General features: G+C 46.3%; 4 protein-coding genes and 2 long non-coding RNA genes across 9 annotated transcripts; 5 read left to right on the forward strand and 1 right to left on the reverse strand.

Annotated features, from left to right (window-relative positions):
- Positions 1–14906: 14906 nt before the first annotated feature.
- Positions 14907–25592, forward strand: NMS (neuromedin S). 2 transcript variants are annotated; one of them, XM_054728061.1, is made up of 9 exons: positions 14907–15165; positions 17331–17386; positions 17679–17717; positions 21004–21027; positions 21122–21175; positions 22483–22557; positions 23816–23904; positions 24302–24345; positions 25460–25592. In XM_054728061.1, exons 1-9 carry the CDS (start codon positions 14958–14960, stop codon positions 25480–25482), a joined length of 612 nt encoding a protein of 203 aa, XP_054584036.1. In that variant the 5' UTR covers positions 14907–14957; the 3' UTR covers positions 25483–25592. The 2 variants fall into 2 exon arrangements, with proteins under 2 accessions (XP_054584036.1, XP_008158807.2); XM_008160585.3 differs by having other exon boundaries at positions 23816–23851; positions 24304–24345.
- A 5869-nt stretch (positions 25593–31461) lies between these two features.
- PDCL3 (phosducin like 3) lies at positions 31462–44574 on the forward strand. Of its 2 annotated transcripts, XR_008558510.1 has the most exons (7): positions 31462–31595; positions 33717–33846; positions 36241–36331; positions 36609–36752; positions 37692–37900; positions 40539–40818; positions 43054–44574. XR_008558510.1 is itself a non-coding variant. In XM_008160577.3 (6 exons), the coding sequence occupies exons 1-6, from the start codon at positions 31590–31592 to the stop codon at positions 40679–40681; spliced, it is 723 nt and encodes a 240-aa protein (XP_008158799.3). In that variant the 5' UTR covers positions 31462–31589; the 3' UTR covers positions 40682–40978. The 2 variants fall into 2 exon arrangements, 1 of the variants encoding a protein (XP_008158799.3); XM_008160577.3 differs by lacking the exon at positions 43054–44574 and having other exon boundaries at positions 40539–40978.
- A 2224-nt stretch (positions 44575–46798) lies between these two features.
- Positions 46799–63761, reverse strand: LOC129151919 (uncharacterized). 2 transcript variants are annotated; one of them, XR_008558640.1, is made up of 5 exons: positions 63700–63761; positions 63354–63577; positions 57435–57594; positions 57125–57305; positions 46799–47266 (listed from the first exon to the last, which is right to left on the reverse strand). It is a non-coding gene; the product is annotated as an uncharacterized LOC129151919 (long non-coding RNA). The 2 variants fall into 2 exon arrangements; XR_008558641.1 differs by lacking the exon at positions 46799–47266 and adding an exon at positions 52997–53148.
- Positions 63525–89961, forward strand: STARD7 (StAR related lipid transfer domain containing 7). Its single transcript, XM_008160584.3, has 8 exons — positions 63525–64126; positions 81586–81794; positions 82127–82176; positions 82967–83077; positions 83162–83244; positions 83987–84086; positions 87215–87299; positions 88045–89961. Exons 1-8 carry the CDS (start codon positions 63813–63815, stop codon positions 88227–88229), a joined length of 1137 nt encoding a protein of 378 aa, XP_008158806.1. The 5' UTR covers positions 63525–63812; the 3' UTR covers positions 88230–89961.
- A 24769-nt stretch (positions 89962–114730) lies between these two features.
- LOC129151865 (uncharacterized) lies at positions 114731–118797 on the forward strand. Its single transcript, XR_008558571.1, has 3 exons — positions 114731–114834; positions 118288–118473; positions 118562–118797. It is a non-coding gene; the product is annotated as an uncharacterized LOC129151865 (long non-coding RNA).
- Positions 118798–126538: 7741 nt separating this feature from the next.
- On the forward strand, positions 126539–128588 carry DUSP2 (dual specificity phosphatase 2). Its single transcript, XM_008160576.3, has 4 exons — positions 126539–126988; positions 127078–127199; positions 127433–127652; positions 127763–128588. Exons 1-4 carry the CDS (start codon positions 126601–126603, stop codon positions 127975–127977), a joined length of 945 nt encoding a protein of 314 aa, XP_008158798.2. The 5' UTR covers positions 126539–126600; the 3' UTR covers positions 127978–128588.
- The last annotated feature ends 3978 nt before the right edge of the window (positions 128589–132566 follow it).

Raw genomic sequence — 132566 nt, forward strand, 5'->3', positions numbered from 1 at the left:
TGTGTGGTGTGTAGCATCCCACCCTTTTTCTTTGCATTTACCTCCATAGGTACTTATGGAATGACATGTGCTATTTTGAATAAACTTGTACGTAAATGGAGGTTGGTAGATTGCAAGATTAGCCTTACCACTTTTCGGCTCCTCTCATTGACAGATAGAGTTATTTTCCGCACCCTTTGAATCTGGTTAGCCATGTGACTTGCTTTGACCAATAGAATGCAGAAGTGATGTTGTGCCAGTTCCAAACATAGCACTCCAGAGGTGTCATAGCTTCTTCTCTCACTGTCTTATAACTTTGAAACCAGCAGGAGAACAAGCCTGGGCGAGTCACCTAAAGAATGAGAGACTAAATGGGAAAAGGCCACAGACACTCCAGTGTATTTACCAGATGAATACAAGTGGCTAAATGAGTGCAGCTAATTAGTTGAGCCCAGCCCAAATCATAAATACTGGCAGGAGGAAACCAAGATGGCGGCATAGGTGAAACACCTAACCTGCAGCCGGGCACAACAATTTCAAAGGCACAACTAGAGGTCAGAACGGACATCGTCCAGAACCACAGGAGAGCTGGCGGACTGAAATGCCCACAGCTGGGGGGAAGGAGAAGGCCACGGGGACAATCGGGGGAGCCGTAAAAGCCTGAGGTATGGAGAAACTGGCGGAGACACGAGCACGCGCGCCTGCGGGGAGGATGGAGCCGGAGAGGAAGGGGCGGCTGACGGCCTGGCCGGCGTTCACTGGCAGGAAGGAGATAAAGGCTCCGGAGTGTGCTAAGTGCCGGCTCCGACTGCACTGAGCGCCAGTTCCGGGCGAAACCCTGGGAAGCCAGGCGCAGGCTGGGGGAATGAATCTGGGCTGAGGGGCGCAGGCACAGAGGAGCGGGGGAAGGCAGAGCTCCAGAGGCGCGCACGGGAAGGGGCGCAAAGGACGGACTGTTGCCTGCGCCACTGAACTGCCCTAGCGGGAAGGAGACATAAGCTCAGGACCGTGCTGAACCCCAGTTCCGACTGCACTGAACCCCAGTTCCGGGCGAAACCCTGGGAAGCCAGGCGCACGCTGGGGGAATGAATTTGGGCTGTGGTGGCGGAGGCACAGAGAAGCGGCGGCTCCAGACGCGCGCACTGGAAGGTGCGCAGAGGACGGACTTTTGCCTGCGCCACTGGGTGGCCCTGCTGGGAAGGAGACAGGGACGCCAGACTGCGCTGAGACCCAGTTCCAACTACACTGAAACCCAGTTCCAGGCAAGAATCTGGGAGTCCAGATTCATTAGGGGAGGGACTGGACTGTTTGGCAGTGGGCGAAACTCCAGGGCGCGTTTCTCTCAGAGGTGTTTGCAAGGAATACAGAGGGACACAGACACAGGAGCCTCATAGGGCGGGGCTGACAGGAAGCCAAGGTTGTAGGCTCCACCCTGTAGCTCCGCCCCAGCCAAGCTGAGCAGAAGCTTTTTCCTGCTGAGTGCCTCAGGTAGTGGCTGACCCACACTATATTGGAGACCCAGAAACGAGGGCATCTAGTGGTTGGTGGGAGATGACACCAGATTTCAATCACTTGCATAAGGGAGGCATTCTAGAGGCAGACTCAGTGAGCGCCAAGGCATTGCTGCATCAAGACCCGGCCCACAAACATGTCTCCTGCACAGCAACTCTTCCTATATAGACAAAGAGGGTCCTCACGGCCAATTGGCCTGGAGGACAATTCCTCCCAGTGACACCAACAACAATCAAGACTTAACTGTACAAAGGAGGACCAAGATGGAGACATAGGGCGGCAGCCTGATCGTTGCCTACCACAACAATATTGAGACTACGACGGGAGAGCAGAGCAGACACCAGCCAGAAAGACCGGGGGGCTGGCTGAGCAGATGCTCTACAACTAGAATAAAAGAGAGGGGTACGCAGGATGATGCTGATGCCGGTGACCCAAAGTCCACACTTTAAGAACTATGGCTCAGGCGACACAATGGTGGCCTGGAACGTGCTCGGCGCAGTTCCCCCGGCGGTCTCCGGCTGAGGGGACGGCTCCACTCGCTGCCGAGCACGGACAGACGAGCCCCTGGGAGACATGGGGAGGAAGACTCCGTGCTTGCTGACCTCCGAGTCCTTCAAGAATCTCAATGCCCCGAAGTGGCCAGGTGCGCACGCTCAGCGACTGGCCACCGTTGCAGACCCAAGGGCCGACGCAGCGACACCGGACCAGCCCACCGCCGGGCACCGGGCACACCAGAGCCTTGCCGAGCCCGCCGCCCAACGAGTTCTGCGGCAGCCGCCCTGGAGCTCTGAGAAAATGACCGAAGGAATTGCTGAGAGGGAATTGACCAACAGGAATTGGGATCAAGAAGACGAAACCCCGCTGAGACCCGAGTCCAGGCGAGCCTGCGAGCCTCTGGGCTCAGATGTGGTCACACGCCTCTGGGTCTAGGTGAGGCCTCACGCCCCTGGGTTTGGGTGAGGCCACGCGCCCCTGGGTCCAGGTGAAGCTGGATTCCGGGTTCGGGTGAGGCCGTGAGCCCCTGGGTCCGGGTGAGACCACGCAACCAGGGGTCTGAGAGAGGTAACGCGCCCCTGGGTCCGGGTGGCTTCGTGCACCTAGGTCCAGGTGAGGCCACGTGCCCCTGGGTCTGAGAGAGGCCACGCACCCCTAGGTCCGGGCGAGACCATGTGTCCCTGGATCCGGGTGGGGCCTCGTGCACCTAGGCCCGGGTGGGGCCGCGTGCCCCTGGGTCTGGGGGAGGCCAGGCGTCCCTGGGTCCGGGTGAGACCGTGTGTCCCTGGATCCGGGTGAGGCCTCGTGCGCCTAGGCCTGGGTGAGGCCACGTGCCCCTGGGTCTGGGGGAGGCCAGGCGTCACTGGGTCCGGGTGAGACCGTGTGTCCCTGGATCCGGGTGAGGCCTCGTACGCCTAGGCCCGGGTGAGGCCACGTGCCCCGGGGTCTGGGGGAGGCCAGGCGTCCCTGGGTCCGGGTGAGACCGTGTGTCCCTGGATCCGGGTGAGACCTTGTGCACCTAGGCATGGGTGAGGTCACGTGCCCCGGGGTCTGAGAGGCCAAGCGTCCCTGGGTCCGGGTGAGACCATGTGTCCCTGGATCTGGGTGAGGACGCGTGCACCTAGACTCGGGTGAGCCCAAATGGCCCTGGGTCTGGGAGAGGCCAAGCGTCCCTGGGTCCGGGTGCGACCATGTGTCCCTGGAGCCGGATGAGGCCTCGTGCACCTAGGCCCGGGTGAGGCCACGTGCCCCTGGGTCTGGGAGAGGCCAAGCGTCCCTGGGTCCGGGTGAGACCATGTGTCCCCGGATCCGGGTGAGGCCTCGTGCACCTAGGCCCGGGTGAGCCCAAGTGGCCCTGGGTCTGGAAGAGGCCAAGCGTCCCTGGGTCCGGGTGAGACCATGTGTCCCTGGATCCGGGTGAGGCCTCGTGCACCTAGGCCCAGGTGAGGCCACGTGCCCCTGGGTCTGGGAGAGGCCAAGCGTCCCTGGGTCCGGGTGAGACCATGCGTCCCTGGATCCGGATGAGGCCTCGTGCACCTAGGCCCGGGTGAGCCCAAGTGGCCCTGGGTCTGGGAGAGGCCAAGCGTCCCTGGGTCCGGGTGAGACCATGTGTCCCAGGATCCGGGTGAGGCCTCGTGCACCTAGGCCCGGGTGAGCCCAAGTGGCCCTGGGTCTGGGAGAGGCCAAGCGTACCTGGATCCGGGTGAGACCATGTGTCCCTGGATCCGGGTGAGGCCTCGTGCACCTAGGCCCGGGTGAGCCCAAGTGGCCCTGGGTCTGGGAGAGGCCAAGCGTCCCTGGGTCCGGGTGAGACCATGTGTCCCAGGATCCGGGTGAGGCCTCGTGCACCTAGGCCCGGGTGAGCCCAAGTGGCCCTGGGTCTGGGAGAGGCCAAGCGTCCCTGGGTCCGGGTGAGACCATGTGTCCCAGGATCTGGGTGAGGCCTCGTGCACCTAGGCCCGGGTGAGCCCAAGTGGCCCTGGGTCTGGGAGAGGCCAAGCGTCCCTGGATCCTGGTGAGACCATGTGTCCCTGGATCCGGGTGAGGCCTCGTGCACCTAGGCCCGGGTGAGCCCAAGTGGCCCTGGGTCTGGGAGAGGCCAAGCGTCCCTGGGTCCGGGTGAGACCATGTGTCCCAGGATCCGGGTGAGGCCTCGTGCACCTAGGCCTGGGTGAGCCCAAGTGGCCCTGGGTCTGGGAGAGGCCAAGCGTCCCTGGGTCCGGGTGAGACCATGTGTCCCTGGATCCGGGTGAGGCCTCGTGCACCTAGGCCCGGGTGAGCCCAAGTGGCCCTGGGTCTGGGAGAGGCCAAGCATCCCTGGGTCCGGGTGAGACCATGTGTCCCTGGATCCGGGTGAGGCCTCGTGCACCTAGGCCCGGGTGAGGCCACGTGCCCCTGGGTCTGGGAGAGGCCAAGCGTCCCTGGGTCCGGGTGAGACCATGCGTCCCTGGATCCGGATGAGGCCTCGTGCACCTAGGCCCGGGTGAGCCCAAGTGGCCCTGGGTCTGGGAGAGGCCAAGCGTCCCTGGGTCCGGGTGAGACCATGTGTCCCTGGATCCGGGTGAGGCCTCGTACACCTAGGCCCGGGTGAGCCCAAGTGGCCCTGGGTCTGGGAGAGGCCAAGCGTCCCTGGGTCCAGGTGCGACCATGTGTCCCTGGATCCGGATGAGGCCTCGTGCACCTAGGCCCGGGTGAGGCCACGTGCCCCTGGGTCTGGGAGAGGCTAAGCGTCCCTGGGTCCGGGTGAGACCATGCGTCCCTGGATCCGGATGAGGCCTCGTGCACCTAGGCCCGGGTGAGCCCAAGTGGCCCTGGGTCTGGGAGAGGCCAAGCGTCCCTGGGTCCGGGAGAGACCATGTGTCCCTGGAACCAGGTGAGGCCTTGTGCAACTAAGCCCGGGTGAGGCCACGTGCCCCTGGGTCTGGGAGAGGCCAAGCGTCCCTGGGTACGGGTGAAGCCAGATCCTGGGTCCGGGTGAGGCCGTGCGCCCCTGGATCCATCCGGGTGAGGCTGGGTCCCAGGCCCGGGTGAGACCACGCGCCCCTTGGGTATGGGTGAGGCCACGTGCCCCTTAGTCCGGGTGACGCCGTGCCCCTGGGTTCGGCCGAGACCAAACCAGAGGGAGTCGGACCTCCATTACCACCATTTGTCCACCATCCAGAGCTGAGGGGTCAGTGCTGACATGTACACATAAGGAACTACTGGACATTGAAATTGGGTCTCAAAAGAACTGTTGGTCCAGGGGGAAGCTCGCTACAGATTGATTCATTTGCCTGTCAGCATAACTATTATTGCTCGTCTCACATTCAGTTCTTATTAGTATATATCTAGTGACATATGATCTCGCTCATCTAGGGGAAATGATGAACAACATAGACTGAGGAACAAGAACAGAACCAGAAGCAAGGAGGCATCGATCGGACTATCGGGCCTCAGAGGGAGGATAGGGGAGGGTAGGGGGAGGGTGGGGGGAGGGGGAGAGTTCAACCAAAGGACCTGTATGCATGCATATAAGCCTATCCAACGGTTAAGTTCAACAGGGGATTGGGGCATGCGTGGGGAGAGGGGTGGGATGGGAATGGGGGGATGAGGACAAATATGTGACACCTTAATCAATAAAGAAATTTAAAAAAAAAATAAAATAAAATAAAATAAATAAATACTGGCAAACTGAGCCCAGCCCAAATTACTGACCTGCAAAAATTTCAGCTAAATAGATTATTGATTTAAAGAACTTAGTTTTAAAGGCATTTGTTATGAACAGAAGCAAACTGATGCTAGAACAATATGGTGTGGAGTTTTATAACTTTTTTCTTTACTCATTATGTTAGGAAGAGTTTAACTTTTCAATAAATCTTCTTTTTTAAAAATCCTCACCCAAGGACATGCTTATTCATTTTAGAGAGAGGGAAAGGGAAAAGGAGAGAGAGAGAGAGAAGAGAGAGAGAGAGAGAGAGAGAGAGAAGAGAAACATCAACGTGAGAGAAGAAACATTGATCTGTTGCCTTCCCGTAGATGCCCCTGACTGGGGACTGGGGATTGAACCCACAACCTAGGTATGTGCCCTGACCCAGAATTGAACCTGCAGCCTTTCAGTGCACAGGATGACATCCAACCAACTGAGCCACACTGGCAAGATCTTATTCTTTTCAACAGTTGCATAAAGTTTCATATTATGGATATTCCACAGTTTATTTCATATTTCCTCTATAATGGACATTTATTTTATTATTTTTTTAAAATATTTTTATTGATTTCAGAGAGGAAGGGAGAGAGAGAGAGAGAGAACCATCAGTGATGAGAGAGAATCATTGAATTGAGCCAGCAAGCCAGGCATGTGCCCTGACCGGAAATTTAATTGTGATCTCCTGGTTCATAGGTCAATGCTCAACAACTGAGCCACTCAGGCCAGGCTATGATGGACATTTAAGTTATGCCTTCCTGCCTGTCTTCTTTCCGTCCCTCCACCCTCCGTCCTTTCCTCCCCTTTCTCTTTCTTTTCCTCTCTTTTGCTTGTTTTTTTGTTTTTTGTGTGGTGGTTTTTTTTTTTGTATTATAAGTATCTCTAGAATTGTTGCAGAGACCCTATTCTCTCTTTTCTAGGCTAATATTGGTTAAGGTATACTTTTCATACAGATTTTTTAAAATCCTTACTTGAGGACATTTTCACTGATTTTTTTTTAATAAATCTTTATTGTCCATATTATTACAATTGTTCCTCTTTTTTCCCCCCATAGCTCCCCTCCACCCGGTTCCCACCCCACCCTCTGCCCTTACCCTCCCCGCACTGTCCTCATCCATAGGTGTACGATTTTTGTCCAGTCTCTTCCCGCACCCCCCTCATCCCTTTCCCCCTGAGAATTGTCAGTCCACTCCCTTTCTATGCCCCTGATTCTATTATATTCACTAGTTTATTCTGTTCATCAGATTTTTTATTCACTTGATTTTTAGATTCACTTGTTGATAGATATGTATTTGTTGTTCATAATTTTTATCTTTATCTTTTTCTTCTTCTTCCTCTTCTTAAAGAATACCTTTCAGCATTTCATATAATACTGGTTTGGCGGTGATGAACTCCTTTAGCTTTTTTCTTATCTGTGAAGCTCTTTATCTGACCTTCAATTCTGACTGATAGCTTTGCTGGGTAGAGTAATCTTGGTTGTAGGTTCTTGCTATTCATCACTTTGAATATTTCTTGCCACTCCCGTCTGGCCTGCATAGTTTCTGTTGAGAAATCAGCTGACAACCATATGGGTGCTCCCTTGTAGGTAAGTAACTGTTTTTCTCTTGCTGCTTTTAATATTCTCTCTTTGTCTTTTGCTCTTGGCATTTTAATTATGATGTGTCTTGGTGTGGTCCTCTTTGGATTACTTTTGTTTGGGGTTCTGTGCACTTCCTGGACTTGTAAGTCTATTTCTTTCACCAGGTGGGGGAAGTTTTTGGTCATTATTTCTTCCAATAGATTTTCAGTATCTTGCTCTCTCTCTTCTTCTAGCACCCCCATAATTCGGATGTTGGTATGCTTGAAGTTGTTCCAGAGGCTCCTTACACTATCTTCATATTTTTGGATTCTTTTTGCTTTTTGCTTTTCCGGTTGAGTGTTTTTTGCTTCTTTGTATTTCAAATCTTTGACTTGATTCTTGCAATCCTCTAGTCTGCTGTTAGATTTCTGTATATTATTTTTTATTTCAGTCAGTGTATGCTTAATTTCTAGTTGGTCCTTTTTCATATCCTCGAGGGTTTTACTAAATTTATTGGCCTTTTCTAGAAAATTCTTGAAAAACCTTATAACTGTGGTTTTGAACTCTATATCCAGTAGTTTGCTTTCCTCCATTTCTTTCATTTGTGGCCTATTTCTTTGTCTCTGCATTTTGGCTGCTTCCCTGAGTTGATAGAGTGGCTTTGTGTGCTAGGTGTCCTATAGGGCCCAGTGGCTCAGCCTCCCCAGTTACCTGAGGTGGACACTCTTGATTCACCCCTTTGTGGGCTGTGTGCACAGTCTTGTTGTAGTTAAGCATTGATTGTTGTTGCTATCACTGGGAGGAATTGACCTCCAGGCTGTGAGGATCAGCTGTGTCTACGATGGGAGAACTTCTGTGCTGGAGACACCTCTGGACTTTACTTCCACAGCTCCTGTGAGTCTCAGCGTGCTTTTCTCTTTCCTTCTAGTTGGAGAATTTCCACTCAGCCAGCCTTCCTGTGGTTCTGGATGATGTCTGTTTTGTATTTTAGTTGTAGTTTTGAAATTTTGTGCGAGGCAGCAGTTCAGGTGTTTACCTATGCCACCATCTTGGTTTCTCCCATTTTCACTTATTTTTAGACAGAGGGGAAGAGAGTCAGGGAGGGAGAAAGAGAGAAGGGGGTGAAGGGCATCCATGATCAATGTGAGAAAGAAACATTGATCAGTTGCTTCCTATATGCACCCAACCCAGAGCTGGGGATCAAACAACCTAGGTATGTTCCATGATCAGGAATCAAACTGGGACAATGCTCCTACCAATGGAGTCACACTGGTCAGTTCTCATAGAGATATTTTCAAAATATAATCCAATTTATCAATCTTTTCCTTAATGGCTTCCCTATTTTGAATTTTACTCAAGAGCAGTTTTCCAATCAAATATATATTCTATTTATTTCTAATATAGCAGTTTGTATAAATGTGTGTGTGTTAGCTTTAATTCGTGAATCCTCTGGAATTTATAGTGTGAAATAGAAAAATTTTTGCCAAATGATTAACCAATTGTTTTAAACACCATTTATGAAGTAGTTCAAGATTTTTTGCACTGATTTGCAACACCACGTTTATTTTGTACTAAACTAATCTGCTTCAAGATTCTATTCTGTTCCATTCATGTCTGTGACTGGATCAATAACAAAATGACTAGTACAATATAGCAATTATTACTGCTTTGCAGTACATTTTGACATTGACAAGTCATTCTTTTTCTTTTTTCTTTTTTCAAAAAATTCTTGAATATTCTTGAATATTTTTTCTCCCAGGTCAATTTCAAAATCAGTTTTTAAATTCCATGAAAAGTCATTTCAGAATTTTAATAACGATTACACTGACCTTATAGGGTTATTTGCCATCAATTGAACTTTTAACAACATTAAATCTTGTTGTCAAGGATCATGATATGCTTTTTCATTTATTCACATAGTCCTTTATGCCTTTTATGTCAATAAAATTTTGTAGTTATCTTTTTAATATATCACACATTTATTCTTTGGTTTAGTCCTCAGTATTTTATAGGTTTTTTTTTAAATATATGTTTTTATTGATTTTGGGAGAGAGAGAGAGAGAGAGAGAGAGAGAGAGAGAGAGAGGAACATTGATGAGAGAGGATCATCATCGATTGGCTACCTCCTGCACGCCCCATACTGGAGATGGAGCCCACAAACCTGGCATGTGCCCTGACCAGGAATCAAACCGGTAACCTCTTGGTTCCTGGGTTGATGCTCAACCGCTGAGCCACACCAGCAGGGCAGTATTTTATAGTTTTTAAAGCTATTTACATTTTCTAATACATTTTATAATTCATTTCTGTTCATGTCTAAGAAAATTATTCCTGAAAATAGTTTTCTCTAAATCTGGCCACAGTAAACTCTTTTGTATTCTAATAATTTACCAGTTGATTCCTTTGGATTTCTTTGGGTAGATGATCATAACTTTGGAACGAGAATTTCTAACGTTTACTTTTTATTTCATTATTTTATTTTATTTATTAAATCAGCTAAAATCCCCTGTATTTGCATTAGTCTGCCCAAGCTGCCATGACAAAAGAGCACAGGCTGGATGGCTTAACCAACAGAAATTTATTTTCTCACTAGAGGCCCAATGCACGAAAATTCATGCAATACTAAGCCTTCCTTCCCCCAGCTGCTGACACTGGCTTCCCTCCAGCATCTGGGATCCGGGCTTCCCTCCTCTGGCTGCCTGCAGGCACCTGGGACCCAGGCTGGCTTCCCTCCGGCCCCGGCTTGGTCAGGAAGGACATCCAGAGACGTCAGGCCTAATTAGCATATTACCCTTTTATTGTTGTAGATAGTTTGGAGTCTGGAAGGGCAAGATCAAGGTGCCAGCAAGATTGTTTCTGGTGAGACTGCTCTCCTTAGCCTTCAGACAGTGCCTTCTCACCGTGTCCTCTCCGAGTCTTTTCTCTTTGTGCATGAAGAGAGAAAGAGAATTCTGGTATCTCTTCCTTTTCTTAGAAGGACACCAGTCATTCCGGATTAGGGTCTCATCCTTGTGTCTGATTTAACCTTAACTACCTTTTTAAAGGCCCCATCTCCAAATACATGGGGGTCAGGGCTCCAACATATGAATTTGGGGTGGGAGACACAATTCCATCCTATCTAATAAAATAATATGCAAATTGACCATCACTCCAACACACAAGATGGCTGCCCCCATGTGAACACAAGATGGCCAGCAGGGGAGGGCAGTTGGGAGGGATCAGGTCTGCAAGGGAGGACAGTTGTGGACAATCAGGCCAGCAGGGGAGGGCAGTTGGGAGGAACCAGGCCTGCAAGGGAGGACAGTTGGGGGTGATCAAGCCTGCAAGGGAGGACAGTTGGGGGTGATCAAGCCTGCAGGGGAGGGCAGTTAGGGGTGACCAGGCTGACAGAGGAGGGAAGTTGGGGGCGACCGGGCCTTCAGGGAAGGGCAGTTGGGGGGGACCCAGGCCTGCAGGGGAGAGCAGTTGGGGGGGGCCATGCCTGCAGGGGAGGGCAGTTAGGGGCAAACAGATTGGCAGGGGAGCAGTTAGGCATCAATCAGGCTGGCAGAGGAGTGGTTAGGGGGTGATCAGGCTGGCAGGCAGAAGCAGTTAGTGGCAATCAGGAAGGTAGGCAGGTGAGCAGTGGGGAGCCAGCAGTCCTGAATTGTGAGAGAGATGTCCGACTGCACATTTAGGCCCGAACCTACCAGGAGGATCGGGCCTAAAGGGGCAGTCCGACATCCCTCAAGGGGTCCCAGAGTGGAAAGGGTGCAGGCTGGGCTGAGGGACACACACCCCCATGCACGAATTTCGTGCACTGGGCCTCTAGTCTATAATAATGTTGAATGCAGATTTTTTTATTGCTTGTTTCCTTTTTCCTATTTCTGAAATAGCATTAAAAATAACATTTTGATTTTTTAAATCCTGAATATATGAGAAATAATGTGAGCAAAATATGCAAAGAAAAAAAATAAATGTGGTATAAATCAGAATTATCACAGAGGTTTATTTGAGAAAGGTATGTTTGGGTATAAATCACCTAGTTCACTGGTATACACAGACCAATGTCCAAAAAGTGCTTGTTGATTGACATTTAGTAGAACTGACCCAACCTTTGTTATTATGTGTGTGTTCTGTGTCTAAAATGTCCATGAGTAGTTGTGTTTAATACCATAGAGATAAGTGGTTTATGTTTAAAAAGCATTTATTCATTCATTCAGTAAAGACCTCTTCCTAGGCAGTGGGCATATTTTTAAAACTTTGGGTTATTCTCCTTGAACAAAAGTGAGAAATCCTATAAAAATAGAAATATCTATTCTCACTGGTTCAAAGAAGTAGGCAAAATATTATGGCTATAAAGTAGTTCATAATTCCCACTCTGTTATGAATTAGAAATTTGGGGGCAAAATTCCATAGTTTAAGTCATAAACATTCTATGTTGAGCAACACCTTCTCAAATTATTCTGTAAATCTTCATTAATTTAAAAATTATATAATATGACAGGTAAATTATTAACATGTTTTAGGCATATTGTAAGCATTCAACAGTTGTTAGTCCTTAAAAGAACAAAACTTAAAGATATGCATGATGAAAAGAGTCCAAACATTTATTTAATATAGGGCATGTCTGTTTCCTCTTTAGTAAACAATAGCAGACTTCATTTTTTATCTTCTTTCTTTTTAAAAAATATATGTTTTTATTGATTTCAGAGAGAGGAAGAGAGAGGGGCAGAAAGATAGAAACATTAATGATGAGAGAGAATCATCGATTGGCTGCTTCCTGCACACCCCCTACTGGGCATCAAGCCCACAACCCAGGCATGTGGTCCCAGGCATACTGGGAATGGAACCATGATCTCCTGGTTCATGGGTTGATGATCAACCACTGAACCACACTAGCCAGGTTGTCTTCTTTCTATCCCATATCTATTTTTTTTAATTTTTTTATTCATTGATTTTTAGAGAGAGAGAGAGACAGACAGACAGACAGAGACAGAGAAACATCAATTTGTTGTTCCACTTATTTATGCATTCATTGGTTGATTCTTATTTGTGCCCTGGCCAGGGATTGAAGCCTCAACCTTGGTGTATTGGGACAATGCTCTGACCAACTGAGCTACCCAACCAGAGCCTTAATTTTTCTATAATGATCATAAATTTCATGTGCAAGTTTTAAAAATAATGTTTGTTTAAATTAGGGGTGGAGAACATCTGGATATGGCCCACAAAATCATGTGGTCTGGCCCTGCCAAGGCATGAGGGGTGAGTTAACTAAATGTTTGACCAAATATAGCAGGCTAATTTTTAAGTTGATAATTTTGTATGGCCCACAAATGATGATATAAATATCCAAATGGCCCTTGTCATAAAATAGATTCCCCACCCCTGTGTTAAATAGTCTTCCGAAGTATTTTTAATCTAATTCAGTACAGAAGAATAAAATTTTTCAAGTACTTTACCAGGCCTCTAGAAATAAATATAGGGTGGGACAAAAGTTGGCTTACAGTTGTAAGTACACAAAACACAGAATTTATTATTATATTACTAGAGGCCGATGCATGAAATTCATGCAAGAGTAGGCCTTTCTTCCCCCCAGCTGCTGGCACCGGCTTTCCTCTGGCACCCAGGACCCAGGCTTCCCTCCCAGCCCCAGCTTCATCCGGAAGGTCGTCTGGAAGGATGTCCAGTCTAATTAGCATATTATGCTTTTATTATTACAGATTATTTATTGATTATTGTATTATTTTCCATACAAACAACTATAAAACTACTTTTGTCCCACCATGTATCACATAGCTTCACAAATGAAAACATATTTATAAATATATTTTTTTCAGTTTTTTTATTTCAAGAAAAACTATTTTAAATATAATAATGTTACATGCAATAAACCTTAATAGTTCAAGAAAAATGATTTTAGGGTGAGGCTGGATTCCGGGTCCGGGTGAGGCCACGCGTCCCTGGGTCCGGGAGAGGCCACGTGCCCCTGGGTCCGGGTGAGGCTGGGTCCTGGGTCCGGGTGAGGCCGCACACCCCTGGGTCCGGATGAGGCTGGATCCCGGGTCCAGGTGAGGCCGCACGCCCCTGGGTCTGGGTGAGGCTGGATCCCGGGTCTGGGTGAGGCCGCGCCCCTGAGTCCGGGTGAGGCCACTCGGACATCCAGGCAGAAGCAAATGCCCCACCCTGTTGAAAAAACTCTCACCACACCTGAGGACAATTGCCTGGGAGCAATTCAAGTCAGAATCCTATTAGTCTGTAGACAGAGGCAGTCTCTGGAGTGGCCTCAGGGCAAGGTATTTTCAATAGGTTGTGTTCACTGTTTTCCCTCCAGGCAAGGCAGATGTCTATGTGGGAAAGATGTCCTCTGTTGTGTGAGGGAATGACTCAGCCCAGGAAACTTGGGGTGTCTGCCTTCTGAGCTCTATCCCCCTAGTCCCCAGTCCTGGGTTCTACTCTCATAGCTCCAGTCCACTTCACCCTTCCTCTGCCAGAGCACAAGGTGGGTGGCTCCACAGGGAATGTTTGTGCATTGGCCCTTTAAGAGGGTGCCCAAACTTTCAGCTGCCACTCCCTGGCAGACTGCACCCCACTGCTTTTCACAGCTAGATGTTATGTGGGTACCCTCCTCAGTTTGATGTTTCTGTTAGGGAGCCCTGCTTGGGGATTAGATCCCAGAGTTCTCAGTGGCACCCCCCCCCCAAACAGCTGAGATATATTTCTGGGACTTCAGTTGCTGTCTGTGGGTGCCTGGCCAGCCCTTTCACACCTCCACCCCTCCTACCAGTCTCTATGTGGTCTCCACCTTTAGTCCTTAGGTATCAGGGTTCTCTCCTGTGAGTTTTCCATTGGTTATTCAGGAAGCCTTTCTGTATTTCAGTTGTAATTCCAGCTTTTTCCTGGGAGCATGTCCATGCAGCATCCACCTACTCTGCCGCCATTTTTAATCTCCCATGTCTAATCTTAAGGGGACTCTTTTTAGAAAAAACAACAACAACACCTACCTATTATCCCACACTCTTAAAGACATGACTGCATCCTTGGGTCCAAATTCCTCATTTGCATTCTTGGATGGTGACCTTGGTAAATTCTTTCATCTTTCCAAGGCTTAATTTCCCCATTAATAAGATTAGCATATTATAGTCCTTATGGATTTTCTGTGAGAATTACATGAAATAACTTATGTGAAGTGTCTAAAACAGACAAAAACTTAGTAGGTGGAGTATTGTTATTATGATTAAATATTGTCATGTTTTCTTGAATACTGATTTAACAGGTCATATTTAACTTACTTATATAAAAGGATCTGGAGAAACCTTAAAGAGTCTGATTTTCAACCACGATTCTTTTAAAGAACCTTACATATTTGAACTTTTTAGTTTCTTGTAATGTTATATGCTGGACTCCAAATTTTGTTCTCAGATGCACCAAAGACTACAAAACATCCTTTGTTAATGATGGGAAAGAAACAGCTTCTTCAGAAACAAGACTTGATCATGCAAGAGTTTATAGATTTATGTCCAGATCTTTTATTTAAAAAAGAGAAAAAGCCTTTCTTTAGAGTTAGAAATGTTTCTCAAACCACTATAGAAAAACAATTATGATTCTCCACTTTTTGTTTTTATTGCTGGGTTTAAAAGGATGACTCTCTACAATGCCAACACCAGGAGGATATTATTTCACAAATAAGAGCCCAGCATGACATTTATGAGAAAGCCGGGGTCCTCCTGTGCAAAGCTAATTGGTGCTTAGCCAATGGGCTCCGGGCATTACTGGGCTTATCAGACACAGAAAAGAGGGTTGCCTGTACCTGCGGAACTTCAGAAAATGCTCACGTCTTGTCCTAGCAGGACACATCTGTGGCCATCAAAGAGCAACCAGAGTTTAAAGATGAAGTATCTTCCCCAATTCCCTTCCATCTTGGCCATCTATTGCTTCTGCCTGCTACAGCATCCCTCCTCAGGTAAGGGGACCCCTTCATCAGACCCTAGCTGGCCTGAGCTCTAAGGAAGACTGAGATGCCCCTTGATCCTTCTGGAGGGAGGCAAACTTTATTCCCCCACTTGCCCCTATTTCCACCCTTTCAATTTCTGGCTTCTCGTTTGTCTCTAGTCTTTAAGAGAGGGTCGACAGAGCTAGATATCACAGCCTTTTACTAAAGCAGGCAACTTTCCCTCGTTGAATGGTCTCACACAGCTCCTGCCGCTGTCCTGAGGATGTGCCTGCTGAAACTGCGAGAGAAAGGACTTGGGGAAATCCCAACTTCTTAGGAAGAGAACTAGAGACTGTAGAATTGAGATTACAGACTGGAGATTAGGGGCATTTGGAGAGGGGTAGGGTAGGAGTGCGCACAGGAAAAGGGAATCTTTTCATAGCCTTGTGGGCTCCCAAGAGGCAGGATCCCTGAAACCCCAGCGGAGGTCCCACTGCTTCCAGGTTGAGGCGTTGTCCGAGGTGCTGACTGGAGTCGCTTCATTAACTGCCTAGAACCAATGGTTTGTAGGGAACCAGTGCGTTTGTATGGGGTCAGTAGTCTGAATCCATTACCCATCTCAGGTAATTCTCCGTATGACGCAGGGAAGGATGTGGTGGCAGAACAGCTGGGCTGTAAACACGAACTGTTTAGAATTTTGATTTAGGGGAGTAGAAATCTTTGAAAATATATTTAAACAGAAAATATATTTCAAACAGTATATGTGTTTTTTAACTGTGTCATATAATCACAACACCTAAGTATTTCAAGGAACTGTGAAAGTCACTTGATTAGCCTCTCATGGAGAACAAGGATTTCCTCTGTGATTTTCCTGTGTGATAACTTTCAGTAAAACCCAGTGCACTACCAGCCTGAGATAGCCAGTAGCTGCCTCCTTTGGGCTCCAATAGAATCTTGTTTCTATTACACTTCTGTACATTTATTGTCTTTTATATATCTGTATATATTTATAGCCACCTCCCTCATTTTTCTATTTGACTTCATGTTCCCTGAGGATATGGTCTTTGTGGTTGTATTGATAACACAGAACCTATTAATAACTCTTTATAGGACTGGTTTGAATTAATTTGCATTTTTGAATGGCACCAACCATCAAGAACTTCTTTACACTAAACTGAAATCTGATCACATGTAACTTCTAACCATTAGCCCTAGCTCTTTCCTTTGGGGATGTACAGAATAAGTCCAATAACTCTCAGGATAGTTCTCAATATATTTGGAGGTAATTAACATATGCTTCCTAATTTTTCTCTTTGTCAAAGAAAACTATGTTTGGCTCCTTTTATTCTACCACACATCTTACTATTTCAAGTAGGACTATTACCTTTCAAAATTTGGACACTATTATTTGAATATTTCAAGATTTGGACACTATTATTTGAAAACTAAGGTTGCCTTAGTTTTTAGCTTTTTCTTGACTCATAGAAAGATTTCAGGGAGCAAAATATCAATTTTCATTTTAAAATATATAGTCTACTCTTGGGCCAGATATTTCTTTTCTCACATTTAAAAATCTAAGTTCAGAGTTTTGTATTTATCCCACTTAATTTCATCTGGTTAGTTTTGACCTATTTAGTTGATTCTTCCAATTGCAGTATTAGCTATTTCTCCAAGTGTTGTATCACGTGAAAATGAGATGAAGACTTCATTTAGGTCAGATACAAGTTGCCTGGCACAGGGTCCATCTGCATGTTGGAAGCAACCTTTCCCACAACCCTACCCCTGAAGAGTCTAATGAAGCACAGAGCCAGGCATCCATATTTCTTAAATGTTCCAAGAGTGATTTTGATGCACATACTTGACACCATTTCCTGGTATTTCATCTTCATAAATTCCATCAAAATATAAATTAAGTTGTTGCCTAGGCATTTTTGCCCTTTTTCCTGACTTGATAATTCTTGTACTGTTAACTCCTGATAAATAGAAAATCAAGTTATTTCAATTAATTTTGGTGCAAATCCCATGTTTGCTAGTGGTAGGTAAAGTGTGTTTTTTGTGTGTTTTTTTTTTTTGTCAATCCTTTTTAACAGCATTGCATTTATAGAATCTCTGTATGTTTTTCATGGGAAAGATTTAAAAGTTAATGCTATGACTTCTTTTCTCCTAATTGATATTTTTATGATTTCTCACAATAGGATATACTCAACCTTTAGATGATTCTCCAGATGGCGTGGATATTGTGCAGCTGGAGGTACACTGTTGTTCAGTAACGTGAGGTTTTTATTTAGTCTTGGCCTTGAAAATATCATGTGGGTAATGTTCACTTAAAACTACTTTAAGAACAGATACTTGGCTGCAGCAGGACTCACTATTGTCATTTTCATGGCCTCATTTAAGGCATCTGGAGAATTTTGTTGAAATGTATTACCACTGTGTGAGAAGATAATACAAGGCTCATAAATGGGACAATTTTAGAATTATATGTGTTGTAATAGAATGCTATGGACTAATGAATTTATACTTAACTTTTCCTCATTTTTTAGCGACTGGCATATTGGGCAACTCTTTCTAGTCAACCTAAGGTAAAAAAAAAAGCCATCCTATTATGATAAATTTTAGTTATAACATGTTTATGCCATAATTGATATCTGTAATAATTGCTCTATTTTGCTACCTACAGGAGAATTTTATGTGTGTTTGTGTAAGAATATAGTTTTAGGAAATAACAACTGAATCTCTTAAATAATTTACTGTAAGATATTTGTAGTTCATCTGCATTCTTATAATTACCATAATCACATATGCATATCTAATTAAATTAATTGAATATGTTATGTTATAGCATAACATGAATTACAAATTGATATATTGTGATTTGACAGTTCTCCAAAACAATGGATTTCATGTGAAGGACCTAGGAATAACTATAGTAGCCACAACAGAAATATTTCAGTGGGTACAAAGTAAATGTTGATTTATTCTAAAGTGCAAGAGAGTGGTATCAAGGAAGAGTCCATGATTCTTAGCATAGACTATATGTTTTTACTTTGAGCAACATCTCTTCCTCCTTTACCTCTCCTAACTCACAGTAGCCCATGCTCCAGCCACAGTGAACTTCTTACTCTTTCCCACAGGCACCAGGCCCTTATGTCTTTTCTTTAGGCAAAATGCCTTTGCCTCCTTTGCCGGCTGTGGTTAATATCCCAGACTCTAAAGCCAAAGTACCTGGGCTCAAAACCCACATCTATTTAACCTTAGTAGGTATCTTAATTGCTCTGTGTCTCAGTTTCACCATCTTTAATATGGGAATAATAGCTGTAATAGCCTCACAATATTATGTAAGTAATGTTCACTTAAATTGTTTTAATATTTGTGAAGTAATTTCAACAGTGTCTACAAGATAGAAAGTGACAGCACTTAAGTGCTAGCTGTTATCATTGTTTCTTTTTTTCATTTATCTTTATTGTTGAAAGTATTACAGATGTCCCCTTTTCCCCATATTGATTCTTATTCCCCCCCATTGATTCTTGATTAAATGAATTTCCATTCTTCAAGACTTAAACATCACGTTCTCTCTTAAACTTTGTAAGTATATCGTGCCCATCTCTTCTCATTTTCAGTTTACCATTATGCATATGTTTGAAGACAATTGTCATCTCTCATCTTTAGAACTAATCATTACAACCTTGATACCCAGAGCAAAAATCCAGGGTAAGAGAGTTCTCCATCTCCTTGCCGCTGCCTTCTCATTCACACCAAAAGGACTTCCTTATCCCTCAGACCAAGGCTGTGGGGGTGCCCCTTCAAAAGCACAGGAAGTACAAGTGTGGCTGTCACATATACTACCTTCAGTACTAAATTGGGTTGTGTGATTCCCCAGTTGCAAAGGTCCACTTGGATGAATTTCCTTCCATTGTCTGCATTTTCCCATAGCTGATTCTGTTCATTGTTTCCAATTGCAAAAGAGCAAGGCATTGCTCAGTGAACACAGCTACCAATATTTTACTAGAGAAAGTTATTAATAGAGAGACTGCGGCTCTTCTTCCTTGAAGTGTAACTTTCAATGTGTCACTTCCTCTCCTGGGCTTTGGTTTCCTCTCCCACCCAGTGTCTGCATGACTTGCGTGGCTCTAAGTCCCCTTCCAGTGCTGGTCTCCAGGAGAGTCCCGGTCTGTGTCTCTAGGGACCTTTCATAACAAGGCCACTCAAAAAGCATTACAACCTGCGAACTGCAGCACTCTTGGTGTTTTGTGCTTCTGGTCACTATGTGGGATCAGAAGAATTTAGTTGGGAAAGAGGGCAACAGATTCTTATGAACACAGCCCTACTATTCATATATTTGAAAAAGGTCCTTATTGAAAGCATGCCATGTGCCAGGGGCTAAGGATATACAGTAGTGATCAACATAGACAAAACTACCTGTTCGCATGGAACTTACATTGTAGTTAGGGAAATAAATAATTTAGATGAGTACATTTAAACTTTTTTTTCTTTTTAGAGTAAAAAATAAAAGGAAGGTGCATATAAAATGTTGAGAGTGGTGTTTAGTAACTGAAAAAACATCGTTGTATTTCTTTTTGTTTTGTTTTTGTTTTGTTTTTTGTCTGAAAGGTAATGGTAAAAAGTTGATAAACTTGGTACCAAAAAACCACACAATTATTAACCCAGTACATTTTCAAAACACACACACACACACACACACACACACACACACACACAGCAAACAGATGCTGACAAGGAGACCAAAAACTATAAAATAGTAAATGGTAAATTTTAGAATTTATAATAAGAAAATAGAGGAACTCGCCACAGAACCTCTGCTATTAATGATGTTGGAATTATATGGGGTGGGCAAAGTAGGTTTACAGTTGGAAGTACACGAAACACAGAATCTATTCTTATATTTTGATTAATTGTATTATTTTCCATATGAACAACTGCAAACCTACTTTGCCCACCCCCTGTAGTGTGTGTCTGTGCCCATATGTGCATGTATGTACATGACAGAGAGAGAGAGAATGCGTAGATATTGGCTGCTGCAGAAACTCTCCACAAAGCTTACAGGGAGGTGTAATCATATTCAGAGCAACAAAATTAGAAGTGTTATTAAAAACTTTTTATTTCTGTGTTAATGGAGTTTAAGCTGATTCGATCATGTTTAAATGTGAATGAGATATGAATGATCAATAGCAGCCAAATCAACATATTTAAAAGTGCATTCACAGTAATCATCTCTAGCAATTTTATAAAATACAGACATTGAATCCTGTGCTATCATTTTGTGAGAGCCCTCTTCACAGCATCCTTGGGTGGAATATGCTGCCCACACACCTTTTTCCAGGTTGTCATCTGTGCAAACAAGGGCAGGTGGTGCTCTAACAAGGACTTAGAAAGGAAAAGCTATGCTTTGTGCAAGAACAGTGAAGATTCATGTGGAATGTTTTAGGAAAAAAAGTTTGGTCAATTGGAACCAACCATTTAAAAAGCTGAATTCTAGGATATACCCAGCAGCAAATTGAAAATTGGAATCATTATTTTGTTCCAATTCTGTATCAGATGGTTATCTGGGAATAGATTCTGGTATCTCTTCTATACATCATAGAGTATGATTTCCCCTGAAGCTTGAAAAGGTAAAATGAGATTAAGTTTTAAGATAATGGTGTATTGCTGCCAACTTAGTTTTTCATAAGATCCTGCATCACTATAATCTTATTCAGTTTGTGTAATGAATTTCTTTTTAGCTTGGTAATTTATTTCATAATATTAAGGTAATATATATATCTCATGGTGTAACTTATCCCGAAAACTTTGTCAGTTACCTGCCACAGGAAAATTCCATGTAACTTACCCTCACAATTCTCTTTCCAGGATAATCGAGACATATACAAAAGGGTGAGTACCGCTCAGCCCACTAGCAAGGGCATGCAACTTCTACTTTGTAGCAAGTGACACAATACTAAAATGAACCTTTTTTTTTCTTATTCAGTTTCTATTTGACTACTCCAGAACTCGGGAGCCAACACAGCCAGTTAACACTGGGGTCGGTATTGTATTGTAATCGTCTTTGTAAAAGTCCCTCCCCTCTGCATGCCTTTATTCCTTCCTAATTAATACGTGCTGATCAGCAAGTCTGAGACACTCTCTGTGTAACAGCTTCCCAGATGCCTTTCCCAGGCCTGTAGGGACTACACGTCTCCTTCCCTAGGTTGGAGTGCGAGGAGGCTGACAGATCTAGAAAGAGAGAGAATAAATTATAGAAAAGGAAACATAAGTAAGAAATCACTTTTCATTATGCACTTAAACAGATGTACAAGAAGAACCTGACAAACGGAACTCTATTTATATTGTTCCATATTACCTTCTGTTCTTAAAATTATGAAAAGTGTTTTGTGACGTGTAAAGCACCATACCCCCCAATAGTGATCCATGGATGTTCTTTTTTCGTAACTGTCACAATGTGTGGGTGCTGTTCAAATAATAAACATCACCTCTAACTTTATTAGCATAAACTTGAGTTACCCTCGGGTACAGGTTGTGTAAGTGAATTTCTGCAGGGTATGATTTGAGAATTATTAGAATCATAGAATAAATTTAACTCAGGTGCCCTGTCACAACAACTGAAATTTGACCATTAGAAAGTCACTTATTTATGTAATCAAGGCTTTCCAAGTCTTCAAGAAGACCCTTAAAAAACCCAGCAAAGTACTTTTTCCCCCTAAGAGGCAAAGATTCACGAGTAGTACAGGTTTGGGAATGGGAATCAAGGAATGATGGGGATTTTCTCAAGAAAAGCCATGGGCACTGCGAGTGGGGGGGAGGGGGAGTGCAATAAACATGGTCTGTGACACAAATTATACTTTACTCTGAGTCACCCTTCTCAGGAGGATTCAGAAAGACTAGGTAAGACACAGGTCTGTGTCTGAGTGCCGGTGGGGAGTCACAGACAAGAAGTCTGGGAAAATAAATGCATCGGAGAGAGAGGGTCAGGGTGCTGCCTTCCCAGTTGGTCCCTTAGATCAGGAGAGCACACCTGGAGGGCAGAAGGACCTGCGTGGAGATGCTTCTTTGGAACAATGCACTCCACACCAGAAGCTCGGAAAACGTGGGGCCAATGCAGATAAAAGTCTGGTTTATCCTAAGGGAATATTTTTAAGTGATGTGTTGGAATTGAAACCTGCTATCCAAGCAGGCGCGTCTTTATTGAAAACATAAAATTTCAAGCTCAGGCTCGGAAATGATATTACTCTGAAAATTAAACCCATTTGTAATGGAGTGAGTGGAAAGGATGCGAATAACGCTGGGCTCTGGCCCCGCTGCCTGGAGCCTCACAGCGCCCATCTGTTGCAGTTTCCTCCGGTGCGCCCTTTAATGCGGCTGGCCGCCAAGCTCGCCAATGGAAAGATGAAGAGATTTCTACAGCGCGTATGTGCCTTTTTCTTCCGCCTTATTTCATGCCGGTAAAGGTACATTTAACCAGGGTATATGCGTGTCTTCGCCTTGGAACAGGCTTGCATTCTCTCCTTAAATCTATGTCTCCATGCGGGAGGGAGCTCTGGCCCATTGACCTTACACAAGTTACTTAACCTCCCCCAGCCACAGTCGCCTCCACTGAAACCGTCCACTGGCCCCTCATGGCTCCGTCCTCTCCGCTGCTGACCTTCATCCACATTTTTGTTGTTGCTGTTAATCCTCACCGGAGGATATTTTTTCCATTGATTTTTAGAGAGAGTGGAAGGGAGGGGGAGAGACAGAGAGAAACATTCACGCAAGAGAGACACATTGATTGGTTGCCTCCCCCACGAGCCCGCCATCAGGGCCACAGATGGAGCCTGCAACCGAGGTATGTGCCCTTGATTGGAATCGAACAGGGTCCTTCAGTCGGCCAGCCTGCACTCTGTCCGCTGAGCCAAACTGGCCAGGGCTTCATCCACATTTTTGTTTTGTTTTGTTTTAGCTTTTGTGTTGTCTGCCACCTTTCCTGTCCCTTCCTCTTCCTCTTGACATGAACATTTGCCTTGGTGGCCCTCTGCCTCCCATTGCCCCACCCGCCCTTTTGTTCATACCTCAGAGCTTTGTTTTTGTTTTCTTAGGGGAAAAAAATAAGTTTAGAAATTGCCAGTTTCAGTAATAGCCGAACCTCAAAATCTTCATCAAGGTTTGTTGCATGGTAGCAAAAAGAAAACTTCTTTTGAACATTGTGACCCCAAGTCAGGTGACCAATGCATCTCAGGGTGCCCAGGACTTTCCTGGTTTTATCTCTGAAAATCCCAAGACCCTCAGGAAACTGCTCAGTTCCTGAGAAATCTGTTGGTCACCCCAAGCACAGGGAGCAGTTTTTCTGATCTGACCACAGCTCTCCAGGCTGGGTCTTGCCTCCAGTGGTCTGCCAGATTCACAGGCAAAGATAAGCTGAAGAAGCTGAAATGCCTTATCTGGGATATGTGTCTAAACCAGGGGTCAATTTCAAGTTGAGGCTGTTGAGAAGAGCAAGCTAATATAACATTGTCCAGGACACAAAGGGTAACTCAATCAAGAAAGCATGCTTGCTTTCCTGAACGGGAAATTGAAATTGGCCACATAGCTGTGCCCTTAAACAGGGAGGTGCAGAATCCCAGCAGAATAACAGCTAGCCTCACGGATGTGGTTCCTGTGAAATTAACCTGTGTCTTTTCCTTCACAGGATCCGGGGGCTGTGGCACTTGACTTTACCAAGAAGGTATGTGAGCCTTGTGGAGAACACAACCTCCCAAGAAAGATCTGCGAGAGGACAGGGAAGTACTTGGAGTTGGGCTACCTTGACAATCCTCTGGCTGTGAATAGCTCATCTCCAGTCTTGTGGATGCGTCACCTGGGGCCATCTGTCCTGGAATTGGCTTTCTCTGGCTCAGGGCCCTCATGCCAGTTGTACCAACTTGGGGAGGTACTGCAAGTGGCACAGACCCTATATACCTGTGCTTCTCCACGTTGACAGTGCATTAAAGATATCTGGGGACTTTGTCAAAGTCTGGAGATTGGTAGGGGCCTGTGAATGTGCATTTCTAACAAGTTGTCAGGTGTTATTGATGCTTTGGGACTGGGGACCACACTTTGAAAACTGCTGTCTTAGACATCATTGAGAGGCCTTGGGCACAACATGGTTGCATAATGGTTTGTGTTTTTATTTTGTAGGATCACGCTGCTACCCGGGGACGACCATTTTTTCTTTTCAGGGTACAACATGTTTTTCTGTTTTTAACCCTGATTCCCTCCTGCTGAATGAGCAGAGCAGGCCCCACGATGAACTGGTGAACAATTGTGGGGACTCTGTAACTCTTTAGTTAGGGGGTGACCCTCAAAGTTTTCTCCTACAAAGTCAGCACTTGTAAAGGAAAGGGTCCACCAGGACACAGGCTGAGAGCACCAGGGCTCTGGGAGCACAGGGGTGGGAAGTGGGAGTTCTAGTGATGGACAGACACGAGGGCCAACCAGAGTCTGAGTTTGTGTTTCTGACCATGAAGGTCTGGATACCCGGCTCTAAAACACACTGGCAAGAGGAGTCTAGTGCCATCCTCTCCTCCTTCCCAGGGGACTTGAGCTTCTTGCAAAGATCATGGAGCCAGAGAGTTATCTCTTGGTATTTGACCTGCCAATCACCTGCTTTGTTTCAACCCCTAAATACTCAAATGTTTGCATCAGAAAAATGTGCAAATCAGCCAGACTTGTACCCCTCAAACTGCATTCTGTGGGTCATTGGTGCTAAGACCTGCTATGCAAAGATCAAATCAGATTAGAAAACACTGCACCCAACATTCCTGGAGGTTTACAATGCACACTAATGTGTCTGGCAGAAAACAACCTGTTTAACTTGACTTTATCATATGTTGTTTCCCAAACTGTTTTGGCTATGGAAACGCTTCTCAACCCTCATGCCACCCCACGTACACCCTTTTAATCTGCATGACCTGTTAGTACTTGTTCTCTGGAAACAGTGGGTCTCCATGATGTCTTTAGGGTGAGAAGTCCTGTGACAAATAGGTTGAGGACTGTCCTGCCACATAAACAGAGGCTAAGGGGTGGAGTGAAGGAGGGGGGACAGTGTCTGGGCTAGAGTGGTGGAGTGCAGACGGTTTCTAAGCAGGTAGGGTCTTGGAGCTCTGCCATAGAGGACCTACAGACTGAGACAGGGCTGAGGCTCACCCAGTGAGCCCCCAGGAGGCTGCTGACACCTTAGTTAGGAGAACAAGGCCTTAGGGCTCATGAAGAAAGAATCTGAAACCAAGAAACAGGTTCCGGGCCGTTTTGTTCCAATGTTTCTAAGTTGCTCCTTTTTTTTTTTTTTTTCCAGCCAAGGAATGGAAGAAACACTGAACACCCAGTAGGATAGACCAAGGTCAGCCCATTACAGCTTTTTACCTCCAAGGAAATGTTATGAGTCTGACAGGGGGTAGTGAGAGGCAGCCAGAGGGGTGATAGTTCAAAGAAAGGAGAGCCACATGGAACTCTTGAGGACCTTCTGCCCCATCCCTTTTCCCGCTCTCAGCACCACAGAGCCCCCATTCCAGCCGGCCCTGGGCAAACACTGCAGCCTTCACTTCATGCTGGCTCTTTGCAAGGGAGCTGTCTTCGGCTGCCTATGAAGGGCTGGAAGCTCCACTTGGCCCATCCGGTTCTCTGTGAATTCTCACCCGGCTCTTCTAATGAGGAAAAAAAACTACCCTGGGATGCTTGGCGCAGGGTATAAGCTCCCTATAGTGGGAACATTCCAGAGTACAGACAGACAAGGCCATTCCTTCCATTCAATGATGCTCAGAGACCAGAGTTTCAATCTGGGGAGATTCCTGGTCTTCGGCCTGTGGAAGCAGACTGCCCTGTACAAGGGCGGTTCTAGGTCTCCTCTGCCTCATGATGATGTGGTCCCAGGGACGTGAGGCCACTGTCCTGCGGAGGCAATGCATCTTCCCACCTGGAACCTGATCCTGACCTGCTGGCGGTGGTCAGGGCCCCGGAAGGCCCAGGTGCCTGAGAAAGCTGCCCAGGTGCTGGGTAACAGAGCTGCCCAGGTGAAAAGGGGAAGGTGTTCCCTAGGGTCACAGCACTCACACAAGTTTAGGGGTCTAATTAGGTACAGCAAACACAGACCTTATAAGTATCGACTATGGGCATTTAGGACATGTCAAATTGAGGTGTACTTTTAAAATATGCTATATAATAACACGCCCATGGTCTCATCTCAATTCTGAGAATGAATTCATCTGAGTTGTATGTTTTCTTTCTTTTTTCTTTTTTCCAGAGTTCAGTGGCAAAGGGAAGCTGGATCAGATTAGGCAACCCAGCAATTATTTTGAGCAAATGTCAAATTTCTTCTTATGAACAATATGTAAAGATAATTCTCTTGCTCTATATTCACTGAAATATTCAGTTGTATAAATAATAAAGTAACATTGACACATTTTCATTTCTTATTGGAAAACCTTGGGGGAAGGATCAGTGTATATTTAAGCTAATGGGATTTTTCTCTTTTTAAAGTACTTTTTGGGGTATCATTTTAGCATGCCCCAACTATCTTGTTATTATTGAGAACTGAGCACACAAGCTTGAGAGAGATGGTATTTGACCTGCCAATCACCCGCTTTGTTTCAAAAATCCTTACTCCACTGCTTTAAAATCCTTACTCCACTTTGTAGCTGGGGTACCTTGGGCAGGTCACTTCCTACCCTTGTGCCTCAGGCTCTGGTAAAATGGGGTTGGTAATAATAGCTCCTACACATAGTTTGTGTGATGATTGAAGAGCTGGTCCATGTAAAGGGCTTGCAGTGCACTGCTGAATTGGAAGGCACAGGTGCAGGACAAGGAGGCTGGACCCAATGGGCAAGTAGAGTAACAGCCCGAGGATGGGCTCCGGATCCACCATGGAGGTTGCTGCAGGGGCTCCTAGAGGCCACATTTCCAAAGAGTGACACACTTGCCAAAGGTCAATCCATTCAGCTCTCACATGGTCCACTGCAAGTGCTCCTAGTTTAGTTCAGAGTCCAAGTTCCTTTCTACATTGTAGTCTCTGCCCAGGATGGGCTCAATGAGCCTCCCCACCCTCTCTAGACACTGATTGGATGGGGAAAGAGAAGATGCTGTCAGGAGCGAGGATTTTATGGGCCAGGCCTTTCCTTTTAGTATAATTCAGTCATATGACCATGTCTGACAGGAAAGGAGGCTGGAAATGTCACCTTGCTGTGTGGCCTGGAAGAAGAGAGGCAGATTTGGTGAATAAGCTGGTCAGTCTCTACTGTAGTATAAGTATTATCCTTAGAGTGCAAGAAAACTGACACTCAAAGAAATCAAATACTTGCCCAAGGTCTTTCACTAAATGTCAGGGTCACAATTCAAACCTCCGGCGCAACTGACCCCAGTATCTGTGGCTCTTCACCAGCACAAGCTGTCTCCCAGGGACAGTTAGCTTTTGGCTGGGGGCAGCAGTGGAATGGGATAAGGGTACACTGTTGAACTGTACATGAAATCAAAGCTACAAGCCCTGCTGCCTGAGCCTTGACTTGTTAGGTAGAGATGATGTACCCAGTGCCAGGTCAGAGGGAAGTAAGAGTTCACCCCAACCAAGCAATGCAGGGCAGTGCCTGATCGGGGGCTGAAGAGGCATCTGGATAAATTGGGGGAAGTTAAGCAGGGACCCTTCCCCTCCTCTGCTTGGATTCCAGGTTCTTTTCCAATTCAACATGTTTAGACACTCCGGTTTTCTTAGTCTTTATGAGGGTATTTACTAGTATCTTGTGTATCTCACTACCTGAAAGAACAAATATGCCTGGACCAAACAAACCCCTTTGAAGAGCTGGAAAATTCCACTTTGGACAATTTTATTTTTTGCTCAATTCTCTGATCTCTTTGCTGACTCCTGGTATTTCAGCTTAATATTAAACCATCAATTTGCTTCAAGAGAATAAGTCACAATCAATAGAAACCCTGAAGGAACAGGCAGTAGGACTTACTTTATTTATACACTTCGTCTAGACCTTGGTGAAATGGATGTAGGGAATTGCTGTAATAAAGCAGAGCCCAGGAGAAGAAACATTCACTGCATAGAAGCTGTAAGAATGCTGGGCACTGGGCAGCTGAGCAGTAGACCATGTGGCTACAGACTTGCTGGAGGCTAAAGCAAACAGCAGTTAGCATAAAAATAAAAAAATTAAAAAATTAAAAAAAACATTGGAAGGCCAAAGGACTTTGGTATTCAGCAGGGCTGAAAATCATCATAAAATTGCCCTGTTGTGGGCTCAGTGGCTCAAGACAATTTCCTAACCTGATAATCCTTACATTGTTTACCAAACTTTACCTTTGATATGCCTGTATGCATTGCTAAAGGGAAAATGTGTATTCAAGTAAATAAAAAGCAAACCAGGCCAAAGATGGGTGTGCCTCTTTAAGAAAGAGGCTCCACCTGGCCCCTAATGCCTTCTAAATTCATATTTCTTGTATAGCATTTTCATTTGTGCATCGGCCTCTCCTTCAGATCCTGAACCTAGCCGTGAAGGTCATGGCACAGACTCAGAAGAAAATGTGGCCAAGGGAAGAGCTACCATTTATCACTATTCCCTGTGAAAAACTCACCATGACCTCAACTAGGTAAAGAAGAGCCAGGAGCATTTGTGGGAAGAAAAGCCACAGGAGAGTAATTTTATCCTTGATTGTCACTTAAGCAATGGACAGCATTGCAAAATGCATCTTTTTATCAGGGGATAAGGTCCCTTCCCACTCAGCAAGAAAACAGAGACATTTGGTAATGGGACTTGTATTACTTGGAGTCTCGATGTGAATGACCCAGGCCAGTAGAGCACCTCTATTCTTTGAGCTGTTCAGAAGGAAAGGACCTTGAAAATAATTGCTTCACTATACCCCACATTATTAAATCTGGGTTGCCCCCAATCTGTGCTCCAGCATAATGTTTTAAGTCCTGGGCCTGGAAATGGCAAACACCGCTTCCCTCCCTTGGGGAGAAATCAACCACAAGACCACACTTGGGCTGTAGTTCATAGTTCATACTTGGGGGTCCTGTCTTACCACAGTCTGCTGCATTAGATTTAGAAGAAGAGGGGAAGAGTTCTTTGAGGGCAACCACGACTAACAGAATCCAATGGAGGGCAACCACGACTAACAGAATCCAATGGAGGGCAACCATGACTAACAGAACTCATATTCCAGTGGTTCTCAAACTTTAATGTGCTTCAGAAACATCTGTAGGACTTGCTGAAACCCAGGTTGCAGTTCTCTGTCCCTAGAGATTCTGATTCAATAGGTCTGGAGTAGGCGCCCAAGAATTCATAATGTTAGCAAGTTCTCAGGTGATACAGATGATGCTGATGCAAGGACCATATTTTGAGAACCACTTCTCTAACTCAGCTCTTCCTCATTGCTTCCACCTTCCATACTTTTACCCTTTTTGTTTCTCCTGCTTGAAATGCCTTCCCTGCTCTCCATGTAACTGGTTGTTTGTCTTAATTTCAGTTATCCAACCTTGCTTGGCTATTGTATTAGTTTATCTGTTGGTATGTAACAAATTACCCCAGGTAGGACCTCCAGAATGGTAGCATGAGGTGTTCAGAGAAACCATTAAACTGGTGAAGATTAATAAAGACAACCATTCAAAATCTTTAGAGATTAATCAAAAGATTTAAACAGGTTGAGAAACATCAATTCAACAAAATCTATGGAAACTTAGTTGGAACAGTGGAAGCTAAGGACTGCATCCTCTGCCTTGTTGAAGAACTAACTGTTCCAGTGAGCTCAGCAACCATCTATACTAATAAAAGAGTAATATGCTAATTAGACCAGGAGACCTTCTGGAGACCTTCCGGACAAAGCCATGGTCGCAGGGCTGAGGCAGAGGCACTTAGAGGCGATCAGGCCATAGGGGGAGGGGAGGCAGTTGGGGGTGAGCAGGCCAGCGGGGGGGGGGGAGGGGCAGTTGGGGGCAAGTAGGCTGGTGGGGTGGGGCAGTTGAGGGCAAGCAGGCCAGTGAGGGGGGCAGTTGGGGATGAGCAGGCCGGCAGGGGGGGGAAGTTGGGGGCAATCAGTCTGGCAGGGGCGGGCAGTTAGGGGTTATCAGGCCAGAAGTGGAGGGGAGGGTAGTTGGGGTTGATCAGGCCGGCAGGCAGAGTGGTTAGGGGCAATCAGGCAGGCAGGCAGGCAGATGAGCGGTTAAGAGCCAGCAGTCCCGGATTGTGAGAGGGATCCCAGGTTGGAGAGGGTGCAGGCTGGGCTGAGGGACACTACCCCCCCACCACCAATGCACGAATTTTGTGCACCAGGCCACTAGTTGAAGAATAAAACCTCCCTTTCCACCATAGCTCTGTAGAGAAGCCCTCATGGGCTCAACAGATGAATGACAGCTTCTATCTTCCCCAGCTTCCTAGGGATGAAGATGGCAACCAGTGAATTTCAGATCTCATCCTCTTTGGATCTGTGCCACAGAAGATCCATACTGGGGACATACTTAGGAGTGGCCGCACCTGGTATGGGACCACTTTCCAGCACCACTCCCACCCCTACCTTGCCTCACCACCAGCACACATACAGCTCCTGGTCAATAAAGAGAATCCAGGTGGGGTAGTCAGTCAAGAGTGAATTCCTCACCCCTCCCTCCAGCTCCGGCATCAGAGCCTCCATGGCTTAGGTTCTGCCCAGAGGGAGGAGGGCAGAGAAAATCTCAAAGACGGGCAACACCAGCCCAAGTGTCCAAGGAGGGATATTGATTCTTTAACTCAAATTCGTTGGACTTTTGTAGGCGGAAGCCTGGGGCCTAGCACCTGCACTTTACAATTCAGACTCTGCCGATTTTTACTCAGTGCCTCCAGTGTGCCCATATAAGGCTAAACATTGGTGCAAATATGGATTGACTTTCTGGTTTTGTCTGTTGTGATCACTGCTGAATTCGTAGAGCCTAAAATAGTACCTGGTACAAAGCAGGCTCTCAATAAATGTCTTATAAATGAATTGCCTTATCCGACGCTGAAATGATAGGTTTAACTCCAGGTGAGCCTGTATCATTTTTTTATTATAACACTGCATCACTGAAACATTTCTATTTCTGACTTCTAGGGCTTAGTTTAGACTTCTTTTGCACATTTAGGTCTAGAGCTGGTGTCTCCTCCACCCAGCCCACAGCTCCAAGGCCGAAGAACAGCCCTAATAAGGTATCGCTCAGGGTTGGCTGCGGGTCACGTGACTTGCAGCACAGCCAGAAGGTAGACGTCTCCTGTCTCGCGTGTGCGCACAGCTTCTGCGCTGGTTTCTTGAGGAGCGCGCGCAGACTCAGAGGCTTCGCTTCCTCCCTGGCTCGGCCAGCTCACTCCCGGTGGGCGGGGCGAGAGCTGAGCTGGGAGAAGAGGCCGGGCGGCAGCTGCGCGCATGCGCAGAAGAGAACTGAGGGATCGGGCGCGGTGGTCGGCCTGGCTTAAGATATTTGAGACAAGATGCAGGTGAGCAAGCCAAGGGGCGCGAGGCCTGGGGGCTGCGGTTGCTCGTGTACCCCGCTAGGTCCGCGCCGACGGCGGACTGTCCCGTCCGGGCCAGCGGGGAGCGCCAAAGGCCACTGGCACGGGGGACGCTCGCTAGGCCAGGCCCGGCGCAGGCGCGGTGCGGGAGGGCGGGCGTGTTCCTGCCGGCTGGGCGTCTCCCTCTCAGGGTATCCCACCCCCAAATCTCCGTTCTTTGGGGCTACCTCTCTTTGAGGTCGTATCCCACCTGGCAGTTACTTATTACCCATTAACTCCCTTACTGAGCACCTGAACAGGCGTGTTATGGACCCTTTGCACGGATCGGGAAACTGAGGCTTGGAGAAGTGAAGGGTCCCTCCTGGGGGGGGTCCCATAATATAAAGCAGCGGTGGAACCCCTGTTCCTGACTCCACTTAGAGATTGGGGAGGGGTTCGTTACACTCTTTCCCCTAACGTTGGTGTTCAGGTTGAGGGGGCTCTCCTGGCTTTCAGAACTCAGCCCGAAGAGCCCCGATGCTCAGTTACTTTCCGTCTTAAAACAAGATCCTCTTGTATTGTCCTTTTATTGTCTCTGGAATTTGACTAAAACCCAAAGGAAAGTGAAAGAAAATGAATGAAAACACAATGAAAATGGATGCTTTTATGAGCAAAAATCTGTGACAACTAAGTCGTCAAGGACGCTCCCCCAAAGGTCATTCTGCTGCCTTCCAGACCTCGCTGTGGGCAGGAATTCTGATTAAATGGTTTCTGGCTCAGTGGAAAATGGGAATGAAGTTCGTGTGGGTTTGGTTGGGGCTAGAGGCATTGAGGCTGGAGAGGATGATCCTCTGCAATTGCAGCGTGTCTGCCACAGACCAGACACTCTTAAATGCTGGTGAGGAAGCTCCAGGCTCCATGGCTCCTTTGCATTCTTTATCCTTCAGGCCCCTCCTTAAAAATGTCACCTCTTCAGAGGCCTTCCCTGACCACCGAGTTGAAAGGATTCTGTTCGTTTTTCTTTTGCTGTATCTCAGCTAAACCGCGACGTGGAGTGGGCTGGAGCCTGGCTATCCCAATGCCCTTTCCACAGCGCTCCTTGATTACACATTTCAAACCAGATCCATTAGCAAGTGTCCCTGCCAAGCTGTGCAAAGCCAGTGTTTGAACAGTTGGGTTCTGGAGCTAAGAGCCCACTTTGAGATTTATCCTTCTGACATTTGCCTGGTAAATTGGACTGGTACCAGCATGGCAATGGCTTCCTAAATGCTGTGTCTCCTAGGCTTGTTAAGATGAATTAAGCAGATACAACTAAAGGGCTTAGAAAAGTATCCAGGGCCCAACACTCATCAGGTGTTAGCCATTGTGAGCTATTCTGTGGGTCTCAGCTCTTCCTCTCAGGTTTGGCTGTTTGTCAGCCTAGCATCAGGCTCTCCTCATGCTTCTCCTGCAGCCGCAGGACTTGTAGATGCTCAATATCGCTGCTCTTGGCCCTTTGAACATGCTGGTCCCTCTGCCTGGAATGTAATTTCCTAAGTTCTCATGTCTGATTCCTTCTCACCCTCCAGATATGGTTAAATGTCACCTCTTCTGAGGGACCGTCTTTACCCAACCTGTGGAATGCAGGCCCTCGTAATTCTAGGTCAGCAGCCTGTTGGCCATTGCACTTGCTACAGTTTGCAATAAGTCTGTGATTGTGTATTTAGTTGTTTGATGCCTGTCTCTTCCTCTCGACTGTAAAACAGGTGGCTCTGGTATTCACCACTCTTCCCTACTATTGCAATAATTTACTATTGCAATAAGTTCTTGCTCAGTAAATATCTGTTGAATGAATCACTCTAAGTCATTAACAAGAATATTGGATAAAGTCAGGTCAGAGCCTTGGTTTCAGCTTTGATGTTAATCTGCACATCATATCCTGTTTTATACCCCTCAGTGATTGGGGGGCGGGGGGAGGACAGGAAGAAAGGAACAGGGCCCCTGAGTCTTTTGACACTTTCTCAGAAACATAATTTGAATTTTTCTTCCCACCACCTTTCCTTTCCCATTTGACCCCTTGCCCGACATGGCACCCTCCTTAGTGGACTTTGCACTCATAGTATATGTATCCTTGGTCCCCTATTCTAGGACCCCAATGCAGACACTGAGTGGAATGACATCTTACGCAAAAAGGGCATCTTGCCTGCAAAGGAAGGTTTGAAGGAACTGGAAAAGGAGGCAGAAGAGGAAGAGCAGCGAGTGCTTGAGCAGTCAGTTGGTGAGCTGGCTTTTATTACTGTCTGTTCTGTGTCTGCCTGGGTAGGAAACAACTTTCTAAGCCTCTAACTGCTTTAGTGGAAGGATCCTCTGAGCAAGAGTTGGGAGCCAGGGATTGAGGTGCCCGAATTAATGCTGTGGGACCGCAAGCAGGTCATAGCATGTCTCTACCTGTGTCTTCCTGGGCCGTAGAATTAGGGGACTTCAAGGCTCCCTTCATTTCCACAGTTCCTTGTGTGTGTCAGATGAGCACATGACAATCTTAAACTTGACTTTCTCATCTGCGATTCACTTGGTATCATGTCATGGAAATCTGCTCAAAGTTTATAGTGTCTGTATAATTCTGAGATTATACTTTATTCTCTTTGTGCCTTGATTGAAAATATTTAAATAACTTAATTTAGGGAAGCATAAGATGTTTACAATGTGTGGGAGCTGAGAGAGGGGTTTTCTCAAAGGTAGCTCTACTACCTGAATCGGAATCCTTGGGGTGCTTGTAAACACTCAGTTCCTACTGAATCGGAATCTCAGGAGGGGGGAGAGGAGGCCCAAGAATGTGCATTTTAAGCAAGTGCCTCAAAGGATTTCTGACTCACACTAGAGTCTGAGAACTACTGACACAGAATCCCATTTACATATTAGAGCTAATTTAGAGAAGGTCTTGTTACAAAGCGAGTGGTTATTGAACGATTACTGTGTGCCGTGTGTTTTTCTGGACAGGGGGGCTTTAACCGTGCACAGGCCAGACAAAAACCCCTGTCCTTGTGGAACTTACACTGTAGTGAGAGACAGACAATGAACAATACATAATGAAACACAGGAAAAGAAGGCAGTGAAAGGGCCTTGAAAGGGTTGGAGGAGAGTTGAGTATAATTCTAGATAGGGTCAGAGAGGACCTCACTAGGAATGACATTTGGGTAGACATGAGGGAGGTAAACAGCTAGTTTAGTGAAAAGTATGTTGGAGAATCTGCAAGGAAGCCAATATGATTAGGAGAGAGGAGTAGTAAGTTCGGAGAGGTAACTAGGGGTCAAACCACTTGGAACCTTGTAGCTTCTAGTAAGGATCTTGATTTTATGTAGTGAGTTGGAAGTCATTGGAGTTTTATGTTTCAGCAAAGGAGTGACATGTGTCCTTCATGTTGGCAACACCATCCTGTGGCTGCCTTCCTGAGCATGGACAGTGGGGGGCAAGGCAGGAAGTATGAGACTAGTCTGTAAACTACTGCAGTAATTCAGGCAAGAGGCCGTTGGCTTGGACCAGCGTGGTGGTGGTGGTAGAAATGGTGAGAGGTGGTCAGGTCTGGATATATTTTGAAGGTAGGGCCAACAGGACTTGCTGATGGATTGATCCTATGAGGGGTGTGAGAGAAATAAGTCTAGGATGACTACAAGGCTTTGGGCTTGAGCCACCAGAAGGATGGAGTGACCCTAACGGAGCTGAGGAAAGCTAGGAGAGAGCAGGTTTGGAGGTGAGATCAGGAAGTCTGTTTTGGACATAGTAACTTTGAGATTTCTTATTAGACAAATAGAGATGGTAAGTGGGCTGTTGGGTATGTTTTTCTCCAAATCAGAAAATAGGGGCTGGAGGCATAAATTTGGGAGTTGTCAGCATACTACAAGCCAAGAGATACTATCAACAAGGGCGTGGCTATAGATAAAGAAGAAAAGGGATCAAACCAGCAAACAGTCCAAAGGAGGGCAGTCTTAGGGGTGGGAGGAGAGCAGAGCGTAGGTGTCCTGGAAGCCAGCGGAGGGCAGTCTTTCACAGAGGAGGCAGTGATGGGTTGGATCACATGCTGCTCAGTCGAGAAATGAAGATCATTGTTGACCTTGATAAAAGCAGTTCTTTGTTGTGATGGAGTGGGTGTCAGGAACAAAAGCCCACTTTGATGGTAAAAAGCAAGAGTGTTTATGGAAATAAAAACAAAATACAAATGTTATAGCATTTTCTTAAAAGAAAAGATAGAGTGGCCTAAAATACCAAGAGCCTGTGATAATCCCTGTAACTCTAGGAAGGGTGTGCTCACTGTGGGAGGACACCCACTGGTCTCCTTCCATCTCCTGGGAGACAGGAGGACTGTGATACACCACCCACTAGTGTATGGGCTTGCTCTGCCAGGTGAGTTATAAACTTGGGAAACCTCTCATTCGTGGCCTTAACTATGGTGTGTAGGAAAGAGTCAAGCCTGTAGATACCAACACACTAGTTCTCTTTTTAAAACACCCCAACTTATTTTTACTAGTGTAATACCTGAAGTACTTTGCGTCCTGGTTTTGATGGGCTGGGAGTCTTGGGTGTTGCATGCACATCTTTAGGAGAAAAGTGAAGGAAAAAAACAAAATGCATGTTTGTCCTTTAAATTTTTTGGTTTTGCTAACTTAATTACATTCAGTGAAAACATATGAAGATATGACTCTGGAAGAATTGGAGGATAATGAAGATGAATTTAATGAGGAAGATGAACGAGCTATTGAAATGTACAGGTTAGTGCCACCCAGAGGGACTGGTTTTTTTGTGTGGCACTAAAATGTGTGTCATTTGAAAAATGAATTTTTTGACTGAGATCACATTTGGAAAAGACCATAATTAAATAATAATATTTCAGATTTCAGCAAACAGGTGTTAGACTTTTGCCATGTGGCAAATAGATAAACCTGGACCTTTATGAAGGTTGCTGTGTGAAAGATATACATGTGTGCGTGTGTGTGTGTGTGTGTGTGTGTGTGTGTGTAAGATAACTCACTCCTCCTTGTTGTGCAGGCAGCAGAGACTGGCTGAATTGAAAGCAGCTCAGCTGAGGAATAAATTTGGAGAAGTTTTGGAGATCTCAGGAAAGGATTATGTTCAGGAAGTTACCAAAGCCGGAGAGGGCTTGTGGGTGATCTTGCACCTTTACAAACAAGGGTGAGTGAGCTTACGCTTTGTCTTTCGGTGCTCATTTGAATTTATATCTTGAACATCTTGGGTTTATTCCACATTGGAGGTTGTTTTATCTTACATTTTTTTGTGGCTGATTTGCCCAAACCTTAATGCCTAATTTTTGTCTTAAGATTTTCAAATTAATATTTGTGACTAACACAGATGCCTTTGTTATGGTGTAACAATAGAGACTTTACTTTTATTGAAAATAAACTCCTAAGTTATTTATTCCTCTAGAGAAACCCTGGCTTTTCGTAACCCCATGTAGGAATCACTCCCGTGGGTGGCGCGGTGCCTTGGTAATGATTGTCCACAGTGAGTGGGGCAGTGGTCCTCCATGTTTCTCACCTCCAGGCCTGTCCTCAGAGCAGGAAATACTTTCTGACGTATTTTACACGTTCTGGATCTTGAATATTCTGTCATGGAGAAGGGCATAACAATTATCTTTTACATTGATACTGTTTTTCCGACTTACATTTCGGAATATTAATTTGGACTTTGGATTTTGAGTTCTTCACTTTTCCTGAACATATTAGAAGGTTTGTGGCTCTTTTAAATATATTTTTTTTATTGATTTCAGGGAAGAAGGGAGAGGGAGAGAGAGATAGAAACATCAGTGATGAGAGAGAATCATTGATCGGCTGCCTCCTGCACGCCTCCCATGGGGATCGAGCCCACAACTGGGCATACACCCTGAGCGGGAATTGAAGGTGACCTCCTCGTTCATAGGTCGACACTCAACCACTAAGCCACAGAATGTTTTTTTAAAAAATGTTAATTCATCTTGACTGGAGTAGCAGATCCTCTTGTGAGTTTTCACTTAGGGCAGAAGGCTAGTTGAGCTTTGTTCTGTGTAAATGCAGAATCATAACTGCGTCTATTTTTTTTTCTCTCTCACTATTGTTTCCTATTTCTGTTTTATAGGATTCCCCTCTGTTCCCTGATAAACCAGCACTTCAGTGGACTTGCCAGGAAGTTTCCTGACGTCAAATTTATCAAAGCCATTTCAACAACCTGCATCCCCAATTATCCTGATAGGAATCTGCCCACAATATTTGTTTACCTTGAAGGTGATATCAAGGCTCAATTTATTGGACCTCTAGTATTTGGTGGCATGAACCTGACAATAGATGGTAAGGGCCTCTTTGAGATGGTCCAGGGCACATGAGAGGTGGCCAGTGCATGGAAGAGATGGGAAGAAGCATATTTCATCTCTCATCTGAGACTAGTCAGTGGGGCAGAATAACTGAGCTCTAATGATTCTCAGTGAAAAGAGGACATGGTGGACTTTTAAAATATATTTAATATTAATGTTTTTTGTCCCTATAGTTGAATGTTTTAAATTATAGCTCGAGATCACATCATTCGTTTTTGTTTAATTCACATGAACGTATTAGGACAGATGCATAGATATATAGATATAGATATAGATATAGATATAGATATAGATATATATAAAAAGCTGTTATGCTAAGTGTCTGACCAGTCGCAGTGAAACACACCACCAGAGGCAGACGCTCAACACAGGAGCTGCCAAGCTGTAGTTTGGCAGTGGCGGTTCTCGGGTGATGCACCTTGAAACCAGAGAGCAGGGAGCCCGATTCCTCGTGGGGCTGCGGATTTCACCTTCAGCCGTGGGTTATATTGTTGCTGAGGCACTGTCGGCCCCAAATCTGGTTTACTGCACACTCGTGTTTGCATTCCACACTCTGTACTACAGCAACTTTGCAGAGTGCCCTCTCACACTTTGAGACTCCTCCGGGGATGTCGGAGAGCCAGTTTCGGCCTGATCCCTGCAGGTCAGGCCGAGGGACCCCACCTACTGGAGGCACCCCGCTCATTCCACAGATGCCCTTCGAGCCATGACACCACCCAGGTGTGGCTGGCAGGGGGAGGGACCGACGGGGGTAGAGACCATGAGAGGTTGACTCCAGGGCGTGTCTGGCCCATCACACCCAGTCCCACTGCTACCTTCTAATTAATTTCCTTTCAATGTGCACGAATCCGTGCACCAGGTCACTAATATATATATATATATATGCACATACACATACATATGTATTATACACATACACATATATGTGAATCATCTCCCTAGAAATATTTTCTCAGTTGAATGTCTTAGTAACTTTTAAATTAAATTAAATTAAGTCTTTTTAATTCTTCCTCTTAACTTGTAACCAATGTCTTTTTATTCCTTTCTGCCTGTTAAACATGAGGTGTCAAATCCTATATAATAAAAGTGTAATGTGCAAATCGACCGAACTGCAGAAGGACTGGTCACTATGACATGCACTGACCACCAGGGGGCAGACACTCAACACGGGAGCTGCCCCCTGGTGGTCAGTGTGCTCCCACAGGGGAAAGCAGCTCAGCCAGAAGCTGGGCTGACAGTGGTGGGAGCCTTTCTCACCTCCGAGGCAGCGCTAAGGATGTCCGCAGGGAGTGGGCCTAAGCCGTCAGTCGGATATCCCTCGAGGGCTCCCGGACTGCAAAAGGGCCCAGGCTGGGCTGAGTATACACACACACACACACATACACACACAATGTGAAAGAGAGACTGAGGCCTGAGGGCTTCCTGCTAGGTCTAAATCTCTTTATTGAAATAACCTGTCTAACTATGCTTTAGTAGTCTTTAAAAACATGTTCAAATATGATTACAGGACAAATATGTGACACCTTAATCAATAAAGAAAAAAAAAGAAAAGAAAAAAAAATATGATTACATATTACTTTGTAATATTCCTATATAACTATATAGGAATATTCCTATATTCCATATATAACTCTATATGATAGTCAACTGGGAAAAGTATAAACATACACATCAGTATGTTACATCAGTTATTCCAGTGCGTAAAGGCATATAGCATGCATATATGTATGAATGTATGTGTGGATTTAATGTATTTTTGAGTCAAGAATCAGAAATCTTAAGCTTGGGTTTTGTGTGTTTTTGGTGTTTTTTTTTAAGAAATTGGTTGAATTTTTGTAACATTTAACTGAGAAAACTGAAAATGCTGGTTTGTTCATCTCCATGAGCACTTTACAGACTATGACTTCAGTAAACTTGGTTGTCTGACTATAATGGCAGGACCTAGTTAACAGAGCATTGCTTTAAACCAGGCTGCTGTGGACTTTCTCCTGCAGTCACTTAGTTCTGCCTGGACCCTCTACTGATTTTGCTTCACAAGGGCTCACTGATTATCAGAGAGTGAAATACAGTAACTGAGGCATTAGTCACTCATTCATTTTGTGGTAATTTTTTTTAATTAGTTGGAACAAATGAGCAGTTCAAAGATGTCATCACCCATTTAGCCTTTGACTCTAATAGATGGGAGATATTGGACATGAGGCTGAAGAATTTCCTTTTGTTAACTAAAATAGGACTTATTGATCAGATAGCCAGCAGGACTGTGAAAAGAATTGCCTTTAAATGCTTCATGCTGATTTCTTTCCTGGGAAATAGTGGAGTCTGAGAAACTAAAGTTATTAGGAGACTTAGGTGTAGTCTCTTCTTTTAATTACCAAATAGGTCCCAATGTATGTAATATCCCATCTGATCTCATTGTCTGGAAAAGTGTTTGAAAGTATTTTTGTTTTCCTTCTTCAAGGTCCGATTTTTTCCTTTCTTCTAGGTACCTTGTAATTATGGCACTAAAATTAAATTGTCATCAAATGTTGATTGTAGTTTCTGCATAGAAAACATCTGACTTGGTGAGAGCCCTGTGCAGTCTGACTTAGGTGATTTGTTTTTTCTTTATTGCTTAGAGTTGGAGTGGAAATTGTCTGAGTCTGGAGCAATCAAGACAGACCTGGAGGAAAACCCTAAGAAGCCAATTGAAGACGTCTTGCTGTCCTCGGTGCGCAGCTCCGTCCCCATGCGCAGGGGTAGCGATTCTGAGGATGACTGAGCTGTGCTGCGGTACTGTCCTGCCCTGCCCGGTGACCTCTTGGTTCCTGGGTTGATGCTCAACCACTGAGCCACACCGGCCGGGCCTGAGCTTTCTTGATGTGACAGATGATCCGGATTTTTTTTAAAAAGGAAAAAGTAGGATGAATCCTTTGTTTTTTAGTCTTTTATAATTATGTTTCAAATATCATAGTTCTCAGGAATAATCATTGCTGGGAATCCTATTGGATTTCTTAGAACTCTTTTTAAATTAATAACATTTTCTTTAAAAAAATAAAGACCAGCTGTTGGTATGGCAGATGTCTTTGTTTTCCTCACTTGTGGTTTAAGAAAGCTGTAAAACTATTCACTATTTATTCACATATCATTGCATAAAAAGGAATGTGGAGTTTGTTTTAATGTGAATTATATACAGAGAGAGATAGAAACATCAATGATGAGAGAGAATCATTGATCGGCTGCCTCCTGCACCCAAAAAACTGCAAACTAAGCTTTACAGTTACATTAATGTTTATATTTATTCTTTTATAAAGGTAGCAACAGGAGTAATAGCTCAAAGGAATGATTGATAGGAAAAATATCTTAGTATTTATTCTGTTTGGAAGAATATGCAATGATTTTTATAAAAACAAACACTGTCTTCTTAAAGCAATAACTGAAAGATCTCAATTTACTGCCACTTGGGTTAAATATTTTTTCCAGTTAAAATAGTTTTTTGTCTCAAACTGTTGAGATGTCAGCTAATCTCAATTACTGCAAAAGGCTACCTTAATTTTTTTAAATAAACATATAAGCTTGCACATAGATAAACAGAATCTCAATTAATAAAAAAACGCATCAATATATTTTTCTGCCTACAATCCTCGTAGCATTTATCACTTCTTAACAAATCAACATTAACAGAATAATTAGGGGAAATATTATTCCCTAATATTTGTGTTGAATGATGTAGCATTTAATGCTGGTTTGAATCTTAAAAATATGAATCAGAGAGGGCACAGAGTTCCTTCTGATTATACTGTAAAAATTATTTTTGCTGTAATTCAACAAATGACAAGTAGCTTTGATTCATCCATCAGAACTGTCTGTGTTAGTGATTATTGGTTTTTCTACACACATGAGAGCCAGCGCTCTGTCACGTTTTACCTTGAAGGATCTTTTCTGAAATTTTCATTGCAGGGTTGATACAAGCTTGGCAGGTCTGTCACTTGAAGGAGAGCTGCTTTCTTAGGTTTTCTGTGTGAGCTGACAGTGAAATGAAGTGCTGTGGGAGGAACACAGGTGAAGGCTCGAGCACTGCATCTCCTAAGGGCTGCAGTTCACGCGGCTCCCAGGAGAAGAGAGAACTGTGCTTGAATGTTGGCGGGCAGGTGAGCAGTGTCCACAGTGGTGGCGCCTATACCAGATGGGATTCTAAATGTTTGCTGTACCACTTGGAGCTATGTGAGTGTGTAAACTGCCTCATCATCTTGCCTCCAGGCCAGACTAAGACACTTAGTTTGTGGTCAATTAAAGCTCAGTTGCCTGTGGATTTGGCTCATGAGCCCCATCTGGCCACAGGGCCTTAGGTCCTAGGTGCTGTTTAGTCATGATGACCAAATTTGATACAAAAAGATAGAGAGACCGTCTATGGCCACACCACTGAATGCGCCCAATCTCATCCAAAAAGAGAGAGAGAAGCATCTCTATCCTAAAATTAGTATTGGGATTTAAAACCTGACCTGCAGATTGCTACAGGTTAATAATTCTGGGAGACTTTCCTATAATATTCACCATTAACTTCCTTCATTTGGAGCATTTGTGATGTGACAGAAATGATACAACTTGGCTCTTGAGCATTGAGTTCATCTATTCCACAGCAGAAAAGCGACCAGGGAAAACATAAGAATGGGACCCAGAGTCTGTCTTCAGGGGAAACTGAAACACACTAAGACTATGGTCAAATACAGCGGATTTTTTCTTACTTTCCTTATTTGTGGAAGAGAAAAAGGATGTCAGTAGATGGAGTACACCTTCATTGCAAACCTAAGTTTTCGTTCTCACTCGTCAAGGGTACAGACAACTGTTTCAGCAGAGGCCCCTCCCATGGTGGTTTCTGGAGTGTCAGGAGCACTTCAGAAAAGTACTGGATGGAAAGGTACTTTCTGAGAAATGTGAAAGGGCTGTGTAGAACAGCGGCCACCAGTGATCCACGGACCACCGGTTGGCAACCCCTGGTTTAAAATGGTGTCCCCTGTCACCAGTGCCTAAATTTGTTGTCCTCTGTTACCTTCAGCTTTCAATCCAGTTTTCTTATATAATAAACACAAATTTGGACAAAGTGCTTTTCAAATGTGACAGGCTAAAATGTTGTGATTGTGTTTCCTACTTTAGAAACATGTCCTGATGAAAGTGATTTTGTCCTGCTATGGAAACCAGTTGTTACTCATAAATACAGCCTTTGGACAAGTGGCTTTCAACACATATTCTTGATACTGTTCACATTTACACAGCAGATGGTGCAGGCCCTCTACCCTCTGCACACTGCCCCCCACTCAGCAACTCCACTGGAGACCTTGTCACTTGTGTGCTACGAGGACTCCCCTTGGCTTTCAGTCTCACCACCCCATGCCCATCCTTGTCTTCTCTTTCTGTTTGACCCTCTCCTCTCCCATAGTCTTTAGGACTTTGTTCCAATAAATCATCTTGATTTCAGTCTCTCCCTAGATGCACAGCGTTAGGCAGTAAGAGTGTTTGGGTCCTGTGGCAGAGACTGCTGTTTGCCTACCAAGTATCCAGAATTATCTAGTTCCACTCAAGCAGCAACGGGACCAGCTAAAGGATCAAACTCCCAGCCTCCCTTGGAGCTACAGATTGCCAGAGGGAGGTGGGCACAAGTTTCATAAGAGAAACACACAGGCATGTGCCCCTTTTGGACTTAATCCCCTTCTACTTTCTGACTAAAGCATCCATGTGATTGCAGCCTACTTAGCATAACATTCCTGATGACATTGTGGGGCCAATACAACCCAGCTCCTGACTGCCCTCGTAGACTTCTGTTATTGCAAAAGGAGTAACTTCCATCCTGGTTTCTCTTAGTAGCAGCTGCAGCATTTCCCAATAAAGCTACCAGGCCACCGCAAAAAAAAAAAAAACAACAACAACAGTTATCTTAGCTTTCTACTCCCCACTTTTCAAATTGCTTGACCAACAGAAGAACATCTGTATTCCTGTCTCTACTTCGTCATTGCCTTCCAGTAACTTCATGAGTTAGAATTTAGGACTTCCATTTCCAGTGTGTGAAGAACTAGGTACTTGGAGGGGGTATGGATGCAAAAGGGGCCATACTAAACCTGGCAAGCACAGGGGATGCCTGCATGGCTTGCATGGCTGGTCTTACAAACTCAGAGGCTGAAAGTAACCACAAAAGATGGTCTGAAATGAAAACTTCACTAAACAAGTCATGGCGAGTAGTCATGCCCTAAGCCTGTATCTTCCTTTACAAAGATCAGTCTTTACCTTAACCAAGCCTGTCTAATCTTTTTGTATCTATGATAACATACCTTGGGAATGTCAGTGTAACTTCCCCTTTTCAGGACCCCTTACTACACCAGAGCAGAGACCACAAAACCGATCATTGTTATTGTGTTAATTGTTAATTATCCTATACCCACCAATGTAAAAGAAGTATGTGTCTATTTGTTTTATGCAATCCCAGAGATTTCCCCGCTTTACTTTCTCCCACCTCCCTAATCTATCACCACTGGGTTTCATGTAACCCTCCTTATGCCTCATCCTTTGATTGTAATGTATAAAATGAGGTGCAAAACTGCCATTCTCTGGAGCATTTTCTCAGTCTGTTGAGATTTTGCTTCCTGGCAATTGTCATCAGTTTGACTCAAATAAACTCATAAAAAGTCATACAGGTTTGGACTTTTCTTATGTTAACATTTACTTGGTGTAGTGTGGCAGGATTCCAAAGAAGCCCACCCAAGACCATCTTGTAGACCCCGACCCATTCTCGGTACCAGCAGGGGCCCGAGGACTCCTCATTTTGTATCAAGTGAATTTGGGTGAGTTTCCATTGGAATTTCAGACCTCCCTGTTTTAAGGTAAGAGGGTGACTTTATTTCAGCTTTTTTTTTTTTAAATCCTTGAGGTGGAGCTAAATGTAAATGGTTGAGAGAACCCAGGCTAAAGAAAAGAGTGGAGATAACTAAGAACAGGAGGGAAAAAAATTAGCTTGGCTTTTCATTTGGAATTGCATTCTGAAAATCTGAGCAAACATTTTACCTCATAAATGACAGCCTGAACTCATTCAACTCTAAAGATGAGAGGCACTTCCTCCAGCCCAAATCTCAGGTATTCCTAGGTGACTAACAAGCTTTGTGGAGGTGTCAGAGGATAGTCCTTATTATGTGCAGGAGCCACATAGGAAATGCCAACGAACTGTAATGAAATACTTGACTCTTCTGGGGCCATGCACATACAGGTTGGTTACCTAGCATTTGAGCCCTCATGGCTGTATTAGACTGTCAGGGAAAGAAACCAAGAAATGTAAGAGGGTTGAATGAGATTCAGGAGGTGACAGCCCCTTGGAGCTCAACCCATAAGCTGCCTCTTAACCAGATGAAGATAATGATTTCCTTTGTACACAATATCCCTGGAAATTTGTTCAGACTCCGAAGATTTCAAAATAAAACATATTAACATGGGAAATCATGCCTCCAAGGCCAGAAACTCCCAACCTCAGCCCCCATTAATATTCCTGCAGATATCTATATATATAAAAGCCTAAGTGACTGGCCAACTGCCCCGTAGCTATAACATGCACTGACCACCAGGGGGCGGACTCTCAATGCAGGAGCTGCCAAGCGACAGCAACTTTGCAGAGTGCCCTCTTGCACTCCGGAACCCCTCAAGGGATGTCGGACTGCCAGTTTCGGCCCAATCCCCACAGGCCAGGCTAAGGGACCCCACTGGTGCACGAATCCGTGCACCGGGCCTCTAGTAAAATAACTAAGAAGCCTTTACTTGCAAGTACTTACAGAAATGGAAATATTTAACTAGAAATGTTACTAACTTTATATTCTGAAACCTAATTATGTTTTACTAGAGGCCCGGTGCATGAAATTCATGCATGGGTAGGGTCTCTAGGCCTGGCCAGCGATCAGGGCCAATTGGGGCCTTTTGGCTGCCAGCTGGGGCCTTCCTTCATTCCACACTGCCCCTGGTGGTCAGCACACGTCATAGCAAGCGATCGAACTTCTGTCATATATTAGCCTTTTATATATATATAGATTGTAATCAGTGATACTAGATTCATGCCATCTTAAAAACTGAGGTAAAATATACATAAAATAAAAATAAACATTTTAGTCCTGGCTGGTGTGGCTCAGTGGACTGAGCATTGTCCCATGCAACAAAAGGTGGCCAGTTTGATTCCCAGGTCAGGGCACATACCCAGGTTGTGGGTTCAATCCCGTCAGGGTGCATATAAGAGGCAGCTGATCAATGTTTCTCATATTGATGTTTATCTCCCTCTCCCTGTCTATCTAAAATCAATAAAAACATATTTTTAAGAAAATTAGCAAAAAATTAAAAAACATTTTAAACTATACAACTCAGTAGCTTTAGAATCTGAATAATGTTGTACAACAATTAGCTCTCTGATTCTTAAACATTTTCATCACTGTGAAAGGAAGCCCTATACCTTTTCAGCAGTATTTCCCATTCTCCCCTCCCCGATCACCTCATTATCACTAACCTCTTCCTGTTTCTATAGCTGTGCTTTTTTATATTATGGTTCTTCACATATTTAACCTTTTGCACTCGGATGTCGAGTGTGACTTGACACGGTTAGCATTAGAATAAAGGAATCGAGAAAAAAGCAAGCGAGTGCAAAGGGTTAACTTCTAATTGACAGAGCTTTATTAATCATTTGTATTATTATTTTACTCACTTTTTGTTTTTATTTATTTATTTACTTATTTTTAGCCATACAATATACAAAATAGATCAATCTCTATGCGGTCTCCATTTTCGGTCCTCAGGTAGGGTTCTCTCCTGGGAGTTTTCTGTTGATTATTCAGGAAGTTCTTCTGTATTTTAGTTGTAATTCCAGCTACTATAATAAAAGTAAAACTTAAATATCAAGAACAAAGCTCTATTAAAATAATAACAAAACAATGCCAATGCAACACAGCAATAAGAGAGGAATCAAATTACAGACATGTTAACATTTTTAGCTACTAAATGAAAGTTTATTTTGCTGCTGGTGTATATTTACTCAGAGTCCTTGGAATTGGCTGCGCAAGACTTTACAGAAGACTGGCAGCTAACCAATGCTAGCATAGCCAGAAACATGGGTGAGGAAGTAGCTTCCACTTCTTGCTTTTCTACTATCTGCTGGGCTTCAGTTGTTAACTTCTTCAGATGACCCCATGTTGGCACCTCGGTCCCTTGTGTAGCCTTCAGTTTTCTTCTTCCGTTTTGCTGTCATCAGGGCAACTCTCAGTCTTTTGAATGAAGGGACAAGGAGCTTCTCTGGGTCCATTGTGGTGATGCACGTAATACTCTGGCACCCAAATTGGCTGCTCTGCTCCTTCTGGAAAGATACAAAACACAACCTCTTTCCCACATTATTACTGAATCTGATAAAAACTCTTGTCTGATTTGTGCGTCCTTCCACTGGGCTAACTCGGCGGAGGCTATTGTATAGGAGGCCTGATGACTTTCGGCTGCTGTACGACCCTCTGCATTGCAATTCTAAAAATTTAAAGTATAAAGAGCATGACTGAGTTTGTTTTGAGGTGACACATAACATCCGTCCCCCCTTTTTGTTTTAGTAATTGCATTTTAAGAGTACGATTGAAAAAAAAAGAGTACGATTGGCTCTTTCCACTATTGAGTGACATCCATTTGCCAGATTTGATTAGGTTTAAGTCCTCGTAGATTTGCCCCTAATGCTGGCACAGGGAGGTGGATAACACACTGAGAGCATTGCTTGACACTTGGCCAGCCTGCTCTCGGGAAATATGGAGTTCCTTGTGCAAGGCAGAGGCATTTTGATGATGTAGGGCATGCGAGGCCTGTGCCATGGAAAATGGAGTGACCTCCTCTACTGAGGCAACGAGGCAATCTACTTCCTCATTACCTTCAGCCAAGGTACCCAGAAGGCCAGAATGGGATCTAATATGGCCAATGAAACATGGAAACTGTCATTCTCAAACAACCTTTTGAAGGCTGAAAAATAAATGAAAGAGTTCCTCCGAATTAGTGTGCCCTATAGTAGCTGTTTCAATAACTTTGGCCATACTTACCACATAAGCACTATCACTATAGGTTGATGGGCTCCATAGCAAAATCTGTCAAGGCATAAATAAGCTTGTATTTCTACCCGTTGTGCTGAAATATAAGGGGTTTGAAGGACCTTTGCTCCCTTGCTGCAGTAGATCCAGCCTTTCCAGAACTGGATCCATATGTAAAAATGGTGAATGCCTGAGATATAACTTCTTCAATGCGGCAGCTAATACCATTCCCTGAACATAGGCTGGTCCAATATTAGCACAAATATGGATAAAATGAGTAATTTCCAGGTGAGAGACAAGCCTCTGCGACAATATTAAGCCTCTGGTAACCTTCCACTATTAGTTCCCCTGAACTTTATTTGACCTCGGGTGTGGACAGTAAATGACACTAATTGGATTTCTGCTATCAGTCTTTTTGAGTACTTTGGCATAAGCTATTTACCCTCTGTTTGGGAGGCAAAATATAAATCACTGACTTTTAAGTGTCCTTCGTTTAGGGAAGATAGGATTTACCAAATGGCCCCAAACCGGTTGGCATTCATATTTTTTAGATGGTTGCAAACTATTACATGTGAGTCACAAAATTAGAAAATTGACTCTGTAGGTCTTTGCATACACTTAATAAAAACTTTCTTAGGATTCCTAAGTATATTGAATAAATTTGTCATTTATCCCGTAGAGATTTTTAAATAGGGTCTTAACTAATTTCCCCTTTAAAAGTCATTTAAGATCCCAGAAACATCAACTATGAGAGAGAATCATTGATTGGCTGCCTCCTGCATGCCCCCTACTGGGGATTGAGTCAGCAGCTAGGGCATATGGCCTGATTGGGAATTGAACTGTGACCTCCTGATTCATAGGTCGATGCTGAACCACTGAGCCACACAAGTTGGGCAGTTTTGTTCATTTTAGATTGATCGCTGGAGTAGAGGAGACTTATGTACAGGATTTTTACATAATCGAATGGCACTGAACTCAGTATTTGACCCTGTGAGTCTAGAAAAACCTTTAAAATGACATTCTTTTATTGATAACTAGAGGCCCGTGCACGAAATTCGTGTGGAGGGGGAGGGTGTCCCTCAGCCCGACCTGCACCCTCTGCAATCTGGGAACCCTCGAGGGATGTCCGCCTGCCCGTTTAGGCCCAATCCTCCGGGATCGGGCCTAAACGGGCAGGCGGACATCCCTCTCAAAATCCAGGACTGCTGGCTCCCAACTGCTTGCCTGCCTGCCATCCTGATTGCCCCAACCCACTTCTGCCTGCCAGCCTGATCACCCCCTAACTACTTCCCTGCCAGCCTGATTGCCCCTAACTGCCCTCCTCTGCAGGCCTGGTCCCCCCAACTGCCCTCCCCTGCAGGCCTGGATCCCCCCAACTGCCCTTCCCTGCAGGCCCAGTCACCGCCAACTTCCCTCCTTGCCGCCAACTTCACCCCTAACTGCCCTCCCCTGCAGGCTTGATCACCCACAACTGCCCTCCCTTGCAGGCCTGGTTCCTCCCAACTGCCCATCTTGTGGTGGCCATCTTGTGTCCACATGGGGGCAGCCATCTTTGACCACACGGAGGCAGCCATCTTGTACTTTTTTATTAGATAGGATGATTTGCTACTGGGTGCATATAAATGGTTATTGAAGCAAAGAAATCCACTAAGAGGTCCTGCAGGGTCCTCTTGTGGAGACAGCAGTCCTACTGAGTAAGCACATAAGAATGCAGGATATTCACATCTACCCAAATAAAACAACTGCTAAGCAGAGCCTTTAGCTCAAGAAGCAATTGTTGGCTGCATGAATGGCTGGCGTGATGTCAAGTAGCTGCTGCCTGTGGCCTGAAGAACATCAGGGCAGGACCAGGAGTCATCATGGGGCTGGTATGAAAGCTGAATAATGAATTTGCCCTTTCCTAGGGAGAAAGTGTCTTTTATGAGATTTTTGTCCAGGTGTGCAAATTAGGTGTGTTTCCCTGGAGCATCTGATCACATCTTAGCAACAAGGCAGAAAGAAACAAAGAATGCTGAGTGGGTGCTAGGCCCACAGGTGGAGTTCATACAGAAAGTTTTAGCCCCAAAGATTTGGGCAGAAACAAAGTACCTGTCCTGTGGTTTATGAGTATACATTCTAGCCTGGCCAGCATGTCTCAGTGGTTGAGCGTTGACCTATGAACCAGGAGGTCATGGTTCGATTCTCAGTCTGGGCACATGCCTGGGCTTGATCTCCAGTGTGGGGCATGCAGGAGGTGCCAATTAATGATTCTCTCTCATCATTGATGTTTCTATCTCTCTCTCTCTCCCTTCCTCTCTGAAATCAATAAAATTATATATTTTTTAAAAAGAGTATGCATTCCAGAGCTAGAGCCCCTTGGTTTGAATGTTACCTTTGCTCCTTAGTAACTGTGTAACTTTGGACAAGTTACTTAACTTTTCTGAGCTTCAGTTTTCTCAACTGTAAAATACAGACAACAATATAACACGAGGATGTTATAAAGGCTTATAATTATAATACAAAGTAATATTTGTATCTTACTTAGAACAGGGCCTTGCACATAGTAAGCATTAGGTGTTTATTAAGTGAACTCACACGTCAGATCTGGAGTTCCAGGTGCCATTACTGTCCAATAACCCATCACAAACCAAGTGGCATAAACAACCACCCTTTTAGTATGCTCACATGTTGTGTGGATCAAGACCCAATGGGCATGGCTTGCCTTTGCTCCACAACATTGGGGGCCTTGGTGAGGAAGACTTGGAATGCTGGGAGGGACTCAGGTGGCTGGGGCCGGTCCTTCACTCATATATCTGAGGCCAGCTGGGACCATGGGCAGAGTGTCTCCTCATGCCTTGGTCATGGCCTGGCTTTGCACATCCTGGTAGCTGGGTTCCAAGAGTGAGTTTTTCAAGAGCATGTGAAAGAGTTAGAAGGAAGCCATGTAGCCTTTTGTTCCTGAGCCCCAGACGTCACAGGGAGTCACCCCCACTACCCTGTACTGGTTGAAGCTGTCACCCAGGCTGATATTCAAGGGGAGGTGATATAGACCCCACCTCTTCACGGTATTTGATGGGACAGAAAAGCCTCAACAGCCCCGTCTACTTTGGGAGTCCCATGTGCACTGCGTGAGTGGGCAGAGCTGCCACCCAGCGTGCTTCCAGAGGAGCAGAGCCCTGTGTTGACTCTGGTCACGCCCACTGGGTGGGCCTGCCTGAGAGGACTCTAAGACTCGTGCCACTTTGCATAGGGACCGTGGTGCAGGACTTTGAAGTGACTGGCAAGGCCACAATGCCAGGATCTGAACCTTGCTCTGCACCTCCTGCCTTCCAGCACCAGGGCTGATCTATCCTGATACCTGAACTAGTGCTGAGTTGCTATCTTTAGCCCACTGAGGTTGCCTGTGCTCCATGGTTTTAGTTATAGGCTGCTATTTCATTTTTAAAATCAGCCATAGGATTAAGGACACTGTCGTTTTAAAAGCCACACTCCTGGCCTGAAAACTCATCAGTGAATCCGAGGACAAATGTTCCCATGGTGATGGTTAAAATAGGAGCTTTGGAAAAAGTGGCAGAATGAGATGAATGTCATTGAAATATAACTGCACTCACTGTAAGGCAAGCAGTTTTATTTTTCATATAATTGGCCATTTGTATGACTGAAAAATTACCTGTTTTTTTACCCATTTTTATTGAGGTATTTTCTTTTTTTAAAATTTGTAATTGTTCTTTGCATATTAAGGATACTAGCATTTTGTCATGTGTTTACTTGTATTTTTTCCTCTGGTTATCTGTTTTGAAGTTGTTTATTTTTGTTTTATTTCATTTTTGTCATATAGAAGTGTTACAGTGTTAAATGTTTCAGTGTTTTCCTTTAAATATCTGGTTGCACAGATTTTTTTAAAAAGCCATCTATGTCCATCCCCCCCCCCCCCTGGTATTTTAGTCTTTTTATCTTCTTTCATTCTGTTATAATCCTATATAATAAAAGCCTAATTGCAAATTGACCAAATGGCATTACAACCAGTGGAACCATGGGTCGCTATGACACACACTGACCACTAGGGGGCAGACACTCAATGCAGGAGCTTCCCCTAGCCTGCAAGCCCCAGGCCAGCCAAGGCAGGTGCCAGTGGGGCCCCTCAATCGCCCTGCTGGTCGCCTCCCGCAGATGGAGGCAACTGGCAGTGGTGGCGGGGCCAGCGAGCAGGTGGCATCAGGCCAGCCAAGGCAGGTGCCAGTGGGGGCCCTGATCGCTGGCCAGGCCTAGGGATCCTACCCATGCACGAATTTCGTGCATTGGGTCTCTAGTTTTAGTATAAGAGACCCAACTCTATTTTTGCTTCCCAAGTGGTTATCCAATTAGGATTTATTTTTAAAGTCTTGGTTAGAAAGGTAGAGAAAAAAGAAGCTGGAGAAAACAAGAGGCTAAAAAGCAGGGCTGGCTCCTCTCTGAACCTCCCTCCCAGCATCCTCTCTGCTCAGAGGATCAGGAATAAAGGAATCCAGGATGGCTTCAGGTGTGAGCTTCCCAGGAATGTTGGCGGAAGCCAGAAATGGAATGGGAACCCCCAAGTTTCCTTTAAGGGAATGAGAAACAGGATGGTGTTGAGGTAGCTCATGTAATAGAGTTTCCACTGCCCTCAGAAGTCACTCTTCTCCACGCCGATTTCATGACCATTAGAGCCCACGTGTCCTTCCCTTCTCCCTACCATGGTGTGGTATTAGTGCCAATGCTGGCTATGCCGGTGAGCAGCAGTCCATGCTTCTGGCCTAAAGCCCCTTGAGGATTGGTACTGACCAAGGCGTCCGAGTGTCCCCATGTACCCACACGGTCCCTGGCTCATAGCTGGCACTCAGAAGGCCCTTGCTGGAACAAAAGGAAATGACCGCTGGAGTTAAGCTGATTTTGTTGGGTTCATGGTGGACACTAGTCACCACTAGATGTCATGATGCATCAAATAAAATGTGGGCTCTTAGCCAAAAATTATGCTTTTACTATATTCATTTTCATGCATGCCTTTCTTTTTTCAACAATCACATGTTGGGTCTGCTGCAGCGGGCACTGTGCTGGGTACTGAGAGTCCTGGTGGGAAGAAAGCCACAGTAGGAGCTGAGATGGAGCAAGAGCCCTTGAAGACACCCACAGGCACCTGATCATGCCCAAGGAATCCAGAGTGACTTCTCAGAGAGCTTCAAAACTGTAATTGAAAAATAAAAAACGCCCAGCCAGTGTTGCTCAGTGGTTAAACGTCGACCCATGAACCAAGAGGTCACCAGTTCGAGTCCTGGTCAGGGCACATGTCTGGGTTGCGGGCTCGATCCCCGGTAGGGGGTGTGCAAGAGCCAGCCAATCAATGTTTCTCATCGATGTTTCTATCTCTCTATTTCTCTTCCTTCCTCTCTCTCTAAAATCATTAAAAACATATTTTATAAAAAGAAAAAGTATTTAAAGTTAAAAAAGAAAATGAGTCTTAAAGAATAAGGACAGGTAAGAAGTTCAATTCAATATTTACAAAAACACGTTCTCCTTGGGAACTCAGGGCAGAAGGGTGGCCTGAGAACAGGTCCAGGTATTTTAAAGCCTTAAAGTCCCTGGTTAAATGATTTTCCTACTCATATTTGTAGCCTCTATGGCAGAGGTAGGGAACTTTTTTTCGGCCAAGGGCCATTTGGATATTTATAACATCATTCACAGGCCATACAAAATTATCAACTTAAAAACTAGTCTGCTATATTTGATCATTTAATTAACTCACCCCTAATGCCTTGGCAGGGCCATATGACACGCAGGCTGGACATTCCCCACCCGTTCCATGGGAAGATAAGCTCTATGTAATTCACAGAGTGTGAATTATGGGCTACTGGTACCTCACATTCAGCCAGCTTCTACAAGGAGCAAGACCAGCCATCTCTGATGTGGGCCATCAGGGGTGGCCACTTGCCCACGTATGCTCCCTCTAGCCATTCTGCATAACAGACCTGTCTATGTGGACAATTGGCCATTGCCCAGGAGGCAGCAGGGAGGGGCCTCGCTGAGGCCCAGCATTTTGTGGTAGAACATTCTGATTTGGCTAGCCTAGGATGGACCTTGTTCCTGAGGACAATTCAGTGCCCTGAGTGGCCAGGCCTAGGGTCACTTGTCAACTATGTGGATGAGGCAGGAAGGAAGGTTCCAGGAAAAGGAAAGCAAAGTACTTTTACTAGAGGGAGGGAGGATGGATGCTGAGTGGCTGAAATGCAAATGTCTCCCAGAAATGGAGAAGACTCTGGGCTTGAGGCCATCCTTCATCCTAACCTGTCCCCTCCCCCGTAGGGTTAGGCTCCTGTTGTGTTCCTGACAGGTGTGTTTCCAGCCCCATCACAGGGCACTAGCACTGTTTTTTCCCAGGTCTTTCTCTTCAGTTTTTGTTTACCCAGCTGGTATCAGAGTGTCTTCTCTTAGATTTCAACTAGTGAGGGAAGGAGATAAAAGGCAGTTGCCCAAATAATTAAATGTCATAGTGGATATACACCAAAATCAAAACAAAACAAAAACCCCACACAAAACATACAGTGGGAACTCAAAGGGCAAGACTGAAGGGATCAGGAAAGCGATTCTAGGGTCTCTAGAAACAATGGAGTGGCAGCCAGGGTCCAAAAATGTATTATTGAAAGAGAGGCTGGGCTGGAGTACATAGTGTTAGGTTTGTTTGGGCTAATACAGATCCCATGAGGCTGACCCCGCTACCTAAAGAAAGCCCCCCAGCTGCTGCCCTGCTCCTGTAGTCATAGAGCCCACTGCAGCAAGAGCAGTGGGATTCTGTACCTTGCAGGCAGCTCACACTCACAAGAGGAAGGAGCTGGCCCATGCATGACCAGTTTTCCATCCCCATCACCAGAGTGGTCATCTTTTACTTTTCCTGAGCAGCGAGAGGACAGGAGTACTACCCCTATTGGAGCTCCTTGCATGCACAAGGCAACAGGTCAGGTTTCCAAAGGTTTCTAAAAGGTGGCACTTAAGATGGGTCTACCTAGGTCCTAAGCAGGAGGGATTGAGAGTGTTCAGGCTAACACTTACATGCAGCTTCTTGTCACCCCACTGTGGTCCTACCTTTGTCTCAAGGCTCTAATGACCATCCTCCTACTTGCCTCCTGCCTGGGCTGCTATATGCAGAACCTCTACACCCTGGTGTTTGGGTTCTGAGTTGCTGGCACATGGTTTTGCATCTCCGAACCCTAAGATACTCTCCCAGCTCCAGCTGGCTTGGTTCCTCTGCACCTGCTACCTTGCAACGAGCCAGTCTACCTTCAGGTGCAGCAGCCCCTGCTGTTTGGCTTCTTCTCATTGTGCACTGGGCCAGGCTGGAGACAGTAACCAAAGCTGAGGCGCAAAGCGCTGACTGGAAGGGAGGGAGGGAGGGAGGGAGGGAGGGAGGAGTAGGAATCTCATTAATTCATTCCGAGCTCTAGGCCTTCCACTGTCCACTTGGGAAAATTCTTGCCTATAGGAGGCAGGGAAGCCTTACTCCCGAGCAGGGTTGGTGGAGGCTGCCTGAAGAAGATTCTCACTGGGAATTTTAATCTGGTTCTGAGAAGCGTTGACCTATATGCAGCTGCATCCTTGATGACAAACCCGGATGCTTTCATGAATTGTTTTAGATTATAAATCAGGGGGAAATTGCCTGCTATGAAGAGATTCACATACTGATTAGTAACTGGATGGACATTGTAAACACTTTCCATTCTGAATAGAGCTTTGGGTTATATATCACTTTGAAGAAAAGGAAAGGCGATTATCGCTGCCTTGTGGCCTGACCATTGAAGCGGTACTTGCAGAGAAATTTCTATATACAACACTGCTAATTGGTGCTTCTTCACTCTGCCAGGTTCCCAAACTGGGAGAGATGATGTCCAGTCATCTCACCTGCAAACCACGAGGAAGGGCAGGACAGAGGGCAAGGATATCTGTTGAGGGACAGCGGAGAAGGCTGGCTGCAGAGGGGAGTGTGCAGTGCCCCCAGCACTTCCTGGGCAGAGATGGAGAGCCCATGACCTAAACCTTAATACAACTTCTCTGAACAGGCATACTCTATTGAGCTCAACGACAGTCCGTTGCAGGTTGGGTTCCCCAGACAGCTGACTTTGAGATGGTATTGGGGTTGCTCTCAGGTTCATCACCTATGGAGGAAGGGAAGGAAGCAGCCTTGGGTCAGAGGGAGAAGGTGGTGTATACTCTCCACAAAGGCCTCAGCTGACCCCATTGAGAGGGCCTTTTGAGTTGTCCTGAGGGACAGTCTTTATACCTCAGCTTCAGCCACTTTGAATGCTTGCTGTCCCCAGAAAGGAGAGCGTGACCTTGGGTTAGGTAGCTCTCTTCACTTGGGGTAAATTCCCGAAGAGGGCTGTTAGCCAGCAACAGTTCCAGCAACTACTTTTAGTTATGAAGGTAGACCTAGATCATTTATCATGTTGTCCATTACTCCTTTGCTACTCAAGAGTCACTTCTTTGTATAAATTCTGGGAGCAGCTCTACTTTTCCTGGAGGAAAGTGGTGGTTAATGGGACAAACCACAGTTCGAACCTCTGCAGCTGGTCTTGAAGCCCCAAATGATAATAGTCATCTTCCTCCTCTACTACTCATTTTAGATTACTTTTTTAAATAGTTTTTTTTTAAAAAATATGTTTTATTGATTTTTTACAGAGAGGAAGAAAGAGGGATAGAGAGTTAGAAACATCGATGATAGAGAAACATCGATCAGCTGCCTCTTGCACACCTCCTACTGGGGATGTGCCCGCAACCAAGGTACATGCCCTTGACCGGAATCGAACCTGGGACCTTTCAGTCCGCAGGCTGACGCTCTATCCACTGAGCCAAACCGGTTTCGGCTAGATTATTTTTTAAAAAATGTATTTTTATTGATTTCAGAGAGGGAGAGGGAGAGCTAGAAACATCAATGATGAATCATTGATTGGCTGCCTCCTAAATGTCCCCTACTGGGGATCGAGCCCGCAACCTAGGCATGTGCTCTTGACAGGATCTGAACCTGGCACACTTCAGTGCGCAGGCCGACACTCATCCACTGAGCCAAACTGGCCAGGGCCATTTTAGATTCTTCTCACCCTCAGGAAGGATCTCTGCTGAGCCTCTGGTCACATACCATTTTCAGGCCAGGGCTGCTGTACTTGTCTACTTACCATTAAAACTGAGCAAGGGTGTAACAGACACCCAACTGGATCATCTGGGTGCCAAACATCTTTTTTGCTCCATTGTGTAACCAAAGCCCTAGCTCTTGCTGATGAGCAGGGTCAATTGTTCCTTCCAGGACGGTGCCTCACCTTTCTTGCCTGCTGGTCCCTTGACGTGAGTTCAAAGTACCTGGTGGCAAGTGTAAATTAAAGTTCAATAGGGCTTTTGCTCTTATCCTCTAATGGAAATATTTCCTTTTTTGGGAACCAGGGCTTCAAACCCCTCAAAGCTCAGAGTTGTGGTGACAGAAATACCCACAGTGGGATCATTGGGTTAATGGCAAGAGGAGCCACTCCTACTTCCACTCCTTGGTCCCTGGACCTATCCATTCTTCTTTGGGACATAGCACCGTATTGATTGTTGATCGAGTATACACCAGTGGTCACCGATCGGTGGTCCACGAGAAAATTTTGGTGGTCTGTAGAAAAATTTGGACATTTTTTGCATTTTTTACATTTTATTAATCCTAATAAATAAAACAAATATTCTAATAAATTCTTATATTCTGACTGAAGGACAATTTTTGCCTTTACATTGTATTAAATTCACAAAATGTACTCGAGTCTAGTACATTTTGTGAATTCTCCTTTCCAGTAACTAGAGAGGGGGAAACAAGAGAGGTGCAAACGGCTTCAGTATTGTTTCGACCATTACAACAGTCACCCGCTCTGCGATTACCGATTCTCATCCAATTATTTTATTTGTGTATTGTATGTAACTGTGTATTTTCTTTAACTGTTATGTTTAATGGCATCAAACAGTTTGACTTTAATTAAACTATCATTTCTTGTTTGGTTTTAGATTCGAATGAAATAAACCCATAATGAGTGAAAAAAAGCAAAGAAATATTTTTCATTTCTTTAATAATACAAAAGATAATGTAACTAATGATAATAGTAACAATAGTAATTATGTATACTTCACTTAACCCTGAGCTGATCAATGAATCAGAGTCTCCACAGTCCTCGTCAGGCACCATTAGGAAGAATATTCGAACTTGAGGCGGAGAGAAGAAAAAACTCAAAGTATCAAGAAAATATGATTCAAACTACTTGAAATTTGGATTTGTTCAAGGACCTGGTAGTGAGCTGGATCTACGGCCGCTTTGGTTGTGTGTTCTGAGAGTTTATCCAATGATGCCATGAAACCTTTGAAACTCAAAAGACACTTGCAATCACAACACCCGGATTTAGCTAAAAAACCACTTGAATATTTTCAAAGAATGTGCAAAAATATGCAAAAGCAAGTAACTGCTCTAACAAAAATGACTGTTGGAGATAAATCCTTATTAAAAGCTTCTTATCTGATAGCACTTCAGATCGAGAAAAATAAAAAACCGTATACAACTGGAGAAGAATTAATTAATAAGCCTTGTATGTCACAAGCCAGTGAAGAGGTTTTGGGAAAGCAGGCGGTCCAGAAACTGAAAGCAATTCCTATGTCCGCTAACACTGTCAAATACAGAATTGAAGACATGGCTGAAGATATTAAAAATCAAGTTATAAAAATGGTGAAAAATTAACCATTTTATTCAATTCAACTTGACAAAACAATGGATGTAAGTAACAAGACACTTCTCCTTTGTTTTGTGAGGGTTGAGTGCAAAGGAGAGTTACAGGAAGAACTATTTTGTTCGCTCTAGCTGCCAGGTGGAACAACTAGCTCTGAGATTTTTGAAGCACTTAATAGTATTTCCTGGAATACGGAATTGAATAGAAAAAATGTATTGGGATATGTACAGATGGTGCCACAAACATGACTGGACTCAGGAATTGTTGCAAAGATGAAAAATGTTTGTCACCGAGACATTTTGTCTATACATTATACATCGTGAGCAACTTGCGGCGAAAAAAATGTCCCCAGAACTACACGAAGTACTATCAGATGTTATTAAAATTATAAATGAAATTCGACACAAAGCGTTCAATTCTCGAATATTTGAGGCACTTTGCGAAGAAATGGGTTCCCAGTATACTCACCTTCTTCACGCTGAGGTGAGATGGCTGTTGAGGGGCAAGATACTAATCCGACTATTCGCTCTGCATGAAGAAGTCAAAATATTTTTCCAGTGGCAAAATAATCCGAAATTATAAGAACTCTTCTCCGATGATGAACGGGTAGCCAAGCTTGCATACCTGGCAGATATTTTTTCGCTATTAAATGAACTAAACATATCCTTGCAAGGACAACTTAAGGACGTGTTCACACTACGAGGTAAAATGGATGCTTTTCAAAAGAAAATATTACTGTGGCAAATGTGGTTGGCTGAAGATCTGCAAATGTTTTCAAACTTTGATGAATATATGAGAGAGAAGGATCTCAACCGGCAGGTGGTATTAGTAACCCTTGTTCAACAGCACTTACAATCACTCACAGAATCTTTTAGTCATTATTACCCAAAGAAAGAAGATCCCAGACATGGCAATATGTGGATAATAGATACATTTGCAGCAAACACTGAAGGTAGCAATTTAAACGTGAATGAAAAAGAAAGCCTCATCAATCTATCACCTGATGACAGTCTCAAAGCTAAATTCCAGTCATCCTTATCAAGACCTCATTTTTGGATCTCCATTAAAAGTGAATACCCATTGCTGAGTGAAAAAGCAATGAAAATTTTGATTCAATTTTCAACAACATATTTGTGTGAAAAAACATTTTCATCTGTCACAGCAATTAAAACTCAGAACCGGTCTCGGCTTGAAATAAATACAGCTCTCCGTCTTGCAGTAATGTCATTGGAGTCAAAAATCCATAAACTTATTTCAAGCAAACAGGGGCAAATATCACTATAAAATCTGTAATACTTAAATAAGCTTCAACTATTTCATAAAAATTAAACTTACTTTAATAAATTTGTTACAATTAAACAACCTCTGAAGATTTTGTTGATTAAATAAGTATAATGTTATATTAAATAGGTGCATTTCATATTAATAAAATGGAAGTTCTCTGATCATTTTACAAATGTATTTATCTTTTAAAAAAATCATATTAGTGGTCCGCGGGATTTAAAATTATGAATTTAGTGGTCCGTGAGGTCCGAAAGTTTGGCAACCGCTGGTATACACTGTGTCCTGGAAGATGGTGCCCTATCCTTAGGATGGTAGCATTTCTGTGCTGGCAGCCCAGCTATGCCTTCACAGGCCATTCCTTCTCTCTGTTCAGGCTGGATCTTCTGGATGGTACAGAACGAGATAGGGCTAGTGGATCCCATGGTCTTCTCCCACTGTCATGACTCCTTTGCTGTGTAAGGGGTCCTTTGGTCTGATATGATGTTATGTGGGATCTACCGATGGGTCAGACGTTCAGAAAACACAAGATAGTGGTGCTGGCTGAGGCCCTACAGGCAGAAAAAGCAAACCATATCCAGAATGTGATACCTGCAGTCAAAATAAATTGCTGCCATTTCCAGGATGGATGGTATCCGATGTAGTCATCTTGTTATTAAATGGCTGGTTGCTCTCCTAGAGGAAGACAGCTATTTTTTTTGGGGGGGGGGGGGGTGGGGGAAAGGGAAGCACTGAATTTGTTGCTGGCAGGTTGGACATTCAGCAATGGCAGGATCTCTTTCAGCCTTTGTGAATGGAGCCCATGCTCTGGGGTCCATGTATGGCTCCCATCTCTGCCACCATGGCTACTCCATTCATGTTCCCATTGTGCCAGTGATGAGATGGCCAGTAGCATCTGACATTAATTGGTGAGTCATTCTACTTAGCTGTTCAATGCCTCTTTCATGAACATGCATCTGAAGGGCATCCACACATTTCTTTCCCACCCACATAGTCCATCCACCCAGCCCTCATCTTTTTTTTTTTTTTAAATATATTTTATTGATTTCTTACAGAGAGGAAGGGAGACGAAGAGAGAGTAAGAAACATTGATGAGAGAGAAACATCAATCAGCTGCTTCCTGCACACCCCCTACTGGGGGTGTGCCCGCAACCAAGGTACATGCCCTTGACCGGAATAAAACCTTGGACCCTTGAGTCCACAGGCCGAGGCTCTATCCACTGAGCCAAACCAGTTAGGCAAGTCCTCATCTTTGATATTCTAATCTTTCTCCTCCCAGAACCTGGTCAACCAGCCAAGCCAACAGCTAGTGACATGAGTTGGTATGTATTCTAACCTTGGCTACATTTCTGTCCATGCCAAGTGAATAACCAGGTACACCAATGAGAAAATTTATGCATTGGGAGAATTTCCCTTGCTACTGTCTTTCAAGATCACCCCAGAGTGGAGCTACAGTACAGCCATCATTCATTTTTGACTTGTACCGACAAACCATTCAGACATATCAGTAAATCAAGCTTTGCTTTTTTTCCCCTCCTTGGTCAGCTGGTCATAAAGGGACCCATCTCTTATGCAGTCTTATGTGTGAGCTAAGGGAGAGGTGTTGGAGCAAAATGGTAGGTGATATGGATGTCTAGGCCATCTGCTGTGTAGCTTATCAGTACCCCTGGCCCTACTCATGCCCAATTCTGGATGTACCACTTCTGTCTTACTATGGGTTATTTTTGGGCCTACTCAACTTTATGTTTTGGTAATCTAATAGGCAGAAGCTAACTTAAATAAGACGAGCTCATGATGAAGTACTTTGGATCAACTTAAAAATATACAAAGGGAATTACGTTTTTCAATATTGTTCTGGAATACACAAGCAAGCTTGTTGACAATGGATTGGGAGGTTAGGCTAGAGAGTACTGTTAGGGTCTAAACAAAAAAGTGGTTGAGAAAATGGTATAGAAGATATTAATTTTTAAAATTCTAAGGAGGAAGAAGTGGTCGGTAGATGCAGAAATGGAGACAGCAAGTATATTTATGCTATCCTTTTAAAAACAAAATCAGAGCTGTGAAAGAAAAGAGAAGGGGGTGGTATCTGGACAGAAGAAGAGTTAAAGCCTCATTTTTTTCAAAGATATTTGATGATGGGCTTGGTTGTGTTTATGTACTAAGAGAAAGAGGCAGTAGAGATGGAGGAAAATGGAGGAATTGGAGGGGCTCATTTCAATAAACAAAACAAATTAAAAACAGGAACACAACAAAAAGACCAAGCAGAAGTGCTAAGCTTCTTTTAATCATGGGAAGCAGGACAGTAGGCAAGTTCAACCTTTCTGCCAACTGCCCCCTCCTGGCCATCTTACCATCGCTGAGAAAAAGCCTGGCTCAACATAGTGTCAAATACTACTTTCTGTTACATATCCCTTTCTCCTCACCTGCTTTCAAGGGAAAATAAACATCAATACCAACCCCCAGAGTAAAACCAGACAGTCTGGATAGGATAGATATAAATTTCAGCTCCCACTAAAGCATGATTTTCTTTTTCGAAAAACGTATTTTATTAAAAACATCTAAAATTGCTCCACTAGATAAAGAAAATTTTCTAATGCATTACCTTGGAATGAGCACAGTCCCTTTAACATCAAGATGTCCTTCTCGACATTTTGTCTGTCTACAAGGTACTTTATATAAGTGGAAAAAACCCAGAAACAATTTAGTGTAAGGTTTTCCTATTGGACACTCAGCAGCTTCATTTTTATGAGGTTAGCGACAGAGTAGTCATTGAATGCCCTTGGAGATCATTTAGCCAGGCTTTTCATGAGAGCTGCAAAGTAGGTTTTAGGAAACCTGTTCACCCCCTCAAGCTGGTACCTTTGGGTCACAAGGAGAGGGGCAGGTACTCCCCGACCCAGGGTAAATGCAACTAACTCCAAAGGGCTACCGCTTTTCCAGACTTAGACGGCCACCTGTCCACGTGGCTCTCCAAAAAGTGTCGGGCTTTAAGGCTGTCCTCCCTGATTTGCAAAAATTAGACGGGTGCGCAGACTCCGACCCCGGGGAACTGTCTCCGCGTCCCAGATATTCGGGGACAACCAAAAAGGGGAGGCCGAGAATGGTGTGATGGCAACTGCCGCCAGGCCACACTACCGCAACTAACTGAACACCCCCACTAACTGAATACCCCCAGAGCCTCCAGAGAGGCAAGCCAAGTCCCCATCCCACCCAAACCTCAAATTAGTAAGTGCGGCGACGCAACACCGCCCTGGATTCCGATGGCATCTGGCCACACCCCTTCCTCCGCGGGGCGGGGTCGGCAGCCCGAAAATGGCGGCGACGGCGGGGCCCGACGGTCAATCTCGGGGCGCCCTTGACTAGTTCCCATTGCCGCGCCACCTACCTTGCTAGATAGGGTGCCCGGCGCGTGCGCGAAGGGGCGGGAAGGAACGGTTATGAGCACTTGGTGCGGCCAATCAGCAGCGAGGGGTCCGGGCGGCGCCCAATTAGAGCCCGGGCTGCAGAGAAGCTAGTAGGTTGTAGGTGGGCCGCGTGTGTAGCGGGTGAGGAATGCCTGGGATCTAGTCGTCTGCCTCGCCGCTTCCCGCACGCTCCGCACTGCAGCCCCTGTAGCCGGCGTGAGAACACTGAAGAGGCTGGTGCCCGCTGCCCGCCAGGTTCCCATCCCGGCCCACGTCCGCTTCCTGCAGCGGTCACAGGCCACCTCCTCAAAGTGGACCCCTCCTCACCGGCGGCTGCTGAGAGACATGACAGGCTTGGCGTTGACCAACTAGGAGCGTCGGCAGGAGCCCGCCGAGACCGAGAAGACTCGTTCCTCCGCCCAGGGTGTCCGGCTGGCGACATGTTCCCGCGGCGGCTGGTGGGAGCAGCGGCTGCAGCGGCAGCGGTGGTGGCGGCAGGCGCCGTGCCGCGGGGCGGTGGCCTGCTCGCCCTGCTGGCCAATCAGTGCCGCTTCGTGACGGGCCTGCGCGTGCGTCGCGCGCAGCAGATCGCGCAGCTCTACGGCCGCCTCTACTCGGAGAGTGCGCGGCTGGTCCTCCTGGGCCGCCTGTGGCGCCGGCTGCGGGGCCGTGCTGGCCATGTCTCGGCCGTGATGGCGGCGGTTGCGGGCTTCGTTTGGGACGAGGAGCGGATCAAGGAGGAGGAGCTGCAGAGGTAGGCCCTGCTTTCGGGGGGGTGGCGCGGCCCGGGGTAGGGCGGGACCTTGAACCTGGGGCCGCACCCGGTAGTCCTTGAAGCGGTGGTGCAGTAGTTGGCTCCTGTTTTAGCAATCCCTGTTGTTGTTGCTTTTAATTTCCTCTGTTAATTTTATTTGTCCGGCTGGAAATAGCAGGTCGTGTAGGTTAATGTAGAGAGAGACTTGGAATGGGGAGCAACAAATAATAGGAGATGTTTAAGGCACTTACTTGCGGCCATCGTTCGCCTAATCTTGAACACACCCAGACAGGTGCAAATTCAAGAAGGTTTCAAATCTGACGTAAGGGGATAGACATGCAGTTCACAAAGTGACTTCATTCAAAGTGGGACTTGGTCAGAAGTGCCAGGAGAGCTCTCCTCATTGTGACTTTTGTGGGAGAATGATGAAGCTGGAAATGATTTTGCCCTCCTGTCACAAACCAGTAGTCCAGACACTTTAACCTGTAAGAATTAGGTCAGTGTTTTACGACTGTAACTAGGACTTTGAGAGTACTATTTCATTAGCTCTGAAATTGTGCTATTAAACCTCTGCGTGAAAAGTGCGTGTCATTGACTGAATTTGTCAACCTGTGACTTGAAATCGAAGTCCTTATAGTTTTCAAGTAATATCCTAGAGAAGCCTTTGCTTCAGCTCTTGCTTTACATTGTCTCTGTATTTTCTTTTTAACAGATATTCTTAAACTGTTCTCTCTCCCCACCACACATACACTGTGCCCCTTGAACTATGAAACTGATTTCAGGAACCTGGAACAGCCCGGCCCCCCTTCCCGCCGTAAATCCCACACAAGTCTACTTATCCCAGATATTTCTTGTTATTTCGCATTTTTAGTTTGGTTAGAAATGGAAAAAATTAAGGTTAATATTGTGACCTGTTTGGAGGTGTAGCACCCAGATGCCAGGCATATTTGTGCAACACTGTGAGTTGTGGGTATTGCAAGTTTACCTTAAGAATTGGTAATTCTTTTCCTAGCAGGGAGGATGACTGTTTTATACATGCAATTTAAAATCATAATCACAAATAGTCTTATTCACAAAAAAGTTAAGATACCAAAGCATGATTGGTAGTTTGCCTATTTTTTGTTAGTATTCTTTTGCTACTTGGCCATTTCTAATGAAGCAGTTTCAGGTGTAAGAAATAAAAGGAAACTTTTAAATTGAGAAATTATCCATTAGCTGTTTGAATTTCCATTTTGTTTTTGCTGGTGAAATACACTTGTTCCACAGTGGTGAAGTTTGTGGGGAAATTCCCGTTGGGTCTCTTTGGGAAAGAGGAGAAAGACCAGAAAAGGGCCACTGGGTACAAAGAGAGGGAAGATGTTTTGGGGGTGGGAGTTGAATGGTGTTGGAGCCTAGGCGGCAGATGGCTTTCTTTGGCTTACTCCATGTGTTTTTATGGAGAAATGACCTGGAGTCTCTGTTTAGTAGATCTCTCATTTGCAGGAGGTTAGAGGGGAAAATTAGATAGGAAATCAAAGCTGTAAATGTTTGGATTTAGTAGTTAACTATCCACTGGAGCAGAAAGATCAGACCAGCTGATGACCAGGCCTAGTATTCATTCCATTTCCCTCTCTTCTGACTGTTTCTGAAAGGGGGACGCAGTTGAAATAATCTTGGTTCTAATCCAACTCCTAAAAGAGGTATTGCTCTGGGTTAACCCGCCTGAGAATTTCTTAAGCTTAGGTGAGGGCCAGTCAGAACACTTAAGGTGCCTTTTGACCCTCTCCAGGGTTGTTTAGTAAAGGTCCTCATCTACACTTTATTGTCCAGTTCATGCTTGAATTCAGTCATATGCTTAAAATTTGATCAAGTTACCCATTTTGAGGATTTAAAAAAATATTTGTTACCTTGATAGGGACGCAAACAATATGCTCTTCAACTATATACAGTAGTTCCATAGATCTTTGTTCTGATAACTTGTCATATTTATATATTATTTAATACAATAAATATTCTGGGTACAGGTTAACTTCTTTTGCCTAGTGTTTGCTTTAACAGAGGCACTGCTGAGGTTGTCATAGCTAGCTTAGAACACCTTGGGTTTTTGTTCTGGTGAGGTGATTTTGGGTAGCTTCCATGGAACACTGTTGAATGTGCCTCAGGACAAGTGCATTTCTTTCATTGTTAATGGAAGAAGAGAATAATTGTCCCATGGTCCTTAAATCACAGCCTTTAGCTCTTCTGTGCTGTTTCTGTACCAACTTGAGCTGGTACAAACGAATTCAATGGCTGCTGTCTTGGTTAAACAGTGATGGAGTGTGCAGGGTATCTCTTTGAATGTGTGCTTTAAAGTGGCATGTGTTTTCTTATGTTGTTTGAGTTTCTACTCAGAATGAAAAAGAATAACCTTGCTTTCTATTCTTTTGTGTTTAAGATCATCTTAATAATAAATAGAAATCAAGCCTTTTAATGCTTGGTGTCTAGTATTCTTACCCACTTAGCTTTAATTAAACCAACAAAATAATTCAACTACTATTTTTGATGCTACCTTGAATTCTGTGAGCCCAGGGCAAATCTTATGGAAAAACACAATAGTAACTTTTTAAAAATGTGTTTTTATGGATTTTTAAAGAGAAAGGAAGGGCAAGAGATAGAAACATAGATGAGAGAGAAACATAGATTGGCTACCTCCTGTACCGGGGATTGAGCCTGCAACCCGGGTATATCCCCTGACTGGGAATCGAACCTGAGACCTCTTGGTTCATGGGTCGACACTCAACCACTGAGCTATACAGGTCAGGCGATAGTACGTTTTGATTACTTTGAAACATTAAGAAAAAATTGCAGGAACAAAAAGAGGAAGGAAATTAAGAAATATGCAAGGCTAGGGGAAAATCTCCCATTAACCTCCCCTCTTTTTAAAAAGATTACAGTTCTTCGCTCTAGAAATTTGAGTAAATAACTGCCAGTAAAGTTTCATACAGAAAATTGACTTGTTCTCATTTTTGCCTTTCAGGGTGTTCAGAATACTTTTCAGTATGCTATTAACTAGATAAATGATCAATAAAATGTCCTTTTGGCTTAAATGATTTTTTTTTTAAACCACTGTCATTTGAGGGTATTTTACTGACATACCCTTCTTATAGAACTACATAAAAGCTTACTTGAACTTTTTTATATTGTCTTCACTATTTTACCATTAGCCAGTTGGCCCAGAATTGCAATGAAGTAGTTGATGTCTTTTATTTCTAGCTGAGTCCCATAACAGTTATACTTAAAAGTCTCTAACTTTGACAATATGGAATTTGACAATATGGGATTATGTGAAATGAGTCAGTTGTCTTAATGAATGGTTGGCTTCATTTGAGTCATTTTTGAGCCTTGTATCAAACTCTACACTGAGGGCAGGACCCCGTACATGAACCAACCATGGTTATACTTATTCTTCCGTTTTATGCCTTCAATTTTCATAGCTCTCAGTCCAGCCTTTCTCAAATATTGAGCCCACTTTAGTTTTGGAGAAAGGAAAGAAGCATTGACTATCTTTCCTTGATCCTCTTACTAATCTGCTGATTCTGTTACTATTTTTGGAATAATCTTTTTTGTCCTTATTACTTGTTTAAGTCTCTTAGATAACAAGGTGTAGACATCCATCCTGCCCAAATAAGATTTGGCACAGCAGGCTACACAGATATGTAGTGAGAGGTTTTCCTTCCTTTGCATACAGGGTATTGAGGGCTTGGTGCACCTGGATCTGTCATGTCAGCATTTAGCAGTTGAGACCTTTCAGAGATGTTGAACCTGGGGAGGTAATCATTTACCTTTTCCTGATGCAATCTTGCTCCAGCATTCATATTGTGCTATTCAGAGAATAAATGTTATTTATTCACAGGCCATTTCTTGTCCCCTGTAGGAACTTAAGTCTCATAATTTTAATAAAAGGCCACTTCAATTATATAGGTCAGAGCTCTGTGCCACCTGGAGTCTTAGGAGGCCATTAAGCTTATAGTTCTGTAGTTTAATTTTCTCAAAACCTTATTACTGTGTAATTTAGTGAACCTCTGATGTACTTTTAATAAGATATTCCTGCTTGTCTTTATAATGTGATAAGAATGACGTTTGGGAGTGTTGTTTATTTTAATTAAAGGATGCTTTATTAGTCCTGAAAAGTGGCCAGGTGATGCCTGACTTGTTCTCTGAGCAAGTCTAGCTGTGGTTATGTTTTTTTCCTTTGCAAGATCTTATTGCCTACTCTAAGAGTTCCTTCCCTATTTCTATACCTGGTTGCAGTGGTAGCAGTCAATCCTATTTTGCAACTTTTAATTCAAATTAAAACTTTTCTAAAATGGTTAATGTGCGGGCCCAAAGGTTCGGTGAGCCTGAGGGGGGGTGGTGAAGGATTAAAGAAAAGACAAAGAGAACAAGCTGGGGCTGGGTGGATCTCCTATGCCTGCCTGAGGCCACAGAGGGAGATCCAGCCCAAACTGAGGCTTTATTTTATAGCCAGAGGTAAACAAGGTAGTGGTCACCATAGTTACAATGATCTTGTGAGTTTCACTTGTTTAGCCAGCACTTGCTGCACCTCCCACAGCCCATTAGCTACCTAGGAAGGATCTAGGGAGCTCTTAAGGTCAAGCTTAATTATTTTTAAGCTGAGACTTGTTTGTGGCTTTGCCAACAGGTCAGTCCGAGGCTTAACCCTATAGCTGCTCCCTACAGGTTAAACCTTTTATCAGAACATCAGTATAAATAAAAGGTTCTTGTTTGCAAACAAAGAACCAATATTGGTTAACTTAAGACAAAAAGGAATTAATCAGAAAGGTATTAGGTCATTCGAAACATTGGTAAGAATGCCAAAGAACAGGTTGACCAAGAGAACTGCCCAGACCATCTAACTATAGGAATAATCTTAGGGCAATGTTGCTGATTTTGTTTTCACTAGACCTGTTGCACTACTGCACTCTCATCTCCCTCAGGATCACTGAGAATAATCTCCAAATGATCCCATGCCTTTCTCATTTCCTCAAGATTCAAAGTCTCTACCAGACGTCTCAGATTGTCTAACCTCACTTAAATCAGGAGCTATGCTCTAAAAGAGAAGGGCTTGCATCCCACCTATTCTTTGATGCTCCCCAAATGGAAAAAGATTTCAGGCAGTCATAACAAATTTCCCTGTGTAAATATTTTCATCTAACTGTAAGTTTATAATTCAGAGAATTGGAATTTTAGAAACTTTCAAGAAATAATGTCCTCACTTTATGGGTGGAAGCAGAGAGGGCTTTAATAAGAATTTGAATTACTGAGGCCTGCTTTCAGATTAATTTATTTGTTCAATTTTTTCAGTAAACATTTGTTGAGCATCTAATGCTTACCAGGCACTTGTTAGGAGCTGGGGATACAAATATGCAAATGACTGATTCTGAGCCATCAGGGAAATTCATAGTTTAGTAAGGAAGGCAGATATAAAGATAAATTAATTATAATGTGATATATTTCTGTAGAAAGTCAATGTAGTCAATGTATATGGTCAATTGCCTGGAAATTAATCTTGAACTTTTGAGGGTTTTTTTTGAAGGTTGAAGAGGAGGGAAAAAAAGGGGGCATGATCAATAGTTGGTATCTTTTTTAGTCTTGAATCACAGAAGAGTTGTAAATGACATAGTCAACCATTTTTCTTTCATGTCTGCTATTTAAAGGTTAAGGGGAAAATACAAGCCATGTTTTAAAAATTATGAAATGCTCCCAGATATATAAAAAGATTTAAAGAGTAACATGAATGTTACATACACAATTATTTTTAAGAATTAAAATACTATAAATAAAACCTATTCTGTTGTATTTTATATATGCATAATTGTTACTGGAAAGGGGACCTGGCCCTTGGCTAGTCTGCCTAGGGGCCAGCCTGTAGTGTGTGGGTTCTTTACTTTGTGCAGGAAAAATTTTACAAGACGAGTCCAGATGACTGTGGGGGAACATTTATTAAAGCTGGGGATAGTAAAACAAGAGAGGGCTTAGTATAGGAGAAGCAACAGGAGAGCCTCGGCTGGGCTGCCCTAGCTCTCTGGGAAGTCAGAGAGAAGGGGGACCTTGGGAACAGGTTAAAGGGTCTAGCCTGCAATAAGCTGCCACTGCCCATTGTTCCCTAGGTTGCAAGTCTCACAGAAGATGCATGCCCTTGGGGAAAGAAGAGGAGAAAGGGAATGGGGAGGCGCTCCCCCACGGGAGAGCACACACTGGCTCCTTTGTCTTGAGGCTTTCTTTCTTTCTCACTGGTGGGAATCTTAGGGAGGTCTCAGGGGAGGGTTGCAACGGAATATTCATGTTTTCTAGGCGTGCTCCTTCAGAGTCGTGGTCTGCACTGGTTGGTCAGAGTCAGGGCAGGGGGTTGTCAGTCATCACGACTGGTTTTGCTGCTTTTCTTGATCTGGAGCTGAAATACAACTGAGGCCTAGATGTTATTTCTAGCGAGGTGACTTGTATCTGCTGTAAATTGCCCTGTCAGTTTGTTCAGCTTTGTCTCAGTTTCTCTATTCCATTTGTCCTGGCTTATTGGCCTGTCTTAAAATGTCACATAGTGTGATAAACAGGCAGCCCAAACCCCAGAAAATGTATTGTTGGACAGCCCTAAGTCAGAGGGAGAGGGCTTGTCCCTACTTCGATTCTAGTACAAATGAATTTAAATGAGATCCTGATTGAATTGTGATAAACCCAATTTATTGAAACAATTAAAGCAAACAAATTTGCTAAAGAAGCATGGCAAGCAAATCTATCATCCAACATAACGTGTGCATGGCTTCTCAGATAATCTGAAGAGTGAGTTGGGTGGGGGTTTGAGGCTTTCTGTATATACCCTCCTGTCTATAGGTTTCAGATTCTTCTGTTGAATATCTTGGTATAGATTAATTCTCATGATCTTTCTTTTACCTTCTTGTGGCCTTCCCAGAATTCATGAGAAGTACCTGGCAATTTTATCTTACCACGTCTTGAGACTGCTGGCTTCCCTGTTAGGGAGTTATAGAGACAAAAAAACTGCCCTTTTTTTTCTTTCCCCTTCCCCTGTCCTTTCCTGCATTCTCTTCTTAAGGAGGCTTTTAACCATTTTCTCTCAAGTGTCCTTGGCTGGGGAAGATAAAGGGCTGTACATTTACAAGTTGGCTGCGAAATGCCACACTGTTTGGCCTTGTTAAACTTTCCTGTCTCAGTTTCCCTATTCCACGTGCCATGGAATTTTCCTAGCTTTTCACTGTCCTGTAACAGTATTGTTTTGAATGTTTTAAAGCTCTATGCAGGCTTGTACAAAATAGTAACAAATGAATCCAGCAGCATATAAAAAGGATTTTATACACATGAACAAGTGGGATTTACCCAGGCAAAGCAAGGTTAGTTCATCATATATAAATAACCCAGCTGGTGTTGCTCAGTGGTTGAGTATCGACCTATGAACCAGGAGCTCACAGTTTGATTCCCAATCAGGGCACATGCCTGGGTTGCGGGCTTGAATCCCCAGTGGGGTGTTTGTAGGAGGCAGCCTATCAATGATTCTCTTTCATCACTGATGTTTCTATCTCTCTCGCCCTCTCCCTTCCTCTCTGAAATCAATAAAAATATGTTGAAAAAATAAATAAAAATTTAAAAATCAATTTAATATACTATGTTAATAGACTAAGGGAGAATAGAGGGCATCTGTAATATTGTCAACAATAAAAAATAAATTAAAAAATAAAATAAAGGACAAAAACCACATGATCATCTCAATAAATGCTGGAAAAAATTTGACAAAATCCAACCTTTCATGTTAAAAACACACACACATTTGACAGAGAAAAGAAGGAAACGTCCTCAAGCTGATAAAGAGCATCTATGGAAAACACAGCTAGCTAACTGCATAGTGAATGGTGAAAGACTGAAAGCTCTCCCCCTAAGATCAGGAACAAGACAATGTGTTCTCACAGCTTTTATTTAACATTGTACTGCACGTTTTTGCCAGGGAAATCAGGCAAGACAATGAAATAAAAGGCATCCAGATTGGAATAGAAGTAGTAATACTATCTCTTATTTGAAGCTGACCTGATCATCCTATAGACAATCCTAAGGAATCCACAGGAACCTATTAGAGCTAATAAATGAGTTCACCAAGGTTGCAGGATATGTAACCAGACAACCAATGGAATGGGTCTAGGCTGCCTGTCACTACTTGAGCCAATTAAGCAGAGACAGGGTTGAATCATCTATGAGTGTTTATTCCAATAATGCCGGCAGTATGGGAGAGCAGCAGGTCATCCACAAAAATCTGCTCTACCCCTCCCATTAGCCAGCTGCTTCTATTGGGTAGAAGGGCAAAGATTACATGGGAAAGTAAGAATTACAGGCATGGGAAAGTAGGCAAGGTATAATGGTTACAGATTACAATGCTGGCTGGGGGGAGGAGGGTCACAGTGGGCGGGTGCCTCTGGGCGCCTCCAGGATCAGATTACAGGATATAGGAGCTGGGGGTTGAGGGGTGGGGACAGGGAAGGGGGGACTTCAGGACTAGATTGTTTCAGCCCCTAGGTTGTAAATCTATCCTATATAATAAAAGCCCGGTGACTGAATGGCAGAACGACTGGTTGACTAGTCTCTGTGACGCGCACTGATGACCAGGAGCTGCCCCCTGGTGGTCAGTGTACTACCACAGTGGGAGAGCCGCTTGGCTGGCCAGGATGAGCGGCTGCTCCCGTTGCAAACCCCGGGCTGATGTGCAGGAAACCGGGCTTCAATCATTGCCCCCTCGCCCCAGGCTCCTCCTCCTCACTCCCTGCTGCTTCCTTTGGACGCCCACAGAGCTGACCTGGAGGCTGGGAGGTGGGTTCATGGCCACTGCAGGACTGAGGCCTACTCCGCCACCTCTCAGTGCTATTGTCCCTGGGCCCGGCCCTGACCGGGTCCCCTGGAGAGGTGACCAGGTCCATGGAAGATGCCAGATCAGGGAGCAGCTGCTCAGAGGGCGGGTCCACAGCCGCTGGGCTGACAGGGATGAGCGGCACTCCCACAGCAGGCTGAGCCCCACAGGCTACGTCCCCTATGAGTGCATGAATCCCATGCACTGGGCCTCTAGTATATACATAAAAGCCTAATATGCAAAGTGTCCCCTCAGGAGTTCATCCAGGAGACCGGGAGTTTACTCGTTCACTATGACATGTGCTCACCACCAGGGGTTGGCTCAGAACGAAGGAAGGCCCCGGCCAGCAGCCGGGGAAAAGAGGCCCTGGCCAGCAGCTGCTAGGGAAATTCGTGCACGGGACTCTAGTCTTTCTATAATGATAAGCAGTCTTGGGAAAGGAGGATGGACTGCATTCCGATGTTAGTTCCCATGTCCCAGGGCATACAACTCCCAGGCAGGTTAGAATGTTCTTTCTCTAATCAGAACAGAACAATCACGGTAAACAGAGCATGACTAATATTTCTTACTAGAGGCCCGGTGCACGAAATTCGTGCACGGAGGGGGGTTGTCCCTCAGCCCAGCCTGTACCCTCTCCAAGCTGGGATCCCTCTCACAATCCAGGACTGCTGGCTCCCTACTGCTTGCCTGCCTGCCTTCCTGATTGCCCCTAACTGCTTCTGCCTGCCAGCCTGATCACCCCCTAACCACTCTGCTGCCAGCCTGTTTGCCCCCAACTTCCCTCCTCTGCCGGCCTGGTTACCCCTAACTGCCCTCTCCTGCAGGGTTGATCACCTCCAACTGCCCTCCCTTGCAGGCCTGGTCCTTCTCAACTGCCCTCCCTTGCAGGCCGGGTGCCTCCCAACTGCCCTCTCCTGCTGGCCATCTTGTGGTGGCCATCTTGTGTCCACATGGGGGCAGGATCTTTGACCACATGGGGGCAGCTATATTGTGTGTTGCAGTGATGATCAATCTGCATAGTACTCTTTTATTAGATAGGATAGAGGCCTGGTACAGGGGTGGGGGTCAGCTGGTTTGCCCTGAAGGGCATCCTGGATCAGGTAGGGATTCCTTGGGGCGTGGGGCGGCCTGAGCAAGGGGCCTGTGGTGGTTTGCAGGCAGGCCACGCCCCCTGGCAACGCAAGCGGAGGCCCTGGTATCTGGAATTTATTTTCCTTCTACAATTGAAACTTTGTAGCCTGGAGCAGAGCCAAGCCTGAGGCTCCCTCCGAGGCCCGCAGCCATTTGTGTTGGGGTTATAATTGAAACTTTGTTGCCTTAAGCGGATGGGCCCGGCCAGGGTGTTCGGAAAGCTTTGCTTCCCCTGTTGCCGGCAGCAACCCTGGCCTGCTCTCTCAAGCTCCATTCTGCCGCCATTTGTTTGAATTTGTTTACCTTCTATAATTGAAACTTTGTAGCTTGAGTGGAGGCTTAGGTCTGCAACGGCTGGCAGAAAGCTTGGCTTCCTCTGTTACCTAGGAAACCTTGCTCTCTGTGGCTGTAGCTATCTTGGTTTGGGTTAATTTGCATACTCGCTCTGATTGGATGACGGGCGTGGCTTGTGGGTGTGGCCTGTGGGTGTGTCGGAGGTATGGTCAATTTGCATATTTGTCCATTATTAGAGAGGATAATTATAGCTAGTCCCCAATATTCTATTTCTGCCCCTAACACATACATGATCAATATTTAAAAATGGTATTTTTATATACTAGCAATGAACAATCCAAAAATAAAATTAAAACAATTCCATTTATAATTAATATAAAAAAGAATAAACTCTAAGGAATAAATTTAACAAAAGTGCATGATAGTGAAAACTACAAAAATCATTGAAAGACATTTTGAAAGACAAATAAATGGAAAGCTATACTATGTTCATGAATTAGAAGACTTAATATTGTTAAGATGGCAGTACTACCCAAATTCAACACAATTCCTGTTAAAATCATAGGCTATTTTGTGGAAAAACTAATAAGTATTTTTAGTGATTTCAGAGAGGAAGGGAGAGGAGGAAAGAGAAACATCAATGATGAGAGGATGTGGAGAAAAGGGAACTCTAGTACCTGCTGGTGAGAATGCAAAAACTCTCATTTGACCCATTGATTCCACTTCTAGGAATATATCCTAAGAAACCAGAAACACCAATCAAAAAGAATATATGTACCCCTCCCCATGTTCATAGCAGTGCAATTTACAATAGTTACTAGATTTGAAAACAGCTCAAGGTGCCCATCAGCAAATGAGTGGCTAAAAAAGCTTTGGTACATTTACACAGTGGAGTACTATGCAGCAGTAAAAAAGAAAGGATTATTATCCTTTGAGACAGCATGGATGGACCTGGACCAAAATAAGCCAGTCAGAGAAAAATAAGTATCACATGACCTCATATGTGGAATCAAATGAACAAAATAAACTATTGAACAAACTATATCCAGAAACATAGAAGCATGGAATGAACAGACTGACGAATTTCAGAGGGAAAGTGTGGGTGGGGAGTGAGTAACTTGAGAAAGTATCATCCTATCTAATAAACGAGTGATATGCAAATTGACCATCACCCCAATACACAAGATGGCCACCCCATGTGGTTGAAGATGGCTGCCCCCATGTGGACACAAGATGGCCACCATAAGATGGCTGGCAGGGGAGGGCAGTTGGGGGCGACCAGGTTGGCAGGGGAGGGCAGTTAGGGGCAACCAAGCTGGCAAGGGAGGGCAGTTAGGGGTTACTGGGCCAGCAGGGGAGGGCAGTTAGAGGTCACCAGGCTGGCAGGGGAGCAGTTAGGCATCAATCAGGCTGGCAGGGGAGTGGTTGCAGGGGTCCTCAAACTTTTTAAACAGGGGGCCAGTTCACTGTCCCTCAGACCGTTGGAGGGCCGGACTATAGTTTAAAAAAAACTATGAACAAATTCCTATGCACACTGCACACATCTTATTTTGAAGTAAAAAATCAAAATGGCAAAAACACCCGCATGTGGCCCGCGGGCCGTAGTTTGAGGACACCTGGGTTAGGGGGTGATCAGGCTGGCAAGCAGAAGCGGTTAGGGGCCATCAGGCAGGCAGGCAGGCAGGCAAACAGGCAAGCAGTTGGGAGCCAGCAGTCCTGGATTGTGAGAGGGATGTCCAACTGCCTGTTTAAACTGATCCCAGTGTGGAATCGGGCCTAAACGGGCAGTTTGACATCCCTCGAGGGGTCCCAGATTGGAGAGGGTGCAGGCTGGGCTGAGGGACACACACACACACACACACACACACACACACACACACACACCCTGTGCACGAATTTCATGCACCAGGGCTCTAGTATATAATCAAAGGCTAATATGCAAATCGACTGAACAGTGGAACAACTGGTTGTTATGATGCGCACTACCACCAGGGGCAGACACTAAACACAGGAGCTGCCCCCTGGTGGTCAGTGTGCTCCCACAGAGGGAGCGCTGCTCAGCTAGAAGCCAGGCTGGCAAACGCAGCAGCAGTGGCAGGAGCATCTTCCACCTCCATGGCAGCTCTGAGGATGCTGCTCCCTGTGGGGAGTGGGTCTAAGCCATCAGTCAGACATCCCTTGAGGGCAACCGGACTGCGAGAGGGCGCAGGCCGGACTGAGGGTCCCCCCCGCAACCCGAATGCACGAATTTTGTGCACTGGGCCTCTAGTATGTATATATGGACACAGTGGTGAAGGCCTGGGAGAGGCGGGTTGAGGTAGAGGGGGTCAGTGTGCAGCCACTGTGGAAAACAGTATGGAGTTTCCTCAAAAAATAAAAAATGGAACTCCATTGACTCAACAAACAAAGGGGGCATCGGTAACACTTTCAACAATAAAGAAAAAAACAATAAATGAAAATATGTTCAATGAAAAAAGCCCACGTCAGTGATGAGAGAGAATCATTGATCAGCTGCCTCCTGCATGCCCCCTACTGAGGATCAAGCCTGCAACCCAAAATTTTTGGAATAAAAATTGAGAATTTAGAAATAAGCCCTTACATTTATGGTGAATTAATTTTTAGCAGAGGTACCAAGACAATTCAATGAGGAAAGAATATTCTTCAACAGATGGTACTGAGACAACTGGAGATACACATGCAAAATAATGAATTTATACCCCCTACCTCACATCATACACAAAAATTAAGTCAGTGCTCAAAGACCTAAATATAAACTAAAACTATTAGAAGAAAATCCTATCTAATAAAAGTGATATGCAGATTGACCATCAGTCCAACACACAACATAGCTGCCCCTATGTGGTCAAAGATCCTGCCCCCATATGGATACAAGATGGCTGCCACAGATGGCCAGCAGGGGAGGGCAGTTGGGAGGGACCAGGCCTGCAAGGGAGGGCAGTTGTGGGCAATCAGGCCAGCAGGGGAGGGCAGTTGGGAGGGACCAGGCCTGCAAGGGAGGGCAGTTGGGGGTGATCAAGCCTGCAGGGGAGGGCAGTTAGGGGCGACCAGGCCGGCAGAGGAGGGAAGTTGGGGGTGGCCGGGCCTGCAGGGAAGGGCAGTTGGGGGGGACCCAGGCTTGCATTGGAGAGCAGTTGGGGGGGACCAGGCCTGCAGTGGAGGGCAGTTGGGGGGGACCAGGCCTGCAGTGGAGGGCAGTTGGGGGGGACCAGGCCTGCAGTGGAGGGCAGTTGGGGGGGACCAGGCCTGCAGGGGAGGGCAGTTAGGGGTGACCAGGCCTGCAGAGGAGGGCAATTAGGGGTGGCCAGTCCTTCAGGAGAGGACAGTTAGGGGCAATCAGGCTGGCAGGGGAGTGATTAGGGGGTGATCAGGCTGGCAGGCAGAAGCGATTAGGGGCAATCAGGAAGGCAGGCAGGTGAGCAGTTGGGAGCCAGCAGTCCTGGATTGTGAGAGAAATGTCCGACTGCCCGTTTAGGCCCGATCCTACCAGGATTGGGCCTAAACGGGCAGTGGGACATCCCTTGAGGGGGTCCCAGATTGGAAAGGGTGCAGGCAGGCTGGGCCGAGGGACAACCCCCCCCACCCCCGTGCACAAATTTCATGCACCGGGCCTCTAGTATAGGTATATATAAGTCCTTAAGACCATGGATTGGGCAAAGGTGTGATATAATTCCAAAAACATAAACAATGAGAGAAAAATAGCGTATTTTCCAGCATATAAGACGACTGGGCGTATAAGACGACCCCCAACTTTTCCAGTTAAAATACAGAGTTTGGGATATACCCGCCCTATAAGATGACACCTGGCGTATAAGACGACCCCTGACTTTTGAGAAGATTTTCCTGGGTTAAAAAGTCGTCTTATACGCCGGAAAATATGGTAAATTAACTGGACTTTATCAAAGTTAAACTTTTGTGAATAAAAGGTCACTATCAAGAAAGTGAAAAGACAACCCCCAGAATGAGATAAAATACTTGTAAGTTATATATCTGGTAAGGAATTAGTATCCAGAATATATAAAGAACTCTTGTAATACAGCAATAAAAAGATAATTCAATTTAAAAATAGGCAAATATTTCAATAGATATTTCTCCAAAGAGACACAGATGGCCATTAAGCACATGAAAATATGCTCATCATTAGTCATTAAGGAAATACAAATTGAAGGCTACATGAGATACCATTTCACATGCTCTAGGATTGCTGGAATAAAAAAGATGGACAATGACAAGTGTTGACAAGGATGTGAAGCACTTGGAACTCTCATACATTGTTGATGGGAATATAAAATGATGCAGCTGCTTTGAAAAATAATTTGGCAGTTCCTCAGAAAGTTAAAAATAGAGTTAAACATGACCCAGCAAATCCATTCCTAGGAATCTACACAAGAGTACTAAAAACCTACATTTACACAAAAACGTACACAAATATTCAAAGCCATATTATAGTAGCCAAAAGGTGGAAACAATCTGTCTGTCATCCGTTGAATGAATAAGAGATAATATGCAAATTGATCCCCACTCTGTCACAGTGGAGGCAGGGTTCCCGTAACACAAGATGGCTGCGCCCATAGCGGAGTTAGGGTTCCCATAATGAGCCATAATGAACAATCAGCAGGGACCTGAGGCTGTGTGGCGCTGGGCTGGGGCGGGGGACCTGAGGCTGCGCCCCCCACCCACCCCACTTGGGCTTGATGGTGAACCTCAGGCCATGCCCCCCGCCCTGGGCTGGGGGACCTGAGGCCACACCCTCCGCCCCAGCACTGGGCCAGGGGACCTGAGGCTTTGCTCCTGGCCCCGTTGACGGGGGATCTCAGGCCACCCCCCACCACCACCCCCATATTCTGGTGCTGGGCTGGAGACTTGAGGGTGTGCCAGGGTACCTGAGGCTGCGCCCTCTGCCCGGCCCGCCGGACGTGGGGCTGGCTGGGTCTGAATCTCACCCAATGGGGATGGGGTCAGTGGTTCTGGGTCTCGCATGATTTCAAGGTGCACGTGGGTGGGCGTGGACTTAACTCGGGGTCTTGCCGCGTGCCCCAGTCTCTGACAGGAGGAAGATTTTCATATACACTTACTAATTTTCTTTCATCTCTGACACTTATATTATAGAGAAAGGGCAAATAGCAATATTAAAATATTTCCTCTAATTCCCTTTTAGTGTGCACAAATTTCGTGTACTGGGCCACTAGTTTAGTCATAAAAGAATACAACCATGAATGAACCTTGAAAATAGGTTAGATGTAAAAAAAAAAAAAAAAAGACACATGCAATCATAGTGTAGGGTACCATTTATATGAAATGTCCAGAATAGGCAAGTCCATAGAGTAGTAGTGGTTGCCAGGAGCTGTGGGGAGGCAGGAATGGGAAGTGACTGTTGATGGGTATAGATTTCTTTCAGGTGTGATGAAAATGTTCTGGAATTAATGGTGATGGTTGCACAACCTTATGACTATACTAAAAAGCACTAAATTGTATACTGTAAAAGGATGGTATATGAATTTTTAAGAGGAGAGGAAATATATATAAACTAGCATTCCCGTTGCAGGAAAAATCCTGCAATAGGGTTTCCTGCTGCACTCTACCCCACCCTGTCTGTTCTCCTTCCTTGTCCCCCGCCCCGCGTTCTCCACCAGCCCCCCTGCTTTTCTAACTTCTCCGCCAGCCCGCTCTCCTTCCTTCTTCCCTGGCCCCGCCTCCGCTCTTCCCTTCTACCCCGGCCCGCCTTCTCTGCCAGCCCGCCTGCTTTTCCCTTCTCCCCCAGCCCCGCCTCCACTCTTCCCTTTTCCCCCAGCCCTGCCTTCTCCGCCAGCCCGCTCTCCTCCCTTTTCCCCTGGCCCCGCCTCCGCTCCTCCCTTCTCCCCTGGCCCCGCCTCCGCTCCTCCCTTCTCCCCTGGCCCCGCCTCCGCTCCTCCCTTCTCCCCCGGCCCCGCCTCCGCTCCTCCCTTCTCCTCCCTCCAGCTTGCTTGCTTCTCTGCAGTTTTGCTCCCTTCTGCAGCTCTTGGCTTCTTTCTACTCTGTCTTGATATGCAAATTAACCGCCATCTTTGTTGGGGTAATTTGCATATTTGTTCTGATTGGTGGGCGTGGCTTGGGCGTAGCGAAGGTGCAGTCAATTTGCATATTTGTCTATTATTAGGTAGGATACTCATAACGTAATAGGAAGATAAAGAACCCAATAAAAAAAAAACAATAAAAAAGGGCAAAGGGTATTAAATGATCTTTGACAGTCCTAAACCTTAATATATTGTTAACATTTGTGGGCTAATTATGTGCCAGGTACAAATCACTTTACATATAAGTGTATTTAATTTTTACAACCAACTTTGAGATAGGCACTATTGTTACCCCCACTTTACAGGTTAAGAAATAGGGACAGTAATTCAATATGCTAGTTAGTGAATATTGGAGTCAGAATCGAACCTGCAACCCTTTGGTGCATAGGCCGATGCTTTAACCACTGAGCACACCAGCCAGGGCTGTCTTATTTTATTTTTTTAATCCTCACTGGAGGACATGCTTAGAGAGAGAACTCACATTTTTTATTTTTTTTATATATATTTTATTGATTTTTACAGGAAGGAAGGGAGAGGGATAGAGAGCTAGAAACGTCGATAAGAGAGAAACATCGACCAGCTGCCTCCTGCACAACCCGCACTGGGGATGTGCCCGCAACCAAGGTATATGCCCTTGACCGGAATCGAACCCGGGACCTTCCAGTCCGCAGGCCGACGCTCTATCCACTGAGCCAAACCGGTTTCGGCGAGAACTCACATTTTTATTCACACTTTATACTGTTTTTTTTTTGTTTGTTTTTTGTGTTTTTTTTTTAAATATATTTTATTGATTTTTTACAGAGAGGAAGAGAGAGGGATAGAGAGTTAGAAACATCGATGAGAGAGAAACATCGATCAGCTGCCTCTTGCACACCCCCTACTGGGGATGTGCCCGCAACCTAGGTACATGCCCTTGACCGGAATCGAACCTGGGACCCTTCAGTCCGAAGGCCGACGCTCTATCCACTGAGCCAAACCGGTTTCGGCCACTTTATACTGTTTTAAACCCACACCATTCTTTTACAAGTCTTTGTGTGGACATGTTATTTCCCAGGGCTGACTCCAACCACCTGCAACATAACTATTGTTTTTCTCCTTTCCAGGTCCATTGATGAGATGAAACGGTTGGAGGAAATGTCAGCTGTGTTTCAGAGCCCTGGAGTTGAGCGCCACCCTCCAGAACCAAAATCCCAAACAGAAGGAAATGAAGATTCAGGGGGCAAAAAGGCACCATGGGAAATGGTGATGGATAAGAAACACTTCAAGCTGTGGCGTCGTCCTATTACAGGCAGCCACCATTACCAGTACAGAGGTGAGCCCAGCTTGGCTGCCTTGTCGGTTTCATGGTTACCCCAGGTGCTCAGAACTTGTGTTCCTCAGACTCTAAATTGTCTGTTCTGGTTGTTTCTCAGGGAATTTGCCATGGTTTACTGTTCGTTGTTTTTCCTCTCCTAGATGACAAGAGTCTCCCAATGTCTTCTCTACTGTATTATGCAGTAGGGTGTCTTTGGCACCCCAATATGACTTCTAGTTTCTGAATCTGCCTTTAAGATCTGTCAGTACTATAATTGAAATACAGTAAAATGATAAGAATATGGTGAGTGATGAGAGTGTGGTAAACATCCCTGATTCTTATCATTCTAGTTTTTGGAACCTATACAGACGTTACACCCCGGCAGTTCTTCAATGTTCAGGTGAGTAATTTTTCTTCCCTAATTTGGAGCCGTTAAGCCTAAAAATTCACTTAGCCACCATCCACATGAATAATTTCTCTGACTCAGAAAATGTATTGTGGCTTCAATACCTTCATCCACCTCTGTACCCCTCATCTCACATTGAATAGCATCGGGATAAACATTTGACTTACAATTTCTTTGTCTAGTGGGGACAGGACCACTTCTATCCCCTCAATAACTAGTTGATGATTATAGCACCCACTATAATATGCAAGTGCACACATTTCTCTTCAGGACTGAACTTTGTGAATTTACATTGAATTTTTATTGGTTTAGATGTGTATGATAGTGTCTTATTTTATAATTCCTTAGTTACTAGTGATGTTGGAAATTTAAAAAAATATGCTACTTGCATTTCTTTGTAAGAGGTGTCTGCTCATCCTTTTGTACTTTTTGTCTGTTTAAAACTTCTAGAATTGTTTTACCCTTACACATTTGTATCACTATCTATTGTATTTTTCTCAGACGTATGTACCTGCTAAAGTATTTTTCTTTTTTCTTACATTGTTCTTTGGTTTATCTTTTTCTTAAGATTCACTTTCAAGGTACTGGTATTGGCCGACAAGAAGAGATTTTAAGACTTATATGTAGTAAACCAGCCATGTCTTTCACACTGTAGCGCTGTCTGCGCTGTCTTTTAGGTTGGATCACAATTTCACAAGAACGTCCTTAGGTCAGAGGCCCAAGCATCTGGGGAAGGCTTCTGCAGCTTTGTTTTAAATCTCTTGGGTCTTTTCTCTTTCCATAGCTGGATACAGAGTACAGAAAAAAGTGGGATGCCCTGGTAATCAAGCTGGAAGTGATTGAGAGGGACGTCATTAGTGGTTCTGAGGTTCTTCACTGGGTAACACATTTTCCTGTGAGTATTTTTACTTCTGGTTTTACTTTTACCACTTACATATGAGGCAGAACAATAATCCTGCTCCTCCTTTTTGTTTTCTAGTATCCAATGTACTCCCGGGATTATGTGTATGTTCGGCGGTACAGCGTGGATCAGGACAACAATGTGATGGTGTTGGTGTCACGGTATGTATGGTTACCTGGGATTCCTGCTGAGTTCTGTTAGCTGTGTCCTTTACTCATATATGTCTGTAGTGGGTTTGCATGTTCTCGTGCCCTTATATAAGTGAAGCCTAGGCCCCACCCATCCCACCTAGAACATGAGTTTAAAGGGATATATGCTTTTCATTTAATCGTTTCTTCAGTTTCTTAATATTGATGATTTAAAAAAGAAGTGCTCTGTCTTTAACACCAGGCCTAGTGAACTGGGATTTACCAAGTAAACTCTCTTTGTCTTAGAAGTTAGTTTGTATTCATTTGTCTTGGTGACTCGTCTTTTATTTATTTTTTGGTTAATCCTCACCTGAGGATATTTTTTCCATTGATTTTTAGAGAGAGTGGAGGAGAGGCAGGGAGGAGAGAGTTTCATTTTATTTATTTATTTAATCCTCACCAGAGGACATGCTTAGAGAGAGGGAGAGAGAGAGAAACATTGATATATGAGAAGAACATCAATTGGTTGCTTTCCGTACACTCCCCAAGTGGGGATTGAACCCGCAACCCAGGTATGTGCCCTGACCGGGAATCAAACCTGCAACCTTTTGGTGTATGGGATGACACTCAAACAACTGAGCCACTGTGGCTGGGCTTCTCTGTTGTATTTTACATATTAGTGTCAGCTTTTTAGATTTTTCTCATAACTTTAGCTCCTGTGCTATTTTGTATGTAGACATTATTACTCAGTTTCCTTAATTTTTCTCCTTATCAGCGCTGTGGAGCACCCTAGTGTGCCAGAATCTCCAGAATTTGTAAGGGTCAAATCATATGAATCCCAAATGGTTATCCGTCCCCACAAGTCATTTGATGAGGTGAGTTTACATCCTTCAAGAGGTGATGTGTGGTGGCTTTGGAATTTTCTCAAGGAACGCCTTTTATCTGAAATGGAGAGGGCCTGGGTGCATTGGTTCTTGGAATCCACTGGAGCCTGAGAAGTTGCATTTTTATTAGTGCCCAGATGAGGCTGATGCTACTGGACTGGGGACCACACTTTGGGAACCTCTGCTGTAGGCTGACAGACCTAGAGGACGCCCCTATGACAAAGTCCCATTTATCTGAGAGACAAGAGAAGATGATAGCCCCTAACTCAGCCTGTGGTTAGCAGCATTCTTTAGGAATCATTAAAATTTCACCATAATTGGCAGATCATATATAACCTTTCTCAACTTCCGTTTCCTTGTCTGTAAAATGAGAGGGTTAGACCAGCGATACTTAACCTTTTCATCTCATGGCACATTTAAACTAATTAAATTCTGTGGCACACCAAAAAATACTATAATTTTTGCTGAACTGACAAAAAAAATAGGTACAATTGATCATTCACACCAGACAGCTATTGTTGTGTGGGCTGTTGTCATTTTTTAATTTACAGTCCAAAGGAAAAGAGGTCAGTGCCCCTGACTAAATAGTCGGGTGTTGCATGTTTTAAAAATTCTTGTGGCACACTGGTTGAAAATCACTGGGTTAGACTGACTCTCTGCCTTCCTTAAAATTCTGTAGCCATTTTTTGAAAATGCGTTCTTTAACTTAGTGGGGTGTTTTGTTTGTTTTTACCAACGTTTTTGTTGAATGTACATGTTGATTCTAATGTTTGCTGTTTTTAGTTCTATTTCACTTTATATTTTTGTGCTGCCTTTTAAAACTGTATGAACTGTATTCTTTAGTACGGTTTTATTGTTTTCATCAAGTTGTCACCCATAAACTTACAGAGCACGGGATGATGATCCAACCAGCTGATGAGCCACTCTGGCCAGGGCTCAAGTTGTTTTATTTATACCACTTTAAAGACCACATAGAAATTGTGGTTCACCTCAGGCAATATGGTGCTTGCCTCTCTTTTTACTGGGAGATCTGTGTGTTTAATTCAGAACTATTTATAGAGAAGAATTTTTTGTTTTATTTTGTTAATCATTCAAGGATATTTTTCCACTGATTTTTAGAGAGAGTGGAAGGGAGGGGGAGAGACAGAGAGAGAAACATCAATGTGAGAGAGACCCATCGACTGGTTGCCTCCTGCACAAGCCCCAACTGGAGCCAGGGATCAAACCTGTGACCCTTTGGTAGCACAAGCCAACAATCTAGCCACGCGGGCCAGGGCGAGGATTGTATAGTTGTTATTTACATTTATATCTACCCTTTTTCCCTGTGCTGAAACTAAATTCTCACCACCACCCCAAGGTAATACTCATTCACTTTAACCTAAAACACACAAACCAGCCTCAGACTAGTAATACCAACAAGATTAATAATGTGATGATCGAAAAAATGTGTGTCTCCTAAGTTTTATAACTGGCCTCTGTGGTGGGTACTGTTCCCATTCCTATTGCCTGGGCCTTACTTCTCCTTCCTCTTTACTTCCATAGTATTCATCTATGGCTCTGTTATGGCATACATTTAGGTACCCAGTTAGCCTACTAATTGGAAATTCCCAAGGACAAGGACTAGCACATTTTTCTTTTCTCTATAGCGCCTAGCACAATGCCAGACATATAGCCGACATTCAGATGATATTGAGTACATGAATAAAAGAATAAACCATTCACTCAGGGAAGAGGATATGGACTTTGGTATAAAGGCACAAGAGAAAGTCTAGGTCTGCCACCTGGAGGTGTGGCCATCTGCCCTACAAAGTGCAGGCACAAAGTAGTTCCCTCTTACCCCTTTGGGTGGAGCATAATTGATTCGGCCCCCTTTCCTAAGATCAGGACACTTATAAGTCTCTTAATCTTCATCCTTCACACTGTCAGGCAATGAGAGGGCTGACCCAGGAAACGTGGATACATGGGCCCCATGGTCAGAGTCCTGGGTTCATGTTGGCTCTCGAGTATATGGGGGGTGACCTTGGGCCAAGTTACTTAACCTCTCTGAGCTGAGTTTCCTCATTTGTAAAGCTAGGGCTAATAGGTCCTACATTCTGGGATTGTTGTGAAGAATTGAAGCAGTTCCTGACAGGTAGTTAAGCAATATGTAAATGTTTGCTGTCAGTAGTAGAGTTAATACCATTCTGGCAAAGGTTAAGATCTTTAACCATTGGGGGTATGTGTTGGGGTACTCAAGACCACCCTCACATTAGAAAATTCACTAGAAGGACTCACGGGACTCAGCATGAAGTTGAACTCACAGCTAGGTTCATCATAGTGATATCTCAGAATGCACAGCTGGCCATAGGGAAAAGGCAGAGTCCACCTCAGAAGACTAAAGGCACGTGCATGCTTCCCATGCCCTCTTCCTGTGTGAGAGTCACAGAGAGCCCATTCTTCTGCCAGCAACAACAGTGCAGCAACATGGTTGTAATGTTCCTGCCCAGGGGAACCCATTAGAGACTTGGCACCTGCTATTTTTTTTTTAAATATATTTCATTGATTTTCCACAGAGAGGAAGGGAGAGGGACAGAGAGTTAGAAACATCAATGAGAGAGAAACATCGATCAGCTGCCTCCTGCACACACCCCACTGGGGATGTGCCCGCAACCAAGGTACATGCCCTTGACCGGAATCGAACCTGGGACCTTTCAGTCCGCAGGCTGACGCTCTATCCACTGAGCCAAACCGGTCAGGGCAGCACCTGATATTTTTATTGGGGGTGGTCACAGGCACCCTCTCTCCAGCACATAACAAAATTGCGGAACCCCAGGAGGAAAGCAAGTGCTCAACATAAATTGCTTGGTTTGTACTAATAGACACACAGGGAGTCACCCTTAGCAGTTGACTGGGGACACTCTGGGGACCACGTTCCCAGACTCCAGCCAGGGCCAGCCTCGCAAGCAGGCCTCCCATGGATGCCAACCTCGCGGTCTTCAGTGTTAGTTAACTCCTCCGCTTAATGTAAAACAGATGGCACTCTTACCCACACTCAGGTCATGGTCATCCTGAGGGCCTGGATAATGGAGGCTGTGGTGGGTAATTCAGGTACCTTCATCTTCGCTGTTTTTCTTTTCCAGAATGGCTTTGACTACTTGTTGACGTACAGTGACAATCCCCAGACTGTGTTTCCTCGCTACTGTGTTAGTTGGATGGTTTCCAGTGGTGAGTGGGCTCTTGTGTGCAGGGTCTGGAACCAGTGTTGAGCATTTTGTTTTTCTCTAGCTTCTTATTGACAGCAGCAAGCTTAGTACTTGTGTCACTGGAGCCCTGTTGCAGAAAGTAAATGTCCTTCCAAGCTTGTGCTTGAATATTGTAAAGCTGTAGAATCCTCCAGCTGGGTTTAGAGGGATGAGAACTATGAAGCCCCAGAAAGGAACTGTGCTCAGAGGGGAGTTTTAAGAAGAGCATTTGCTTGAAGCCTTAAATATGGACTGTGGGCATTAATGCACTTAAAATTTTTCTTCTTGGATAATGTTGGGGACATAAACTGGCAGAGAAAATGTGGTGGTTGTAGGACAGTCACCTGGAGAAAGGGGCAGCAGCTGTCCTAATAAAGGCTACACATCATGGCTGTGCCTTCACCTTTCCCTTTCAATGTCTTGCCTTATAAAGCACCCTGATGTGATTTTCTTCTGGAATCTTCTTGTACCTCAGGGGAAGAATGCAGAGGATATTTATCGAAATAAAATAGGCAGATATATAGGCTGTGCCACTGAAAAGTGATGTCTGTATCACCTGAAAGAGCTACTTAGGATTTAAGTGGCCTGGTTCACATGCCTTTGCAAAGGATTTCAGAGGTCATGAGTTGTTTTCACTCCCTATACATTAAGGATAGGCTCCGCCATGAAGGAATTTTGAGCCCACTGCTGGTTTGTCAGTCTATTCACATTCCCCTCTCTCCCAATAGGCATGCCAGATTTCCTGGAGAAGCTGCACATGGCCACTCTGAAAGCCAAGAACATGGAGATCAAAGTAAAGGACTATATCTCATCTAAGCCTGTGGAAATGGGTAGTGAAGCCAAGGCCACCACCCCGTCTTCTGAGCGGAAGAACGAGAGTAGTTGTGGCCCTGCCCGGATCGAGTATGCTTGAAGGGCTTTGGGATAAGAAGGGACAGGCTGCTGCTAGCCCTGTCTTGTTCCCTCACTGATTCAGAACGGGGACATGTACTGGAAGGCGTCTGCTATAACCGCCAGTGCAAGAGAATTCAATAGCTGGTGTCTGATTTCATTCAGAACCGCCTTTTCACTTTATCAAAACAGAGAAGAAGGAGGCATCCATGGAGGCGTCGTCATATTCTCAGGCCAAGCATTTTGCAATTCAGTATTCCATTGAGCTAATCTGGAACAAACGGCACCTCAGGCCAGAAGAGGATAACTTGTTTTGCTTCCTCTGAATAGTTTCCTCTGCCAACATTCCAGTTTCCACCATCAGTCCTGCCGCATTTGGACTTCCTTTAGTCTGAAGGTGCAACTGGAAGGTGAAGGTGGCCAGTTGATGGTTCTCTGAGGGGTCATTGGGAGTCCCTTGGTACGGGGTATCCTATTGGTGAATGGATGTGAACTGTTGCTTGGCAGTGTAAGTGCCTTGTCCTCATCTTGCTTCTATCTTTAGGAACATCAAGTTTGTACCAGGAAATTTCTTCGCCTCCCAAATACCACCCACTGGCTATCCAAAGCCTTTTCTTTTGGACTGGCTATATTCAAACACTATGTTAATTTGGCTTGGCCCCTCCTTCCTTGGCCCATTTACCAAGAACACTGGGAAATGAATCCTTTCAGACAGTAGCTTCCTATATTATTACTGTTTTGATAGGATCAGTGGAGATGCTCAAAACATCCCACATTAATATATATATTTTTTGATGTTAAAAGTTTATTAGTTCAGTGTTTCACTTAATTGAATTTGAAGCATATATATATTTTTTAATCTTTTTGTCAAAAAGTAGGGATTGGGGAGTTGAATAGAATTTCTCTAGTCCATTGTCTAGAAAACATTTTGATTTAGGCATTATTTTTCACACTTCACGTTTGGATGCTGAGGACTTGTCCACCTCAGAAGGCTGAAGGCAGAGGAGTGGTGTTGGGCCACTCCCTGGAGCTCTCAGAGCTATAGACAAGCTGTGTGAACCATTAGATGAAATCTTGCCCCAAACACTAGTGTAATGGGTTTATGTGACTCTCTTGTTCCTCTGAAAGTTTTTCCTCTTCTCTTCAGAGCTAAAATAAAAGCAAACTATGCTGTTTGGATGAAGTCACAGTCATATGGGATGCATCAGTTTGGCCTTGCTGATTCTGCTTATGGTCATGCTGCCATCTGCTGGAAGAATAGGGATCAAGTTTTAAATTCTCCCCCCCCCCTAAAAAATAATCAAAATGATCAGATTCTCCCCCCCCCCCTTTTTAACTTGCTTCTAAAACTGAGACTAACTTAAGCTCCTCAACCTTTTTGTTGCCTGTGAAGTTTTGTGCCAAGGAAATAACTGCCTGATGTTTCCTGTCTTGCCTTCTTTGAGTTTGGCAAAGCAGAGATGCACCAGACAGCCCCAGCTGATCAGTTCTCTCTTCTCATCCCTAGGACCTGACAGTCCAGGAAGAGGCCCTGGTTATGCCTACACTTAGCGCCTGTGATTGCCAGGCGTGGGTGGATGTGGGCAGTAGTGTGAGGGTAGAGCTGTTAAGGAGCTGGGTGTTGCTCATGTTCTGATTTTGGGGAATTTGATTGCATTGCAGTAGGTCTGTACAGTTACTTATGTCATCATAATGATTTCACTCCTGATATTTTTTTCAAATGTGTGAATAAATACATAAAGATTGGTATAAAAGAGTGTTTGTTTTCGGACAGATGGTGGTGGGGAAATCCTGCATATTGGGCTTATCATTTCTTCCTGACTATAAAGTTTGAGAAGAATAGTGTTTCTACTCATAGAATTGGCATGTGGAAGTAGTCGCGATCTTTCCTGGTGGTGGCTGGCTCAGCTAACCACTTGGTCTAGACACTGAGCCCTTTCTAGGTGACCAGTTGGCAGCTGGAAACAAGCCAGCATTTCCACTTTGTGCTGATCTACTAACACATGTCCTTTGTTTTTAAAGAAGGGGTCAACGTGGAGGAAACAGTGATAGAGCTTTGCTGATAAAAACTTGAGGGAATGAGGAGAGGAGGGGACTTGAGCAAGCCCAGGTCTAGATTGTGGAGGGGTGAATTCAGGGCCCTGTTGGAGAGGGAGGGTGGTGAGCTCAAAACCCACGTGGCCTGTGGAAAGTAGTGTCACACAGGCAATTATGCTAGAATGCAGATTTGTTCCAAAGCAACTGATAGAGACACTGGGAACATAATGTGAAACTTGAATTGATGTATGATTTTGCTCATGGGAAACACTAGCTCAACACAAATGCACACCCAGACTCTTAACTCTTTTCTCCCAGATTTCTCCAAGATGACTGGAGAGACAAGTCAGGGAGTGTATGCTTGCAGGTGCACATGTGTCTGTAATATCAAAAAGGCTATTCCGGTCTCCCCACTTCAGAGGCCCCTACACGTGTCCCTGCTCTGGTTCTCCAGGTTGAGTTGAATGCTGATACTCAGCAGCTGAGCTCTGGCTGAGAGCAACATGTCCCGGGTCGGACAGCTCTGGCTCCCAGAAGTTCTTTATGTCCTCGGATTGGCAGGAAAAATGCTGCCATTCTTGGAGACTGTGTTCATGGGATTCAGCTTTTCTCAAGCGTCATGTCTCCAGCAGCTTCAAAAATCTTCCAAGTTGAAAGAGTAATAATACAGGGTGTTGCAGAAGTACATTTATAGTTTGAATGGAAAAAGGCAGGTTATGATTATTACAATAGCTTTATTAACTTTTGTGTCCTCACAACTGTAAACCTACTTTTGCCCTACCCTGTAATAAACCTTGTAGACCCCCCCCTCCCCCCACCTTTGCAGATAGTTAACAGCTTGCTGTGGTGTGTGTCTTTTCTCTCTACATATACTGCTGTGGACAGAACTGTGTCCCTGTAAAATTCATGTGCCGGGGCCCATGTGATGGCATTCTAGGTGGAGTCTTTGGGAGGTGATTATTATTAGATGAGGTCAGAGTGCACGGCCCCCATGATAGGATTAGTGCCCTTGCTTGTTCTACCTTCTCGCCATGTGAGGACAGGAGGTGGCCATTGGCAAGCTTTACCAGAGAGACAGCTCTCTCCAGGAACAGAATTGGCCAGCACATCGATCCTGGACTTTTAGCCACTAGAACTGTGAGAAATTCTGTTGTTTATAGGGTTTTGTTATTGTAGCCAAAATATAGAGTGATACACTTTTCATCACCATTTGAAAGTAAGTTGTAAACATCACCATATTTCACCCCTATACATGTGAGTGTGCTCTTTTATTATGGTCTGTGTAACCACACTACCATTCGCATACATAATCTATCTAATAATGTAGTCCATATTAAAAGTTCCCCACTTGTGCCCCCAAAGGACTTTCCTAGCACCTCTCCCCAAATCCAGGCTCCAATTAAGTGTCCCGTGTTGCATTTGTGTCTTCAGTCAATAGCAGCCACGTAGCTAAGGCAGCCCAGCCTGTCCTTCAGGTGGAATCAGCTTCACAGGTGCTTTTGGGTAGTAGTTTAGTGCAGGAGTTGTTCACCTCAGCTGTGCCTGAGCCCCACCTGCAAAGACAAGTCACAGAATTGCTGGGGTCCAAAGTGGAATGTTTATGCAGCCAAAAGGATCCAAAAGAGGCAGCAGCCTCCCTTGATCTGGTACTACCGATATAAGCTAAGCTCTCGTTAGTTTGTCACGCTGTTGGCTTACTGAGCACCCGCTATGCTGGACATGCTGCTTCAACATTGCTGTGAGTAGGTAGCTATCCTGTTTTATAGGGAGGAAACGGTACCAGAGAAATCATTCTGTTGCTCAAGGTCACAAGAAGTGACAGAGCCTTAACACAGACCTGGCTTAGACCTTTCCAAAACACTTCTAGCAGCATGGCCCGGTTAGTTTCTCATAAATGCTGCCATGCAAATTTCTTCCCAGGGCTATTGACTTATTTCAGAACCTGGATCATAGGCTTTCTTTTTATCTATCTTTGTTAAATTTTATGTACTTTAAATCCCTACTTCTCCTCTTGGAGGATCAAAGCATAAATATCTCTTTCCTGAAACTTTCAGGGTGTACAACACTTAATATAAAGGGATGGGGCAGTATTCTTGGGGACATCTTGAGGTCTCATTTTCTAAAAACGTTTATTACAAGATGACCTGTCTCTACCTAGTGTGGTAGGACAGGAGTCTGAAAATAATCTTCATAAAATCTAACAACTATGATTTCCAATGAATAAACTTGAAAGTGTCTAAAAAAAACTATAGCACGTGGATGGAAGTGATCTTAATGTAAAATATGCTTGTTTCTACTAACTTCAGTGATTACTTGATAGAGCATCATTCTAAAAGAATCAGGCCACTTACTGTCACAGTTGCTCTTAGAACCTCCTGGTTGATTTTGCTCCACAAATACACTTAAAATTTTTTCAAACAACTTACAAAATGACCTAACTTTATCATCTACTTTTAAAGAGCCTAACCATGCCCCAAAAGGTAGGATAAATGTTTGAAAGTAGTAATATTTAGATGTTTTTATGGTTAGTGCATTTTTTCATATCTTAAAAACTCTGCTGTGTGTATGTATATGAGTTAGGATTATGTCCTCCCAGACCCATGCTACTGCTGTCTTGAACCCCCTTCCATCACATGGCATTGTGTTCTATTTCTTGATAAACTATAATTTGTTAATGCCTTTCCTAAAATGTGGAATCCAGGACTGGACCCAACTGCTCCCTGGTGGATAGCCACCCAGAGGACAGAGGCTGTGCCTGCTCATTGCCTGCTTGCTGAGTCCTCCATGCCTCGTGTGGAAAGAAAATGTCCCTTGCTGAGTCCTCGATGCCTCGTGTGGAAAAAAAATGTCCCTCCCCTTGAGGACACTTCCCAGAATGCCACAACATTCCTGCTTATATCCCAGTGGCCAGAACTTAGTCAAAAGGCCACACCCAACTGCTGAGAGGTAATCTAGTATACTTCAGGCAGCCAGAATGGAAATGGGGATAACTGGCAGGCTTTGCCAAATTATAGCTAAAACATATTTACCTACAACTTTAAAGGCATCGCTTCAAAGACTGGATTCAGTTAGAAATGTCACTGGAAATAGGGCCAAGCCCCCAGTGGGTCTGCCTCGGCACAGTCTGGGGTGTGTGGTTTGTTTTTTGTTATTTATTTCAGAGAGGAAGGGAGAAGGAGAGATAGAAACATCAATGATGAGAGAATCATTGATCGGCTGCCTCCTGCATGCCCCCCTACTGGGGATCAAGACTGCAACCAGGGCATGTGCCCTTGACTGGAATCGAACCCAGGACCCTTCAGTCTATAGGCTGATGCTCTATCCACTAAGCAAACCAGCTAGGGCTGTGGGTTCTTGACTTGTGCAAACAACATGTCAAGACGGGAATCCAGGTGAAAGAGTATATTAAAGCTTGGGACAGGATCGAGGAAGCAAAATCACAGGAACAGGATCGAGCTGAGGCAGAGCTGCTCCAGCTCTGAGAAAAGTGAGCCAAGAGGAGGGTCCTTGAGCTTAGGAAAAAGGAAGGAAAGTACATGGGAGGAAAGGGAGGCTCAAGGGAGTGAGAGCAGGGCAAGTGCTGGGTCCTTTGTCTTGAGGGTTTTACCTGTTTTCCTAGATGGGAGTTTTAGGGTGAGGATCTTAACAATATTTAGCTTTCCAGGTGTGTCCTTGAGTATGTCAATTTATCAGAATGAGCTTGGTCACTTTCAGCTCTATCTTGGATTAGCCTTGACTAATTGGTTTTCTGGGTTTGGGTTTTCTGAGTAGGGTGGCTTAAGCCATTTGCTCTTAGATATCTTTGGTTGGGGAGGAGAGATTTAAACCATCTGCTCCTAGGTGTCTTTGGTTAGGGAGGACAGGGCCCTGTGGCTCTTTAGCTGGCTGGTGATTGCTCAGCCGCTCAGGCCGTTTGTTTCCTCATTCTGATACCACTGTGATTAGCTAATTATTAATAACAGCAAAGGAGCAAAAGGAAGGCTAGACATAGGCACGTTCCCTGCAAAACATTGGGGCAAGGAGACTGAATCAGGGGAAGATAGACACATACCCAGTTAAGTTGGGGTGACAGGGAAGATAGTTGCCTGTCAATCATACCTGGGGACAGGTGGTTGGCCAGAATGGGCGTGGCCACTGCAAGCTCATGAAGATTTGGAATACTTAATACCCTGAACAAAGACATTCACCCTCTTGGTTCCTCTTGGCACGCTGGCTCATGGTTCATGCTTGGCTTCCTGGCCCATGGCCATGTGGACCCCCACACACAATGGACTAATGGACCTCATCTAGTGTGATGCTCTGCTGGATCTGCTGCGACATGGGACGGACACTGGACACTGGCTTCTAGCTCTACTGAAACCCCAACTGAAACCCCTTCTCTGACTGGACTAAGGGAAATGGGACTTTAGAAACCAGGGATTTAATTGCACGCAAATAAAAATCACTCATTCTCCCATGTGAGTCTTAGAAAATTCTTTTTCTGGGGATATTGTAAGAAGTCCACCCTCAGCAGCACCCAGTGGGGAAGAGGACCTCTCACTTCATCTGATATCAATTCCACTTGCCAGGGAATTTTCCCAGTTTCTTACTAACCTGCCCCAGAAAAGGAAAAAATTCCCAGCAAATTTGCTGGGGCTGCTGTGACAAAGAACCACAAACTGAGTGGCTTGCACAGAAGTCTGAGATTGAGGTGAGGCAGGGTGGGTTCCTTGTGAGGCGTGAGCGTCTTGGAGCTCCTGATGGCTGGTGGCCTCCTGGGCTTGTGGATACATCACCCCGATCTCTGCTTTCCTGTCCACACGGCCTTCTCCCTGTGTGCTTGCCTCTGTCCAAATGTCCCCTTTTTGTCAGGACACCAGTCACGTGGGATTAGAGGCCCACTTTATTCCCGTATCATCTTAAGCCACCTAATTACATCTGCACCAGCACTAGTTCCAGTTAGGTCACACTCTGTGGTCCTGGGGGCTAGGACTGCAGTGTATGAATTCTGAGAGGACACGATTCAATTCGCAACAAAGGGAGACTTCAGGGAATGCAGTTGAAGGATAGCTTTTCAAAAGAAATGGCCCCTTATGGAGTCCCGAGAGACTTGCCTGCCTGGCGGAGCCCCTGCCCTGTAGTGTCTGTGTGTTGGCAGCAGGGGGCAGGGTTGCACCTCCTACCTGCAGCCTCTCAGGCTGCCCTGGCTGCAGAGGGATCTTAGCCCATAAAAACCCATGGTTCAATGTGAGTCTATTTGGGCACCACCATCCCACGCAAAGCCTATGAATAAACGAGAGGAAGTGGGTCAGACGACCACAACCTGTGTGCGTACAGGGGGGAAGAGGAGGCTGAGGGCCAGTGGGAGATTCCCAGCTCCCAGCCCTGAACCTGCACCAGTCGGGGACAGGGGTGAGAAGGAGGAAGAAGCCCTGATTTGCTGCCTCCTTCCTCTCAGCCTTCTTGCTCCTGGTGGCCCATCCTATTCTCAGTCTAGGGAGGTGGGGTACCCACAGGTCCAGGCAGGACTGGTAGGCCAAGTGGGGGACCCAGCCCTGTGAGGTTCCAATCCTTCTTTGCCTGCTGTGTTCTTTGATATTCAGAAGAAATGAATGAAGGCCCACTATGTGCCCGAGGGCTTTCAGGAGCCCTAGGGAGATGACACTAAAGTAGACGGTATGAAGGAGTATGATTTCTGTGTGGTGAGGAGAGGGCAGCCAGTCAGGAGAGCCAAACAGCCTGGAACATCAGAGACCACTGTCTGCTGATTGATTCTTCACTGAGAACATTCTTGACACTTATTTGGATTTTGCCTTCATATTTTTGTTTTCCAAAGTAATTGTGTGATTGAAAGGGTAAAATATTTTATGCATAAAAATATAAAGAAAAATGATCTTTAATCCTTACAAACCAAAGAAATCAGTCCTTTTCTACCTCCATCTGTACATAACATTTTTGTAGTTTTATCTAAACATTGGTGCACACAGTTTAAAAAGTCAACTTGTTCTTGTTAAGTAAAAAACTGCCACTTCCCCTTCCCAGGGATAGCCTGCTTCGTCTCTCAAAGGGATTATGTTAGTATTTTCCTCCAGGTCAGTAGAGAACCTCCTACATTACCACTCCCTGACTTGTCATTTTAGGCATTATATGAAAACTAGAGTCCCAGAGCATGAAATTCGTGCATGGGTAGGGTCCCTAGCAGCTGGCGGCCACCAGCCAGAGCCTCCTTTCCCCCACTTGCCGCTGCTGGCTGCCAGCCGGGGCCTTCTGTTGTTTGGTGCTGCCCCCTGGTGGTCAGCGAGCATAGCAAGTGATCGAACTCCCAGTCGGTCAAACTCTTGAGGGGACACTTTGCATATTAGGCTTCTATATATATAGACTAGAGGCCCGATGCATGAAATTCATGCAAGAGTTGGCCTTCCTTCCTCCGGCTGCTGGCACGGGCTTCCCTCTGGCATCCAGGCGGGACCCAGGCTTCCTTGTAACCCCAGCTTCATCCAGAACGTCGTCCGGAAGGACGTCCGTTCTAATTAGCATATTGTGCTTTTTTTTTTTTTTATTATGGATTCCTCTCTTCCTTCCCCTTCCTCTGCCCCTCCCATATCCTCATCCTCTCTAAGTTACCTTGAATTTCAGTCCCAGCATTATTGCACATTTATGTTGAGATGAGCATGGAAATGTTATTCACAGACAAGACAAGGCACCACAGTGACTTCTTTCTTGCACACCTTTTCAGTTCTGAGAGTGAGTGCTTGGTGTTTCCTTTGCTTCCTTTGTTGTGTTATCACAAATTCAACTCTATCCTCCATGACCCTCATAAACCCTCGATATTCAGCCAACGAGGTATTAAGTTTCCCCTCCCTGAGGAGGTCTGGGCAGATGGTGCCTAGCTTGGTGCCATCTATCGGCTGCCTCCTGCACACTCCCTACCGGGGATGTGCCTGCAACCAAGGTACATGCCTTGACTGGAATCGAACCTGGGACCTTTCAGTCCACAGGCCGACGCTCTATCCACCGAGCCAAACCGGTTAGGGCTCCCTCTGTTTTCCTTGATGGGCATAGGAGAACGGATCCACAGGGGGTGAGTTTTTCAGCTTCTTATGGGTTGGCTAATTCAGCAAGTCCTGGTATGTCATGAGAAGTGTCAGTTGGAAATAGTTTGCCTTTAGAATTTGGGTGAAGTCTGACAATGTTTTGGTTCCTGATCTTTTATCCGTGATGTGTAGCATCCCCAAACCAAATTGAGAGTTCTGCTCTTCCGCTTACCCCTATTGATTCTTTTTTTTTTTTTTTAAAGAAAAACGATCTTAAATATAATAACACATGCAATAAACATTAATATCTCAAGAAAAACGATTTTAAATATAATAATGTTACATGCAGTAAACACCAATTATTCAAGAAAAACTATCTTAAATATAATATTACATGCAATAAACATTAATATTTCAAGAAAAAAAGGATTTTAAGTATAATAATATTACCAAAACTGTACTAACATAGTATGATATCACAAAAGTTGTGGAAATATTAAAAATCTGCAAATAACAGGATTACTTCTATTATATTCTAAAATATCATTTTTTCCCTCTGGCTCTATTTTTGTTCTTCAGTTTATGATGTTCATTATATTCCACAAATGAGTGAGACCATGTGGTATTTATCTTTCTCCGACTGGCTTATTCCATAATGCTCTCCAGGTCCATCCACGCTGTTGCAAATGGTAAGAGTTCCTTCTTTTTTTACCAGAGCATAGTATTCCATTGTGTAGATGTACCACAGTTTTTTAATCCACTCATCTGCTGATGGGCACTTAGTCTGTTTCCAAATCTTATTGTAAATTGTGCTACTATGAACATAGGGGTGCACATATCCTTTCTGATTGGTGTTTCTGATTTCTTTGGATATGTTCCTAGAAGTGGGATCACTGGGTCAAATGGGAGTTCCATTTTTAATTTTTTGAGGAAACTCCATACTGTTCTCCACAGTGGCTGCACCAGTCTGCATTCCACCAGCAGTGCACGAGGGTTCCTTTTTCTCCATATCCTCGCCAGCACTGGTTGTTTGTTGATGATAGCCATTCTGACAGGTGTGAGATGGTACCTAATGTCATTTTGATTTGCATCTGTCGGATGATTAGTGACTTTGAGCATGTTTTCATATGTCTCTTGGCCTTCTTTGTGTCCTCTTTCGAAAAGTGTCTATTTAGGTCCTTTGCCCATTTTTTGATTGGATTGTTTATCTTATGTAAAGTAGTATGAGTTCTTTGTAAATTTTGGAGATTAAACCCTTATCAGAGATAACATTGACAAATATGTTCTCCCATGCAGTGGGCTTTCTTGTTGTTTTGTTGATGGTTCCTTTTGCTGTGCAGACATATATTGTAGTGTTTCATTTTGATGTAGTCCCATTTGTTTATTTTCTTTTTAGTTTGCATTGCCCTAGAAGCTGTATTGGTAAAGATATTGCTACAATATATGTCTGCAATTTTGCTGCCTATGGATTCTTCTAAGATTTTTATGGTTTCTTGTCTTACATTTAAGTCCTTTATCCATTTTGAGTTTATTTTTGTGTATGGTGTAAGTTGGTGATCTAGTTTCATTTTTTTGCATGTAACTGTCTAATTTTCCCAACACCATTTATTGAAGAGACTGTCTTGACACCATTGTATGCTCTTGCTTCCTTTGTCAAATATTAATTGAGCATAATAGCTTGGGTCGATTTCTGGGTTCTCTGGTTCCATTGGTCTATATGTCTGTTCTTATGCCAATACCAGGCAGTTTTGAGAACAGTGGCTTTGTACTATAGCTTTATATCTGGTATTATGATCACTCTAACTTTGTTCTTCATTCTCAGGATTGATACAGCTATTCAGGGCCTTTTTAAAAATTTTATTCCAGATGAATTTTTGGAGAGTTTGTTCTAGGTCTGTGAAATATTCCGTTGGTATTTTAATTGGGATTGCATTGAATCTATAGATTGCTTTGGGTAGTATGGACATTTTAATGATGTTGATTCTACCAGTCCATGAACACGGCCTGTTCTTCCATTTGTTTATGTCTTCCTCTATCACTTTTTTCAACGTCCTGTAGTTTTCCGAGTATAGGTCTCTTACCTCCTTAGTTAAGTTTATTCCTAGTTATATTAATTTTATTGTTGCAATAGTAAAGGGGATTGTTTGTTTAGTTTTTCTTTCTGCGAGTTCATTATTGGTGTATAAAAAAAATCCATAGATTTTTGGGTGTTAATTTTGTATCCTGCTATATTGTCAAATTCATTTATTAAGTCTAGTAGTTTTTTGATGGAGCCTTTGGGGTTTTCTATGTACAATATCATGTGATCTGCGAATAATGACAGTTTTACTTCTTCTTTTCCAATTTGGATGCCTTTTATTTCTTATTCTTGTCTGATCACTATGGCTAGTACTTCCAGTACTATGTCAAACAGGAGTGGTGAAAGTGGGCATCCCTGTCTTGTTCCTGTTGTTAAGGGAAATGGTTTTAGTTTTTACCCATTGAGTATGATGTTGGCTGTAGGTTTGTCATATATGACCTTTATCATGTTGAGGTATGCTCTCTCTATTCCAACTTTGCTGAGAGTTTTTATCAAAAATGGGTGTTGGATTTTGTCAAATGCTTTTTCTGCTTCTATTGATATGATCATGTGATTTTTGTCTTTCAATTTGTTTATGTGATGTATCACGTTTATTGATTTATGAATATTGTACCAGCCTTGCATCCCTGGAATATATCCCATTTGATCATGGTGTATGATCTTTCTAATATATTGCTGGATGCGATTTCCTAATATTTTGTTGAGGATTTTAGCATCTATGTTCATCAGGGATATTGGCCTGTATAATTCTCTTTCTTTGTAGTGTCTTTATCTGGTTTTGGATTAGGATAATGTTGGCCTCATAAAAAGAGTTTGGAAGTGTTCCTTCCTCTTGAATTTTCTGAAATAGTTTAAGGAGTATAGGTTTTAGTTCTTCTTTGAATGTTTGGAAAAACTCCCCTGTGAAGCCATCCCGACCTGGGCTTTTGTTTGGTGGGAGTTTTTTTATTACTGCTTCTATTTCATCAGTTGTTATTGGCCTATTCAGGTTTTTGATTCTTCCTGATTCAGTTTTAGGAGATTGTATTTTTTTTAGGAATTTGTCTATTTCACCCACATTGTCCAGCTTGTCGGCATATAGTTGTTCATAGTATTTTCTTACAATTCTTTGTATTTCTATGGTGTCCATGGTTGCTTCTCCATTTTTATTTCTGATTTTATTTATTGGGGCCTCTCTCTTTGTTTCTTGATGAGTCTGGCTAATGGTTTATCAATTTTGTTGATCCTTTCAAAGAACCAGCTCTTGGTTTCATTGATTTTTTTGTATTGTTTTTTTTAGTTTCTCTCTCTGTTTCTTCTTCTCAGCAATCCCTTACAGCAATTCCTTTAGCATTTCTTGTAATGCTGGCTTAGTGGTGATGAACTTCTTTAGCCTTTTTTTTTTTTTTTTTTGGTCTGGGAAGCTCTTTGACCATCTATGTTATTTATTTTTGCTCTAATCTTTGTTATTTCCTTTCTTCCACTTACTCTGGGCTTTTCTTGTTGTTCTCGTTTTAGTTCTTTAAGTTGTAGGGTTAAATAATTTATTGTTGATTTTTCTTGTTTTTTTGAGGTATGCCTGTAGTGCTATGAACTTCCCTCTCAGGACTGCTTTTGTTATGTCCCAGAAATTTGGGGTTGTTGTGTATTCATTTTCATTTGTTTCCAGGAAGTTTTTGATTCCTTTTTTTTATCTTGTTGGTAACCCATTCATTGTTTAATAACATGCTATTTAGCCTCCATGTACTTGAAAGTTTTTGGGTGTTTTTACTGTAATTGATTTCTAATTTCATTCCACTGTGATCTGAGAAGATGCTTGATATGATTTCAATCTTCTTGAACTTGTAGAGACTTTTTTTGTGTCCTAACATGTGGTCTATCTTTGTGAATGACCCATGTGCACTTGAGAAGAATATATATTTTGCTGCGTTGGAGTGAAATGTTCTATAAATGTCAATTAAACCCATCTGATCCAGTGTGCCCTTTAGAGTCTCTGTTTCCTTGTTAAGTTTTTGTTTGGAAGATCTGTCCAGTGAAATCAGAGGGGTGTTAAAGTCCCCTACTATGACTGTATTGTTGTCAATCTCTCCATTAAAGTCCTCTAGAACTTTAAAAAATATATTTAGGAGCCCCTATATTGTGTGCATATATGTTTACCAGGGTTATATCCTCTTGTTGGATCAATCCCTTTAGTATAATGTAGTGACCTTTGTTGTCTCTTGTGATGGCTTTAATTTTAAAGTCTATTTTGTTGGATATGAGTATTGCTATTCCAGTTTTTTTTTTCTTTTCCATTTGCATGGAAAATTTATTTCCATCCCTTCACTTTCATCCTGTATGTATCTTTTTTGAGGTGGGTCTCTTGTAGACAACAAATAGTTGGGTCATGCCTTTGTATCCATTTAGCTACCCTATGCCTTTTGTTTGGAGCATTTAATCTATTTACATTTAGGGTTATTATTGAAAGGTACTTATTTTTTAAAATATAGTTTTATTGCCGAAGCCGGTTTGGCTCAGTGGATAGAGCGTCGGTCTGCGGACTGAAAGGTCCCAGGTTCGATTCCAGTCAAGGGCATGTACATTGGTTGCGGGCACATCCCCGGTGGGGGGTGTGCAGGAGGCAGCTGGTCGATGTTTCTCTCTCATCGATGTTTCTAGCTCTCTATTCCTTCTCCCTTCCTCTCTGTAAAAAATCAATAAAAATATATCTAAAAAAAACAACCTGTTAAAATATAGTTTTATTGATTTCAAAGAGGAAGTGAGAGGAAGAGAGAGATAGAAACCTCAATGATGAAAGAGCCTCATTGATTGGCTGCCTTCTGCACACCCCACACTGGGGATTGAGCCTGTAACCTGGGCATATGCCCTGACTGGGAATCGAACTGTGACATCTTAGTTCATAAGTCAATGCTCAACCTGTGAGCCATACCAGCTGGGCTTGAGAGGTACTTATTTATATTATTTATAGCCATTTTAATTCTGTATGGCAAGGTTTCTCTCTCTGTTTCTTCTTCTCAGCAATCCCTTACAGCAATCCCTTTAGCATTTCTTGTAATGCTGGCTTAGTGGTGATGAACTCCGTTAGCCTTTTTTTTTTTTTTTCTGGGAAGCTCTTTTTTTGACCATCTATTTTGAATGATAGCCTTGCTGGATATATTAATTTTGGTCTCCAATCCTTGTTTTCCATTACCTTGAGTACTTCATGCCATTCCTTTCTGGCCTGTAGAGTTTCTGATGAGAAATCAGGTGTCAGCCTTATGGGAACTCCTTTGTAAATAACAGTGTGTTTTTTTTTTTTTTTTTTTTTTCTGTTGCTGCCTTTAAGATTCTCTCTTTGTCTTTAATTTTTGGCATTTTAATTGTTTTGTGTCCTAACATGTGGTTTGGGCGTGGGTCTGTTTGGGCTCTTCTTGTTTGGGGTTCTCTCTGCCTCCTGAACTTGTGTGACTTTTTCCTTTACCAGGGTAGGAAAGTTTTCTGCCATTATTTCTTTAAACACGTTCTCCAGTCCTTTCACCCTTTCAGCCTCTTTTTGCACACCTGCTATTCTAATATAATTATTTTTCACATTGTCCCACAGCTCCCTTAAGCTGTCCTCCTGTTTTTTTTTTTTTATTGTTTTTTTCTTTTTGGTTCTCTGATTGAGTGATATTTTCAACTCTGTCTTCTAATTCATTGATTCAATCCTCAGCTTCCCCTAATTTGCTGTGTATTCCTTCCAATGTGTTCTTTATTTGTGTTATGTCATTCTTTATCTCAGACTGTTCTTTTTTCATAGTTACTATATGTTTTTTCATGCTGTTGAGCATCTTTACCATCATTACTCTGAACTCTGCTTCATATAAGTTTCTTATCTCTGCTTCATTTATCTCTTCTTCTAGAGAATTCTCTAGTTTTTCATTTGGGGGTTGTTTCTTTGTCTCCTCATTTTGGTTGTCTGTTTGGGTTTGTGACTATATAATTGGTAGATCCTCTTCACCTCTCAATCTCTAGTACAGGACGGTGTTAAAGGCTGTTTCAGACTAATTAGATCAGGCAAAGACTAGAGACTGCATCTGTCTCTACAGACTAATAGGATTCTGACTTGAATTGACCCCAGGCAATCGTCCTCAGGTGTGGTGAGAATTTTTTCAACAGGGTGGGGTAGTTGCTTCTGCCTGGAGGCTAATTGTTACTTTTAATCTTTTAAGTGGCCTCAGGGCAAGGTGTTTTCCAATAGGGTGTGTCAGCTGTCTTCCCCCCAGGCAAAGTAAATGTCTATATGGGAAAGATGTCCTCCACTGCCTTCTGAGCTCTATCCCTGGAGTCCCCAGTCCTGGGTTCTGCTCTCACAGCTCCAGTCCACTTCACCCTCCCTCTGCCAGAGCACAAGGTGGGTGGCTCCACAGGGAATGTTTGTGCATTGGCCCTTTAACCCTTTGCACTCGCTTGCTTTTTTCTCGATTCCTTTATTCTACTGCTAACCGTGTCGAGTCACACTCGACATCCGAGTGCAAAGGGTTAAGAGGGTGCCCGAACTTTCAGCTGCCACTCCCTGGCAGACAGCACCCTGCTGCTTTTCACAGCTAGATGTCATGTGGGTTCCCTCCTCAGTTTGGTGCTCTCTGCTGGGGAGCCCAGTTTGGGGATTAGATCCCAGAGTTCTCAGTGACACCCCCCACAACTGAGATAGCTCTCTGGGACTCCAGTTGCCATCTGTGGGTGCTCGGCCAGCCCTTTTGCACCTCTGCCCCTCCTACCAGTCTCTATGTGGTCTCCACCGTCCATCCTCAGGTATCAGGGTTCTCTCCTGTGAGTTTTCCATTGGTTATTCAGGAAGCCTTTCCATATTTTAGTTATAATTTCAGCTTTTTCCTGGGAGCATATCTGTGCAGCATCCCTCCATTGATTCTTAGAGAGAGTGGAAGTGAGGGGGAAAGACAGAGAGAAACATTGATGTGATAGAGACTCATTGATTGATTACTTCCTGACCAGGGCTGGGGATGGAGCCTGCAAGCAAGGTACATTCCCTTGACTGGGAATCTAACCCTGACCCTTCAGTCCATGGGACAATGCTCTAACCATTGAGCAAACTGGCTGGGGCTGTGAGGTCTGCTCTTCATTCCTGGTTTCTGTCTGAGTTATTTTACCTATTGTGCTCTCATTGTACCCTCATTTGTAAATTCACATGTCTCAGTTCTGGGAAATTTCCTGGAATTATTTCATTTTCTCTCTTCTCTCTTTTGGCCCTTCTGTTATTCAGATGTCCACTTACTTGAACTTGTCCTCTTATTTTCTTTTTTCTCCTGATCTTCACCCATTTGTCTTCTTGCTCTGCTTTCTGAAAGTTTCCCTCATCTTTATCTTTCAGCCCTGATACTGAATTTTAATTTCTGCTTTCTTATTTTTACTACCCAAGAGAATTGCTTTCTGAATGTTCCCTTTTTGTGGTAACCATCCTTGTTTTATGAGTGCAATATAGTCCCCCTCTCAGCATGTTTGTGATTTTTGTTAAAGTATTCTCTTCCCCGCTTAATTTGTTTAGTCCGAGTTGCTTTTTTTCTGTTAGATCCCTCTCTTGCTCAATAGTGGCTAAAAGCTGTTGGCTATTAGTTCATATTAAGAAGAAACTCAGATTGGGGACTCTGAGCATGTATGTGTCGGTGGCTGGCTGTGAGCTTCACTCACTGTAGGGTGGGCTGGCTGTGTGTTGCACAGACTTTCTGCTATGTAATACACAGAGCCCCTCTCTTTAACCTCTTCCCCCCTCCCCACTTGCTGTGTCTCACTTATCTTGAGCCTTTTAAGGATTCTGCTGTGCAAACTGGATTGGCTCTTGTCCCCACACCTGGCTAGGAATTCAGTGTTTTGTTTCTCCTCAGCCTTTTGCCATTTTGTGCACTGCTTTCCAGTTTCCAGAACATTTTCCTGTTTTCCCTCTTCTTGGTCATGAGGGGTTTGCCTTAAACTCTGCCTCCTTTACTGTTGTTGAAGTGGGGTTGCCAGAGCGAGCAAAAGTAAACCTGTGTTTTCAACCTGACATCTTTACTTGGGTCTGTTTTTGTTTGTTTATTTATATACTTTATTACATCAACTCTATTGATGTTTAGTCAAAGTACAGTTAACTGCATGTATTTAAAATGAACAATCTATTCCATTTTGACATGTGTATACACCTGTGACTTCATCATCACAATTAAGATAATGAATATTTCATCACCCACAATGGTTTTCTTGAACCCCTTTGACATTCTTCCCAGCCCAATCCCCAGGCAACCACTCATCCACTTTCTTTCTTTCTTTCTTTCTTTCTTTTTTAAATACTTTTTAAAAATCCTCACCCAAGGATATGTTTTTTTTTCTTCTTTTAATCCTCTCATGAGGATTTTGTTTTATTGATTTGAGAGAGAGAGAGAGAGAAGAGAGAGAGAGAGAGAGAGAGAACATTGATCAGTTGCCTCTTGTACATTCTCCAGCCAGAGATTGAACCTGCAACCCAGGTATGTGCCCTGACCAGGAATCAAACCCACCACCTTCTGGTGTATGGGATGATGCTCCAACCAACTGAGCCATCAGTCAGGACAATACTTCTTTTTTTTTTAATTGATTTTTTTAGAGAGGAAGCGGGGCGGGGGGCGGGGGGAGAGAGAAACATCAGTTTATTGTTCCACTTATTTATGTATTCATTGGTTGATCCTTGTATGTGCCCTGACCCAGGATCGAACTCTCAACATTGGCATATCAGGACGATGCTCTAACCAACTGAGCCACCTCAAATGTTGCCCAGCCGATGTTGCTCAGTGGTTGAGCATTGACCTATTTTTTAAAAAATTGATTTTAGAGAGGAACTGAGAGGGAGAGAGATAGAAACATCAATAATGAGAGAGAATCATTGATGGGCTACTTCCTGCACACTCCCTCCTGGGGGATCTAGCCCGCAACCCGGGCATGTGCCTTTGACCGAATCGAACCTGGGACCCTTCAGTCCACAGGCCGACACTATCCACTGAGCCAAGCCAGGTAGGGCAGCATTGGCCTATAAACCAGGCAGTCAGGGCACATGCCCAGGTTGTGGGCTCGATCCCCAGAAGGGGCATGCAAGAGGCAGGTGATCAATGACTCTCATCATTGATGTTTCTCTCTCTCTCTCTCCCTCTCCCTTCCTCTCTGAAATCAATAAAAAAAATTTTTTTTTTAATATCTTAAATGTTCCCTATTGGTTGATTCTTGTATGTGCCCTGACCAAGGATCAAACCTGCAACCTTGGTGTATCAGGATGACACTCTAACCAACTGAGCTACTGGGCCAGGGCTATACCAAATGTTTTCTATGGCTTTTTTTCATTCAGCACATGATTCTGAGATTTGTTCATGTTGCATTATCAATAGTTAATTCCTTTATATGGCTAAGTATTATCTATTGAATGGAGACATCAGTTTGTTTATTCATTCACTATTGAGGGACATGTTGGATTATTTCTAGATTTGGCTATTACAAGTAGAGCTACTCTAAACATTTATGTACAAGTCTTTGTGTGAATATGTTTTTGAAGTTTTTTTTTAAGTGGAATGGATGTGTCATGTGGTAGGTGTATGTTTAAACGTTTTTGAGTAACCACCCAACTGTTTTCCAAAGTGGTTGTAACATTTTATATTCCCACTAGTAGTAATAAGAGTTCCAGTTGCTCCATCTTCTTGCCCAAACTTGTTATGACCAGTCTTCTCATTATAACTGTAATTTGCATTTCCCTAATGACTAATGATGTTTAGCATCTTTTTATGTGCTTATTGGCATCTATAAATCTTCTGTAAAGTGTCATTTTAAATCTTTTGCTCATTTTTACTGGGTTGTTTGTCTTATTACACTGTAAGAATTTTTACAACATAAGAATTTTAATTTTTTTCTCCTTTAAAAAATGAGTTATAGTTCACATACCATAAAATTCACCCTTTTAAAGAATACAATTCAGTGGGTTTTTAAGCATATTCACAAAGTTGTGCAACCATCACCACTATCTAACCCGAAACACCCCCCGACCTTATTAATCCCCAGACCCTTAGCAATTACACCTCCAACCCTCTCCCCCTAATCCTTGGCAACCACAAAACTACTTTCTGTCTCTATGGGAAATTTGATACAAATGGAATTAACACAATATGTGGTCTTTTGTGCCTGGCTTCTTTCACTCTGCATAATGTTTTCAAGGCTCATCCATGCTATAGTATGAATCTGTACTTCATTCCAGTTTATGACCAAATAATATTTCACTGTATTAAGGACATACTGCATTTTGTTTATCCATTCATCAGTTGCTGGACATTTGAGTTTTTCTTACTTTGGCTATAATCCCACCTAATAAAATAGTAATATACAAATTGACCGCACCTTCACTACACACAAGCCACGCCCACCAGCCAATCAGGCCGAGTATGCAAATTATCCAACAAAGATGGCGGTTAATTTGCATATGCTAAGGGAGGGAGGAGTGAAGACTGAAGACAACTTAGAAGGAAGAGGGAGGAAAAGCGGAAAGCAAGGTGGCTGCCAGAGGGAAAGCCCGGGTGGAGCGGAGCAGGGCGGGCGGCAGCGGCCTGCGGGTGCAGGCACGGCGGCCGCAACGGCGGTGGCAGCGGCATCGCACGCGGCCACAGCGGCCACTTGCAGGATTCTTCCTGCAAATGGGCTACTAGTGAATAATAATACCATTATGAAAATGTATGTACATGTTTTTGTATGGACACATGCTTATAATTCTCTTGAGTAAACACCTAGGAGTGGAATTGCTGGGTCACATGGTAAGCCTATGTATAACTTTTCAGGAACCGCCAGACTGTTTTCCAAAGCAGCGGCACCATTTTGCATCCCACCAGCAACTTAAGAGGGTTCAATTTCTGCACATCCTCACCAACAGTTTTTATTGTGTGTGTTTTTCGAGTGGGTGTGAAGTGGTATCTCAATGTGGTTTTGACTTACATTTCCCTAATGACTAATGATGTTGAACATTTTTGCATGTGCTTACTGCTCATTTATATATCTTCTTTGGTGTAATGTCTGCTATAAACCTTTGCTTATTTTTAATTGGGTTATTTGTCATTTTACTGTGGAGTTGTATACTTATATATTTTAGATGCAAGTCCTTTGTTTGATATATGTGTTGGGGATATTTTCTCCATGATTGTGGCTTGCCTTTTTTTTTTTAAATTAGGTCTTTCAAAGAGCACAAGTTCATAATTTTGATAAAGTCCAATTTATCCATTTTTTATTTTATGTTTTTTGTGTTCTACCTATGAAACGTTTGCCTAACTCAAAGATGCAAAGATTTCTCCCTGTGTTCTCTTTTACACATTTATAGTTTTAGGTTTTACATTTAGGTTTGTGATCTGTTCAAGTGTTTCTGTATATGATGTGAGTTAAGCATCATGTTTGACTGAGGATATTTTCAATTATTTCTTTTTTTAAAATATATTTTTATTGATTTTAGAAAGGAAGGGAAAGGGAGAGAGATAGACACATCAATGAAGAGAGAGAATCATTGATCGGCTGCCTCCTGCATGCCCCCTGCAACCGTGACTTCCTGATTTCATAGGTTGACACTCAACCACTGAGCCACGCTGGCCAGGCCAATTATTTCTTGTTCTATGTTATTACATATATGGTGACATTGCATTTTATTTTATATTTCACGTGAAGCAAAATGGGAGTATCATTCTTTTTCTTAGCCTAGTCCACCCATCACACACCCCTTATAGGGAAGGTTTTTCTGGGTTATGTCTCTTTGTGCTTGTCTTTTTTTAACAGTAAAGATATAGAGATATTTTGCCAATATGTAGCATACTTTTTTGATTCAATACTGTCACATTTCTCTCCATCTTTGACAACACCTGGTAGTATAGTACTTTTGATTTATTTTCTGGATGGTGTAAAGGGTTATCTCACAGTTTTATTGTTGATTTCTCTAGTTGCTAGGAAGTTTAAGTATTTCTTAAACTTATTAACCATCCATATTTCCCTTATATAAATTGTCCATTATGGATATATCCATTATTGATATTTTTATGTAATTCTTCTATTTTTCTTCTTGAATTGCAAAAATTCCTTGTATATACTAAATTAGAATTCTGTAATAGTTTATTTTATTTGTGAAACCAAATATTACGTATAATAGAGGCCTGATGCACGAAATTTGTGCAAAGGGCTCCGCCCTTGCAGCTGTGGTGGCTTGCCTTGGCCCTCGCAGCCCCGGCTTCGTCCGGAAGGTCGTTTAGCTGTCTGGTCTAATTAGCATATTATGCTTTTATTATTATAGATATGCAATAACCATGGTCAGTTTCAGACATTGCAAACATTTTCTTTGTTAACTCTGTCTATGGTGTTGTTTAGTGAACAGAGATCTTTAATTTTTACGTGGTGGAATCCAGCATTTTTTCTGCTCTAGTCTGTGCTTTCAAAATCTTTATTGCCTCAAGGTATAAAGGATGTCCTCCTTCATGCTCACCTCTTAGCTTTCTGTTTAGATATGTACTCCATCATGTATGTGTTGTGAGGCGGGGGTTCAACTTTATTTCTTCTATCCTGGTTTACTAGCTCTGTGTCCTAACTATAGTTAGCACAGCTGCTAGGCAGCCAGAGCAGGGTGGCGAGGGGCCCGGGACCCTGAGGGGGGTGCAGAGACTGACCAGCTTGTGTAGTTAGCACAGCCCTGGCAGCTAGAGAGCTGGATTGAGACGACATCATAATGGAGTCAGAATGGCAAGGAGGGAAGGGAGTTCAGGGTTGGGCAGGGGCAGGAGAGGCGCGAGAAGCCAGGAAGTGCTGTGGACAGGAGCATGCGGTTTGGTTCCTGTGCGTAGGAGCTGGAGACACAGGCACATTCCTAAAGGACAGTCATTGAAAATATTACCCATAGGCCAGTGTGAGCAGTCACCCTGGGCCCCAGTGTGATAAGAGGGATTGCCTTTATACCTCCCACACTCCTTGGAGTTGGCACAGAGCAGAGAGTAGACCAGCTAGACTGATGGCCGAGGCGCTAAGAACAATGGTAACCAGAGTTGGGCCCCGCGGCAGCCACCCTTCCACAGGGGAGGCTGGGTTATCCTGAAGGTGCTGGCCCTCAGGCCGGAGAGGGGAGCCTGCTCCCTGTCCAGGATCTGGGGTGGGGTGACAAGCTGCATGTGACCAGCTGTCTGAAGGCTGTGGAGACGTTGGGGACCAGGATGGTGGTGGGTGGCAGGAAGCAGAGGGACCTAACAGTCCTAGATGTGAGAGGGAAGTTGGGGGGCAGGGGAGCAGGGCCCCAGGGAGTGGTTTGTCCCAGTGGAAGCAGAGGTGGAGCTGTGCAGCTGAGCCGTGGTGGTCAGGGGGCTGGGTGACACTTCGCTACCGTCCCACATGCCGGCCACGTAACCCGTAACCCGTCAGCAAAGGTTCAGGGCTGGCTCCCAGGCCTCCCGCCGATAGGCTGCTCTGCCTCGAGGGACTCCCCACCCGTGGGGCAAAGGGACAATCCCACGGGGCTCTGTAGGCCTCAGCTTAGAAGTGACATTTCAATGGCTGGAATGTGTCCTATGGCTCTGCCCGCCTGCCACCAGCAGTCGTCTCCACCACAGGAGGTGCGATGCCTCAGGACTGGCCTTCTCCTGGGCCTGCCTGGGCTTCCGGACCGCCAGGGACCTGCCCTGGTGGGGACGTGTTGCTGATGGAGGCCTTGCAGGGCCCGGGGAGACCTGCCCTCCCCAGAGGGGCTGTGGGACCAGCCTTCAGGAAGGAAGGGGAGGGGGGTTCCTTCCTGCCCTTTCTTACTACAAAGGGCTCACACCTGGGAGGAAATGACACCACAGTGAGCCGAGAGGGGTGGGGGGGGGGGGCGGGTTATGGGAGATGCTGCACTGTCTGCTCCCCTCCCCCCTCCCAGCTTCCATAGAGTGGAGAGACTTCTGGGACAACTAGGAAATAACACGTGTGTGATAATGTGTGCGGTGGGTGTGGTGGATGAGGCTTCTGTCCCTGGAGAAAAGGGACTGGGGGTCTCAGGGCCTCCTGGCTGGTCTGTGGTGCCCTTGTCCCTGGCTTTCACCAGAGAGGCCACCCCCTTGGGTCCTACTTGGTAGGCAAGGAAAGTGGGGCTCGGGTCACGTAAGGGCCTTGACCAAGGCCAGGTGGCACTTGAGAGGGACCAGGTTGGGAGCCCAGCCTCCTGGCCCTGACCTGACCCTCACCCTCACTCCTTTCCCTCCACCTTGGCACTTGCCTAAGCTGAGCCTGCTGCTCAGACCACATTTGACACATTAAGACCATCCCTTCAGGAGAGCAGAATCGAGTATCAATTCCTTCCAACCCCCAGGAGTTGAAAACAAGAGACCTGTGTCCCCTAGACCGACCCAGGAAAACCCAGGGGGCGGGGGCGGGAGTGGGGGCCCAGGGCAGCAGCCCAGGGTGTCAAGAGGAGTGGAAACAGGATGTGAGTAGAGAGGGGGCTGTGAGAAATAAGGTGCCTCCCAGCAAAGGCGGCCACCTGGTGTAGCGTGCTCTGAGCCACGGAAAAAGACCCTGGGCTGCGTGGGAGGCGTCACATCCGGCTCCCGCCAGGCCTTCCCCAGCCAGAGTCTGACCCCTGGGCGGGGGCGGGTGAGAGGACAGGAATGTGGCCCTTCAGAAAGATGGGGGGGCGGGGATGCCTCCTAGCTCCCCCAGGGAGGCTGGTACCCAAGGGCGAAACTGGAAATAAAAGGAGGAGCAGGACAAAGAGCTCACCGTCCTTGCAGCCAACACTGATAGAGGGCCTGCTCGGCCAGGCTGAGCCAAGAGCCGGGGAAGCGAAACTGCCGGCCCACTCCCTGGCTTCAGGGAGGCCCATGCATCGGAGGGTCTCCCGATGAGGCCTGTGAAGGGCAGAGGTGGCCTGTGCTCTGGGGGGCCCTGAGAGAGGCCCTGGACTCAGCCTGAGGGTCTGCGAGGGCTTGAAAGATGGGCGGGTGAGGGGCGAATAAAGGCGTCCCTGCTGGTGCCAGCCAGCACAGAGCACTGACGGGACACCTGGCCTGAGCTCTGTGGGTCAGTGCCACTGAGGGCCTCTTTGCTCACCTGGCCAGAGTCCACGCTGTTGGCCTGCTCAGGACCGGCAGTCTCCCCTCTGGCCTGGCCTCTCACCAGCACTCTCCTTCCTTGTCAGAGCAAGACCCCTGCCCCACGTCCCCCAGCAAATACAGACAGTGCTGCACTGGACATCCCTGTGCAAGTCTTTTTTGCTAGAATAACACCCAGAACCGGGCTTGTGGGTCAAGGAGCATGTGCTTTAACATTTGGATAGGTCCTGCCTCATTGCCCTCTAGAAAAAACAATGCCACCACCCTCTGCCACCGAAAGGGCATGAGGTTACTCATTTACTTGTCCCTCCCGAGCTAAATGTTGGCCTTCACCAAGGCCATATGGGCCCAGTGGGTACGATATGCGTTTCCCATATCTACTGGACACTTGCATGTCTTGGCCTGTTGCTGTTCTTTGCTCCCTTTCCTATTGTGCTCGTGGTTTTTACTTTATCTTTATTATTGTAAGTACTACAGATGTCCCTCTTTCCCCACTGACCCCCTTCCACCCACTGCAGCCCCCCCCACCACGCCGTCACTGCATTCCGATTGTGTTGCCTGTTTCCTAGAGGCCTCACATCTTCGCTTGCCTTCCCCGCACTCCCTTCCCTCCTTCCCTCCTTCCTGTGGGGTTTCTTCCCATGACTGCCATCTGACACACTGTAAGTTTATTTCCTTATTGCCTGTTTCTCCTGCCCCATGAGAATGTACTAACCAGGAGGGCAGAGGTTTTTGTCATTTGTTTATTTTATTGTTTCTAGCACCTAGGACAGTACCTGGCACATAGTAGGCACCCCCCTAATCAATTGTTTTATGAATGAATGAATAAGTGAATAATAACCTTTTTCTAATTGACCTTTTCAGAGAGAGAGAGAGAGAGGAAGGGAGAGGAAGAGAAACATCCATGAGAGAGAACCATTGATTGGCTGCCTCCGGCATGCCCCCTACTGGGGATTGAGCCCACACCCTGACTGGGAATGAAACCCTAACCTGAGACCTCTTGGTGCATGGAAGGACACTCAACCAACTGAGCCACATTGGCCAGGGCTGAATAATAATCTCTTATCGCTATTTGTTTTTCAAATATTGTCCCCATGTCTCTCACTTGACTTTACCTTTGTTTATGGTAAGTTTGATCAGACAGAAAATTTTAATTTATATGAGATCAAAGCTGTTAGATCTTTCACACATGCTTTTGTGTTCTGCATTTTGCTTAAGGTCTTTTTTAACTCAAAGTTATAAACATATTCTGGTTTGTATTTTCCCTAATGTATATTTTGGTCTTACTTTAAGTGATTTATTCCTCATGGAATGCATTTTTTGAATGCTATGAGAATGGCTTATCAGTTGTCCCACTGTTGTGTTTTAAAGTCTAGTCTTTGCTTTGTTGCTTCTAAATGCCACCTTTATCACTAATTAGACTAGCTGGTTCCATGGGTCCATTTGTCCATTACTATGCCAGGACCACACTTATAAAAGCACTAGACTTTTGTAGTTTCTTTTCTTTTTTAAATTTATTATTTATTTTTTAAATTTTTGTTGTAGATTATTTTTATATCAAGTGGGACAACACCCCCCTCCTTGTTCTTAATTTGCAAAAATGGTTTTGCTTTTTTGTACCTTTTCTCTCTTAGATGAATATGAAAGCCAGCATATCAGGTCCCGTGAAAACATCTTGTAACTTTGGGCTGTACATTTACAGATCAAGTCAGGTCGGACCTGGCACCTTTATGTCAACTCTGTTCCTGGGACAGACACAAGTCTCTGTACAGTTCGCTTCATCCTGTTCTTCAGCCACATTTCACTGCCATCTTCCTGTGGGTCTCACACATTTCCATTAGGCTTATTTCTTGGTGGTTTACGGTTTTATCAATATTTTGAATGGCATGATTTATACAATTTCTCATTGTTTTCCCCAGTGTGTGGAAAAGCAATGTTTGTTGTAAGGTGACCTTGTATCTGGTTCCCTGGCTGACCTCCCTTTTTAGTTCTAATATTTGTTAGCTGCTTCTCTTAGATTTTTCTGATGGGCAGTTGTATTTTCTGCAAATAACAATGGTTTTCAGGGGTCCTCAAACTTTTTAAACAGGGGGCCAGTTCACTGTCCCTCAGACCGTTGGAGGGCCGGACTATAGTTTAAAAAAAAACTATGAGCAAATTCCTATGCACACTGCACATATCTTATTTTGAAGTAAAAAAACAAAACGGCAAAAACACCCGCACGTGGCCTACAGGCCGTAGTTTGAGGACGCCTGGTTTAGACGCCACCCCACCCCCAACTTTCTTTGTCTTAGTGAAAGGCCAGCACCCCAGCACACAGCCCCGCAGCCATCCAGTGGGCACGCTGGTCTCCTTCCCGCTTTGAGGAGAATGACCCTGGAGCTTCACCCTTAAGCACGATGTTTGCTGGAGTTAAGAAGGCTTCTGTTTTTCTACTTCTTGTGTGCCACTTCTAAGGTGCCACTTTTCTATTGTCTTCAATGGGTGTGGAATGGTATTAGTGTTTCGACATGCTTGCTCGGTGTGGGAGGAACTGTGGCATTTCAGCTGGGCACCCGGCTGCCCAGGATAACGAAAGCCTTTCTTGCAGTTGGCTGTGGCCAGGTGACTACATTCTGGCCATTGGAGTATAAACAGAAGTGACCCCAATGTCCCAGAAGTGCCCTTCAAGGTTTTAAGGGGGCACGTCTTTCTTGGCCCTTTCCTCCTTTCTGCTTGGTGGAATGTTGGTGTGAACGCAGGAGCTGCCATCTGGGACTATGAGGTGACCTTGGAAATGGAGGTTGTACACAGGATGGAAGAACCCAGATGTTTGGATGCTTAAAGGAGGGGAGCCTCCAGGCCAGGCCTGAGTACCTACATCCCAGCTTACACCTGAGTTATTTATTGTTCCATCAGCCCAACCCAACCCTGCTAACACACCTGAGTGCCGACAAGGGTGACACAGTCAGACTTGCATTTTAGAAAGTTCATTCTGGCTGCTATGGGGGACAGGGACAGGCAGGAAGCAGGTTGGAGGTGGGGGTCCCTTCAGCCACAGGCCAGGCTGCAAGGAACACACCTGAACACACCCATGGTTGAACAAGCTGGCTTGTTTGCAGTCAGGGAGAATGCCGCCCCGACCCTGCCCCCCAAGGAAACCACAGGGCATCTCCGTGAGCGGATGTTGCAGAACCCGGCTTTCCCTGTGACTCGCTTTGACAAAGTCGGAGAAGCAGACTCCAATTCTTGATGGCAGAGCAGCAAAATGTTGCATTATTGCTGCCCGCACAGGCCAGCCCTGCATCTGGGGCTGGAGAGGAAGGGCGTCCTCTGAGCCTCGTGATCACTGGGGCTGGGCAGAGGGGCATGCCATGGGTCACAGAGGGGGCCCACCACTGCCCAGACCTTGGAGCCACGGCAGTGAGGGAGGGAGCCGAAGCACCCAGGCCCTCCTCCTGCTCTCCCTTTGCTGGCGGGCACCTCCTGGCTGACCATTAGGAGGCAGAGGGCCAGGGAGCCAGAGGAGGTGTCCACACAGATTGGAGCAGAGAGGGAAGGGCCTGGGCGGGAGGGAGGGGGGGGGGCAACAGAACAGCCAGCATAGCCTTGCGTCCCAGAACCTGGGGTGGCCCTGGCATGGAAAAGCTGCTCTACAAACGTGTGGAGTGAATATCACAGGGGTTCCTGGCCCAGGCTGGGCCCCTCTAATGTGTGTGGCTGGGGTCTGGCAGCCCAGGTTCCTCCAGGGAAATTCCAGGGTAGATGAAAGAGGTGCAAGAGGGGGTGGGGCCAAAACAGAGTGGGCAGCCCCCACAGGAGCCAGGGCGCCTTAAAGGGCCAAGAGCCTGAGTATGAATACCAAGAGCAGGAGGGTTCTGGGGAAAGGTCTGTCCTGGCCGTGGGAGGATGATCACATGTGGCCGAGAAGGCAGTCCTGTGCCTGGGGAGCGGGTGGGAAGGGAGAAAGGGCTTTTCTGGGGTCTCTGCAGAGGTGGGGGCTGCCCCACATCCCAGGAGGCCAGCCCACTTTCCCACACTCATGAGTCTGTTGTTCCCTAATTATTTACATGATTTACAGGAGGGCAGCCCTCCACAGTTTCCAAAATGCCTTTCTGCATGGTGGCTCGTTCACTTCTCAAAACAGCCGGGTGGGCTGTGCTGCTCTGGCCCCTGGCCCAGGGGTGACTAAGGCGGGGGTGCCTCACTGAGCCGCCCCCCAGTCCACCCGGGGCTGCCCAGCAGGGCTCGCTGGGAAGGGGAGGGCACCCTTGTTGGTGAATAAGCGGTTTCTGTTTCCCCTAATGCACTGTGGGGAGCCTCTGTCCCCACATGGAGCTCAGTCTGCCCTGGTTCCCTGGTTCCCTGGCCTCACCTCAGTGCTTCCAGGCTGCTGCACACCGCCTGGCCCCACCGCCTGGCCCGTGGCCCCAGAACTATGTGGCCACCCCCTGCTGAGACAGATACTTCTCCTGGGCCCCCGGGGCTCTGGATAGGGAGGTGAAGATCACAGAGGAAAGCTAGGAGGCTCCTCTGTGACCTGCTTCACAGCCCCACTGCCCAGCCCGGCTCTGGCAGGGGCTACTTTGTGGTTGGGCATGGGGGCCTGGCAGAGCTCTGCGAAGGGGTGGAGGGAAGGGAGTGCAGCCTGAACAAGACTTGCCCTCTACCCGCCAGCCTGCGGCCCTGGACGTGGCCTTGCAGGATGCACGTTCCCTCTCTGGGCCTGTTTCCTCCTATGAAAAGCAGGGCTGACGCAAGTCCCCAGGGTGAGGCCTGGGTGAAGCAAAGCTGAGAAGGAAGGCAGGACGCACCAGAGCCCTCTGCGCCTTCCTCCTTTTTTTTTTTTTTTTTTAATATATATTTTATTGATTTTTTACAGAGAGGAAGGGAGAGGGATAGAGAGTTAGAAACATCGATGATGAGAAACATCGATCAGCTGCCTCCTGCACACCCCCTACTGGGGATGTGCCCGCAACCAAGGTACATGCCCTTGACCGGAATCAAACCTGGGACCTTTCAGTCCACAGGCCGACGCTCTATCCACTGAGCCAAACCGGTTTCGGCATTTTTTTTTTGTTTTTGTTTGTTTGTTTTCATTGATTTCAGAGAGGAAGGGAGAGGAAGAGGAGATAGAAACATCATGATGAGCGATAATCACCTATCGGCTGCCTCCTGCATGCCCCCCCTCCCCGCCCCCTTTGGGGATTGAGCCCGCAACCCCAGCATGTGCCCTTGACCAGAATTGAACCCAGGACCCATCAGTCCACAGGCCAACACTCTATCCACTGAGCCAAACCGGCTAGGGCTACACCTTCCTCCTCGACTGTAGTCCTGTGCCTGGCGCTGAGACGCAGCAGATCCCAGAGGGACAGGTGGGCCTGTGGCAGCCCGAGTGGAGAGACTCCAGTGGGATAGGTGCCCTCCCAACTGCATGCCTTCCGGCTGCTGCACAAGATGCCTCTCCAGGACACGATCCTCTTGCCCTTCTCGGGGTCCTCCTGTGGACTCTGGGCATCCTCTCTCACCCTCAGCACCCAGACCAGCAGAGGGGAGGCTCCAGCTGTTAGCATAGGTAGCTAGATATTCACAAGGGAAGGAAGCAAAGGGAGTCAGACATTGTGAGCCTAATGGGCCGGGAGCTGAATGGGACACTGAGCCAGCTTGCTTCCCCGGGAAGTGACAGCTTCACACACTCCCCAGAGAACCACCCGATCCATAGGGGATAGAACAATAAAGGGGGAGGTAAGCGAGGTGGTGACCATAGAGGCCTGTCAGTCTAACCTGGGAAAGGGATCAATTGGTTAGGCCAGTGGTCGGCAAACTCATTAGCCAACAGAGCCAAATATCAACAGTACAGCGATTGAAATGTCTTTTGAGAGCCAAAGTTTTTAAACTTAAACGTCTTCTAACACCACTTCTTCAAAATAGACTCGCCCAGGCCGTGGTATTCTGTGGAAGAGCCACACTCAAGGGGCCAAAGAGCCGCATGTGGCTCGAGAGCCACAGTTTGCTGACCACGGGGTTAGGCTGTGGGCCCATCAGAAGCCTGCCAAAGCGTGGGAAGTTGATTGGTTATTTTGAAAAAGTGTCTGTCTGGTTCTTCTCAATCCCAAGGTAATATAATCAGCTTAACAAAGAAGCCCTTCTCTCTCCACCCCCGCAGCACGCACTGGCCCTGCTCATTCACGTGTTCTCTCCGCAGCGGCCATGTGGGACTAGCAGCCGAGCCCGGCAGCTGCGCAGACTCTGAACGCAGGCCCAGGCCGGGCAAACAAACTCAGCTAGCTGGATGGTGAGAGAGGCTGGGCATGGCACAAAATCTGGGCCCAATGAAGGCAAAGTTGGCCTTTTTCCGTGGTGAGACAGACAGAGATGGGGCATTGGAAACCCAGGGGGAACCCCTTGGATTTTGCATCTGGCACCACAAATAAATCTCACCACCAGACCTCCTCCTCCCTGTGCATCTCCTGGAATGCTTTCCTTGTGACACCGGAGAACCCCACTTCCACTGGCAACACAGCCACCTAGGTTTTTGGCCCATGATTATTGTCCTTGGGGCTGTGCCCTGGAGCCCTGGGCCTCAACCGGCTTCCTGCCCTCCATAACTCAGCCCACTGCAGCCCCAGCCAACCCGCCCCAAGATGGCAGGAGCGCCAGGCATCTGGGCTTGCCCGGCCCCGCAGGCTCCGGGGAGCTGGCCTACGTCACTACTGCCCTGCCTTGCCTCCAGGGCGTTTCCTATCTTATACTAAATTCGAGGCCTGCCCTTGCCCTTGGGGAAACTGAGGCAGACATTCCTTGCTCAGGGCCTGCTGTGTGTGAGTCAAGCTGGGGACAGGGTCAGCAGCTACACCCAGGAAGGAGCAGTGGCAGCAGAGATAAGCTTTCCGGGTTGAGGTGCTTGAGAATGAGCCCCTCCATCCCAACCGCTCTGCTGGGCACCTCTCCCTGGAGCAGTGTTCTGACTTGGGGCAGTGGGTGGGCTCCCTGGGATTGTGTCAGTGGGGTGACAGCAAAGCCCAGCTCACAGTGAGGTGCCCTGGAGGCACCCAGCACGGGGCCTGACTTCCATGGGACCCTCACCACCACATCTGCAAAACCAAAGACCAATATAGAGCATCTTGTTTCAGCCTCTAGTCCACGTGAAGACCACTCCACAGAGCAGCACTGACCATGCGTGTGTGTGTGTGTGTGTGTGTGTGTGTGTGTGTGTGTGTGTGTGTGTGTGTGTGTGTGTGTTTAGAATGCCAGGCTCTGAGAAGTGGTCCTGCTTGGACCCCTGCAGTCTAGTTTCCTTCTGGGGCAGCAAGGGAGGGTGGGACAGCCGCGAAGAGCAGGGGAAGTCACACCTGAGCTGTCTGAGTGGGCAATGCACTTGGAGAGCTGTGTCCAGGCTGGACTGTGTCCCAGGTTAGACGCAGGTTGGTGCTAGTGGGCAGGCGAGTCTCAGGGTTGGTGGTCAGGTGTACAGGTATGTGAGCTGCATAGGGTAAGTGGGGCATGTGTGACAGGGCAGTGGGCCCCGGAGCCAGGGACGAGCCTGCAGGCCTGTGGACTAGCCCCTGCGGACACCGGGGTGGGGGGTTGCTCATAAAGGGGCTCCTGTGGGCTGTCTTGGAACCTGGGAGGACATCCCAGTGTCCAGGGGTGAGGGAGGTGCTTGTGTTTGTGGTGTGTGATGGTGTATGGCACCTTGTGTACAAGGTCAGGCATGTGAGTGTATGAGTCTGGGTACATGTGCGTATGTGCGTGTGCAAGGCCTTCTGCGGATATCCAGGGCAGCTCTATGAGCGGTGATGGCTTCAGCTTTGTCAGGAGTCCATCATCTTCAAGAGCAGTACCATCCAATTTCGGGCCCCCTAACCCATCCTCTCTAATCCTCTCCAACCACGTCCTCTCTGGCCTCCACCCTCCAGCCATCTGTGCTGCTAATCCAGCCTGGGCCCCGATTAAGACTGCCAGCCCCCCTGCAACCTCCCCTCTCCGCCCCCTTCCCTCTTCCAGACTCTAAAACTGCGTCCTGGGGTGAGGTGAGCACACACAGCAGCTGGCATCCCTAGGTCCCTAGGTCCCTGCCTCGGGAGCAGGTGCCCAGGCAGGGCTCTGGGTTAGGAAAAGGGAGGGAGCCTTTGCCTCACCCCACCCTTAGTCAGCTGGCCCCCCTCACCTCAGCTCAGACTGGAGCCCTTCTCCACTGCTCTGTGCACGATTCCTGTTGGTTTTGCCCCCAGCAGGTCCTGGATGCCTCCTCATTTTTATTGTTGCCCGCCCTTCCCCTCCCCCTCCCCTCAACCTTAGCCGCAGCCCTGACCTCTCCCTGCTGCTCCCACCATCCGTTTTCCACCCACAGTGGGCTGCTCCTGTGTCCACCAGATGGTTCGTTCCCTTTATCAAGACCTTTATCAAGGATTCCCATTGTCCTTTCAATCCAATCAGACCCTCTCGGCACCCAGCCCAACAGGGGACGCTCCACCTCTCCAGTCGCTGGCTCCTCCCTGGCTCAGGCTTTGGTCCTTGCTGCCCAGCCTCTTGGACAGCACTCTCCTAGCCATCCCTGGCTGTCTGTCTCATCCCTCAAGTTACAGCTCCAAGGCCATGGCCTCCTCCAGGCCCCTGCTGCGCCTCACTGACTTCTCTGGGAGTCCTCCAACACACCTACCTTTGTCTGACATCAGCTCAGTTTTGGTTTATTTGTCTCTGTCTCCCCACTGGGAGGTCCCATGAGGCAGGAACCTTCTCTGTCTTGGTGCATTCCCAGCACTCAGCACAGAGCTGGCCCTCAGTACATACCCAGCGGCCGAACCAGTGCAGCCTGCCCAGGGCCTCTGGGCTGCAAGGGGCAGAGCTTGCCCTTAAACCCAGGACATCTAGCATTTTGTGCAAGCTACATGGGCAATTCCACTCACATGCTGGGGTGTTTACTCTCTGGAACCATCCTCTGCTCTGGGGACCCAAGAATACCCTTGAGCCGGTACAACTTGGGGTGAGGGACCCAGCAGGACCCTATCCTGGCATTGACCTCGGTCCCACATCTCAAATTGTCAGCCTCCTGTGCAACCGCCTTCCCGTGAGGGCTCGCTGGGCACAGAGGTGAGTGAGCATCACTAGAGATGCAGCAGGCAGCCCTGGGGCGGGTGCTGTGCTTCCCAGCCCCCTGGGAGCTGAACTGGGATATGGCACTGATGCCCTAAATTCAGCAAGGTCCTCCTGCGTGGTGGATGGAGTCGCCAGAGCCCGGGGGGAGACAGGAGGGCTTTGGTCAATGGGGGAGGCCGTTGGGAAGAGCCTGTTGGGTGGGGTGGGAATCTTGGATGCGGGGGTGGAGGGGGCAGGATGGAGGGCCTCAAAATTGTGAGTTCAAACTCTGGCTCCATCATCTTCCAGTTGTGACAATTTGGGTCAATTAGTGGACCTCTTGGTGCCTTGGTCCCCCATTTGTATTTGGGGCACCCGTCCTTCCACGCTTAGTGCTCTTTGGGGTTTAGAGTGTGAGTGTCTTCATGAAGAGATGGACCTGGCAGGACGGGTGTGCTGGAAAAGGGGTGGATGCAGGACACAGGAGGGGGCCTGGCAGACCCTCCCCAGAGGCGGGGCAGCCTCGTGCTTAGCACTCAGGCTTCAATCTCAGTTCTCCCACTTACTGGTGTGTGGCCTTGGCTCACACCATCTGCACAGGGAGGGTACCGAGGCTGCCCCTTGGATGCAGTAGTGCCTAGAAGCACCTAGCTCAGTGCTAGTCATCGCTATTGTTTAAAGAGGCGCAGAGAGGTGACATCACTTGTCCAAGGCCACACAGCGAGGAAGCAGCCCCGCTGTGTTTGAGCCAAGGTGATATGGCTCCTGAACCCCCACGGCGCCCTGATGTGCACCACTGCTGCTGTGGCCCTGTGGCTGCTGGTGGTACTGGGCTTTATGGGGGTGGCCGGCCTAGTCTGGGTGGCCTAGTGCAGGGGTGATGAGGGGAAGGGCGGGCTCGGCTCCTCGGGCCTCGAAGTCCCCTGGCTGCCTTCACACAACATCTGGCTTGGGCTGCGGGGAAGCCCTGGGAGTTCTTTTGACACAGAGCCACACACCCTCTGACCACAGTGGCCACACTTCTGAGAGTCCCTCACCTCTTGCCCAACCATTACACTGGCGACAGAGTTCTTCCTTAGCAACGACCTCTTCCTCCTCAGCCACCAGGACCTAAGCCAGGGACAGCCGGCTGGCAGGGCGGGAATGGACTGGTTCACTGCTGCCATGGGTTGGGGGCCACGGATATGCCATGTGCTGGCGATGGGAGCACGCCAAGGAAAGAGACCAGGGAGGGGGGCTCCTCCAGCCCCAAGCCCCGGCAAATCCAGGGATGTGGCCAAGCCCAGGGCCCTTTGATGGGCACGCGCAGAGCAGGACAGCACACAGACCGGAGGAGCCAGCTCTGGACTTGGCAATGAGACTGGCTTTTCCAGACCCCCTTTCTCGGGACCGCAGCCTCCTCTCCCCTCCACTGCTGATGGGAGGCCACAGCAGGAGGGGGGGCCAGACCCCACGGCAGGGCACCGTGCTGAGGCAGGGACCCTCTTTTTGGCAACGTGTCCTGACTCGTGTCTCTATCTTGCCACACTTGGTAACATCTTTGGGTACCATCTGGACCATTCAACTCAGTTGTTACAAACCTAACATTTATTTTAAAAGGAACCTACATCATAACTCTCGATGGATAACTAGTCTCACTGGTCATGAACACGACATAATCACAAAATAAATATTATTGAGACAATGAGGACAGCTCCCCGAGGGCAGTGGCTTGTGATTTGCTGCTGTAGCCCCAGCTCCCACAACAGTGCCTGGCACGTCATAGGTGCCCAAAGTATATCTTTGGAATGAGGGGCTGAGTAACTGAAGAAATGAATAAACGCAGAGAGGAATGCATGATCAGGAATGGATGCTCAGGGAAGGCACGAAGCCTGTTTGTTAAAATGAGGAAAAGCAAATGTTCGAGAGGCGTCGAAGCCATGCCTGTCTCACATGGAGACTTTCTTCTTGTGTTCACCGTGTCCAGCATGGCTGTCTAAGTGTGTTCTGCCTGCACACACATGACGTGACGCACGTGTGCGGACAGACTCCAGACTCCAGCGCCCTCAGCCACGTGCAGGCCTGGCTGAGGGTGGGTGCTGCAGTCATAGCTCTCCTCCCCGTCCGTCCTCCCACTGTGGACAGGGCCATGTTCATAGAGCATGAAGTCACTGTCCTCGTCTGGCTGGAACCTGTGGGGGTGGCCAAGCCTACGGGGGTGGCTGAGCCTGTGGGGGTGGCCACCGAACTGCTTTGGTAGAAGCTGGCGCAGGAAACCTGACGCCATCCTGACTCACTCCTGAGCTGGACTGGGGGTGGCCTCACTCGTCACTCTTACCTTCATACCTGCCCTGGCCTATGATTGTAGCCACACCATTCATTTCTCCCTCCCTCCCTGGGACATGTGCTTGGGGTGTGGGTTTGGAAGGAGGAGGCAGGGAAACGCAGCGGGAGGCAATCTCAGCACAGAGCTTTGTGCTTTGTGACTGGATGGGAAAAGCACTCTGCAGGGAGGCTGGGGTGTGCTGTGGGGCAGGGAAAGACCAGGGATCCCAAAGGTGGGAAGGGGAGGGGGCAGTGATGCTGAGCCAGCCGGATGGTTACAAAGAAGAACACCCAAGGGGGAAAAAAAAACACAAAAAACAAAAAACACACACCCAATAACCATGTGTTCTCGTTGGGTGTTTTAAGTTTTTAAAAAAGCCAAACCCCAAATCTACTTGATAGTGTCTGCTCTGTAAGAGCCAGGCCAGGACCAACAAAAATCCAAAAAACCTTTTGAGTCTGGCAGAGACCTACTGCCACCCCCTCACCACCTAGTGAAGGGAGCAGGATTCTCCTTCCGGGACCTGTAGCCTGTGGACTTCAGGTCTAGCGAGACCCCTCCTCACACTGTCCTCCACCACGTGCCCAGAGCCTTGCCTTCTCTCCGCCAGGGCAAGCAGTGGTCCTTGAGGAAGTGGCAAAGGGGACGAGACAGCCATGGCATGACTCACCAAGGGTCGGGGGATCGTTAGTCAGAGCAGAAATAGGGTGGGATGTGGGCTACATTCTCTTCCCCTCTCTTCTACCCGGGCCTCAGGCTTTCACCCAGGTATGGGGGTGGGGGTTCCCCCAGTTTGGGAATGGGGGGAGGGGCAGGGGAGCCCTTTCTTCATGGTGGAAGTCAGGCCTCATTGAGCCTGAGTTCCAGAGCTGAAAAGCCCCAAAGCAAGTGGCATTGCAGACACGTAGCCACGGCAGGCAGAGATCACTGCTTCAGCAGTGAACTCCCACTCTCACGGGGAACTTCCAGAAAGGTCACCTCTCTCCCCAGGAGGCCCCACCCTGCCCAGCTGATTTCCTCCTGAGCCAGGATCCCAGCTGGCCAGTCCTCCTCCCCAAGGAGCTGAAAGGCCAGGGCTCCCAGCACAGCAGGTGACACCAGCCCCATGGTCAGCACGTCTGGGCCTGACTGTCCTTTCATGTGCTCTATAATTTGCCCCTGGAATCAGCCATTAAGTCATCTGCAGGCTGATGCCAAGGATAAGGCCCATATCGGACTCTGGGATCTGTGGCCCAGACTCCCAGGCTCTGCTGTGGCTTTGCTGAATCAGCCTCCAGACTGGCCTGGTAGAGAGGGACAGCTCACTGCAGGTGCTCAGACAGTGGCGTGGCCTCAGAGTCTTGGAACCAGTGTAGTCTAGTAGCTGTTCTATTCTGAGCCCCCATCTTTCTGATGGGGACACTGAGGCACAAGAGGGTGGTGTGACCTCAGGTATCTTGGGCACCCTTAAAGCTTCTCTCACTGTGTCCCCTCTCCCCCGCAGCACACAGAATCAGCAAGATGTCTCAGACATTATGGAATTGCATACAGATTTGCTCTAACACAGAGACACGGCAAGCCCAGTAGAGGGCTGGGGACCTAGCTGTAGTCCTCCAAGAAGGTCTGTACTGGGGACCTACTGGGGAGCTGGAGGGGTCCTATGAGGGCACAGTGTGGTGACTCAGGGAAGGGGGGCTGAGGAGGTTAGGATTGGGTGGCTGTGGGGGCAGCTCCAGCTCCAGGGCACTGTCCCCACCCACTTGAACTTTTCTGCTTTGGAGTTCAGATCCCCCCACACACACCTGGGGCTCACCACATCCTGCCCCAGGGCTTTCGGCTGGGGTGGGGGTGGGCAGAAGGGGTGTGATGTTTGAGAGCTTCCGCTTCTTTCTGCTCACGCCTTGCTGGAGCACCAGGGTCCCTGCCATGCAGGGGTCTGCTGTAGGAGGAAGGAGGCTGAGCAGGGGGAGGGGAACAATGGAGGAGCGGGTTCTGGTAGCTCTTCTCCCCCTTCCTCTTGGGACTGCTCCTGAAATTCCCACGAGGTACCTGGGAGAGCCCAGCACCGTCAGCAGAAGAATTCCCCTTCAGAGCTGGCCTGTGATTTGGGGAAGTGCTTTGCCTTGGGTCCCTGGGGTTTCCCTGGGCTCCTGGGGAGGAAGCCTTGCCCGCTCATACTGGAAACTCAATTTGGGCCCCCTGCCTCTTCCACCCCTCCCAGGCTGGGGTCCTCCTCACCCAGATGCCCAGGGTGTTGGCCTCAGAGGACCATGCTCTGGCCCAGCTTGGCCACTAACCTGCTGTGCAACCCTGAGTGCTGGCCTCAGCCATGCAAGCGGGGAGGGGAGGGGGAGGGGATAGCAAGCCGCTCCTGCTGAGGTCTGATAGAAGAGACAGTGACCCTCCAGTGCAGAAATCACGGTGGTCAGCCTTTGTTGAAATACATTCCTCAGGGGAACATCCTGGGAGGAACAGAGAAAGGGGAGAGGAAGCAGGGTAGGGGCACCAGGGCTCTAAGTCCCTGGGAGGGGTGTGTGCCTATGAGAGCCACTGCCCGCGGGGCAGATCAAAAGGTGGGAGCGCGATTCCAGGCTGCGGCGTAAACCGGGGATGTTTGGGCCCCACCGCTCCTGGCACACACTTCCCTCCAGAGGTGGTCCCCGTTTTACTCCAACGCACCCCGCCCCCAGCCTGGGCTGAGCCCGCGTGAGGCTGCGGGGGCGTCACCGGCGCCTTCCTGCTCTGCCCTTATATGGTAAGCCGGGGGCCGGGCCAGGCTACTTAAGGCCGGGCGCCCACAGGACGGCGGGGCCTCGCGCAGAGCACGGGTAGTTGGAGAGGAGTGGGGACGCAGAGAAGGAGCGCAGGAAGAGGCCGGCGCCATGGGGCTGGAAGAGGCGCGTGAGCTGGAGTGCGCGGCGCTGGGCGCGTTGCTGCGGGAGCCGCGGGAGGCCGAGCGCACACTGCTGCTCGACTGCCGCCCCTTCCTGGCCTTCTGCCGGCGCCACGTGCGCACCGCGCGGCCCGTGCCCTGGAACACCATGCTGCGGCGCCGCGCACGCGGGCCTCCTGCCGCCGCCCTCGCCTGTCTGCTGCCGGATCGCGCGCTGCGGGCGCGCCTGGCCCGCGGGGAGCTGGCGCGGGCCGTGGTGCTGGACCAGGCCAGTGCCTCGCTTGCCACGTTGCCACCCGATTGCCCTGCCCGGGTGCTGCTGGCCGCGCTGCTGCACGAGACCCACGCCGGGCCCACCACTGTGTGCTTCCTTCGAGGTGAGCGGCGGGCCCCACTTCCCCTAACCAGCCCTCCCGCGCCCCTCCCTACCGGGCCTCCCGCTGACTGAGCCCCTTTCTCCCCATAGGAGGCTTCGATGCCTTCCAGGCCTGCTGTCCCGACCTGTGCTCTGAGTCCGCCGCCCCAGCGACGCCTCCTGCTGGGGCAGAAAGCAACCGTTCAGACCCCAGGGTCCCCTTCTATGACCAGGTGAGTTGAAATCGGGGCTCCTTGTCTCTGTTCCCCTGTGTCACTGTGCCTGGCGTGGGTCTGTGGGACTGTGGATGTTTGCAGCCTGTTTGAGGCTCAAGGGAGATGTGTTTATCCGTGAGTGCTGTGTGTCCCTTGGTGTCCTCATTCCCCCAGTCTTGGTCAGGTCTGGCCCAGGGCTCCTCCAGCCTGAGTGGAGAAGGCCTCACCTGTTCTCTCCCCTCTTCCTCCAGGGTGGCCCTGTGGAGATCTTGCCCTACCTCTTCCTGGGCAGCTGCAGCCACTCCTCCGATCTGCAGGGGCTGCAGGCCTGCGGCATCACCGCTGTCCTCAACGTCTCCGCCAGCTGCCCCAACCACTTTGAGGGCCTTCTGCGCTACAAGAGCATCCCGGTGGAGGACAACCAGATGGTGGAGATCAGTGCCTGGTTTCAGGAGGCCATAGGCTTCATTGGTACGAGGGGTACTTGGCTCCAGGGTGGAGGGGTTCAGGGAAGGACTTGGGGCATGGTTTCCTCCCTGCTCAACCTCCCATCTGACCCCCCCCGCCCATTTCCCTTGCAGATTCTGTGAAGAACAGTGGGGGCCGGGTGCTGGTGCACTGCCAGGCGGGTATCTCCCGCTCTGCCACCATCTGCCTGGCATACCTGATCCAGAGCCACCGTGTGCGGCTGGATGAGGCCTTTGACTTTGTTAAGCAACGCCGGGGGGTCATCTCCCCCAATTTCAGTTTCATGGGGCAGCTGCTACAGTTTGAGACTCAGGTGCTATGCCACTGAAGGGCCACAGCTGTGGTTCCGGGGGAGCTGACCTGGGACAGCTAGGCCGCCTTGGGGGCCTCACAGCCCCCCTCACCGCAGGGAGAACCGCCCCTTCCTTGGAGTTTGGAAAGCTCCCGGTAGGGGCGCTGGAAGTACAGGAATGCTGGACTCTTCACCTGGTGCTCTTCCGCTAGGGGTCTGAGGGCTGGCCCTCGTCTGGGGACAAGAGTGAGGGTTTGTCTACTTCCCTCCCTCCCCATCCTCTGGCAGAAACTAACTGGACTTTACACCCATGGATCCAGTGGTCCCACCACTGTGTTGAAGCCCTTGGCAGCCCAAGAGCCCAAGGAACAAGCTGTGACAACCAGGAGCCCCATCTGGGGGTGGCGCACCCCAGGGGCTGGAGCCTGAGCCCTGAGCTCCTAGGGAGCTGGGCTCAAGCACTGACGCGTCCCTCGTGTGGACCTCTTGCTTGCGTGTGTGTATTGGAGCATTTCACGCCGTGTTGGCGCTGGAAAGTTATTTGTGTTCAACTGATATTTAACACCCCCTCCCCTACTTCCTCCCAGCCCTGTGGGCGGGGGTTGGAAACTTAGCACTTTATATTTATACAGAACCTTGAAAATGTGTCAATAAAATATTGTTTTGTTTAAAAAAACGTCACAAGCAGCTGGTCTTAAGTCAATGTCTGGGGAAAGGCTCAAAAGCTGTTTCTTACCCAGGGCTCACCTCTCCTGGCGCCTTGGGGCCTGGGAAACAGAAGGAGGAAGGTGCATTGTGTGCCCTCGCTGGCAGGAGGTGCCCTCTGGGCCCAGCACTCCTGTGCTGGTGGCCTTTCCCAGGCGTCACTCTGCCTCAGCTGCAGGAGGTGGTTTCTGGGCGACCGCTCCAACCTTGTTCCTGTTAGGGGATTGGTCCTGTGGGGCAAGGCTGTGTCCATGACTCAGAACCAGGTCCAGCACTGCCCTGGTCAGACCTGGCTGTCCTGTGGATATGGGTGTCTTGTTCTTGGTCTACACACACCTACATATCACGTGCATGGGTGTTCCTACATCCCTGCATGTGTCTGCGTGTGTCTGCGTGTGTGGCTCTCCCTGTGGCTGTGTGTGTGCCCGGCCTCTCCACTTGCCCCCAGGCCAGCAGCACAGCCTCTCGCTTCCACATTCCTGGACTGGGCCTTGGGGCCTCAGAAAGCCTGTCCATGCTGGGGCTCATGATAGCCCGGTCCCAGAGCTCCTTGTCCCCAGGAGGCATGTGGCATGGTGTCTGGTACTAAGTACATGTCATCAGGAATGGGCTTCATTGCTCTTCACACCGCTCCCACGAGTGTGTCTTCACCGAACGTTGCTTACCAGCCCAGGGTGTCCAGGGAGAAGGAGGTATCTGGGGAGACGTGAGACCGGGCCCAGCCCAGCCCGAGTGGACGGTGCCTGCTGAGGCTGCAGAGTGGGTGTGGAGGCCCCCGAGGACAGCTCTGTGAGCGCTCATCCTGTTTCAGCCTCCACTCCGACTCTCCTGGCCACTCAGACACGCAGGGTGTCATCTGACTGACTTTATTTTATCCTCCCAAACACTGCTCAAGGGTAGCTCTGCACCTTGGCTGGTGTGCACAGTGGTTACACATCAGCCTGCACACCCAAGCGTTGCCGGTTCTATCCCCAGCCCCGGTCTGGGTGCAGGCAGGGAGAAGCCATATCTCTCCCTCCCTCCCTTCTACTCTCTCTAAAAATCAGGGGAGAAAATGTCCTTGGGTGAGGATAACAACAAGAAAAACGATTGCCCAGCAGAATGCCTATCACTTGGGGCATTCGGAATGCTTGGCAAGGCACACCACCGTGGGGCAGTGGAGGTTTATTTTTGGAGATTTTGGCTATTTGGTTGTTTTTATTTATATATTAAACTGGCAGTGTAGTTTGATGGTTAGGGGCCGCTTCACCTCGCTGTATTTCGGTTTCCTTGTCTGTTAGTGGAGTTTATTGTTAGTCCCCACCTGTTAGGGTGGTGTTGAGAATTACACACGTGAATTGTGTAAAGCTCCTGCACCTGCACATAGTAGGTGATCAGGAAATGTGAGGTCCCGCTGGCCCAGGAGGCAGAGGTTTTCAGGTGTGCAGTTGTGCCTCTCAACCAAGCTGGATGCTTACGAGGGTGGGGCCTGCGGTTTGCTCAGCCTCGTGCCCAGAATCTGGCACAGATGGGCACTCACCCCACAAGGCAGCATGGGGGTGCGCAGCCTGCCCCGGTGCCCTGTTTGCTCTGTTCCCTGGTGAGCACAGCAGAGCTGGGATGGCTACCAGGGCTTCCTCAGGCCCTGAGTGGGCTTCCGTTTGGACCTGCCCAGGATGCCATGCCCATTTGGGATGGGGGGGGCAGTTGGGGCCCTGAGTCACCCGGCCTTCCCCTCACACAGCCCCCCTCACACACAGCAGGACTGGTGGCTGAGGCCCCTGCTCACCCCATCCTCTCACCTCTACCCCAACCCACCCACACAACCCCTCAATTTCACCTTCCTCTTCCCAGGGTTTTAAGTTTGTCTTCCAAACAAACTGCTCCTTCCTTCCTTCCTTCCTTCCTTCCTTCCTTCCTTCCTTCCTTCCCCCCTTCCTTCCTCTCTCCTTCCTTCCTTTTTATTTATTTGAACAATTTTAACTGTGGTAACAAATATATAACAAAATTTATCATCTTTACTATTTTTAAAAATATATTTTTATTGATTTCAGAGAGGAAGGGAGAGGGAGAGAGAGATAGAAACAATGAAGAGAGAATCACTGATTGGCTGCCTCCAGCACACTCCCTACTGGGGATTAGCCCGCAACCTGGGCATGTGCCCTGACCAGGAATTGAACCACGACCTCCTGGTTCATGGGTTGACGCTCAATCACTGAGCCACGCCAGCCCAGCCATCTTTAGTATTTTTTAAAATATTTTAAAATTGATTTTAGAGAGAGAGGAAGGAAGAGGGAGAGAGAGAGAGAGAGAGAGAGAAAGAGAGAGAGAGAGAGAGAGAGAGAGAGAGAGAGAGAAGCATCAGCTGCCTCCTGCATGTTCCCTACTGGGGATCCAGCCCAAAACCCAGTCATGTGCCCTGACCAGGAATCAAACCAGCAACTTTTTGGTGCACGGGAGCCACACTAGACAGGGCACCATCTTTTACTATGTTTTGTTGTTGTTAATCCTCACTCAAGAATATTTTTTCCATTGATTTTTAGAGAGTGGAAGGGAGGGAGGAGAGGGGGGAAGAGAGAGAGAGAGAGGGAGAGAGAGAGAGAGAGAGAGAGAGAGAGAGAGAGAGAGAGAGAACACCAATGTGAGAGAGACAGATCAATTGGTTGCCTCCTGCACGCATACCCACCTGGGCTGGAGATCGAATCTGCAACTCAGGTACGTGCCCTTGACCGGTAATTGAACCTGCGACCCTTTGGTGTTTGGGTCTACCCTCTAGCCACTGAGCCACACCAGCCAGGGCCACCTTGGCTATTTCTAAGTGTGCTGTTCAGTAGTAGTAAGCATATTTATTTGCATTGTTGTCCAGTGGATCTCCAGAACTTTTCCTTCTTACAAAACTGAAACTCTGTTCCCATTTAAACAATAACTCCCATTGCCCTCCCAGCCCCTGGCAACCACTGTTCTACACCGGTCCAGGGATCTGTACATCCTTCCAGTGGGATCATACAGTTTTGTCCTGTTGTGACTGACTTATTTCACTCAACATAATGTCCTCGAGACGAACTGCATTTCTTAACTAAGAATCTGTTTCTCTGCCCAAGCAGGGTGAGTACTGAACGTTGGGATGACTTTACCCTAGCGAGCACTCTCATCTGAAGGGTCAGCTCCATGTGCCGATATCCCGCTGGCAGCGGGGACCTCTGTCCTCATCACTTCTCCCGATGATCCAATCCCATTCTTATGAGGGACCTGGATTCCAGGCACAGCAGGATGCTGAGAGGTGCTTGAGGACCATACCTGGCATCTTTGGTTCTGTGGCTTCCCTTCACTGGAGTCCCCAAATCCTCTGCCGGCAGGATTTCAGTCCAGTGATGACCACACAGGATGGGCCTCTTGAAAGGCTAAGGGGGTTCAGAGGTGCAGGAATAGGGACAAGCAGCTTGGCTTTTGAAGCTGTGAAGTGGGGATGAATGGCGATGATGCACGGCTGTTGTGGGGATGACAGGGCATCGTCTGTGTGAGGATCTAGGTATCCAAGAGGCTCCGCCTCCCCCAGGGCAGGCCACAGCAGGCATCCAGCGTGTGAACTTTCCCTGATTCCTGTACTTGTCCCCTTTCTGTATGCGTGGGAAAATAAAAGCTGATGAAATGTAGTGAACTTTCCCTCCTTCCACCGATAGACTGGGGGAGCCTCTGGGTCTCGGGCAGCTTCCCCACATCCAAGCACAGGCAGGGCCAGGAAAAGGGTTTCCCTGGGCTGGAGGATGAGGTCCCTCCTCTGACCGGCCCCAGCATCTTTCTTTGATGATTCTCTGCCCCCTGGTGGTGGGAGGGGACCTCAGCAGAGGCACACCCCCAATGGGACGCCTCCCCCAGGGTGTCTTGTACCTGGCCTCTGGTCCACTTTAGCCAGGGCGGGAAGGACCTGACCAGGGTCCAGA

Source organism: Eptesicus fuscus, chromosome 16 (assembly GCF_027574615.1).
Source record: "Eptesicus fuscus isolate TK198812 chromosome 16, DD_ASM_mEF_20220401, whole genome shotgun sequence".
Lineage (NCBI taxonomy): Eukaryota > Metazoa > Chordata > Mammalia > Chiroptera > Vespertilionidae > Eptesicus > Eptesicus fuscus.

Excerpts from the sequence above, each read along its gene's own strand:
- PDCL3 (XM_008160577.3), top strand. Across the intron at positions 36,332-36,608 it reads CGAGCTATTGAAATGTACAG|GCAGCAGAGACTGGCTGAAT; the intron begins GTTAGTGCCACC and ends CTTGTTGTGCAG. Across the intron at positions 37,901-40,538 it reads CATGAACCTGACAATAGATG|AGTTGGAGTGGAAATTGTCT; the intron begins GTAAGGGCCTCT and ends TTTATTGCTTAG.
- DUSP2 (XM_008160576.3), top strand. The coding sequence starts at position 126,601 with ATGGGGCTGGAAGAGGCGCGTGAGCTGGAGTGCGCGGCGCTGGGCGCG. Across the intron at positions 126,989-127,077 it reads CACTGTGTGCTTCCTTCGAG|GAGGCTTCGATGCCTTCCAG; the intron begins GTGAGCGGCGGG and ends TTCTCCCCATAG. Across the intron at positions 127,200-127,432 it reads GGGTCCCCTTCTATGACCAG|GGTGGCCCTGTGGAGATCTT; the intron begins GTGAGTTGAAAT and ends CTCTTCCTCCAG.
- NMS (XM_054728061.1), top strand. The coding sequence starts at position 14,958 with ATGGGCTCCGGGCATTACTGGGCTTATCAGACACAGAAAAGAGGGTTG. Across the intron at positions 15,166-17,330 it reads GCTACAGCATCCCTCCTCAG|GATATACTCAACCTTTAGAT; the intron begins GTAAGGGGACCC and ends TTCTCACAATAG. Across the intron at positions 21,176-22,482 it reads CACAGCCAGTTAACACTGGG|TTTCCTCCGGTGCGCCCTTT; the intron begins GTCGGTATTGTA and ends CATCTGTTGCAG.
- STARD7 (XM_008160584.3), top strand. The coding sequence starts at position 63,813 with ATGTTCCCGCGGCGGCTGGTGGGAGCAGCGGCTGCAGCGGCAGCGGTG. Across the intron at positions 64,127-81,585 it reads AAGGAGGAGGAGCTGCAGAG|GTCCATTGATGAGATGAAAC; the intron begins GTAGGCCCTGCT and ends TCTCCTTTCCAG. Across the intron at positions 84,087-87,214 it reads CCCACAAGTCATTTGATGAG|AATGGCTTTGACTACTTGTT; the intron begins GTGAGTTTACAT and ends TTTCTTTTCCAG.